We start from the raw sequence: 121,896 nt of genomic DNA on the forward strand, positions 1-121,896 counted from the left end.
ACCTATTATTGAGCATTTCTATTGTTCCATTTTGTCACTATTGATTGGTAATCAATAGACTTGTAAATGCTTTGACAGTTTGATTAATTTCTTACAAGGAACTCCCAGTAAAAAAGAATTCTTGGATTAAAGGGAATGAATACTTTTATAGCTTTTGTTTCTCACTGCTAAATTGTTTCCAGTCATGTTTTGCTATTTATATACTCTGTCAATTTGAAGAGAAGGGACACCCAAATTGTATCTGCAAATATCAATTTGGTTGCAAAGAGACCTTTTTATGTATGTACGCCCCTTGAAGTACAGAGCCATGTCTTATTCATACAGTTTATTTAAATCAATGAGTGAATATTTAAATGAATAAATGCATGGAAAAGTGGCTATAATTGATAACCTCTTTTCTCATTCCCCTCTTCTTTGCATATGCAATACCAACACAAGGCATATCCTGGGGATTTTACAGGCTACTCCTATTGCCACATCTGCCGTCATACGTTAACTACTCTCCATTAGCCTACACAGTAAGGACGTGTGCTATCACGTGGAACAAAAAGCCCAGCACTAGGGCACCTGCAGAATCTAGTTACAGAGTAACTAAGTGATGTCTTCAAGGACTATACCTCTTTCTGGTGTTGTGATTCTCACTGTGTCAACTTTTCCCTTAGGCTTGTTCATCTAGGAATATGGATGCAGCAGTTCTAGACTAAACATCCGTCAAAGAAAATAGCTAGAAACAGGAAAAACACAAAAGTCAAAAACAACAGGCTCTTTCTCATATGTATCACTTTAAGGATGAGAAATCCTTCTCTAGAGGCTCATCAGCAGACATCCGCATGTATTTCATTAGCCATACTTGTGATAAGCCGTTACCCAAACCGATTTTCAGCAAAGGTATAAGATCAACATGATTTGTTCAGATCATCTCAGATCTTTCTTCCAAGGATATACATGAAGTCAACTTCCTCTAAATCATATGGACATGCAAAGGAAGGTGAGTGACTACAGGGGATTAGCACTTGACATGAAGAAAGGGAAGAGCATATGTGGATGGCAACATTTGCCTGCTTTATCCTATTTGTCAACTTTGCAAATTAGTTCTTTGTAGAGTAAAAGTGGAACAGTTTCTTTTTGTTCTTATTGTTTTGCAGTGGTGAAACTGACCTCTGTTAACAAGTGGAGCTTTTATTCTCTTGAGCAGGAATTCCAGCTGCGATGTGGAATGAGTTGTGAAGTATATATGGGATTTACAAATTTGTTTTACATATAAATAAGAGCGAATTCAAAGTAACCTAGATAATACCCTAATTCCTTTTTTTTCTTAAATTGTAGAAGCATGGCTAGTAGGTCATTTGGTTGTGTCCATAGCCCACAATCAATCCTACCTACCTACAATGAATGTCTATTGTGCCAGTCATTGTCGCAAATGCACGTAATTGTAGAATTTATGACTTGTTTGTGAGATGATTTGCTTTCATTCCATCATCTTTTTTAATCAAAAATATAGTTGCTCCTATGAAAAGATTCCCTAAAAGTTTGACAGATTCCGTCTTGTGTTACAAGGTAGAAGAAGGCTGAGAAGCACAACTGAAGAGAACAGCAGTTACTGCAATTGTGAAGGCTAGAATTAAACGCAGCTTCTCCTCGAAACTTCTCAGTCTTCCCATTGCTCTATTTTTGTAATTTTGATTCACATTTTACCGAGTCTAGGGAATTTTCAAAACTTCTAGAAAAACACTGTGTCAACTTGAATTCGAGTTGCTATAAAACTTTAACGGTTCTGACCCTTTTATTTCACCTCTCAAAAAATAAAGCAAAACAAAAAAATAGTGCAATGGAATGACACTTTACTTAGCATACATTTTTATCTCATTTAATTTTATGGCAATTTTTTAAACCCTTTAAAGTTTATAGAGCAATTAAACTATGTTCTCAGTCAGGGAAAAAAACACACACATAAAAGAGCAATAAGCTAAGTAGTAATTTCCAGATACCAGGCTCATTTTTACTACTACTTATTCAAATTGAATGAGTATTTGTTATGTAAAATAAGAAGTAGTTCCTGCTGCAAATGAAAATTTATTTTTGTTTCTCAAAGACATGTTAATATATTTGTTATAACAGAGAATTACAGTGCAGCCTTATCAGATCAATCAATTAAATTAATTGCAAATTTAAATGACCCTTTTCTATTGTTCCTCATTTGAATTGTTGTTGATTTTGCAGCAGAAAACTCTGAATTAGGCTGAATAAAATACACCAATATTAACACAATCTTTTAATGATAATGTAGCATTACCTAAGAAACCTAATCAAATATTGAACCTGTTGAAATTGATTTTGTTTTAGGATGTACTTGAGAACCTCTTTAGAGATTACTAAGTGAGTGAAAGTATTTCTAATCCATCAGTTAAACACAAAAATTATAGACATTATAAATATGTGTTAACATTATATGAAACCTGCACAAACATTTCAGTGACTTTTATCAAAAACTCAGCAAAACTGCATAAATTATAAATAAGAAATATATGTGTTTGTTTATAGAAATAGATAAACCAAGATTAAAATTACGACCTACATAAAAATTCAAATCTTCTTGAAAATCAATGAGTTATATCAGTATGAATATTCCATGAAAACATATTTTCAAAATGTGTGTGTTTGAGGCTGAAGGAGAGGAACTAGTGACAGTTTTCTATATCCATAAAGGGTAACTATATAAGGACTTATTTTGCGAGCCTTCTTTCCAAAATACTTCAATTTTCTACATGAAGTTAACAGAACAAAATATAAAGTTTCTTTGATGATCAAAAGCCAATATTGTAACTACTATAATCATGTTGATAAAACTACAGATAATGCATGATAAAGGTTAAATATGCCCTCTCTAAAACAAGTTATATTGGAAAAATACCTAATATGTTTTCTTGAAAGATATTTATCTATTTTCCTGGAAGATAGAAGGAAGAATTGTTGTATGATACTATAGTGAAACATCTAATCTGATTTTAAAAGACATTTTTTTTTTTTTTTTTTATTGCAGTAACATTGGTTTATAACATTGCAAAAATTTCAGGTGTACATCATTGTACTTCTATTTCTGCATGGACTACATCATGTTCACCACCAAAATACTAATTACAACCCATCACCACACACATGTACCGAATTATCCCTTTCACCCTCCACCCTCCCCCCTTCCCCTCTGGTAACCACCAATCCAATCTCTGTCCCTATGTGTTTGTTTATTGTTGTTATTATCTACTACTTAATGAAGGAAATCATACGGTATTTGACCTTCTCCCTCTGACTTATTTCACTTTGCATTATACCCTCAATGTCCATCCATGTTGTCACAAATGGCTGGATTTCGTCGTTTCTTATGGCTGAGTAGTATTCCATTGTGTATATATACCACAGCTTCTTTATTCATTCGTCCCTTGATGGGCACTTAGGTTGCTTCCAAGTCTTGGCTATTGTGAATAAGGCTGCAATGAACACAGGGGTGCATGTACCTTTGCAAATTGGTGTTTTCAAGTTCTTTGGATAAATACCCAACAGTGGAATAGCTGGATCATATGGTAGTTCTATCGTTGATTTTTTGAGGAATCTCCATACTGTTTTCCATAGTGGCTGCACCAGTTTGCACTCCCACCAGCAGTGTATGAGAGTTCCCTTCTCTCCACATCCTCTCCAACACATGTTGTTTCCTGTCTTGTTAATTATAGCCATTCTGACAGGCGTGAGGTGATATCTCATTGTAGGTTTGATTTGCATTTCCCTGTTAGTGATTTTGAACATCTTTTCATGTGTCTGTTGGCCATCTGTATATCTTCTTTGGAGAAATGTCTGTTCAGGTCTTTTGCCCATTTTTTAATTGGGTTGGTAGTTTTTTTGTTGTTGAGATGCATGAGTTCTTTATATATTTTGGAGATTAAGCCCTTATCAGATGTATGGTTTGCAAATATCTTCTCCCAATTGTTAGGTTGTCTTTTCGTTTTGTTGATGGTTTCCTTTGCTGTGCAGAAGCTTTTTAGTTTGATGTAGTCCCATTTGTTTATTTTTTCTATTGTTTCTCTTGCCCGGTCAGATGTGGTGTTTGAAAAGATGTTGCTAAGACCGATGTTGAAGAGCGTACTGCCTATGTTTTCTTCTAGAACTTTCACAGTTTCAGGTCTTACATTCAAGTCTTTAATCCATTTGGAGTTAATTTTTGTGTATGGTGTAAGGTAAGGATCTACTTTCATTTTTTTGCATATGGCTATCCAGTTTTCCCAACACCATTTGTTGAAGAGACTTTCTTTTCCCCATTGTATGTTCTTGGCTCCTTTGTCAAAGATTAGCTGTCCATAGATGTGTGGGTTTATTTCTGGGCTTTCGATTCTATTCCATTGATCTGTGTGTCTGTTTTTGTGCCAGTACCATGCTGTTTTGGTTACTATAGCTTTGTAGTATATTTTGAAATCAGGGAGTGTGATACCTCCAGCTTTGTTCTTTTTTCTCAGGATTCCTTTAGCTATTTGGGGTCTTTTGTTGTTCCATATAAATTTTAGGATTCTTTGTTCTATTTCTGTGAAAAATGTTGTTGGAACTTTGATAGGGATTGCATTGAATCTATAGATGGCTTTAGGAAGTATGGACATCTTAACTATGTTAATTCTTCCAATCCAAGAGCACGGAATATCTTTCCATTTCTTTGTGTCTTCTTCAATTTCTTTCAGAAATGTTTTATAGTTTTCGGTGTACAGATCTTTCACCTCTTTGGTTAAATTTATTCCTAGGTATTTTATTCTTTTTGTTGCAATTGTAAATGGGATGGTATTCTTAATTTCTCTTTCTGCTACTTCGTTGTTAGTGTACAGAAATGCAACTGATTTTTGTATGTTGATTTTGTATCCTGCAACTTTACCATATTCATTTATTACTTCTAAAAGTTTTCTGGTGGATTCTTTAGGGTTTTCTATATATAAAATCATGTCATCTGCAAATAGTGACAGTTTCACTTCTTCCTTTCCAATTTGGATCCCTTTTATTTCTTTCTCTTGCTGATTGCTCTGGCTAGGACTTCCAATACTATGTTAAATAGGAGTGGTGACAGTGGGCATCCTTGTCTGGTTCCTGTTCTTAGAGGGATAGCTTTCAGTTTTTCACCATTGAGGATGATATTAGCCGTGGGTTTCTCATATATGGTCTTTATTATGTTGAGGTACTTTCCTTCTATACCCATTTTATTCAGAGTTTTTATCATAAATGGATGCTGTATCTTGTCAAATGCTTTCTCTGCATCTATTGAGATGATCATGTGATTTTTGTTCTTCATTTTATTAATGTGGTGTATTACGTTGATTGATTTGCGAATGTTAAACCATCCCTGCATCCCTGGAATAAATCCCACTTGATCATGGTGTATAATCTTTTTAACGTATTGTTGTATGCGATTTGCTAGTATTTTGTTGAGGATTTTCGCATCGATGTTCATCAGTGATATTGGCCTGTAATTTTCTTTTTTTGTGTTGTCCTTGTCTGGTTTTGGTATCAGGGTAATGTCAGCTTCGTAGAATGAGTTAGGGAGCTTCCCTCCCTCCTCAATTTTTTGGAAGAGTTTGAGAAGGATAGGTATTAAGTCTTCTTTGAATGTTTGGTAGAATTCACCAGGGAAGCCGTCTGGTCCTGGACTTTTATTTTTGGGGAGGTTTTTGATTACTGTTTCGATCTCCTTACTGGTGATTGGTCTATTCAAATTCTCCACTTCTTCTTGATCCAGTTTTGGAAGGTTGTATGATTCTAAGAATTTATCCATTTCTTCCAGATTGTCGAATTGGTTGGCATATAGTTTTTCATAGTATTCTCTTATAATCTTTTGTATTTCTGAGGTGTCTGTTGTAACCTCTCCTCTTTCATTTCTGATTTTACTTATTTGTGCCTTCTCTCTTTTTTTCTTGGTGAGTCTAGCTAAAGGTTTGTCTATTTTGTTGATCTTTTCAAAGAACCAGCTCTTGGTTTTATTAATTTTTCTATTGTTTTTGGTCTCTATTTCATTTATTTCTGCTCTGATTTTTATTATTTCCCTTCTTCTACTGATTTTGGGCTTTGTTTGTTCTTCTTTTTCCAGTTCCTTTAGGTGCATTTTTAGATTGTTTATTTGAGATTTTTCTTGTTTGTTGAGATAGGCCTGTATCGCTATAAACTTCCCTCTTAGAACCGCTTTTGCTGTATCCCATAAATTCTGGCATGTCGTATTTTCATTTTCATTTGTCTCCAGGTATTTTTTGATTTCTTCTTTGATTTCTTCGTTAACTCAGTCGTTGTTCAGTAGCATTTTGTTTAATCTCCATGTATTTGTGGCTTTTCTGATTTTCTTCCTATAGTTGATTTCTAGTTTCATACCGTTGTGGTCAGAAAAGATGCTTGGTATTATTTCAATCTTCTTAAATTTATGGAGACTTGTTTTGTGGCCTAATATGTGATCAATCTTGGAGAATGTTCCATGTGCATTTGAAAAGAACGTGTATTCTTCGGTTTTTGGATGGAATGCTCTGTATATATCTACTAGGTCCATCTGTTCTAAGGTGTCGTTTAAGGCCAATGTTTCCTTATTGATCTTCTGTTTGGATGATCTATCTGTTGGTGTAAGTGGAGTGTTAAAGTCCCCTACTATTATTGTGTTACTGTCTATTTCTGTTTTTATGTCTGTTAATAATTGCTTTATATATTTAGGTGCACCTACATTGGAGTGCGTAGATATTTACAAGTGTTATATCCTCTTGTTGGATTGTTCCCTTGATCATTATGTAATGCCCTTCTTTGTCTCTTTTTACAGTTTTTGTTTTAAAGTCTATTTTGTCTGATATGAGTACTGCTACCCCAGCTTTCTTTTCATTGCCATTTGCGTGGAGTATCTTTTTCCATCCCTTCACTTTCAGTTTGTGAGTGTCTTTAGGTCTGAAGTGTGTCTCTTGTATGCAGCATATATATGGGTCTTGTTTTTTTATCCAGTCAGCCACCCTATGCCTTTTAATTGGGGCATTTAGTCCATTGACGTTTAAAGTAGCTATTGATAAGTATGTACTTACTGCCATTTTTTAACTTTTTTATTTTTTTCCTCAGTGTTTAAGTAGTCCTTCTCTGTTCCTTACTTCTTCTATACAGAATTGATGGTCACTTTAGTTTGACCTCTGTCTGAAAGCTGTACTTTTTAACTACCCTCCTCCCTCCTTTTATGTTTTTGATATCATATCTAACCTCTTTTTTGTGCATTTGTATCCATTATGTTCTAATCGTGGAAATAGATAATTTTTCCTATTTGTGGTCTTCTCTTTTCCCCTTAAATCAGTCCCTTTAACATTTCTTGTAACACTGGTTTCTTGGTGACAAACTCCTTTAATTTTTGCTTATCTGGGAAAATTTTGATCTCTCCTTCCATTTTGAACGATAACCTTGCTGGGTAGAGTATTCTTGGCTGTAAGTTTTTTCCTTTTAGCACTTTAAATATATCGTGCCATTCTCTTCTAGCCTGTAAGGTTTCTGCAGAGAAGTCAGCTGATAGCCTTATGGGGTTTCCTTTGTATGTAACTTGACATTCTCTTGTGGCTTTTAGGATTCTCTCTTTATCTTTAATTCTGGACATTTTGATTATGATGTGTCTTGGTGTGGGCCTCTTTGGGTTTATCTTGTTTGGGGCTCTCTGTGCCTCCTGTACCTGGATGTCTGTTTCCTTCCTTAGGTTAGGGAAGTTTTCATCTATTATTTCTTGAAATAGATTCTCTGCCCCCTTGTCTCGCTCTTCTCCTTCCGGGACACCTATAACACGGATGTTAGTGCGCTTGATGTTGTCCCAGAGGTCCCTTAGACTGTCCTCACTCTTTTTAATTCTTTTCTCTTTTACCTGTTCACCTTGGGTAATTTCTTCTAGTCTTTCTTCCAGCTCACTGATCCGTTCTTCTGTATCCTCTACTTTGCTTTTGAGTCCCTCTAATGAGTTTTTCATTTCCAGTATTGTATTCTTCATTTCTGATTGGTTCTTTTTTATATCTTCCATTTCTTTGTTGACATTCTCACTGAGTTCATCTATTCTTCTCCCCAGATCAGTGAGCATCCTTAACACTCTTAGTTTGAACTCTCTGTCGGGTAGGTTGCTCATTTCTGTTTCACTTAGTTCCTTTTCTGGGGTTTTGTCCTGTTCCCTTACTTGGAATGTATTCTTTTGCCTCCTCATTTTGCCTCTTTCCCTGTGCTTGTGTCTACGTATTAGGTAGGTCAGCCACGTCTCCTGCTCTTGGATAGGTGACCTTATGTAAGTGATGGCTTAGGAGGCTTCCAGTGTGCTTCCCTCAGTTCTCAATGTTCCAGGGTGGCCCCTATGTGGGCTACGTGTGTCCTTCTATTGTGGCCTGTTAGCTCTCCCTATAGGCGCCCAGGGAGGCTGAGTTATGCTCCTGGCCAGCTGTTGTAATGCTCAGCTGCTTGTAGTTGTTGTGGGCCCTTCAGTCTCTTTATCAGGTGTGGGGAGCCCCAGCACAGTTGGCTGTAAGTTCTAATACCACATTTGTGTTGCAGTATTTCTTTTAAGTGAGTAGGCCCCCAGTGTGGCAGGTTGTTAGGCTCAGGGCCTTAGAATTGCTGTAAACCTCTAGCCTATTAGGTCTCTTGTCAGCTCTCTGAGGATTGCAGCTGGGTGGGGTTGGCCTCAGGCACAGGAGCACCCAATTGTTTCAGGCTTTGGAAGGTGGGGCAAACCTCCTATGTGGGTCTTTGAGAAGCACAAGTCTTCTGCAGCTGACAAGCCCTGCCGCCCAGAGGTCCACACACACAGTCAACATAGTCCTGCCCCGTGTGAGTGCCCCGACCTCCCCAAGCGGACCCAGTCTCTCCACGGCGGGAGCCCCACACACTCCGCCACCACCCCACACTCTCCACCCGCTCCTTGTGCACACCCTGCCCCGCTCAAGTCAGCTCAGTTGCCAGGCTGCAGAAAATCCAGTCACCAATCTATGCAGGCCCACACGTTGCCTGAGGGCTTGTTGTTAGGTGGGGCCAGTCTCTAGGGTGGGCTGCCTGCCTTGGCTGAGCTGGATTAAATCGATGCTCTAGCGGGTGGAGCAGACCCTGGGCTAGCAGGTCTCAGGGAAAACTCCAATGGCGTCTGTGTCAGCACGCTCACACCAGGCCACAACAATGGCCGCCGCCAATGTCCCAGTCCCTGGAGAGGTCTCACCCCTCACCGAGATGCACTCAGGGCCTATTAGGTGAGTCTCTTATCACCAAAGCAGTGTGCACCTTTCTTTCTGGTGATTTTAGGATGCTTTCTGGAACGGGTGAGTTTGTACGCGGGCCCTTTAAGAGCCAGTTTTAGTTTCTTTGTGAACCGGGTTTTCTGGGGGTGCTCCCCAATGCTTTAGTAGCAGGCAAAGTCAGATATTATGCCGCTGGTGTCGATTGTGCTGGGTCCACAAAATGCCCACAGCGGGGGCGCTCCCCGGCTCAGGGCCCCGCTCCTCCAGGGAGGCTGCGTACCTGTGAGCTGCTCCCGGCGGCCGGCCCTGACGCTGGCGGCTTGTGAAGGCGGCGTTTTTCCTCTCCGGAAGGGAGTCTCTGCCTCCTGCACCCCAGTTAGGATTGTCCGTTGTTGCAGGAGTTCCTCTCATCCAGTTTTCAGTTCTGTCTCAGGGGTAATTTTTCCACGAGTAGTTGTAAATTGGCTGTGTCCACGGGAGGAGGTGAGTTCAGAGTCTGCCTACGCCGCCATCTTCTTAAAAGACATTTATAATATTATTGTAATAAAGTAAAACGTTAACAAAAATTTAATACATATCAAAGCTACAAATGAAATACATTTTTCTTTGCAAACCTCACTTACAACTACCAGTCTCTCTCTCAGAGCTATCTATACCTGAATATTTCCATTTATGTTTCTATGGATGGTTAACTCCAGAATTATAAATACAGATCTTTCTCGACTTACCATGGGTTTACATCCCAATAAGACCACAGTAAGTGAAAATACCATTAAGTCGAAAATGCATTTAATACACCTAACCTAGCTAACAGCATAGCTTAGCCTAGCCTACCTTAAATGTGCTCAGAACATTAGCCTACAGTTGGGCAAAATCATCTAACACAAAGCATATTTCATAATAAAGTGTTGAATATCTCATGTAATTTATTGAATACTGTACTGAAAGTGAAAAACAGAATGGTTGTATGGGTACAGAATGGTTGTAAGTGTGTCAGTTGTTCACCCTCATGATCAGGTGACCGACTGGGAACTGCGGCTCACTGCTGCTGCCCGGCATCAGGAGAGAGTATCGTACCGCATATCACTAGCCCAGGAAGAGATCAAAACTCAAAATTCGAAGTACAGTTTCTACTGAATACATATCACTTTCACACCATCATAACGTTGAAAACTAGTAATTGCAGTATGGTAAGTAGTGGACTGTCTGTAATATACTTATACGTACAGTCATGAATGGCATAATGACAATATGGTCAATGATGGACCACATATACGATGGTGGTCCCATAAGATTAACACCATTAAGCCTAGGTGTGTAGTAGGCAATACCACCCAGATTTGTGTAGGTACACTCTATGACGTTTGCACAATGACAAAATCACCTAATGATGCACTTCTCAGAATGTATCCCCATCATTAAGCAATGCATGATGGTATATTCTTTGACTTATCAACTTAAGGAAATATTTATTTGTTCTCTGCTATAAAAGAAAAGAAGTTGCTCAATATCTTCACCTTCTTTTGTCCCCTTCCAACATATGTTGTTTTTAAAATCTTCTATTAATTCCCTTTTAAACTTTAATTTCCAGATGTAAACCACTGTTTCTGTTCCATAAAATTCCCCTAACTTCATTTCTCCTAATTTCTTTAGATGAAAAACTTCACACTTGCCTTCTTCTCCTCTTCCACTTCTAATGGCTGCAAGCAACTCCAGAATTTTTACATGTCAATGTCTATAGTATTTGCAATCTTATAATTTTTCCTACTTTGTCTAGTTGGTGGTTAAGAATATCTAAGAATATGAAGAAAATTTACAATTATGCTTAGGTAAATATTATCCTTTGCAGAATCAGTTAGTCTGGTTATGCCTATACAGGAGGACATATAGTAATGGGATTTATTCCTCCAAATCACACTAAAATCAAAAATTCTCTTCCTTCAAAAAGGAAGACTAGTAGTTCAAGAAATAATGGTGAGAATCTTGGAAAGTATTAGAAAGAAATCTCAAGATTACCATTAAGCAGTATGCCTAGCTTGATTAAGTTGTTCTTTTTAATAGTGGACCTATTTCTTTCAGCAACACAAAAGAGTAAAGAAATTTAGAAAAATCACTCTTAAGTAAAACAGGAATTTGTATAATAAAGCCATTGTTCAAAGATGAACAAAGTAGAATGCACTATTTAAAAACAATTTGGACACTCTAAGGAATTCACAGTGTATGGAATGAAACAGTCTTTTCTTAAATGGTTGTCACATTCTAAAGAAAACATTATTCACTTTTCCAAAGGCTCTTTCATGACTTATCTGCAATTTTGTTCTCTGTAAACCAGATTTCTGCATCATAAACCCATTGTGATACAGCATGTTGCTGTCGGCTTTTCCTCATGTTTCTCCTGTACATTCACTAAATTTGTTATAAAACGCAAAGGAAAGGTTTCTTTTACTATAACAAGTATAGTAAGATGTTTTAGGAATGTTTTATAAATAATCCTTAATATATTTTAGGTAAAATATCATGTCACAAATTACCTTAAACTTTAACATTTACCTCAAAACACATCTTACCTAAAAGTAGCTTAGAAAATTTCATTTGAAGTCTTTCATTCTGTTTGAATGGATTAACATTCCTTATAAATATATAACTTTTAATATGCTAAATAACACCTTATTTCATTGGTTAAATCAAAGAATTAAATATGAGAAGAGGGGAACACATATCACCAATGAGTATCTCTTGCTTTCTCAGAATAAGCTTTGTAATTATACTAGTACAAGTACTATTTTCTGGTGATTATCAAATCACAAATAACAAAGCATTTTGTGGGCCTTATATGCAGTATATTAGCATAAGTGCACTCAACTCTTGGGTATTTGGTAGAATGTGGGTAATATAACCCAGACATGACAGTTTTAAATATATTATAACATTATAGAGGAGATAAAATGTAGTTAAAAATTACATATTAAAAAAAAACTATACAATTGATAGAAGCTACACTTGTTACAGTCAATAACTAGCTTTGTTATAGCATGTCTCATTTTGAAAATCCAGAGAAAAAAATTAAAATAAGCACACACAACTTACTAAATTCCTCTTAACTTATTCAATTAACTGTGCTCATTAAGGAGGAAAGAACATGGTTTTTAGTTCACTTTGGATCTTTTTCTTGAATTTTGGAATTTTCCACGAGAATCCACTGAATATGCTAATCTAACTGTATACTAAGTTAATTGTGTGTATAGCATGAATGTTTAGCGCAAAATGACTCACAACCTATCCCAAAACTATTAGCAGGACCTATCAATTTTTGTATAGGTACATCTATATACCTATACATTTACATCCTACCTGTATATTTATATAACTTTATCTATATATTTATCTAATTTTCTCTCTATCTAAATCTATATACCTATGTATGTATGTATCTATTTATTTATACTCGTCATCCATATCACTATGCTATATATGTCTACAAGCTCCACATCTATCTCTAGCTCTATTTTTATAGTAGCTTATTTTCCCCAAGATATAAATACTTGAGGACATCCAGCAGGTCAAAATAATGATAATAAATCAAATCTGTATTCCTCTGGCTCTAACTGTACCCATCCTGCAAGAACTCCAGCTTCCTCTAATTTCTCTCAATTAGTTCAGGGATCCCTCAGGGAGGATATTCTATTTACACAAAGAATGCACCTTTGACGACAGTGGCATTTGTGATTTTATTCTTTTTCCAGAGCTATAGAGAAATATCTTTTATTGCTGGTGACACTTCAAAGCTGCCAACAAAACCATTTAAAAGCCTAATATCCTTGCCTTTTCTTATTTTTCCATTCTGGATATAGGCTATTTAAACCAGTGTGAGATCACCATGTCTGTTGTAAAATGTATAGTCATCCTGTAGAAATCCTAAATAGGGAACAAATGTTCTGTTTCCCATTTAGGGAATGCTAATTAATGTATAAAGCATTAAGCCCAGTGCTCTTTTTTCCATACCTTAAAGAAATTTTATAAATCAACTTTATTAAGGTGTCATTTGCATTCAGTAAAATCCTCCCATCTTAAATGCACAGTTTGATGAGTTTTCACAGATGTATAAACCCATACATATTTGTCAGCTAGGGCTGTCACAAGAAAATACCACAGATTGGGCAGCTTAAAAAAACAGAAATTTATTTCTCACTGTTCTGGAGGCTAGAAGTCCAAGATCAAGGTGCCAGCAGGTTTCGTTTCTCCTGAGGCCTCTCCCCTTGGTTTGCAGATGGCCATCTTCTCTCTGTGTCCTCATGTGGCCTTTTCTTGTGTGTGTGTACCCCTGGAGTTTCTTCCTCTTTGTGTAAGGACACCAGTCCCATTGGATTAGGACCCCAACCCTTATGACCTCATTTAACCTTAATTACTGCTTTAAAGACTCCTATCTCCAAATGTAGTCACATTGCGGGTTATAGCTTCATCATATGAATTTTGGGAGAACATGATTCAGTCTATAACACCATATAATGACCACTGCAATCTAAAGAACAGTTCCGTCAACCTAAAAAGTTTTTTTACTCGGATTTGTAAATATCTCCACCAAACCACCCACTCAACCCTGGTCCCAGACAATCACTGCCACTTCTAGAATTTCATATGAAGGAATCACTGAGTATACTTTTTTGGCCTGGTTTCTTTAACTTAGTACACATTTATGTTTTTGAAATTTGTCCATATTTTTGCTTGTATCAGTACTTTATTGCATTTTGTGGCTGAATAGTATTCCAATGTGTATACCACAATTTCTTTATCTATTGACCTATTGATAGATATTTGGGTAGTTTCTAGCTTTTGGCTAATATGAATAAAGCTTCTATAAATATTTATGTATAAGTCTTTATTTAGATATACATTTTCATGTCTCTTGCATAAATACCTAGGATTTGTGGGTCATGCGGTTAGTATATGTGTAATGTATGGTTAATGTGTATTGAGTATATGATTAATACATGCTTAAATTTATATATAAAAATGTTTTATATATAAATTATGACAATTATGACATATATATTATGACAAAATGTTTTTCAAAGCAGTTGTACTATTTTGCCCATTTTTTAAAAAAGACTATCGTTTTCCCAAAAAGTTAACTTGGCACATTTGCTAAAAAATCAATTGACTATATATGTATATATGTGTCAATTTATTGATAGCCTCTATTTTTTTATATTGATCTAAAAATCTATTTTTATTCCAATATCATAATGGCTTAATTATTCGTTTTTACAGTACCTCTTTTATGATAGTGTAAGTTCTCTACAGTTTTTTCTTTACTCAAAAATTTTTTGATTATTCTAGATTATTTTGTATTACTATGGAAAAGCTACACTAAGATTGTCAATTTCTATTTAAAAATCTTGATGACAATTTTTATTGGAATTGTGTTAAATATATAGATGAATTTGGAAGAGAATCTATATCTAAAGAATCTTGGCTGTTCCAATCAAGAAAATGGCACTTTTTCTATTTATTTAGATCTTTTCAAATTTAAATTTCACAAATGGGTAGTTGGAAGAGAAGAGTATTTTAATACTCTTATCAGATAATTATGGCTGTGTTTCTTTGATACTACACCCAAACCGGGCAAGTTGGAGTTGCTTAAAAGTTTAGTTGTAATGTGTAATCTGAAATCATATAAATGAACCGTTTTTACCCTGTTACATTAAAATCCATTGATCTATTTTACACTTTGAGTAGATTTTTTAAATCATGCATAATTGTGTAACATCATGAATTGCTTACTTAGAAAATGTTGGTTCACTGCGTATTGCAAATTTTGTAAATGCTGACACATTTCATTACATGATATTGTTGGGAGGCAGTGTGCCATAGACCTCTTACACTTGTACATACTGCGCTGAGTGTGCAAAAATTTCAAGGCTGTGACCTCAAGTTCTATCATGTAAGCCACTTTTCAGGATTGTTTATGCAGGTGTAAATACAGGGGTAAGGTAATGCATAATAGGAATGTATCACATAATATTTAGGGAATGTGTCATAGAGGATTCTGTAAGCTCAGAGTTCCTTTCCCATGGTGGACTCAATGAATGTGCAGGCTCTCTCTTAATTATCCTTTACTGATGTTTTTACTACTGTTTTTCTGTGAGTGATAGTCTGTTGTGTCTGAACCAGTAGTCTGATGTCTTCTGTCAAAATTCATAGAGTCTGTAAGGCTAAATTACTAGCTTATATACCTCTTTTGGTAGGAGATCTCCTGCTTCTAGCTCTCCTTTGTATTGTCAAACTTACTAAAATAGGGTAAAATCCAAATAGTTCTGGCAACGAGGATAGTATGCTGACATTAACATAACTTTCTGGTAGGGGCAGGAGTAGGGTACTGTGGGCTGATCAGTAGAATTTGAAGGAAACCCCTGGGAATTAGTAGCAGACATGTTGACCAAACTCTATGGTCAACTGGGTAATAAACAGTCCCTCATTTTTGTTGTTTTTTTGCCTATTGTTGGGAAGGAACTAGGGACAAGGTTGTAAGACACGTTAACAGGAGGTAAGCTCAAAGACAGCTGCCCAGGCTTGGACTACTGAAATGAAGAAAATATTCTCAATTACTTTCTATGAATTTGCTTAATTACAGGGCATCTTAACCAGAAATCAGTGGACTCAGGAAATTTGTGGATGAGCTTCATGGGCTACGAATCCCTGAAATTACATATGAAATTATTTGACTTTTTTTTGATAAAATACAATCCATAAATTTTGAGATTAGCAAGAGGATCTATGATTCCAAAAAGATTCATTAGATCAGTAGGAATTGACTCTTTATATGAAACTCAAAATAGTTTGCAGCACTTTTATGGATATACTTCAAATTTGCTTAACCTCATTGAAGAGTACTGCCTTAACATGTAAAAACAAAGATACACACAGACACACAAAAAACCCTCTTTCTGTATCTACTTCAATTTCATTCCCATAAATCAATACTGTGGTAACACAGTTTCTGTTCTTAGTCTAGTCATTTTAATGAGTGATACATATCAGAAAGATTAAGTAGTTTGTTTATATCTGATTTGCAGTTAAGTACAAAGACATCACTAAAAGACTGTTATTTTCAACTATTCTTTCTTTAAGCAGACTTTTCCAAATGATCATCAACTTAAAAATGGCTGAAGCTGGGGTAAGGATCCCATAGCACATGGCAGCCTCTCTGGGAGCTCTGAGAAGCCCCTCCAGGAGATTCATATGTCTGCTTCCCAAACTTCTGCTTGATGGCAGTACAAATGCAAGGATGAAGTAATTTTAAAACTTGCAAGCAGGAAAAAAATACTGGTGTGATGAAGAAACCTAGTCTTCAATCCTTATAGTAGCCATTTATACCTATCTCTGTATATTTCACCCTTCTAAATCTCTCATTTTTACTAAATTTATTATCTAATATTCCCTGTTTTTGTCATAATGTCACCTGATTAAGCTATTGATAATAATGCTTCATTGGACTTATTTTTTATGAATAATTAGTAGTCACACAATTGGTTGTATCTCTGGTCAGTAAAAGGGTCTTACAGAGTAAATATAAAAAGGGCTGAGAACAATGGAATATTATTCAGCAACAACATAGATGGACCTTGAAGATATTATGCTAAGTTAAGCCAGACACAGAAAGACAAATATTGCATGATTTCACTTATATTTGGGATCTAAAAAAGATGAACTCACAGAAACAGAGAGATAAATGATGGTTAGCAGGGGCTGTGGGGTGGGAGCAAAGGGGAGATATTGATCAAAGTATACAAACTCTCAGTTATAAGATGAATAAGTTCTGGAGACCAAATATACAGCATGGTGACTATAGGTAATAACAATGTGTTATATATCCGAAAGTTGCTAAGAGAGTAGATTTCAAGTGTTCTTACCACACACACACACACACACACACACACAGACAACTATGTGAGGTGATGGATAAATTAATTAACTTGATTATGGTAATCATTTCACAATGTATACATATATCAAAACATCATGTCGTACATGTTAAATGTAATGATTTTTATTGTCAATCATACCTTAAAAAAGCTGGAAAAAAATAAATACTAGCTTTTTCATCCATAAAAAACTAAAATAAAAATAAAAGGGACTGAGGTAAACTGTACTGGGTGGTAAAGAGTAGGAATAGGAAATAAGTATTCAGCTTCAAGTGTTTTTATACTAACATACATGAACATCAGCTTAAATTGAAGATAATTTAAATGTCCAAGTTGATTTTTTAAGATAAAGATACTGCATATATTTCCACATGTTTCAAATAAAATTTCTCTGTTTGTGGATATATGAATATTGTGAGGAAAATATTCCAAGTAGATTTTCACCAAAATTGCAAAGTGTCAATTTTGGTCTTTTTCCCCATAGATTGTAACCGAGCTCTGCGGATGTTATTTGGATGTGATCCAATTGTGTTTGTGGATCCAGCTGGCAGACCATTTGCTCTCTGAATATAGCGCTAATGCAACTGAACAAAGAATTAGCCCCCATGAAGGAAAGAAGCCTAGCCAGTAGCTTTTAAGTGAGAGATGAGAAAGCCAAGGGAAATCGTTGTAGAGAGAGAACAATTAGGTGCCTGCTGCCCTATGTGCTGTCATGGCAACCTCTCACCCAAGGTGTGCTTACTATTTTGAAAAACTGGAATTTCCCATGAGGTACTGTAACATCCCACAAGGCATGTGAAGGAGGGCCTTTCATTTAAATCCACGTATTTTATAATTTTTATTATTAAATTTTTTGTTGTTTTTGTTTTATTTTGACAAGTGCAATTTTAAAAAATTTAGCATAATTAAAAAAATGCTGGTTCCCATGTTCCACCCTCAGAAGCTCCATCATTATTATTCCTCAAGCCATCGGACTCTGATTTTTCCCAAATCTCAAGGAAATTTCCCCCAACATATCAATAAAATATCTAACATATTATTATTATATATTAAAACTGCCTTTGCATGCATAATATATTTATCCATCAAAATAAGCTGGCACGGGTATTAATCTAACAGAATATGTTACTTTGGCCCTAATAAAGCATCTTAATATTAAATTAAAATTATGCACATTGAAAATGACATCTTCTTGGCAGCTTCTTCAGACTCCCCACTAAAATACCTATAAAGATGTCAAATGTTCAAAATTCATAACGATATAGAGAACTAAGATTTAGAAAAAAAAATAACTAGCACTGGAATTGCTAGGATCCTTCATTAATTTCAAGTTGATGAAACAGAATTAGGAAGAACATCTGGAAACCACCATGCTATGGTCATTCTTGGAAAATTATAAGCCCAGCTTCCTGAAAGTGAATAGCAAGGTCCAGCTGAATCAGCAGAGAATCAGGGCAAGGCAGAATGCCAACCCCCCACTTAATTACCCCACCCTACCCCAATCAGTGATTTTTAATTTCTCTAGTCATTTTGAGAATTAAACTCTTATTTGTCTTTTGACAAAAGTATTGCCTTCTAAGTGTCAGGCACTGTGGCAATAAATTATGTTCAGGAGAAAAAAACTTTTTGCAAAGCATTTGGCAACATGTAGCAACTACAAATAAAGTGACATGAGTAGTACTGAAATACCAAAAGTCCTGCTTGCAGTGCATTATATGGATTAAAGATTTTCACATACACCTATGTTCCGAGTGAAGGTAATAATAATGTTTAAGATGATCTTATTTCAGGACTGTGGAGTAAACCAGATGAAAGATTGTTTTTCACTGGGCTTGGCTAGGAGCTGGGAACTTCAATCAGTATTTGAGGTGAAGATCTGAATAGGCAACTATACCAGCCTCTAAACTGACAGCGGAGAATAGTGTGTTGGTAGGAAATGGCATGATATATCTATCCTCCATTGAGAATAAATATAGAAAAGATAAAATCATGTAAAATATAAATTTAGAAAATACTGAGATTTCAGAGGAAATATTTTAAAATATGTATGTGTTTGCAAATTAATTTTGAAGTCGAGTTATTCTAGTTAATTTTCTTTGATTTTAAAACCCTTCCTCACAGATATCTGCATTTATTTGTATTTTGACATTTACAAATAATTTAGTCTTGATTGAATTCTAGCTCCCTTACTTCTTAGCTGTATGATCTGGAAAGCATTTATTTTATTTAATAGACATTTAATAAAGCTAGCTATATGTCTGGCTTTAAAAATATTAACTAATCTAATTTTCATAACAACCTTTGAAGTAAGTATATTTCTACTTACCTACAAAGAAACTGAGGCCCAAGGTCATGGCTAATGAGGGGTGGAGCCTGGCTCCAGCCTCCAGGCTCTTGGCCGAGATGCTACACTGCCTCTGACATCAGCTATACTGACCTGTCTCACAGACGTCATGCGGGGACTGAAAGAGAAAAAAGTTCACAACTTCTTAGGAATAGATCTTGTACACCTTAAATTTGCAATAAATATTAGCTTTAAAAGTGAACATGCTTATAAATAAAAACTAATATAATTAAAAATTCAGTGTAACATTACACAAGTCACAGAATCAAATTTATAAAAGCATATCTGCAGCAAAAATAATGAATGAGATATACCACAATGTGTGTAGTAGGACTTTAGGTGATATATGTGGATATGCACGTGTGTGTGTGTATGTAATTTGTTTTTCCTTTAGACTTGTAACAAGTCGAACAGTGAAATCTGGATTATTAAAAAGTGGCCAGTGAATAATGAACTTAACAATCAGTCTCTGTATCTACTTCTCTGTGTATAATTAATTGAGACACTAACCTAGGAATTATTGTTTAGAATACGTAAAATAACAAAGCAGTTGAAACTCCTGCTCTGTTCTCTGATTTATTTATTTATAAGAGAGCAAATCTGAGGGTCTTTGCTGGATAATGCAAGAAATAGGAAAATATATTGATGGGTGGATTGGCAGATAGACGGAAAAATGGAGGGATGGATAGACTGACTTGAATTATAAATTATAAAGTTCTGCGCCATGTCCTAAGAAACTGAAAGACTTTCAAAAAGCAAATTGTATTTTTAAATATTTAAAATTATTTCAGAAGAGTAATGCTTAAAGGTGAGGGGATTTAACTTGGAAAGATAAATCTCTTGAAGGGCCTGATAACTATTTTTAAATATTTGAGAATGTTCATTTACTATTCATGTAAAAGAATGATTCTTAGGATGTTCCCAAAAGAAGTCAATCAGATGGGAACTAAGAGCAGTAAGATCCTACCCATTATTAGGAAGATATTTGAGTTCCTGACGGCTAGGTATTTATGCATTCATTGAAGAATGACTTCTTGTCAGGAATATGGTAGAGAGATCAAACAACTGACAGATAATTGTGCTGGGTGAACTTTAAATTCCCTTTAAATGTTGTCATTCTCTGGTTCTGTAAGCAAATGGAGAGGATGACACAGCATGTTCTGGTGACTCCTGGATTCAGTGCGTGTACTGTTTGGCTTCGTTATCCTTCACTACTGTACTTCAGCAGGAATTCCAAAGCAACATGGCTGCAAACTTTTCCAAAACCTTAAAGCTGGAATACAATTTAGAGATTATTCAATCTAACCACTTTATTTGAATTATTCAAATTTTTGGTTGGGGTTGCAAAAAATGAAGTTTAGAAAGGTAAACTTCATTGACGAAGGTTGATCAGTCAGTGGCCAAATCATGATGAGGAAATACATCTCTTTAGTGGCTGTTAATTTTAATCCTGCTGTGCTTGTGCCTAAAAGTGAGCCCTGTTTCTGACTCTGTTCATGCCATCTGCATATGATGCCAAAGGTATTTTGGGACCTTGAAAAGTAGCAGCCTAAGAGGACAAGCCAACATTTTGAGGTTGTCAGAGTGAAATAAGGGAAGAATGTACAACCTTCTTAATATTACAGAAACTCTTATTTCACCAACCCTGAAGCTGTCCCATCTGCATCTGTCTCACTCACTTTGTCAAATAAGAAACAGCATAACGTCAAATCACTTTTATAGAGATTTTCTTTCACCTAAAACCATCCTGACTCAGGAATAGGAAAAAGACAAATACAAGAATATGAGGTAACCGATCTTGGATGATCTGTTAAAATATGCTATACATTTAGGTTTTATACTATGTAATAGGTAACAAACGACCCTACAAAGGTGAGTAAAATTGTTATATTTACTTTTTATTTCTTGCTTCACTCCAGTAAAACATGAGGGAATGATTTATAGGGAGCTAGGAGATTATTGCCATAGATTGGATACAAAATGTCAAAAGCCTTAAGTAGTAGGGATGAAAAGAGGAGAATGATTAGCAACATATGTAAGATATAAAATCAGTAGTACATGGTTTAATACATACATTAGGAGACAAAGAAAGACTCAAGCATTATTCAAATTTCTGGTTGGGATAGTGAAATTTATGATTGGGGGAAGAATAGTAGGAGGTGTTAGAGTGAGATAAATATTTTAGGGATAGATGAGGATGTTTATTCTGGATGTGTTTAGTTTAAGATATCCATGGAAAAATCCAAATTGAGTTATTTTGTTGAAATTTAAATAGATGAATCTGAAACTCAGGGTGGAAAACCAGCTATGAGAGTAACCATTTGAGAAAATAAGCATATAGATAATAAGCAAAACTATGAGTCTGGATGTGATTACCCCAGAAAAATAGTATGAAGGGAAGAGAATAATGTATTGAAAACCCGGGGAATGCAGCTGTTAGGGGCAGGAGGAATAACTCTCCCCACCACTGACGTTTCCTTGCCCATGGAAGGAGTTCTTCTAGCCTAGCACTCCTGTCCTTTTCTGTCTTCTAAACACTTCCTCCATCAAATTGGCGCCTCTAGAAGAAGAAGTGAGCATGCATATTTTGGATGCTTTCACTTTCTCTCTTCCTTTCGAGTGTTAGCCTATTTGTAGAGAACATGTCTTGCCCTGCTCTGTGCCTGGGATGTCAGAGCCCTGACCGCTACAGGGGGTGTGTACCAAGCAAAGCTACCTCCTCCATTACTAAATTTAACAGAGAAAGAAACAGAAAGAAATGAAGGAAGGAAGGAAGGGTAATTTTTTTCTTCTTATATCTGCCTGAAACTTTATATTTTTTTCTCAATGGCGTCATAACCTAGAGGATTTAGAGAAGTATTATTTATTGGGCTCCTACAAACCTCCAACAAACATGAACATATCAGGAGCAGGCAGAAGATGCTGGGCCCATGAAGCAGATGGGAAAATTATTGTTACAGGGGCAAGAGCTACAGGATCCTCTGCTGTAGCAGCAGAGTCTCTGGGAACTGAGAAACAAGTGGACATAAGCTTCCTCTCCTAATCTCCAACACATCCTCTACTAGGAAGGTTGTGCCCTATACAAAGAGGTCACCTTTACAGAACTTCCATGTTATGGCAATGAGTATGTTTTCTTAAAACAAGCAGCTATTGGTTTCCTGGATGGCATATACAGAATCCTGTTTAGCTTCTGCAGACTACTCAAGCAGACTATTATTATTATTATTTTTGTGAGGAAGATCGGCCCTGAGCTAACATCTGCCAATCCTCCTCTTTTTGCTAAGGAAGACTGGCCCTGAGCTAACATCCATGCCCATGTTCCTCCACTTTATATGGGATGCTGCCACAGCATGGCATGATAAGCGGTGCATCAGTGCACGCCCAGGATCTGAACCTGTGAACCCCGGGCCGCCGCAGTGGAGCGCGTGCACTTAACTGCTTGCACCACTGGGCGGGTCCCAAGCAGACTATTAATTTTGTTTGACTTTGCTCGGACAAATTGTTTTAATTAATTGATTTAATAAAAGCGGACGCATTCTATGTAGCAGATAGTGTTATAGGTATTAACCGTTGTAGATGCTCCTTCATTTCAGTTTCATATGATTCATGGAATGGAAAGGAGCCATTTGATGTACTTACATCTCTTCTTTCTATTAGATCAATAAAGACTCTGTTACAAGCTGTGCTCCGGCGTGAAAAAAAAAAGAGAATGAGCTAGCAATTGACATCTTATATTGGATAGTCACTTACAAGCTTAAGACAGCTATTATTTTTCCTTTCTGAAAGTACTATACTACTAATATAGAAAAAGGTCAGGGTCCCATAATATAGCTGAAATTATAATTTGTTTTTATCTTAATATAATAATCTAAATGCCACTGTGCATACCCAAAGGTCAGTTTTAATACCTTTTCCCTTTAGGGTAAAGACATGAAGCTCTAATATTTTTTTTTTCTTAAAAGTAAGGGTAATGCATTTTGATGAAGTAAATTCTACTTCAGGGCTTGTTTATTTCAATAACAATGCAGCCCATGCAAAGGGAGAAACACAAGACATAAGCACAAACACTAATCCCTAGAAGCTCTGAAATGGCTGGAATATCTCTTTTCAAGATGAGTTCATGCAGCATAATACTGAGCAAAACAATATGCCATTGATTATTACATGCCTAATTTAACAGCTCTCTCTTCAAGATTCCAGAATTTCATTACTTTCTAGATCTATTATTACAGACAAAAAGATTTTGATTCTCTCAGAAAATATATGTTTATCTCTCAAAAGATAGATAGATGATATACTATAAGCATAAGCATATTGTTAATAGGCAAATCTTTGTCTGGATGTGATTATCCAAGAAAAAGAGCATGGAAGGAAGAGAAGAATGGATTGAAAACCTAGTAAATGATGGAGATAGATCTATGTCTATATCTATATCTATATCTCTATATATAGAGAGAAAATATTTATCCTTTTATATATGTATATACTTATATACATATATAAATTACAAATACTAAACTGTATAAATTGTTCTCTCTCTCCTAAGGTTATAGCTATTAGTAAGATATTAAAATTAGAAGGGTTGCTATATTATGAACTTTCAATTTCATGTCTTCCCATATTAGGTTTGAGGACAGATTTTCCTTCTCTTCCAGTATCAATTCTAATAAATTTTGCCTCACTCCATGGCATTTGTGACAGACAATGTGATTGAATTCTTATTCATATTCTGAATTAGACTAGTCTGTGCTGACCCACTGACCCATAACACATTAGCTCAAATTGGACAAACATATGACGTGATATTTGCCAACATATTCCTATACTTAAAAGGTTGAAATTGTTTAATATTTCTTGAGTCTGAATTCTTCTAATTTTGTACATTTTTGAGTGCATGTGTGTATACACACTGTCTCATGTCTATAATTATTATTTCTACAGAATGTTGGCTTCTATGAAAAGTAAACTGATGGCTTTTCCCATTGGATTTTCAATCTTGAAGAGGGAGAAATGATATGTGAATTCATTAAATCACTAGATATTTTATTGGATTACTGCCCCAGAGGACAGACATTAATATGTCTAAAGCTTAAAGTATAATCTTGATGGCCAAATATTATGGATATTACGGCATTTAATACAGTGGCCTGTGGATGTAGAGCAAGAAAAATAACCTTTGATAATCATTAGTGAAAGATCTGATCATAACATTTTTATAATTTTCCCTAGCAAAATGACCATTCATACTCAAAAAATATTTATCATATGAATTTTGCCTTTCAGATACAAAGTAGTTTTTTAATATGGAGATACTCTCACCATTTCAGTTTTCAAGGGCTAGATACATAGCTTTCTTTAGGAATTGAACGCTGATATTTGTATTTTTAGACAAAGAGCAAGATCAGATCTTTATAAGCAGGGAACTATATCTTTTCTTTTTCAGTATATGATTTGGCTCTCATTTTTGAAGAAGAAAACAATGTTTACAAAAATCTTTTTGGTAATCGAATGTAAACAACTATTAATATTTCAGAATAATTCTATAACAAGTTTAATTTAACTTGTTAAAATTTACTGTGCTTCTCTATTTTGTAATAATACTTTCATAAACAGTTATATTTCTTCTATATTTAGATTATCCTATTATTTAAAAATGAAAATTTCCATAAAAAAGATTGTTTAGAAGAAACTATTAATATTACCTATATAATAAATATATCCACTATGGGTGAAGGTATGTTCAGTTAATGTTTATTGATTTTGTATGCCTAATACCCTTTTCCTATTTTTATGATATTATGGCTTCTTGTCTTGCCCTGAATCATAAGGATGGATATGAGACTAAAACTGTGGTGCTTGTAATAGTTTACCTCCCTGTCTAAGGTGATTGAGCCAATGAGCAGGACTTTGATCTAAATTAGACTTATGAGCATTCTTCCTTGGAATTCTTCAAACTCAATCTAGAATAAAAATCTGATTTTGCTCTAATTGTGAAATTTTAGGTATGTGAGACAAGTAGTTGTTTGTAAACATGACCCCAACGGCCCTGAAAGAATGAAGCCATTATCCAGGGGAGAAAATGGAGAGGAGACATAAGAAGAAGAAAATCCTAAAGGCATCAGAATCTGGTTCCAGTTATTTCTGATAATGTCTTTAACCTTATCCTTCACACAGCTTGTATATATGAGTCAATAAGCTCTGTTATTTCCATAAACAAGTGGATTTTGTTACTTTCAATTGCATGGACCTTGAACAAAACATGGCTAAGGGCAGAGGAGAGGGGGAGAGAGGGATCAGGGGGCATGGAGGGAAAGAGAAGATCTGTTCCTGAAAGCACAGCTTATTACTTTCAGATTCAAAAGGCTTGAGTGGCCACTCATGTACTTCTGATGTTTTTGGTTTACCCAAAGCGATATATCATCCTTGGTGACTCCTTGACCTTTCTTCCCACTGGAGGAGTGTGAGCAGCATCTGAAGCACCATTCCCAGAGCTTGTTTCAATCCTACCTCTTGTCCTGCAACCTCTAAACACCACTTAACAGGTAGGACAGTGGTGTTCCCCTCGTCTTACCCCTTGCCCATCACTTAAGTAAGAATTTTTCTAGAGGATCCTGAAGAGTCTTCTCATATCCCCTAACCAAGCCCACAAATTGCCCTTGCCCATCTCTTCTAAAAAGCCATGTGTCAAACAGCATCTCATCCTTCTTGCAAAAATCTGTCAAGAACTGTAAGGGTTTGAGATTTTATTTTCTTTAAAACCAAATAAGTTAGCCTGCTGGCAGAATATACAAGATTCTTGGGTCAAAGAAAAGGGACTTTATTGCACATAACATAACATAGTTAACAGCACAAATTTCATGTTCATATTGGTTCCCCTTGCCCTCAAGTCTCAGGAGAGTGATGCTAAGACAGGTCCAGGGGATAGTGCACACAGTGAAACTCCATCACAGTTGAGGAACCCCAAGCTAAGGAAGCCCTGATGTTTTGTAAGGGGTCTGTAAGCAAACCTGTCCAACCGGACGGAGACATATATATATATTACGTTGTATAATAAATCTATAACCATCTTCCAAGTTTGTTCACTATACGAATATCCTTGAAAACATAGTCTTGAACAAAGGTTGTCAACGCCTCTACTGAAAGATATGCAGAAATATGAGGGACTTATAGAGATTAGTTTCCTAACAGTCTTTTTTTTCTTCCTGTCAATATCACTGAAATAGCCCGAGTCATTATGATCTATATTTGTGAAGGTCTGAACTTTGTTGCAGTTGTCAGTTATACTTTTAAAATATAAATCAGATTATACCATTGTATTTGGGAAGAAGAAATCTTGTTTCTTTAGTTTTACAGGACCACAGATGGAGAGGAGTTGTGCTCCAGAATAGATTATACCCAGACCCTCACTCCTCACTGATTTAGATGATTTAGGTAGTGAAATTTGAGACTTTTGAATTGAAGAATTTAAATGGCATTTTGGACTTTGAGTTGATGCCATAATGAGATGAGACCTTTGGGGACCCTGGGATGAGGTGAATGTATGTTGCAGTTGGAAGGTACATGAACCTTTGGAGCTATAGGGAGGACTGTGGAGCCCGAATGGCCTCCCAAAGTTGTCCACATCCTAAACCCTAGACTTGTGAATATGTTACATTATGTGGCAGAAGGGATTCTGCATGTATAATTAGGGGTACAGATGTTATATAAAGAAATTAGTCAGGATTATCTGGGTGGACCAAATCTAGTCACATGAGTTCTTGAAAGTAGAGAACTTTATCTAGCTAGAGAAGAAGATATGTGCCATAAGGTGAGGTCAGAGAGATGTGAAGTGTAAGATGGATCTGAAGTGGTGGTGTTGGTTTGAAGATGGAGGGGGCAATGCGGTAAGGAATGTAGGAGGCCTTAAAAAGCTAAGTGAGTCTTCTGACTGACAGCAAGGAAATCAGCAAGAACTCAGTCCTACAGCTGCAAGGATATGAATTCTGCCAACAACATAAATGAGATTGGAAGTGGATTCTCCCCAGAGGCTTTGAATGACACCAGCTGACACCTTGATCTTTGCCTTGTGAGACCCAGAATAGAGGAACTGGCAGATCTCACCTGGACTTCTGACTTATAAAACTGTGAGATAATAAATGTGTGTTGTTTAAAGCCATACAATTTGTGTCTATTTTATATGGCACCGATAGTAAACAGATACACTTCCAGCTTTGAATTGGAATGGGAAGAAAGCTTTAAATTGGCCATTTGTGTGTAAAGTCACAAAAAAGTTATAGAATCTGCTGGCCATTTCATGAAGACATGGAAAATAGAGAGTTTGATCTATGACAATTGAGAGCAGTGTTCAGAGGAATTAAAAAGAAACTTCTGAAATTAAACCTCAATACATGGAGAATCCTTAAACAATTGATATTTGAGAAAAACAAATTGGAGACATAAATGCCCACTGTGAACATGGATAAGTATAATGGGGTATGTTCACAAAATATTTACAGCAGTTAAAAACAAATGAAATATTTCTCTATAAATCAACATTAATGATTCTTGAAAATATGAGTTTACATAAAATAAGCAAATTTCAGAGGGATAAATGAGGTATGTTGTAATTTAGCCTTGCATAACAATGTAAGGACATTACATTTTAGAAGAGAGATGGGGATCTATTAAAAACTTTCGAGTACAAGATGGCATGATCTGACATATTTTACAAGTATCACATCAGTGGTGAAGATACTTGGTAGAAAGACAAGGGAGAGTAATTAGTGAACTACACAATGATTCAGGCTAGTGATGATAGAAGTTTGTTCCAGGGTGGTAGCAGTGGAGGTGAAGAGATGTGCTTACATTCTGAATGGACTGTGAAGGTAAAGTTGGCACAATCTGTTCCTGCTTGGAATGTGAGAAGTGGGAGTTTGAGAGGAATCAGCGAATACTCCACGTATTTTGGTCTGAGCAACAAAAAGGATAGAACTGTCGTTAATTGTGATGGGGAAGACTATAGGAACAGTAGGTAGGAGAATATTATCTCATAACTCACTGTGGTCCTATATCTTTGATTCATCCCTGATTGAACTCTGAATGATACAGTAGTCATCAGCATATGGATGATATTTAAAGCAAAGAGGTTGAATGAGATCATACAGGATGTAAGTTTAGATGGACAAGACTCCAAGTACTGAGTCCTGGGAGGGCATTCTAAAGCTTGTTAATAACAGAGATGAGAAGAAATCAGCAAAGAAAACCAAGAGGCAGCAGCCAGCGTGCTAGGAGCAAAGCCAGGATACAAGGGTGCAGTAAAGGCGAGCCAAGAAAATGTTTCTAGAATAATGGAATAATAAGAAATGTCAAATATTTCAGATAGGTCAAGTTAGATCAAATTTAGTAAAATGATTTTCAATGATGAGCTTGTTCTGGTGCATTGGTGGGGACAAAAGCTTGTTTTAAATATGTTAATGAGAATAAAATAATTTGGGACAGTGAGTATAAAAAATTATTTTAAGTAATTTTGCTGTTAAGTGAGGATAAAGGGGGGATTAGCTGGAGCGGAATATTGAGTCAAGGGATTTTTTAAAAAAAATAAATGAGCTATTATATCATATTCGTATTATGATAAGAACAATCAAGACAAGAGGAAGAAACTGAGAAGACAAAAGAGAATGCAGAACTACTGAAGCAACATAACTGATATGAAAATGGATGTGACCTAGTTCACAAGGGAAGAGGGAGGCCGCATTGGTCCATGAAGATACAGACAATTCATGCACAATAACAAAGAGAAAGACAAATAGGCACACTTGGAAGTAAGTGGACCTATACATTGCTGAGAGCATTCGAGAATTCTCTTCTGACTTTCACTTTTCTCAATAAAATAAGAAAATAGGTCATCATCTAAGATTAAGGAAGGGAGATGGGGTGTTAGGTATTCCAGCAGAGACAAGGCATGAAAAAGTCATCTAGGAAATTGGGAAAGTAAAAGAATTAAGGAAATGAAGCGGGATTGCTAGGCAGCAGTAAGAGCTCAATTAAGGTAAGTAATCATGAAGTTGAAATGAGACCACTCAGTTTCATTCTGTGGTTTTTCTTCAGCTACATTGAGCAATTCAGGTGAGTTGTAGAGTAGCTGGAAAGTTGGATCTACCCAAGGTAGGGTGTTTGTCAGCTAGTATCAAAAACGATGAGAGAATTTAGGGGATTGATTGTGTATGCAGAGTGATAAAAATGGACTGTGGAAACTAAACTGGGGGGAAACAGGGAAATGAGGGCAATGTGTGGGATGAGAACGAAGAAAGCTAGGTAGGATTAATTTTACCAAAGGGTCTAAGAGAGTAAAGAAATTTTGGACTTTCGCTTGTAAGATACAAAGTGGAAGACACTGAGAGCAGGATACTTGAAATTGAGTCAGATGTGTTTTTTGGTAACGACATGATTCTAAGATGAATGTGAAAGCGGGTTAAAGAGTTAGTGAGTTAGGAAGAAGGAAAAGAAGTTAAAGGAAAGCAAGTCAAGAAGCACAAAGCTTAGGCGAGTGGAAGGATCACCAAATTTCATTGTAGCTCTGACAAAATGGTCTGGGGTCACGTGCATCTTGGTTTTAATTGGTGCAGATTCCTACCTCACAGACTCATTTTTTCAGCCCACAGGGACAATTCTTTCAAATTATATTATCCTACATATTAGGGTGATCTCAAAAAGTAACTTTAAAAAGTATTTTCCTGTAACAATTACAAAGAGAGATCTGGCTTGGCTTTTTAATAAAAAAAATCCTGAACAGGACATCCACCATTATGCAGTTATAATAAACATATTTCAAACACTCATTAGACTTTCAATCACAATTTACTCCCTAAATCTTATCTACTTTTAGTCACTATAATCTGTAAGGGGGATGAAATATTTTTCTGCATCTTAAGAAGTGATTTTTCTCTGTCTTCAAAGATATTGAAGCCTGAAGAAAACTGTGCTAAAAATAAAACTAAAGACCAATATCACTCATGAATATCTATGTAATAATCTTAGATAAAATATTAGCACACAGAATCCAAGAGCACATTTAAAAATAATGCATTATACTGAGTGGAATTTATTTCAGAAATGCAAGAATGTTTCAATATTAGGAAATATTTTAATATAATTTATTATATTAATTGTTCTCATTTAATGGAATTTATTATTAATGCCACAAATGCTGAAAAGGCAATTGGCATAATTCAATACACATTCACAGCAAAAACACTTAAGAAATGGATAATGGATAATTCCATCATATTATTAATTTGTGTGTATGTATCAACATAGCTAAAATTATATTTAATGAGGCATTCTCACTGAATTTAGTAAAATAAAATGTCCTCTGCTATAACTAGTATTTAAGACTGTATTGGAGGTATAATCTATTGAGTCTGAGATTTGATTTTACAATACTTAACAAGCTAATAAGTTAGTTTACTGCTTCACATATGATGGCAAAAGATACATAACTTCTGCACCGGAGACAAAGGATTTCATTAGTATAGCACAGCAAGCTGCATAATATCATATTTGCATACATTCCTCTTTCCCAGGGTAGGGTGGAAAGTGTGCAGGGTGGCCCTAGATGGATGCTATGTATGTGGTGGGTGTGCGTAGGGTATCTGCTGCTTTATAGTAAGTGGTAAGCAAGCCTACTCTTTATCCTGGAGAAAGACATTATTACCTCATCTCTCAAGGTTGCTTGCTGCAACATAACCCTGAGGAAAGGCCCAAGTAATGAGCAGTCAAAGTCTACATTTGTGGTATATCCAGTAAGATGTGTAGGAGTCTGAGAGAGAGCCATAGAGGAGCCTCTCCCAACATCAGCTGATGGAATTAGATAAGAGAAAGCAGTTATTTGTGTAAGATTTTGAAAGATGGAAATGAAACTTTCTATTTACAAGTGATATAATTTGTGTCACAAAACTCAAGGTAAACAAAAAGAAAAAAATAACCTTGCTGAAATAGACAATATATTTAATAGAAATTCATAAAATTAATACTCAAACATTAAAGGTCTCCATACACGGAGACAATAACTAGTTAGAAGATCCAAGTGTATATTAAACTATTGTTTATGATAAAAGCAACGTCTCAAATCAATGGAAAAAAATGAACTTGTAATAAATTGTACTGGGGAGAACTGGACTTCCACTTTTGGATACAAATAAAATTGTATTCATACCTCATGTCATACAACAGAATAAATGAAAAATGTACCAGAAATATAAATGTAAAAAATAAAATAAATTCTAAAAAAAGCATAAGTTAACTTCTTTATAGCCAGAGAGTTGAAAAATACTTTCAAAAATAACTTACAATACAAGGGCAACAAACCAACATTTTGATAACTATCACTAAATACAAGTTTTAAAAAAAGTCTAAAAATAAGCCATCAAAGAAAAAGGACAAACCAAGAAAAGATGATAGAGAGCTATGTCACAGAAAATGAAACATTTCTAACATGAAGAGATGAGAAAAAAACCAAAAACCTGATAGAAAAATGAGGGGAAATGAATAAAAAATTCACAGAAAAACAAAAATGATTGAAATATAAGAAAATGAGCCCAAATCCACCTACAATAAGAGAAATACACATTAAACTTACACAGAGATACCATGTTTCACTTACCAGATTTAAGAAAAATCTAGATGTAGTTTGATCACATGCTCTGTTTGCAAGGTTGTGAGGCAGCCATATGCATGGCTGGAGAGATGCAAAATGAAACTTTCATGTAACTCCCTAAATTTAAATAGGTTGTAGCTATGCTACCTGTATGCTCTGATGTCATTTGTCCTTTATTAACATTAGCCTGAACTTCCTACCAGTTTGTAATAAAATTTCACAAGGATACCAAATACTAAAATTTAGGCTAAAATTCAATATAATATTAAACAATTCCAGTAAAACATTAGTAGACAATTTTCTTTGACACACATCAGAATGTATCTGTCATTTTTACATGAACACCACATTTCTGTTCTTTGTTTTAACTTTTAAATTTTTGTTTTTAGTGCCTCATAAGACAATTATAGGTTAGTAAGATTAATGAATTTATACCCTGGAATTCCACCAAATGGCGGCATAGCTGTAACGTATGTGCTATGGTAAGCTACAGCAACTTATTATAACATCATTTATTTTGACAGCAGATATCTTGTTACATTTCAAGTATTCTCATGGTTCATAATTTTATATGTTCAAATGTTGAATCATGTATGACTGATGTAGAAATTACCAAAAAATTTAGAAAATAGTATAGGGAGAGGCAATTGTTTTTTACCTTTTTCCATCTAACTTTTCCTTTTCTTTACTGATTTCCCTCCTTCTCTTAAAAAAAGATAAATACATATTTGAGAAATAAGTTTAAATTTACTTAAAAAGTGCAAGTACGTTAAAACAACTTTATTCCTAAACCATTTCAGAATATGTTGCTGAATTGTTGCCCCATTATCCCCAGATACTTTACTATATATGACTTATAAATAAAGACATTCTCCTAAAAACCACAATACAATCATGAAAATCAGGAAACTAACATCGATAAATTCCTACCATCTAATTCTCAGACCCTTTGAAATTCCATCAAATATCTCAATAATGTCCAACATAGCAAAAAAATCCAGTTCACAATCGTGTGTTGTAGTTAGTTGTCATGTCATTGTAGGCACTTTCCTTCTGGAACAGTTTCTCATTGTTTGACTTCTATGACCTTTCCACTTTAGTAGTTGCAAGCCAGTTATTTTGTAGAATATTTATCATTTGGTTTCATTATGTTTCCCCATAAATAGATTCAGTTTACTCATCATTATCGGGAATATCATAGAAGAACTGCTGTTTTCTTTTCATTCCTTTTTACTAGGTAGTACATAATTTTGATTTGTCCTATTATTGGCAATGGAAACTTTGATCGCTTGATTAAGGTGGTGTCTACCAGAATTTTCATTTGTGAATTTACTCTTTGAAACAATGCCAATACAGTTGTGCTTCACTTAACGACGGGAATACAGTTCTGAGAACTGCCTTGTTAGGCGATTTCATTGTTGTGAGACCATCATAGAGTGTACTTACACAAATCTAGTGGGCATAATCTACTGCATACCTAGGCTAAATGGTACAAATCCTGTGGGACCACCATTGTACATGTGGTCTGTTGTTGATCGAAACATAATTATGTGATGCATGACTGTATTTGTTCCTCACAAAACTTTCAGTTTATTTACTAACTGTTAACTGTGGATTCATGGATTTCTATTGTATTCAAAAGTTAAAATATGTTATTCTTATTCTTTATTTTGATACACAAATTGTCCCAGATTTCTCTAGCTCTTTCAAACTGACTCCTGTTTCCTTTTGACATGCCTCCATGGTGCTTTGAGCACATTTTTGCTTTATGGTTCAACAAGTTGTTCCAGGTTTATCTTGTCTTTTTCATTCTCCAGCCCTGAGTCAGCCATATTTTCCAAGGATCTTTGGTATTTAGAAACCAAGATATATGTGCTAAATGTGCTCAATTGTATTGGGTTGTCACTAATTCTAGGCCCTCTGAGTGGATAAAGCTAAGGAATATATTTATGTGTACATAGACATACAAATTTGAATCTTTATTTCTGTATCTATTATGATATACTCAAACCATGAGATTCTAATCCAGTACCACTAGATTTATTCTAGATTTTTCCTTTCAATATTTGTAAACCCCTTCTCTGACAAGGAGAAACCTGATTCTATTATCCTTAACATATGTTTCTATTTGATCAATTGCCACTGAAGTAAATAATTTCCCACTGCCACACCATCCTGTCTCTTGCACAGATGCTCTCCCTTACACATCAGGCTCAGAAACTCCATGTCAGTCTACCCTCTTGCATGGACATACTCGTCAACCTCCTCATGTACTGACAATCCCATTGAGTCTGATTCAATGTTGATATACCCCTCAACCTACTGTCTTTTTACAACCTATACTGTATCACCCATCTGCATGGAAACATTCCTCCACTGTTCAGGCTCTGACTCTATGCCAGGTGGCCCTTCCATGCAGACATCCTTTCTACCTTGCCTGGACTCTGATAACCTGCTCTGGGCCACCACAGCTCACTTTCATCCAACCAGGTGTGGATGCTAACCTTGCTCCCATCCATTTAACAAATTTGGGACCCCAGTCTTCAAGAAGGTAAGGGAAATAAACAGGGAGACGTCAGGGGCAGAAGAAGGGAAAGAAGAAGAGGAGGATGAATTTGCAATATCAAAAACAAATGTGGAATAAAACCTGCACTATTGTGTCTTTTACTTAATAGACTAATTTTAAAAATTAAAATTACTAAATCCTGCCCCACACTATTTCAGAATTCTGGTTAAGCGATGGCTTCAGAAGTGGATTACAGTTCGTATATCATGCCAATTACCCTAATATAAGGATACTTCTTGGAATATTTTTACGAAAGTAATCATGCCAAGCATTCATAGAGAAAGGGTTATATAGTTTCCTACATATTACGGTCCTTCACCTTCTCTTTCTCAGGCTTCTTTAAACTGTTTAAATGGTTGATTTCCTGCCCACCCACCAAAATTGTACTTAGGTTTAATCTACTTTTAAAAGTGATCTAATGTATAAAACTGGTGCTGTTTTTATTGAAGTGTCGATCTATTGATGCAACAACTTTGAGGCCAAGAGTAAACCAGACTAAGAAATTCCAAAACCTCCAAGTAAGTGTATCCATTATATTGAGTGTGAAGTCAGACTCTACTGATTTTATTGGTATAGCTAGTTGAGAGAAATTTAAGAAAATCAATCTTGAGAAAAACTAGTAAATAACTTCACTTTCTTAGAAGTGTTTAAATAGATATTGAAGAACCCTTAAAGACACATTAGTTTTCTGCTTAGAAAATGAGTTGACTATTTGCAAATATGGGTGTTGTATTCTTTCAGCAATACAAGATTCCTGGATAACATGTTTGCATTATGCATAGTAAAAGTCAAAATACTTGTTTACAATTTATTCACGTAAATAAATCTAAGTTGTATTGCATATAGCTGAGCACTGTAATCAGAAAAATTCCCACTCCAGCACTTTGAAGAAGTGTATGGAGGATCTTCTGGAAAAAACAATGAAGGGAAAGTCTGAAAAATAATATCTAAGGAATATAAATTGGATCAGAAATTAACCACTTAGCTTATTTATGATTGTTCCTTCACACTTGATCCATATTTTGCATTTTAATGTCTCATTTTGACTGTTTTATTCCTTATTATAAGAAATTTGAATAAATAAAAACATTTAAAAAATATTTAATAAACATAAATATTAATGTTCCTTCAAAACTTGTTGAAGAGCTGGATTAAGTTAAATAAGTTTAAACTACTGCACCTCTATGAACTGCTCTTACCTACCTAATAGAGCTGTTACCAAGATTAAAAATATATATATATTTATATTTATATTTTATATATGTATAAAACGTAAAACAGTCCTGGGCCACAACAAGCCCTTTATAAGCATTATCTATTATTATCTTCAATGTCAAAGCAGTTAATTTCTACATTTTATTTTATTTCATTACCTCTGTCAAATACAAATATTCTAGCTGCCTGTCCCAATAGCTTACAGTATAGCTGTCCTTCTCTCTGGGTTCCTATTACTATTCTACTCAGAATGGATTCTCAAAACTTGAAAGAATAAACAATGTTGAAAGACAAAAAGGTAATTAATAAAGATGTTGATTTTCAAAGATTTGGGGAGTAAATGAAGCCACTTTTCTTCTTTCTTTTTTTTTTTAACTAGACTATTTTTTTTGGAGTAGCTTTAAATTTATTGAAATACGGAGCAGAAGTTACAGAGATTTCCCATATACTCTTTGATTCCAAACATGCAAAGCCTTCCCATTATTAACATTTCCCACTGAGTGGTATATTTGTTGCAACTGATGAACTTACATTGACATATCATTATCATCCAAAGTCCATAGTTTCCACTAGAGCTTACTCTTGGTTTGGTACATTCTATGGATTTGGTAAAATGTATAAGGACATGTTTCCACCATCATTAAATCATACACATTATTTTCAATGCCCTAAAAATCTCTGTGCTCCACTTCTTCATCCCTCTCTCCCTCCAAGGCATAGCATCACTGACCTTTTTACTGTCTCCATTGTTTTGCTTTTTCCACAATGTAACATGGTTGGAATCACACAGTAGGTAGTCTTTTCAGATTGGCTTCTTTTACTTAGAAACATAAATTTAAGTTTCCTCCATATTTCTTCATGCTTGGATAGCTCATTTCCTGTTAGGGCTTAATAATATTCCATTGTCTGGATCTACCACAGTTTATTTATCCATTCATCTTCTGAAGGACTTCTTGGTTGCTTCCAAATTTTGACAATTATGAAAAAAGCTGCTATAAATATCCATGTGCAGATTTTGTGTAGACATAAGTTTTCAATTCCTTTGGGTAAATACCAAAGAGTATGATTGTTTTTCACAGTGGCTGTACCAATTTACATTCCCGTGAACAGTGTGCAAGTGTTCTCTTTTCTCCACATCCTCACCAACACTTGTTCTCTTTTCTTTTTGATGATAGCCATTCTAAGAGGTGTGAGGCGATTATTTTATTGTGGTTTTGATTTGCATTTCCTGATGATTGGTGATGTTGAGCATTTTTCCACATACCTGTTGGCCATTGTATGTATTCTTTGAGCAAAATGTCTATTCAGTTCTTCTAGTAATTTTTAATCAGATGGGTCAAAGAAGATATCAAAAGAGAAATTAAAAACTATGTTGAAACAAATGAAAATGGAAACAATATACCAAAACCTAAGGGATGCAGTAAAAGCAGTTCTAAGAGGACCACTTATAGCAGTAAAAGCCTACATTAACAAATAAGATCTTGGGGCTGGCCCAGTGGCACAAGCGGTTAAGTGGGCATGCTCCACTGCGGTGGCCCAGGGTTGGCAGGTTTGGATCCCAGGCGTGCACTGACGCACTGCTTGGCAAGCCATGCTGTAGCGGCGTCACATACAAAGTGGAGGAAGATGGGCACAGATGTTAGCCCAGGGCCAGTCTTCCTCCGCAAAAAAAAGAGGAGGATTGGCAGATGTTAGCACAGGGCTGATCTTCCTCACAAAAAAAAAAAAAAAAGAAATAAGAAAGATCTCAAATAAGCAACCTAAATTTACACTTCAAGGAACTAGAAAAAGAACAAGCTAAGCCCAAAGTTCACAGAAAGAAAGAAATAATAGAGATTAGAGAAGAAATAAATGAAATATAGACCAGAAAAACAATAGAAAAGATCAACAAAACTAAGAGGTTTTTGTTTTGTTTTTTTTTTTTTTGTGAGGAAGATCAGCCCTGAGCTAACATCCATGCTAATCCTCCTCTTTTTGCTGAGCAAGACTGGCTCTGAGCTAACATCTATTGCCAATCCTCCTCCTTTTTTTCCCCAAAGCCCCAGTAGATAGTTGTATGTTATAGTTGCACAGCCTTCTAGTTACTGTATGTGGGACGCGGCCTCAGCATGGCCAGTGAAGTGGTGTATCAGTGCGTGCCTGGGATCTGAACCTGGGCCGCCAGTAGCAGAGCACACGCACTTAACCGCTAAGCCACGTGGCCAGCCCTAAGAGCTGTTTTTTAGAAAGATAATAAAATTGACAAACATTTAGCTAGACTAATAAAAAAAGAAAGAAGACTCAAACAAATAAATTCAGAAATGAAAGAGGAGACATTACAACTGATACTCTAGAAATAAGAAGGATCATAAGACTGCTATCAACAGTTATATATTGACAAATTGAATAACCTAGAAGAAATGGATAAAATTCTAGAAACATACGTCTTACCAAGACATGACGAAATTAAAAATCTTTACAGACCAATAATGAGTAAGAAGATTGAATTGGTAATCAAAAATCTCCCAAGAAAGAAAAACCCAGGACTGGATGGTTTCACTGGTAAATTCTACCAAATATTTAAAAACAAATTAATGCCAATCCTTCTCAAACACTTCCAAAAGATTGAAGAGGAGGGAACACTCCCAAACTCATTTATGAGGCGGGCATTACCTTGATACCAAAGCCAGATAGGGAAACTACAAGAAAAGAAAACTCTAGGCCAATATCCTTGATGAATATAGATGCAAAAAGTCTCAATAAAATACTAGCAAACTGAATTCAATAGCACAATAAAAGGATCATATATCACAATGAAGTGGAATTTATCCCTAGTATGCAAGGATGTTTCTGCATCTACAAATCAATAAATGTGATATACCACATTAATAGAGTGAAAGATAAAAGTCATGTAATCATCTCAATAGATACAAAAGCACCATTTAACAAAATGCAACATAGATTCATGTAAAAACTCTCAACAAATTGGGTATAGAAGGAACATACCTCAACATAATAAAGGCCATATATGACCAGCCCACAGTTAACCTCATACTTAAGGGTGAATAGTTAAAAGTTTGTCCTACAAGATCAGGAAAAAGACAAGGGTGCTTACTCAATCACTGCCATTCAACATAGTACTGGAAGTGCTAGCCAGAGTAATATGGCAAGAAAATGATAAAAAGCATCCATATCAGAAAGAAGCAAAGTTGTTTGATTTTGCAGATGATATGATCTTATATATAGAAAATCTTAAAGACGCCACCATAAAACTGTTAGAACTCATCAATGAATTTAGTAAAATTTCAGGATACAAAATCAACATAAAGAAATATTTGTGGATTTGTTTTATCAAGTTGATGAAGTTCCTCTCTATGCCTAGTTTGCTAACAGTTTTTCTTATGAACGCTCATTGGATTTTGTCAAATGAGTTTTCTGCATCTATTGAGATATTATGTTTTTTTTCTTCTTTAGCCTATTAATGTAATGGATTACATTAATTGATTTTTAAATGATGAACCAGTCTTGAATATCTGAGATGAATCCCACTTGGTTGTGGTCTATTGTTATTTTTATACATTGTTAGATTGGATTTGCTAATATTTTCTTAAGGATTTTTTATCTATGCTCATGAAGGATATTGATATGCAGTTTGTGTTTTTTGTAATGTCTTGTCTGGTTTTGGTGTTATGATAAGGCTGGGCTCACTGAACGAGTTCAGAAGTATTCCCTCTCTTTCTATCCTCTGAAAGAGATTGTAGAGAATTGGGATAATTTCTTTCTTAAAATGTTTGGTAGAATTCACCAATGAACCTGTCTGGGTCTAGTGCTTTCTATTTTGGGAGGTTATTAAATATTGATTCAATTTATTTAATAGATATAGGCCTACTTACATTTTCTATTTCTTCTTGTGTGGGTTTTGGCAGATTGAATCTCTCAAGGAATTGATCTGTGACATCTGGGTCATCAAATTTGTGGGCATAGAGTTGCTCATAATATTTCTTTATTATCCTTTTAATGTCCATAGGATCTGTAGTGAGCTCCCCTCTTTCATTTCTGATACCGTAGTCCACCCTTATCCGTGGTGTTGCTTTCCTCAGCTTCAGTTACCTGTGGTCAAATGTAGTCTGAAAACACTAAATGAAAAATTCCAGAAACAAACAATTCATAAGTTTTAAATTGTGCACCCTTCTGAGTAGCATGTTGAAATCTTGTGCCATCCCACTCAATCGCACTTGCTATATGAATCATTATTTTGTCTAGCATATCCACACTGTATACACTACCCACTCGTTAGTCATTTAGTAGCTATCTCAGTTATCAGATCGACTCTTGAGATATCTCAGTATTTGTGTTCAAAGAGCCCTTATTTTACTTCATAATGGCCCTCAAACCAACTTTATTATTAGTTATTGTTGTTAATCTCTTAGTGTGACTAGTTCATAAATTAAACCTTATCATAGGTAAATATGTATAGGAAAAAACATAGTATATATAGGGCTTAGTACTACCCATAGTTTCAGGCACCCATTGCGGGTCTAGGAATATATCCACCATGAAAAAGAAGGAACTATTGTATTAGTAATTTGTGTCCTCTCTCTTTTTTTCATGGTTAGCCTGGATAGAGGCTTATTGATTTTTGGATCTTTTCAAAGAAACAGCTTTTGGTGTCATTGATTTTTCTATTGATTTCCTGTTTTCAATTTCATTGATTTCTGCTCTTATTAAGTTTCCTCTGCTTACTCGTATTTTATTTGGTCTTCATTTTCTAGTGTCCTAAGGTGAAAATTTAGATGATTGATTTTAGATCTTTCTTCTTTTCTAATATATGCATCCAATGCTGTAAATTTCCCACTAAGTCCTGCTTTTGCTTCATCTCACAAATTTTGATAAGTTGTGTTTTCATTTTCATTTAGTTCAAAATATTTTTTTCTCTTAAGATTTCTTCTTTGACGCATGTGTTATTTGGAAGTGTGTTGTTTAATCTCTAAGTCTTTTGGAATTTTGCAGCTTTCTGTTATTGATTTCTAGTTTAATTCTACTGTGGTCTGATAGCAGACAATGTAGGATTTCTATTCTTTTAAATTTGTTAAGATGCGTTTTATGCTCAGAATGCAGTCTGTCTTGGTGAATGTTCCATGTGAACTTGAGAAGAATAAATATTCTGTTGTTGTTGTATGAATTAGTTTATAGATGTCCATTACATCCAGCTGATTGATGGTGTTGTTGAGTTCAACTATGTCCTTACTGATTTCCTGCCTGCAAGATCTGTCCACCTCTGATAGAGGGAAGTTTAAGTTTCCAATTATAATAGTGAAATCATATATTTCTCCTTGTAGTTCTGTCAGTTTTTCCTCACATAGTTTGATGCTCTGTTGTTAGCCACATACATGTTAAGAATTGTTATGTCTTCTTGGAGAATTGACTCTTTTATCATTTAGTAATGTCTTTCCTTACCCCTGATTACCTTCCTTGCTCTGAAGTCTGCCCTGTCTGAAATTAACATAACTATTTTTTCTTGCGTTAATTAGTGTTAGCATGGTATATATCTTTCTCTATACATGTCTTTATATTCAAAGGGGGTTTCTTGTAGACAACATGTAGTTTGGTCATATTTTTTGATCCACTCTGGCAATCTTTATCTTTTAATTGGTGCATTTAGACCATTGATGTTCAAAGTAATTACTGAAGTAGTAGATTAATAGCTCATATTTATTACTGTTTTCCGTTTGTTGCTTGTTCCTTGTTTGTATTTTTGTCCTCCACTTTTTCTGTCTTTAGTGATTAATTGAATATTTTATATGATTCTATTTTCTCTCCTTTCTTAGTGTATCAGTTGTACTTTTTTAACCTTTCTTAGTGTTTTCCTGGAGTTTGCAATATTCTTTTACAACTTAGCCAAGTCCACTTTCAAATAACACTTTGCACTTCATAGGTAGTGCAAATACCTTATAGTAACAAAAGTAGCATAATTCCTCCCTTCTATCCCTTGTATCATTGCCGTCGTCATTTTACCTATACTTAAGAATGCATAAACATAAATATATACATAAGTCTACATAATCAAATTGTTGCTATTATTATTTTGAACAAAGTGTTTTCTGTTAGATCAATTAAGAATAAGAAAAATATGGGGCCAGCCAGGTGGCATAGTGGTTAAGTTTGCACAATCTGCTTCAGTGGCCCGGGGTTCATGGGTTCGGATCCTGGATGTGGACCAACACATCGCTTGTCAAGCCATGCTGTGGTGGTGTCCCATATAAAGTAGAAGAAGATGGGAATGGATGTTAGCCCAGGGCCAATCTTCCTCAGCAAAAAGAGGAGGATTGGCAACTGATGTTAGCTCAGGGTTAATCCTCCTCACCAAAAAAAAAAGAATAAATTTTTATTTTACCTTCATTTTTCCCTTCTCCCACGCTTTTCCTTTCTTTATGTAGATCTAAATTTCTGATCTATGTTATTTTTCTTCTCTTTAAAGAATTTCTTTTAACATTTCTTTGAAGTGAGGTTTACTGGTAACAAATTCCCTTAATTTTTATCTGAGAAAATCTTTATTTCTCCTACACTTTTGAAGTATAATTTTGCAGAGTACAGAATTCTAGGTTGGTATTTTTTTCTATCAACACTTTAAATATTTCACCCTACTCTACTTGTTTGCATGGTTCCTGAGATTTCAGATGCAATTCTTACCTTTGTTCCCCTATAGTTAAGATGTTTTTTTCCCTCTGGCTTCTTTCCGGATTTTATCTTTATATTTGACTTTCTGTAGTTTGAAAATAATATGCTTAGGTATAGTTCTTTTCACATTTGTCCTGCTTGGTGTTCTCTGAGCTTCCTGGATTTGGGGTTTGATGTCTGACATTAGTTTGCAGAAATTCTCAGTCATTATTATTTCAATATTTATCTGAAAATGCAAAACTAAAGATGACATAGAATAAAACCTAGATGACCTTAGATATCATGATGTCTTATTAGATACAATACCAAAGACATAATCCACAAGAGGAAAATTGATAAATTAGACTTCATTAAAATTTAAAACATCTGCTCTGTTAAAGACAATGTCAAGAGAATGAGAAGACAAGTCATAGACTAGAAGAAAACATTTGCAAAAGACACATCTGATAAGGGACTGTTATCTAAAATATACAAATAATCCTTAAAACTCAACAATAAGAAAACAAACAACCTGATTAAAAAATAGGCCAAAGACCTGAACAGCCACCTCATTGAAGAAGATATACAGACATCATATAGCCTACTAAAAGATGATCTACATCCTGTCACCAGGGAAATGTAAATTAAAACAACAATGAGATACCACTACAAAACTATTAGAATGGCCAAAATTCACAATACTGATAACACGAAATGCTGGTGAGGATTTAGAGCACAGAAACTCTCTTTCATTACTGGTAGGAAAGCAAAATTGTATAGCCACTTTTGAAGAGAGTTTGGTGGTTTCTTACGAAACTAAACATACTCTTATTATACAATCCAGTAACTGCATGCCTTGGTATTTACTCAAAGCATTTGAAAACTTATGTTCATACAAATCTGCACATGGATGTTTATAACAGCTTTATTCATAATTGCCAAAATTTGGGAGCAACTAGCTGTACTTCAATAGATGAATGGATAGCTCACCAAAAAAAAAAAATGATAAAAAAATAAATGGACAAATAAATCGTGGTTCACCCAGACAATGGAATATTATTCAGTGCTAAAAGAAAATGAGCTATCAATCTAGGAAAAGACAGAGAGGAAACTTAAATGCAAATCACTAATTGCATTTCAAGCCAATCTGAAAAGGCTACAAACTATATGATTCCTAATATGTGACAATCTGGAAAAGCCAAAACTATAGAAACAAAAAGATCAGTGGTTGCCTGCTAGAGGAGGTCATATGACTAGGTAGAGCACAGAGAATTTTTAGGGCAGTGAAAATACTCTGTATGATTTAATAATAATAGATATATGTCATTATACATTTGTCCAAACACATAGAATCTACAAAACCAAGAGTGAACTGCACTGTAGACTATGGACTTTGGGTGATTATGATGCATCAATGTAGGTTCATCCTTGGTAAAAATGCACCATTCTGGTGAGTAATGTTGATAATGGGGGAGGCTATGCTTGGTTGGGGGTAGGATTCTTTCCTCAGCCACATGAAATGTATTAATAAGCCCACTAAAGGCATTCTTCATTTCTATTACAGAGGTTTTGATCTCTAACATTTCTTTTTAATTCTTTCCTAGAATGTCTATCTCCCTGCTTACCTTGCCCATTTGTTTTTGCACACTATCTACTTTATCCACTTGATCCCTTAGCATATTAATCATAGTTGGTTTAAATTCCAGGTCTGATAATTCCAATTTCCCCGCCATATGTGAGTCTGGTTCTGATTCATTCTCTGTCTCTTCCAACTTTGTTGTCTTTGGTATGTCTTTTAATTTTTTTCTTGGTAACCGAGCATGATGTAATGGGTAAAGGGAACCAGTGGAATAAGCTTTTATTAGTTTGTTGGTAAGGTGTCAGGGGAGGGAAGCACTGTATATTACCACGATGAGACCTAAATTTCTCAGTGAGTTTGTGCCTCTGGACTTAAACTTCAACAGCACTTCTCATTGCCTGTCCCCACTCCCTCCATTATGTGAGACAGGATGGACAGTGCGCATTGGAGTGGGCTATTTCCCTTCTTCCAAGTAAAAGGGCAGAAGATGCTAGAGTTCAGTTTTTTCCATCCCCCAGGTCAGTTAGGCTCTTATAAAACCACAGCAGATTAGGCTCTGGTTAACTAGTTTCACCTGAGGGCAGACCTTGTTAAGAAAAGAATACTCTGGAATATTTCAAAATGGTCCCTTTATTCCTCCCCGTGATGGAAGCATGAGGGGATTTTTTTCTCGGATATTTAGTGTTAGAATCTGGTAAACTCCAGAAGGTAAAGCTCACAAAAATGAAGGGCCCCCAGCCCTCCAAATACTGGATCCCTCTGGAGTTTTATCTCTCAGACTTGCCCACCCTGAACTGCCAGCAATTTGTTAACAACAGTCCAGATTTTCCTATCTCAGCATTGGTTCCCTCCAAGGTTTTAGTTATTGGGTCTCTGCTCCCTTAAATCACAGTGTTCTGTATTCACTTGTTGGTCTCTTCCATTTTGTGGGGTAGCCGTTTGCCATGTGACCTCACTTCTCTTGAGGATCTAAGAAGAGTTGTTGATTTTTCAGTTTGTTTAGCTTTTTACTTGTTGTTAGGATGAGTGGTGATTTCCGGCTTCTTATAGCTGGACCCAAACCATGCCGTTTCTTGAGAAAAGACTAACACTTAAGTCATGGATCCTTCCACCCTTCCTCCTTTTGCTTAACTTCTTTCTCTTCCTTTTCTTTCTTCTTCTCTTTCTTCTCCATATCTTTTTGATCCTTCTTCAAGAAATTCTTGTTAATTTTCACTTTATCTCAAAAAAATATTTTCCTTGGGATAAAAAGGAGGCAGAGACTTCTTTATAATTGCCACAGGCTTTAGGAAGCACCTAGAAGAGAGGCACTTTAGTCTAAAGCTCATTTCCCCAAGAGGGAAGATGAGAATCATTTCAACAACAAGAGCAAATAGCTTCTTGAATAACTGAGCTTTCAGGGAACATGTGCAAGTTACACAGAAGCCAAAAACCAAAGCAGAAAAACACTTAAATATAACCTAAATTAGTTCTTACACATGTATTTTGTTTGGATCCCTCTATCTAGAAAAGGTAGAAGTTGTCCTGGATAAATCTGAAGCCCTCTTCCCACATTGGAATCCTATAATTATGTGATCATAAACACGCTGGAGTTTTCATTATGTCTTAGCAATGAAGACAGTAAATTTAGTTCTGAAGCAGAAAATTAATGTCATTATTACAAGTAGGATGACCAGAATTAAAAATATCTGTATCATCTTCTTTTGTCGTTATAAAAAATTATAGATTGGGTGATGAAAGAATAAAAGATTGAGGCTGGCCCCGTGGCTTAGCAGTTAAATGCGCGCGCTCCGCTACTGGCGGCCCGGGTTCGGATCCCGGGCTTGCGCCAACGCACTGCTTCTCCAGCCATACTGAGGCTGCGTCCCACATGCAGCAACTAGAAGGGTGTGCAACTGTGACATACAGCTATCTACTGGGGCTTTGGGGGAAAAAAAAAGGAGGAGGATTGGCAATGGATGTTGGCTTGGAGCCGGTCTTCCTCAGCAAAAAGAGGAGGATTAGCATGGATGTTAGCTCAGCGCTGATCTTCCTCACAAAAAAAAAAAAAAAAGAATAAAAGATTAACAAGTCTTAATACTGATCCACCCTGATAATTTCAAATTAGAAGTTTTCAAACAATTTTGAAAGGATATTAGAAAGTAGGCATTTTAAAAGAAAATACTCTTGTCTTAATTAATGATGAAGTTAAACATTATTCCATTTTCCATCATACTGTGAAGATTAAAATCAAAGGGCAATGGCATTAAATGTAGATTTGTTTTGATTATTTTGAATTCAAAAATTACTAATTGAAAACTCTAAGGGAAAATTGTAACTTTAGTCCCCACTCAAATCTAATTTTATGTTTGTCTTGTATATGCAAATAGAGAGCTCTTAATGTTTTAGCTAAGCAATTGTATGCGGGAAATAAACACTCAAAGTCAAGATGGAGAAAATAATGAAAAATTCATTGGTATTTATTTATTCATTTAGTTGTTAAATAATTTATTTTTTTTTTTTAGAGAAGTTTTAGGATCACGGCAAAATTAAGAGGAACATACAGAAAGAGAAATATATTTATATCCCCCTCTGCCCCCTGTCAACTTAGAAAGAAGAGACAACAGCAAAACAAAAAGAGAGTGTTTATTTTGGGTCTTAGAATTGCAGTTCAGGGAACATAAGTTCTAGTAGAACCAGAAAAGTGTCCCCCTGAGGAATAAAAGTCAGGAGTTTTTATCAGCAAGGAGAGCCCAGAACAATTAGCTCAGTTGCTTGTGCAGATTTATGATTGGAGGGTAAATTTATGTTGCAGTTCATTGTCTTACTTAAGGACTTCTTGTTGTTACCAGAAAAAGTATATTTTTGCACAGTCCTTCATAAAGTCCTTTCTCAGCAAATCTCTCCCTTTTGGCAAGTCAGCGAGGTCACTACAGTTTCATATTTTCAACAGGATGGAGTCCAGAGTACAAGACGGAGTCACTGCTGACAACTTGTTTCACATTTCCCCCTTTTGCTTATGATTTTTCCAGAAGAAAATATCAACAGAGAAATATTAGTCCTTACAGGTTGGAGTGGTTTGATTATCTATACAGGTCCAATCCAGTTCCTTAGTATGGCGGGGTGTCTTGTAAAAGAGTCAACAGCAATTTCCTTTAAAACTTCTGATCCATAAAATCCATCTTGATGAAGAGTATCCAACATGGTCATCTGGGCAAACATAAGCTTTGTAGTTGAGTGAGTTACAGAGGTTGCAATGTTTAGTAAGCACTTCATTAACATAACAATGCATGTCATTAAGATTAACAACAATAATCCACTTTGTAATACTATCCTTAACCATGACCTTATTTCTGCTGGTAACTAGCTAAAGAGAGACCCTATTCCTTCTGGTAACCAGCTAAAGAGACCCAAATAATCCAAGTCCTGGCGTGTGTCCTATTTCAGCCAATAAATTGACATTAGCTCTTATTGTTTTTAGTTCTTGTGTCACCTTGCCAGACTGGTTAACGCAAAAACAACATTCTGATAAGGCACACGTGTGCGGTGATGGATTGTAATTAATATTTGGGTGGTGAACATGATGTAATCTACGCAGAAATAGAAGTATAATGATGTATGCCTGAAATTTTTGCAATGTTATAAACCAATGTTACCGCAATAAAAAAATTAATTAATTAAAAATTAAAAAAAAAAACTTTCTCCTGGTAGAGCACAGGTGCCTCCTTTTTGGGCTGTTAGGCTATCTAGTGCCCTTCTATTTTGCAGGACAAATTCTGCCGTCTATCAACTTGAGTTTGTTGATATTCAAAAGTTTGAACGAAAGCATTAAAAGTGGTGGCTAGGACAATAGAAAGGTTGTGAATTGCTTTTTAAGATCCATTACTCTGAACAAATGGCAAAATGCTCTGGCATAAGCATGACTAAACTCCTTTCTATCTACAATTAGGTTATTAGTTGGCATCCATCCAAAATTATAACTATCCTAGCTTCACCAAGGTCTCTTTAATCGATATGAGAAGGATCCTGGATTTGATATCTGAGCAGTAGAGGGAATAGTCCTTTTTTTTTTTTTTTTAAAGATTTTATTTATTTATATTTTCCCCCAAAGCCCCAGCAGATAGTTGTATGTCACAGCTGCACACCCTTCCAGTCGCTGTATGTGGGACGCGGCCTCAGCATGGCCGGAGAAGCGGCGCGTCGGTGCGCGCCCAGGATCCGAACCCGGGCCGCCAGCAGCGGAGCGTGCGCACCCAACCGCTAAGCCACGGGGCCGGCCCAGAGGGAATAGTCTTTTAATGATGGTGTCAGAAGCAAGAGCAACAGCCCCCAAATGCCTTTCCATTTAATAGGGAGAGTAGAGAAATATTTGTGCCACATAAGAAGAAATATCCAGAACCTTCTAAGGATAAGGCATAAGTAGGTTCCCTTGCCCAGATCCATTTATTAGCTACAAAGGAAGAAACCTCATGGTCAGAAGTATAATCATCCTCACAGACTACATGATAATCTGTTTACTAGAATTGTGCGAGTGATTGTAAGAGCATCTTATATTTCTATATACTTGAAGCAGCAAATGAGTTAGATTCTTTCAGCCAAGTTCTGGCTAAGATATGGGGAGTCTCTAGGGAAAAGGTAGGCGGATCGTTCCCACCATTCTCTGCACTTTTGATCAGTTCCTCGCATTGTTCCATTAAGGGGGAGCACAATTGCTTTCCAGCCTCCAGTTCCATTATAGACCTCTTTGCCCCACCACAAAAATATGTCGTGAGAAGTTACACTGTAGTCACGTCGACTCCAATGGGAGTGAACTCATGATCATCTAAATCATATGAGAGTGTATAGTTACAAACATTCAATGGAAGGTAAACTAAAGTTTTGCCAGTCCCATTAATATTTTTGAAACAACAGGAAAGGTCTTTGGTCAGTTTCCGAATCTGAGTGAAGGGTATTCTTGAGCAGAAGTCAGCCAGTGAAAGGTGGTAACAGCAGGGGCTTGTTTTTCCAGAGGGAAGCTTGTAGGTGGATTAAAAAACCCCAAAAAGTGAAGCCAACATTTTGACCAGATAAATTTCTCCATCCTTGTGAGGATAGTGACTAAGCCACTAATTGTGGTGTATCATGAGTATTTGCTCTAGCACAGATCCAACAATCAGCGAGATTTGCAGAATTGGAGAGTTTCCGCATGGTAGGAACAAAAGGGTATGAAAAAAAAGGTCAAACTGAGAGCCAAAATTACCCCTAATAACAAAAGCCATTGTAAGAAGAACTTAAAGGTAGTTTGATGTTGACTAAGCAAGAGATTTGATCCATAAGGCAATAACCAATACAATACAGCAAGTTCTTCTGATTTCATAGGGCTTTTCCACCACATAAGAATTCCTACTGGGTGCATTAGAGCAAAAAGCATTGATACCTATCAAGAAAAACAATAGCCCAAATACCAATCTAACAATCCTTCATGTCCAGCTTCCCAAAGGACCTGCAGGATGATTCTTAGGTTAAGATGTCAAATAAAAACCCATTCTTGGAATTCTTTACTTCATGTAAAGAGATCCACAAGAAGGAGCAGAAAGATACAAGTTATAAAATGGGAGGCACGTGCTTTCAGTACATAAAAGAAGTTCTCCCAACAGGATGATTAAGAGAGAAGTATGAAGGGAATAATAAATTGTTCGTTGGGAAAAGACATAAAAATATACCAGTCTGGTCCAGAATCTTGAGAAGGCTGTCTTAGCTGTCATATGCTTCAATTCCTGGAAATCTTTGCTTTCAGGTCACCAGTAGGCGTGTGGTTAGGTCCAGTTGGGGTTTGGTGCTTTCTTTAGATGTGATATGTGAATCCAAGACCTATTTGGAGTTTGGCAACACAACAGTTGGTTAACAGTATCTGATAAGGTCCCTTTCAACCTTTGCTGCAGAGATACTTTACCAAATTGCTGTAAGTTATAGATAGCTTAAAGGACAGGAGAAAAAGGGGTCCTTTATCTTATTTTATTTTATTTTATTTTATTTATTTATTTATTTATTTATTTATTTATTTATTTATTTATTTATTTATTTATTTATTTATTTATTTATTTTTTCCCCCAAAGCCCCAGTAGATAGTTGTATGTCATAGCTGCACATCCTTCTAGTTGCTGTATGTGGGACGCGGCCTCAGCATGGCTGGAGAAGTGGTGCGTCAGTGCGCGCCCGGGATCCGAACCCGGGCCGCCAGCAGTGGAGCACATGCACTTCACCGCTAAGCCACGGGGCCGGCCCAAAAAGGGGTCCTTTAAATCTGGAAAATAAAATATCAAAGCATTCCGTTTTCCATTAGGGTTTTAGAAATTCCCACCCAGTTCAGTGTTATGATCTTAAAGTTATCAAAAACCTGTATTCCAGAATACTTGTCAAAGTTTTTTTCATGAATTTCCTTGAAGATGAAGCACTTTTTTGCCAAAGCATCAGAGTACTGTCTACAAACAACAAAAGACTTAAAAATGCCCATTGTTAAAGATCTGATGAGAGTTTATTATAATGCAATTGACAAAAGAATTTGGTTATTTTTGTGACATATAACATTTTAAGATAATAATTGGAGTTATGATTGATAAAATTATATTAGGACATATCAAATTTCCAGGAATTTCACATAATTTCTAGAACATTTATAACCTACACCTATACATACACAATGTAAAGAAGGCTCGTATTCGTATTTGACAATGCTTCCCATGTAACTTAACACATCAAATAAGCCTAATTAATTTAATATTTCTCAAGTCAAAAGGACTTTATTTAGAGTATTATTTTTGGGAAGTTTGTCAAAAATATCAAAAAGGTTTTGGACACTTGACCAATAGGATCACAGATTTTTATGAAACAGTATTTAATTATCCATTTAACCAAAGAGACACAAAGGTTTTAAAGGCAAATATAGAAAGTTACATAGTTGTAAGCAAATTCCAGCTTTTTTAATACTGAGAAAACTCAGCTTTTCTAAGTAACCGAAGACCTGACAAAGATAGACACAGAATCTTTGTTTCCTAGGCAGATTATATTCAACACAAAGAAACTTTTTTTTACCATTTTTTATTAAGAGCAGATCAATAACCTGAGAAGACTTTGTCCTTTTAATAGAGAGAAAAACCAAATTCTAATTTTGCACTAGTGTATTTTTGATATTAAAATTTATTTTTAAATAAATGTATTTTAATCTTTTTCACAAACCTTCTACAACTTTCTATGTCTGTTTAAATTTTGTCCTGTCTTTGTCTTTCTTATTTTGGAATATTTTATTTTAAGACAAAATTACTTTCTTTTTTGTTCCTTTAATAGAAATGCAGCTTCATTCCTCATACCTTCTCGTAAAAAAAAGCACACATCCTAATTCCTTGCCTAATTTGCACATACAGTCATTTTCTCAATTGCAAAATCTTAAATTTTATCTAGAAAAGAAATAATGCAAGGCAGTTGTTATAGAATAATTACTGATCTACTCTTAGAGGATAACGTAATAGCCTTTGCATTATATAAAATGAATATAAACTCCTTCTACATAATATAGTTTAAAGAAACCACACACTTTTTGAAAATTACAGTATGAGATTGACTCGTGTCTGACATTTCTCTGCTAGATTGGGAATGATAGAACAGGCACGGGCAACAAGATCCCCACATTATTGCCGAAGAGGGTTGCTCTAAGTTGAGTAGGCAGAATAAAGATTTGAAAGATGGGACAACAACTTCTAAACTGATGGCAGAGCTATAAATATCTGGGAAGCCACCACTAGAATTCCCAGCCTTGAAAGTAGTTAAAAGAAATGGGGGAAATTCTTTTAAACAAAGATTATTGCCTGGCTACAAATCTGAAAAATCAAGGCAACAAAGTGCGAGCCTATCAAAGAGTGATTACAGTCTGGCCCTGAGTAGTCATCACTGCATGTGTGCAGGACAGAAAGGCTGGTTGTCCTTGTATTGGCCTTTCCAGTTGGCTGCATAGACCCTTCTGTTGCTCAATGGTATAAGAGCAATAGCTTTCAAACATGTTGGATCATTCTACAGCCAGAAATATAATGTATATTATGGTCCAGCTTATACCTACATATATAAAACCATATAAGTAGCTGAAATAAAAGTTCAATAAACTGACATGAATTTCCTATTTTTAGTGTATGCCATACATGCATTCTATTTTGCACTTTATAAGTTATTTTCTTCTACTTATTTATAATAAATTTATCTATGAATTATAAATAAAATTGAATATCTATGTTATCCATTTATCTATATGGATAATTTTAGATACCATTTACATTTTCTATTTAAATAAATGTTAATCACAATTTATCAATGGTGTGTGACAATAGTTTGAAAAATAAGAAGTTACAGTAAATCCTTCCATAGTAGGAGAAAGCACTCTGGAGCATTCCATACTTATCTTTCAAAAGTAGCACCTGCTGCCTTGCTCACATTCTTTTAGCATCAATGCACACAGTTTGCACAGAGTCAAGTTACGTCTATTACTCTAAGTGTTCTGACATTTTCTCTTTGGTTCATTTTGTGCTCTCAGCTCTTCTTCCAATTTTTATTACTATTTGTAATCTATGCTTTCCAGCGAAAACTAGGAAGCAGGCAACTGTGAACTGTCTGTCATATATTAACATCCTATAGTAGATTAGCAAACCCATAAACACATTTCATAATTTCTAGAAGCATATTCCTCTTTACAGCAAACTTTTCAGTATTTTCCGTGGCATAAAGCATGTCTGTTGATAGACCCAAATATCATTTGTCTCTCTTTAAAAAAATTAAAAAGCCAAAAAATCAGACATACTTATGTTAAGCAATCAATGTCTCAGTATCCATCCTATCCAAAAATGATTTAGTCAATGAATATCCATTATTTAGTTTAACTTAGTATAAACTTTTATCTTATTTACATTTATTTAAACACTTATTTTTAACAACTATGTTTGGATTAGACATTAAACAGTTAACCATCATCTTAAATTATTTTTCTTTAGTCTCAGGCGAGTGTGGGCTCTGTTTATATTTTAAAGACATGATAAGATTTATAACTTCGTCCATTGATTTCCTCCAAGCCTGAAAATTGCTTAAAGGCAACCTCGAGGTAATTGTGATAATCTAATACCCATTCATCAGGGTTTTGTACAGTTTGTTGGATCTTTCTCCAATCAATAGTTGGTGGGAAAGCGTCCCTAATTTTCCCATGTAAGCGACCACTTTTTTTACATCAGATTTATCAGTGGCTTTATGCCCACCAAAATCATCAAAAGGTTTAGTCCAACCTGCCAATTCCATCCAAGAATTTTCCTGACTGTCCCCTACTAACATGTGAGTTAATTGATAAAAGTCAGAATAATCTGTTTTGTAAATTTGAATGACGGGATTAAATTCCTCTGCAAAATTTAAAGAATCCTCAGTAACTTTTGGGAAATCCTTGGTAACAGCTCTAAGTTCTGCTTTTGACCAAAGAGTATATGAAGTCCAGGAAGTTCTGGAATTGTCTAACATAGTCTGGAAAGGTGCTGTTAGAGCAAGAGAGTCAAAAGAGGGCATGGTCTCCAAAAGATTGAAAGACAGCCCAGCTCAGAGAGATCAGAATAGGGAGAAGCTGAGGCCAAAACTGCAAGCAAAGCAGCCTTGAGATGTTTTTCTTGAGAAGACAAGAGCTCAGAAAAATTTTTATTAGCTATAATTAACTTGGAGACTATCTCATAGGGAAGCAAGTTTAGACTCCTGAATTTTTTTGGAGACCTCAGCATACCAATTAAAATAAGCTTCCTTTTGCACTTGCTTAGTTTTGGATCCCTTATTTTTCAACCATGCACGCACATAAACTAATTTAGGTATTTCAAAGGAGCCCCATGGGGGCAAAGCAAGTTTTAAATGATCCTTACTATACCAGTGCCATTTCTCTAAAAATTTGCACGTGGAAGGCCCATATTTTTAAACACAAATCCAGTGAGAGTCCCAAATAGGGGCTGAGTCCTCATATCAGTTTTAGACTGTGTACTTCCTATTACAAGTACTCACCAAAAGAGAGAGTAAATTATCTAAAACTGGCTGCAAAAGACATGAAGAATAAAGGCCAGAACCTCAACCAAGGTGGGAGGTTTAAAATCAAGAAGACTCACCACCTGGGCCCAGGGCCATCATGAAGACAACAGAGCACCAGTGACTCATGTGGGTACCTTGCTCAAAACCAGTTGCGGCACCGAAAATAAGTAGAAAGTCCCTTTGGATCCCACCTCCCTGACACCGTATATGTCAACTTAGAAAGAAGAGACAACAGCAAAACAAAAGGATAGCATTTATTTTGGGTCTTAGAATTGCAGTTCAGGGAACGTAAGTTCCAGTAGCAGCCCAAAAAGTGTCCCCCTGAGGAGTAAATGTCAAGAATTTTTATTAGCAAAAAGGAGAGCCCAGAACAATTATATCAGTTGTTTAAGATTTACGATTAGAGGGTAAATTTTAAGTTACAGTTCATTGGTTTACTCAAGGACATCTTGTTGTTACCATAAAAAAGTATATTTTTGCAAAGTCCTTCATAGAATCCTTTTTCAGCAAATCTCTCCCTTTTGGCAAGTCAGCAAGGTCAACACAATTTCATATTTTTAACAATATGGAGTCCAGAGTACAAGATGGAGTCACTCTGACAACTTGTTTCACACTCCACACGTGCATAGCCTCCTCCATTATCAACAGTCTCCACCAGAGTGGCACCTTTTTTACAATTAATGAAACTACACTGACATCATAATCACCCAAAGTTCATAGTTTACATTATGGTTCACTCTTGGCATTGTACATTCTATGGGTTTGGATAAATGTATAATGACATTTATACATCATAGTATAATACAGAGTACTTTCACTATCTTGCCCTAAAGATCCTCTGTTCTCCACCTATTCATATCTCTCCCCAGCTCCCAAACCCTGGCAACCACTCACCTTTTTACTGTCTCTATAGCTTTGCCCTTTCCAGAATGTCATATAGTTGGAATCATACAGTATGTAGTCTTTTCAGATTGGCTTCTTTTACTTAGTAATATGCATTAGTTTTTCTCTGTGTCTTTTCATGGCTTGAGAGCTCATTTCCTTTTACTGCTGAATAACATTCTATTGTTTGGATCTACCACAGTTAATTTACCCATTCGTCTGCTGAAGTACATTTTGATTGCTTCAAAGTTTTAGCAATTATGAATAAATTTACTATAAACATCCATTTTCAGGTTTTTGTGTGAATGTAATTTTCCAACTCCTTTGGTTAAATATCAAGGAGTCCAACCGCTGGATTGTATGGTAAGAGTATGTTTAGTTTTGTAAGAAACTGCCAAACTCTCTTACAAAGTGGCTGTATCATTTAGCATTCCCACCAGCAATGAATGAGAGTTCCTGTTGCTCCACATTGTCACCAGCGCTTGGTAGTATCAGTATTGTGAATTTTGGCCATTCTAATAGGTGTCTAGTGGCATCTCATTGTTATTTTAATTTGAATTTCCTTGATGACACAGGTTGTGGAGCATCTTTCCATGTGCTTATTTGCTATCCATATATCTTCTTTGGTGAGAAGACCATCTGTTATGGTCTTTGGTTCACTTTTTAATCAGGTGATTTGCTTTCTTATTGTTGAGTTCTCAGAATTTTTATATATCTTGAATAGCAGTTCTTTATCAGATGTGTCTTTTGTAAACATCTTCTCCTAGTCTGCAGCTTGTCTTCTCATTCTCTTGACATTGTCTTTCATAGAATATGTTTTTAATTTTAATGAAGTCCAGCTTATCAATTATTTCTTTTACAGATCATGCCTTTGATGTTGTATGTAAAATGTCATTACCATATCCAAGGTCATTTAGGATTTCTCCTATGTCTTTTTCTAGGTATTTTATAATTTTATAGTTTTGGGGTTTACATTTAGGTCTTTGATCCATTTTGAGTAATTTTTTATGGAGGACATAAGGTCTATGTATAGATTCTTTTTCTTCTATGTGGATGTCCAGTTGTTCCAGCACCGTTTGTTGGAAAGACTATCTTTGCTCTGTTGTATCGCCCTTGTTCCTTTTTCAAAGATTAATTGATTATGTTTATGCAGGTTTGTTTTTGGGCCCTCTATTCTGTTTCATTCTCGACCCTTTCACTGTTTCTTTGTCTATTTTTTCACCAATACCACACTGTTCTGATTATCGTAGCTTGACAGTAAGTCTTAAAATCAGGTAGCGTCTGTCCTCTGACTCTGTTCTTCTTCAATACTGTGTTGGCTATTCTTGGTCTCTTGCCTGGTATTTAGTTTTTAAAAAGTATTACTTTACATAAATTCTTGATTTATTGCTTTTAATTTTTGAATAAATTAAAATTAATATCAAAATTCTTTGTGACTATATAACAGTTTTTATCAATCAACAACACGGTGGATATAAATTCATACAAATATATGTAAAATTATTAGTCTGTCATAGTCTTAGAAACATATGCAAAAATGAACCTCCCTTACTTTTCCTGTTTACTCCTTTAATCATTAATTTTGACTTATTCATTTTATATTATACAAGATGTAGACTATCCCATATAGAAGATAGACAACCCCTTCATGATAGTTTCCTCCAATTTTCTATTTATTTTGTATGTATATTTTATAGTGAGATTGAAAGTCCAATGAGTATCTTTGAGAATATTTCTGCTACAGTTACTAGAAAAGCAAAGCTATATATGTGAAATAACGAGGAGGATAATGACTAAGACCTTTTTCTAATCACACAATTTTACTGCTATTAAGAGCTACAAAAGCCACAATATCATACTTTTTCCTGCCCATGCCCCCTCCCAAAATGAAAAGAATATTATGGACTAGAATTTATAATACATTTTCTAAACTTAGACTTTATCATACAAAACATTATGAAGAAATAAGAGGTCTTTACTTGAGTAGTTGGGATGACCTGAGATGACTGATAATTTTTAATATTCTATCACTCTGGAGTCTTGAGACTATGTGACTGAAAGTTCTAAATCATGTGGCTGTGAGCATCTAGATTCTTCACTTTGTATTTCCTTGTACCACTCCATTAAGGAATTTTTGCTTATTTCATATCTGGATAATTCAAAATAACAATGTGCATCCATCACATTTCCCCTCTGTCATAGATAATAATGCTTGTAATTGTATTCTGAAAACAATCTTGGTCTGAAAAATCTCAGGTCCCTGTTGTTTGGTATGGAGTGATCCTCAATGAAATGAATGTATTGTTTGCCATATGGATTTGTACTGCAGAGACTCATAAGTTTATCCGAAAATTTGTGCTTCTGTTGATGAATCTGATTTTCCACAAATTTGAAACACTTTTGTGAACATCTCTTCATTCGATCCCTTCTTCACATTTCTTAAAATAAAAAGACCATTTCTAATTACAAACATATTAATGCAATGGATAAACCGGAATGATGTGTGGGTAGTTTACATGTGAAAACCTCTTAAAGCACTATTTGGGTGATCTTTTGAAAAATTCCAATATCTGGGCTCTTATGAAGATGTTGTATATTGATTATTGATGATTTTAAATGGTTTTTTCCCTCAGAGGATTTTTCATTGAATTTTATTTATGCTAGCATAAATTTCTTTATAAATATAATACAGAACTTAGAAAATCAATTTTCCTTTCATGATAATTCTTGAAATAGATTATCAATGTATTAAAATTGGCAAATAACCCTTTAAAAAACCTTTACAAGCCTTCAAATGACTCCCCTCTTCTCAAAGCCATTGAGTATTACTTCAAATACTATAGTTCCCAGAGAGATCTTAGTCTGAAACTCTGATAATGATATAATTTTTGTTACTCAATTCTATGTGCAAAATGAAAATATCTCATTTATTCTGTGTGTGTGTGTGTTTGTGTTTGTAATAGACAGAAGGCTACACTCTCATTAGCTGCCAACTTATCTCGTATAATTTATACTCCATGTCCTTCGATGTTCAAATATAGAGCCTGAGCAAATTTTGTTAGATCTGAAATGACATGTAGATTTTATGAGGTGGTCTCTTTTGTGCTCTACTTACCTCATCAAAGTTGTTTGCTTTCTTAACGTGGAAAACATCTTTATTGGATGTGCTTCTTTGGTTTCTCAGTCACATAATGATGTGATCTTATATCCTGGGGCATTTCCCAGAACTAACTAAATTGTTAAATGTGTTTAATTTGAAAGGAACTATTTGATGTTTCCCTAAGAGACTAACCACATATAAGTGATTATCTATCATTCTACTATCATGTGTACTGAAATTAAAATAATTCACAACCACCCACTGCATTTCCTGAAATCTATCTATATACTTTCTCAGTGGTACATGAAGTGACTTTACCTAGTACACAGGTGAATCCCTTTAATTTTAATAATTGTATATTTATTTTCATAGTTATATATTAATTTTATGTGTACATGGAAAATATAACTTGCAGAAGAGACTAATCATTAAATTGATCCTAATGGTTAGGACAAATTTAAAAAAAAGTGGTTCGATTTAAGATTGCTTTAAAGAAAAAATTAAGTAAACTAGTGGTACCCACTCAAATGTGTATGGAAAAACTTTTGAAAGTAATATGCAAATGCCTGAAACTTGAAAACCATTGAACTAAAAAAAGAGAAGATTCTGGAAGATAAAGCTAACATTCTGATGCATGCAATATTGGCCTAACTAGGTTATTGATAAGATTTCAAATGTTTAGTCCTAGATGAAGCCAACCTAAAGATAAACCTTAACTGATCCTATTTTATTATTTAGAAAATCAAACCCATCTGGACAGGATTTTATACATAAACACATAAATTATACATCTATATATAAATTATCTCAAGTTATGTTAAGCACTAGTGTCAGGATGAAGAGTTTTAAACATTACAATTGTTCTACTTTCATCATTTTAATGAGATCCCATTTTCTGCACCAAATTATTTTAGAAGACCTGGTTTTAGCCACAACTTCATACAATATATAAATAACACATTTTATTTTTTCCATCTTTCCAATACAGTTACCAAAAATCATAAGGAAAATAAGCTTACTGAGATTGATTAAGAGCATTTCTTAATGTAAACATTACTAAAACTTAGTTTTCCTTGTATTTTATTCTTTTTTTTTTTTTTGTGAGGAAGATCAGCCCTGAACTAACATCCATTGCCAATCCTCCTCTTTTTGCTGAGGAAGATTGGCCCAGGGCTAACATCTGTGCCCATCTTCCTCTACTTTATATAGGATGCCACCACAGCTGGGTGTGATGAATGCTGCATCAGTGCGTGCCTGGATCTGAACCAGCGAACCCTGGCCCACCGCAGCAGGGCGCGCACACTTAACCGCTATGCCACCGGGCTGGCCCCTCTTGTATTTTTATTTTGATAGTATAATTAATTAGAAGGAAATTGTATTGAACTAAAATAGGAGGTTTAATTATTTGCAGTAAGGTTTCATAAAGATACTTGTAAATGTCTTCATTGGCAGAGACAAATGTAATCAACTAGTCACTCAAAGATATACAAAACACAAGACAGATATAGAGTTGAAAGCTGTAAATAAACTGCACCCTTGAAGCACTACATAAGTGAATCCTCCCAAGTACCCTGAAGTCTAATCAAGTGGAGAACATGTCTCAGCCAAGAAAGAAATGCATAGCATCATATCTGGTTTTCTCAATCAGAGGAGCACTTCCTCATGCAATTCATAAGTAAGAAAGTAAATACCACATTGGAAGAGAGAGACAAGAGGTTGTGGACTCTACTTTGGGAGACAAATTGCAGTAGAATTTGGGAGTGTTTTGAGAAGATGGCAATAAATAAACTCACATCGCTAAGGACTTGAGTAGGACATACCAAGGATGTCCTCTGGCCCTGTTTTTGTGTTTGTGATTGCCTTGGACAGTGATTAACTTGGACACTGTTGGCTTTTCCATCCACATTGTGAAGAGCATAAGTAAACAAAGTGTTCATAAATTTACTACCTCATGTGTTCTGTTTATGATAATCAATTCACAGAAGAAACATTGGATAAAAGAAAAAAGCAAAACTTAGTTTCTGGATAGCTTAACTGTAGATTCAGCCATTTATGATTCATCCCAAAATATAGTACTATAAATACCCCCCTGTCCCTTGAAGCGGCCAAATAAAGTCCAGCTTTTCCACCAGCAGCAGAAATTTTAGCGGGGTGTGTTGGGTGGGAGTGGGGTGAGTGGTTCAACATACAGTAGACATTTTTCCAAAAAAACATGATCCTGGTGGTAATTATACACTTTTATTCTCTACTGCTTTTGTTGTGTTGTTTTTTCTGTTATAAAAGACTGTTCAGTGGTCAAACACTACAAGTCATTAGCCATACTCTAAAAGGCCTTGAATGATTTCATATCAGGAGACTGTAATTGTTATTGCAGCAGTATAATTTTGTACAAACTTGAGACATTTTTAGGGCAACAGAGAACACTACTAATAATTATGCTGGTCCAATAGGCATGAAATGAAACGATCTGCAGCAAATTGAAGCTTTCAGTCACTCTATGTATGGCCAAGGCAGTCCTATGATGCATACATTGAGTCTGAAGCCATTTCCTATTGTATTTGGTCATATCATATCTTTGCAAAACTTTTAATACGAATAATGAAATCTCCTATTTTAGCACATTATAGTCCCCTTTTAATCAATAGCGCTCTATCAAAAAAATTACAGTAGAACTAAATTTTAAAAATGTGTATGTTAGGAAATGCTCTTTGTATTTTCTGTTCCCTCAGTCTGGAATGTCTTTCCTTCCACTATATACATAGCTTTATCTCTTACATCTCAAATATCCATTATCAATGAGGCCACCTCTGATTACTATATATAAAATATCAACATTTCCCAAAACTTCTTATCATTCTTCCCTTCTTTACTTTTTCTCCTAAGAATTTAGCACAGTCTAACGCAATGTATACAGTCAGTTGTCTTTTTTTTTTGTGAGGAAGATCAGCCCTGAGCTAACGCCCATGCCAATCTTCCTCTTTGTTTTTTTTGTTTTTTTGCTGAGGAAGACTGGCCCTGAGCTAACATCCGTACCCATCTTCCTCCACTTTATGTGGGATGCAGCATGGCCTGACAAGCGGTGCATCGGTGTGTGCCTGGGATCTGAACCCCAGGCCACCAGCAGCAGAGCGCGCACACTTCACCGCTACACCCCGGGGCCGGCCCCTACAGTCAGTTATCTTATAATGTGACATATGTATTTCTAAGAATCTTTGCACGTTATGCACAATTCTGTAACAAAAGCCACAGGCTTATGTGAAAAAAAATGAGGTTAGGACACAAAATTCAAAAGCTTTGTCAATAACACATTAAAAAAAAAAACCCAGATTGGAACCTGATAAAAATTGTAGCGTAGTTTTACATATTGTAGAAAGTTAAGAAATACACAAATTTTACAATAAATATGGCATATCACCTGGACAAAGACCTGCAGATTGCTTGTGGAAGTGAGTGTCAGAAGGGCCAGCATATAAAGAGTTGCACTTGTCAGTTACTGTGAAGTGGTGGAAGGAGGGCCATCGGAAATCTGACTGAAAACTCCAAAACCAGATGTGGATGAGTGTGGTTACAACACCCGTGGTGAAACAAGGGTAGCTGGTAGATGTTGAGGTCTGTATGTGTTTGTGTGTGTGTGTGTATACACACGCATGCAGGCACATTTTTGTTCGTTTCTATGTGGCTTGGTTCAGCCGGGTGCAGTTTTTGCTTTCACCTGGTGTTTCTCATGGAGGAAATTGTGGAGAAGCAAACGTGAAATACATGTTGCGCTCAAATTGTTGCCTTGTATGTATGGGTGTGTGCCTGCGCTTGTGTGTGTGTGTGTGTGTGTGTATATATGTGTGACTTTAGAACAAATATGCATACTCAAAAGTATTATAGTAGAACTGACTCTACTTCACTTTTTACTATCTCTTTCTCTCACAAACTAGAATGCGTGCTCTAAGAGAGCAAATGCTTTTAAACCAGTCTTTTTGATGCTGTGTCCCTACAACATAAAATAGTTGGCACATAAAAGGCAGACAGTATTTGTTGAATGAATGTGCGTAAAATCACTTTAATCATCTGAGCCTTTCTTACTTTTGAACCTCAATTCTTATTATCCTCCTTTGACGATGATAACATCTGATGCTGACTATATCTGAGCACTAAAACAGTTAATTTTAGTTTTGGCAATGGCACTGGTATGTGTTCGCCTGAGATATGGGAGTCATCCTTGACTCCATATTCTCTCATCTCCAGGTCTTCATATATGATATTCTCCTTGCTTATAATATTTATTATCCCTCTCACCAAATCTCTAAATCCTAGCTATCTTATGATTGCCATCTTGAAAGTAAAGGTCTTCTGAGACAACCTGAGCTAAAATTAAGTGCTCTTCATATTTTCCCATTCTTCTCTGTGTTTTCCTCTTAGCAAGACACATAATAATTGCAAATTTAATAGTGTCTGCTTTGCTAGACTGTTGTAAGGACAAGAATCCCCTTTCTTTCTCACTGTTGCATCCTCAGCATCTAACATAATGCCTGCTACAAGCTAGATTCTCAACAAATATTTGCCAAATGATGGAAGAAGAATTTTCTCGCTATAAGCCAGAATATAGACATTAGAGTCAGAAATAATGGATCAAACAATCAGTCTGCAATGAAAAAAAAAAAGTTTTTGAGCAGTGTTGCCCGTTCTAGGACTTTCATGTCATCAAGAAAATAACATTAGCTTCCCAAACATCGTAAGGAGTGCAGTAGGCAATTTTTTTCCTGTTACTGGTAAATTTTTCTTTTCTTTGAAAGTGTACAATCTTCCATTTTCATTGGCTCTACCACTTACTAGATGCATATATTTGGACTTTATAATGATCCATTGATTCATCCTCAAAATAGGGAAGAAATTTGTACACTGTAAAAATCAAATGGATAGGCAGTGTAAAGCACAGAGCACAGACCTTGGTAAATGGTAAATGCACAATAAATGTTATAAGTTATGAGAAATAACAGTGATATTTATTCTAAAAGATTAGATAAGGAATATAACTTACAGAACTCCCCAGACCCTTCTGTGTGGGTGTTTATAAGGGTGTTTATAAGAAATGTGATAGGGCCGGCCCCGTGGCTTAGCGGTTAAATGCGCGCGCTCTGATGCTGGCGGCCTGGGTTCGGATCCCGGGAGCGCCCCGAGGCACCACTTCTCCGTCCAACGCGAGGCCAAGTCCCACGTACAGCAACTAGAAGGATGTGAACCTATGACGTACAACTATCTACTGGGGCTTTGGGGGGAAAAACTGAGTAAATAAAATCTTTAAAAAAAAAAAAAAAAAAAAAGAAATGTGATAACTGGAATTCAAAGAAAAATCTCTTTTGCTAGTCTTAGATTTGGAAGCCTAATGTTCACAGGCCATGTACTTAAACTTCATACAATAGGAAACTAGATAAATGAGCTGGAATATTCTAATTCTAATTCTAAACTATGCGGAGAAGGGGTTTCTAAGCCCAGCATTGATCAGGTATTTACCTCTGATCCAATCAACTATGTTTGAAGATGGAGTAATGCTTTACAGTTATGACGTTTAGAAGCTAGCTATATAATCTACAGGATCATGGTGAGCCAGAAGGAACAAAGCTAAAGCCTACATTGTAATGCTTAAGGATTTCAAGTCAGTAGTTTCCAAATATTGATACACAAGTATGTGTAATTTATAAAGCACAAAGACTTTTCACTGATATAGACAAACTAAAGGATTACAAGGTTTTATGCAATATGCTATATAGCATAACTGTAAACGGCCAGCATTCCTGAGTTATGCCTGATTCAGATTAATAATTTTTCTCTGTTATTTTAATTTTATCTCCTTCATACTATTTATTTTTTTATTTCTGAATTTGCATTTCAACTACAATCCTTGGGCAAAGTTGGTCAAAGAACATTTAATATATGAAAATTTTAAAATTCCATACTACAGGCAGGACAGAGATAAGGCAAACATCTATTGTAGGCTTTTTGAAGGCCCAATGAGTTCTTTAACAATCAACTAAATTCATTGGAATAACATTAGACAGAGATTTTGAAAAACTGTTGAGATTTTATCGAAATATGAGTCTTTCCACAGCCACCATCAGACTCACACTGTTATTGCCTTCAAGGGGGGTTTCTCCCGAGGTTGACATTGGCTGTCCTATTGAAAGAGGCCACTATCGTTATTGATGGAGGCCTATTATATGCTTCAGATCTATTAGGATAAAAAAAAAGAGAGAATTGAGAATTTGGGGACTAGGAATGCTAGGGAACACTACAGTTTTTCTTGTTGCTGTGATATACTTTTTAAAGTTAACCAAAAAAAGAATTAGTAAGCATGGCTGTTCATGCATATATGGACACAGCACAAAACTATGCTAGTTTTTGATGAGAAAAGAAAAACAAAACAAAGCAGGACATCAATCATTTTAAGAAGAACTTTACAAGATCAAAACTTTCCTGGTCTTATAATGTTTCCACAAGGGGATAGTTTATAGGTTACTACCATCTGTAAAAAAAAAAAAATATCCAGCAAGAAGAATAAAGGCCACTTTTATGAATACTGGGGAATATCCGTAATTTTCAATACTTGATTATCCTAGTGATCAGTTAATCTCATGGTAAAATAAAAATATTTAAAGCTATAACACACACTGCTAAAAGGCATTACTTGTCTTTGTTCTTTACTGGAAAAGATTCAATATTTAAATACGTAATTAACTAAGTTTGGCAAATAATTGTATTAAACTAAGTGATATTAAATGGTGGAAAAGAGTGCGAAGTGGCCAGATGATAAAACTGGGCAAAGTGCCATTTCCCGAGCAAAGGAAAGTCCAGGTATGCAGACATCCACAGTGATGTGCTTTTATATTCAATTGAAAAAGAAATTCAGGAAATTATATTTATTTTTCAGCTCCACTCCTTACATACTTCATGTCAGTGTTGGATCACAGTGCCCGAGTAAGCAGGATTTAGTATTTAGTCCTGTTTTAAGCACCTAGAAATAGGAACTATATAGAATAGCTAGTTTCTCTAAGACTTGTATTTCTTACCTGCTCTTGTCAACTGGTTATTGGAGGAAAGTTAAGCCTATAGAGAGAAAGCCCCATTTGAGACAAATGAAATGTAAAACCCTCAATACTTTCCCTCATTAGAGAAACAAATTATTTCTAGTGGATAACATACAGGCAGACAGTCTATACTTTTTAAGAGTTTTGTTGTTCTTTCTTTGAGTGTTTTTAAGTGATTTATTGAAAAGAAACATTTGCCTCAATTTGTCAGGTATATTACAAATTATAGCTTTGTTTTTGGAAAAAAAATTTTATCATCTTATTTTCTTTCAGAAATGGAATATTTTCTACGATTCACTTTTATAATGTTTCTCAATATCCTATTCTGAAATGTCCACGTAAAACTATTCAAAATTCAAATAGGTTAGAGGGTAAAGGAGTTCATATATTCAATGATATTCCATTCATTATTCATCACCCTATCTTGGTATTCTAGTGGGAAGACTCCTGAGTATAAATAATAGTACTTATAGCCATTAACTTTGCTTGATTCCTGAACAACATTTAACATCAGGATCCTTCAAAATTAATAGTGGATTTTTGAATTCTTTATAAAATGATCCTTAGAAAGAAGCAAAGAAAAAAATGTTTGACAGGTACTTGTCTGATACGGTTCATTCCATAAGGTGATATCATAAACACACACGAACACAGAGAGAGAGAGAGAGAGAGACAGAGAGAGAAATGAGCACCTCTGGTATAATATTGAAAGATGAACAAAAGGGCAGAATTTGGTAAGAAATCTACTACACAAACCAAATATGATCATTTCTTTGTCAAGAATTACAGAATTGTTGATAAAAGAAATGATAGTCATAGGATCTGTCTTGAATTTAAGATTTGATAAATTGTTTCAAAACATATGACTTAACAAATGAATATAATTTGACCTGGATTTATACACTGTAATAAATTAAGAAAATTGGATGAAGGAATATAAACAATATATATTTGTAAATGAAGCACATAAAATACAATGAGGATGTTGCAGGGAATCACAAGTCACCTCTCTCAGCACTCTCTCTTTTTAACATGTGTATTAAAACAGAACATTTCAAGGATTTTAGGTTTGCATGAGTTTTAAACAAGTAAATGTCTCAAATAGAAGCAGCTTAAAGTTTTCTTCACTTCCTGAAGTGCTGACAGAAATCATGACTTCTCAGAAGAGAAACTAAATTTTCTGCCTCAGCACAGCTCAATTTCGGAATTGAGAATAACTTTGTTCATAATTGCTTGTTACCATTGGCCTTGCCTTTCTAGATTGTTGGCTTATGGAAAGTGGGAGAGCAAGTCCACAGTAAGTCCACAGTAGCACAAATGAAGAAAATTTGTCAAGCTATAAGCTTTGTTCTCATTTTCTATTTTGTAACTTCAAATTCTAGCACATAAAGGGACACTGTAGATAAGTTTTATAGAGGGAAAGCCTTGGTTTACTTTAAGATTATTCAGTGGGTAAAAATAAGTGCTTCGCTTTGCAGAAGCAGAAATAGAGAAATGGGTTTAGAGTTTATTCTGATTATACGTACTGTCGACCGTTGATAAAATTGATGTGGGTTTTGGGTGGAATTTACATTAACATTTACATTAGTGCTATGAAAATATAAAGGTTAAATAAAGGAGACGTGGTTTTGCTCAAGTTCATTACATTAGTTATTAATGAAAGAAGTACATTTAGTTCTTCCTCGTGTTAATAATTTTTCATCATTTTAATAATGTTAGACATTCAAAGAGGAGATAATATACTTTTAAAATGAGAAATTAGGAATCATTAAATGATGGGGATTGATGGCTTACATAACGAAAGGCGCTCTCAATATGTGGAATGGTCCTCTAATCTCATGTCTCTTTCTGTGGAGGGTTCTGCTACAAGAGCAACTTCCCAAACTTTCTGACTCACTTCATGTGACCCATGTCTTCTTCACTTCTCCCCACAAAGAAAAAAAATGGAGTCCTCTGGTTGGGAGGTAATATTCATTTGTTCCCATTTTTACTGAGAAAAATCTATAAAATCTTTAGTCATTTGGGTTTCATTCCTCTCTTTCCATCTCTTCTCTGGACTTTATAAGGAAGATATACTTAATATGTCTGTCTGTTAAGAAGAATTGAGCCTTCCCTTGGGTGAATTGCACCAACTTCAACACTTGGTGGCTAGTATGTTAGCACTTTTGGTGACACATTTAAAGCTACATTCTCCAGTTGACCTCAGTAAAAATATCTGATATTTTGAGCTTGATTTTTCTTTCTTCTGTGTCTTAATTATCAATTGGTCCTAATTTTTCGAAACAAATGTTATTTATTAGTCCCTAATATCACAATGTATAAAAAGAGATTCCTTAAAATTTATATTGTTGTTTTTGTTTGTAAAAGAAAAAAGGTAACTACTATAGGAGTGCCCATTTTATTAGTCAAAAAATTTGTCACAGGCTCTTTGCAAAATATACTCAAATGTGTCATCTGAATACAATTGTATATTAAGAATAATACAAGTTTAATTAATGCCATGGCATGGAACAGTGGCGCAAAAAGTGGGGTATGTATACACCAAGGGTTGAACAAGACAGTCTGCATGGTTAAAGAAGGAAATAGAACCTCCACTTAGTTTTATCTTAAAGGTAAAATGAATTATGATTTATTAATGTATAAATTGACCCTGGTATTCTCAGTTATTCCATTTGTCAGACATTCTTGACTAGGTCATGTGAGGAAAGGGTGAGAGACCCAAAAGCTTGGCGGATTACAGAGATGTCTGCACATCATTATTCATTTTTAGCCTAAGATTATGTATTACTTTTAAAGTGTGCTTGTTAGGTGGTTTCTCAGGTTATAGTATGTATTTTAAAATTAAACAAATCCATGCAAAATAGACAAATGCAAGGAAAGTTTGGATTGAAGATAAGATTAATAACACAGCAAAAAGTAAAAACAAAAATAAATAATAGACCTAACACTTTTCCTACTTCTGGAATTTTAATCTGGAAGATTTTGTTAAATTCAGGCAAATAAAATCTCTAATTGACACAGAATTTAGTATCTTGAAGTGGGGTGCTGCAAGTAATAAAATAAAAAATATGATATTAACTTAATGAAGAAACTAGATATGGGCTTTGAGGAGGTGAATACTAGAAGCTAGAAAACTGTTGACCTTTGTGATTGTGTAACATTTGGTCTAAGTGTTGAATTCTGTACCTTGGGACAGAGCTGACTAAGAACAGGGTAGTTAGTATAATTGGGAAGAAAATAGTCAGGTGTTAGGAAGGTATTGGCATGTTTGGCTTTTAGAATAGGTCTGAATAAGAGGGAGAAACATAGGCTGGAGATAGACAGTGTGCAAGCAGAGGCAGAAGAAAATATTCTGTTGAGCAAGGCACCTCTGTTGTCTTCAATTTCAGTTGACTGATGGTCAAATTGAAGGATTGAAAAAAAAGCTCCTATTCTCCGAATGAAATGTGATCAAACTGATGCCAGTGAAACTATAGCCTTAGTAGGATAAAGGCTCCTGTACAGGCCTTTTCAAGAACCTCCCCTTAAGATTTACTTACTAGACAGAGGGCAGTATCCTGCCTGCTCTTGAAATAATTGTGTTTTCATCACTAAACCCTCTTGTTTAAACTGCTTTAAAGCTTAGGCAATTAAGCTAAAGTCTTTGGGATTTTGCAGAGCAGAGAAACCATTAGAAAAAATAGGAGCCTTTAAATGTATGCCTAAAGAGATCTGGATGTAGTTGTTCATACAAGGAATTGACTGGAAGCAAATAAACTGGAAACCCACTAGGTTTTTAAGGCAATCATATTGCCAGAGAAATACCTGACATACCCGGCAACAACCTGTAAGCTTTTCATAGAACACCATCTCCAGGTATGCAAACTTATACCAACAAAAATTGGCCTGTTCTCCCTGTAGCTGCCAGAGAGAACATCTTCACTGTCTCAAGGAAGCCCTATATACGATAGAAATAGTAACTATGGAAGATAACAGATAAGGCCGAGTCTCCAAAATTCAGCACCAGGAATGCATTCCTTTGAGGTGGTAAGGGGTCCTTACTATTCCATCCAGTGGGATTAAATAATTGTTTTAGACCAGTGACCGTTGTATATTTCCTATTCCTTCTTTGTCTGATTTAGAATTTTTATTGCCCTTAATTGCTATTATTCTTTACTTTTTCCTTCTTTTAAGGTTGTCATGTTCAGGGAAAGAAACTTGTATTTTAGATTATTTGTCTCTAGGTCATGAGAGCCACATCTAGTCCTGATGGAGAGAAAAATGCATCATCCAGAAAATCTGGTGTTAGAAAACCATGCAATAACTACTTGAGTCTTTGGATTGTCTGTCTAGGGAAGGTAATAATTGTTCTCTACATTGAAAGAAGTCTGCAAATTTGGGGTATCCATAGACGTTTAGAGCCCCTGAAATGTTATGGATTTGTAGAAGTAAGACACTTAAAAAAATACTTACAGATGTCCAATCCTCTTCACTTGGCTTAAACAAAGGATACAATTTATAATGTGGCTTGAACAAAGAGTAAATGTAATTTTAAAGTAAACTAGCTTTAACAAAGCAAAGAGATTATGTACTTCCATTGTCCCTCATGAATTTCCCTAAGTGAATTTACTTCCCAATGATAGGTGAACTCCTGCCACATCAAAAAAGTCCCAAACATCTCTGAGATTAACCTTTTATATATTCACAATTTGATGTTCTGTACCATCAATATATCTTTCTTAATTATAACACTGAATTATCTTATAACACTATACACTGCAATAGCCACATCATCTATCACCTTCCACTAGTGTCCGTGTTTCGGGTACCACACTTCCTAGCCAAAGTGGGTGAGCAATAAATTACAATCTGCATTTCAACGAAGGCCAAGGTCTCTCCACGCCTCAGCAGCACACAGCTTTGAGGTAAACTAAGTTCAGAATTTTAAAACAATTTACCATAAGTGCTTTTCTGTGGGGTTGACTACAGAAGGCTTGGTGTGGCATACAGAGTACATCAAATAAGTGTACTGTAGCAGATATTTTTAGTTGCCTACCTTATATTTATATTCCATTTCTTTCCTTATAACACCTATATTTTTTTCAGGACATCATTTCTTCTCTGTTTTTACAACTAGGAGAGTTGTGCTATAGTTTTTCATATTTAAGGTTAAGGCTCCTGGTACTTTCTGGAAGTTTGATGTTACAGACTGAATTGTGTGGGCCTTAATTTAATATGACTAGTGTCTTTATAAAAAGAGTAGGTTAGGACACAGACACACACAGAGATATGACCATGTGAAGACACAGGGAAAAGATCGCCATCTACAAGCCAAGGAGAGAGGTCTCCAGAAGAAACCAGCCCTGCTGACACCATGATCTTGGATTTTAGCCTCCCAAACTGTAAGGAAATAACTTCTGTTGTTTAAGCCTGTCTGTGGCACTTTGTTCCAGCAGCTTTAGAAAATTACTACATTTAGCTTTGTTTGCAGTATAAATAGTTATTCCTTGGCACTTCATCGTTCTTCATCCTACATGGAACACGGACACAAAATTAACTCAAATGGATTGCATACCTCAGCGTAAAACATAAAACTATAAAACTCCTAGAAGATAACATAGGAGAAAAGCCAAATGAACTTGGGTATAGCAATGATTTTTTAGATACAAAACCAAAGGCATAATCCATTGATAAGCTAGACTTCATTAAAATTAATAACTTCTCTTCTATAAAAGACAATGTCAAGTGAATGAGAAGATAAGCCACAGAGTGGAAGAAAATACTTGGAAAAGACACATCTGACAAGGCACTGTTATCCAAAATACACAAAGAACTCTTAAAACTCAAAAATAAGAAAACAAATAACCTTATCAAAAAATGGTACAAAGAACTTAACAGACACCTCACCCAGGAAGATATACAGATGTCAAATAAGCATATGAAAAGATGCTCCACATTCTATGTCATTGGGGAAATGCAAATTAAAGCAATAATGAGATACCACTAACACACGTATTAGAATGGCCAAAATCCAGAACACTGACAACACCAAGTGGCAGAGAGGATGTGGAGCAACAGGAACTCTCATTCACTGCTGATGGGAATACAAACGGTATAGCCCTTTTAGAAGACAGTTTGGAAGTTTCTTACAAAACTAAACATACTCTTACCATGCAATCGAGCAATTGTGCTCTTTAGTGTTTGTCTAAAAGATTTGAAAGCTTATGGCCACACAAAAACCTTCACACAGCTGTTTATAGTAGCTTTATTCATAATTGCCAAAACTTGGAAGCAACCAAAATGTTCTCCAGTAAGTGAGTGGATAGATAACTGTGGTACATCCAGACAATAGAATATTATCCAGTGCTGAAAAGAAATGAGCTATCCAGCCATGAAAAAACATGCAGAAACCTTAAATTTATATTACTATGGGAAAGAAGCCAATTGGAAAATATTACATATTATATGACTTCAACTATCTGACATTCTGGAAAAGGCAAAACTACAGACATTAAAAAAGTTAGGGGTTGCCAGGGGTTGGGGGACCAGAGGATGCAGAAGGATGTATAGGTAGAGCACAGAAAATTTTTAGGGCAGTGAAAGTATTCTGTATTATATAATAATGATACATTTGACCAAATATTAGAATGTACACCACCAAGTGTGAATAATAATGTAAACTATGGAATTTGGGTGACACTGACATGTCAATGTAAGTTCATCAATTGTAACAAGTGTACCACTCTGGTGGGGGATGTTGATAATAAGGGAGGCTCTGCATGTGTGGGGAAAAGGGCAAAATGAGAAATCTCTGTACCTTCCTCTTAATTTTACTGTGAACCTAAAACTGCTCAAAAAAATAAAATCTTTTAAAAAATCTAATCACATAGGACCATAAAAGAGAGAAACATTGAAATTATTGAGAACATGCATTGAAATATAGACATAATCCAAAATATTATTTATAAACTTGGACATATTTTATTTTATATGGTTTATTTTGTACTAATTGTGGTACATTATGCTTATATATTGTGTTACATATTATATATAGCATTAAAATATTTTTAAATGGGTACGCATATATTATATTTAAAGTATTTAAGTATTTTGTTCTTTTTCTGTTAAGCATGCAGCACACACTACTGATTATTAATTTGAAAGATTACTAGTCTAGACAGTGTAATATTATGTTTATGATAACCTTTTAGCGACATAAACATTTGAGTAATTTCTTCTATTTACTCAGTAACCTTTCTGATATTTTCCTTTCCTAACAAAAGATTCGAAACTCTCCATTAAGTTTTCTGTTAGCACAATCAATCTAACCTCAGCGTAGATTAGGTATTTTCAAACTAAATAATCTGGTCTATTTCAAGCTAAAAAAAAAATCATTTTAAGCGATTATTATGATACTATAGATTAGCAAAATAATTTAATTCACATTATAATTTGCCCAATGTATTATGTATATTTATACCTTGGACAAAATGTATACTTAAAAGATGAAATATACCTATATGTTGTACTTTTAATTTTTAAATTGGTGTGTAAATTATGCTAATTTTTTAGACAATTTTATAATTCATGTACTTCTACAGCAGATAAATGTTTTTATTTAATATAGAAAGAAATAATTACCTGCTGTAATTTTTAAAAGTGCATTTAAGAATGGGTCAGGAAAATGAAATTGCTTCTTATGTTGAAGAGAAGAATTATTTACAAAAGAAAACGTGTGAATTAAGTCACACTTCCAGTTAATTATTACAGTTAAAATTTGTCCTTCAAACCATGTTTCTCTTTAAGAGACTTTTTCTTTAATATTTTATTTTGAATGTCGTGCTTGTGATTTCAGTGCCTATATGAAGCATGTGCTATTTCATATTTAATTTAACATTATTTGAGAGTTAAAGGAAGTTGTTATGGTAACTGAAACTCAAAAATAATTTCACTTAGAAGACTTTTTAACACTTTCACTTCAACATGGCTTTCAGCTGGAATATACAATACAAAAATGTTCAATTTGGAAAAAAAATAAACATGATTTGAGGAAATTGAGGCATAATGTTTTAATGTTTGATGTGTTCATTTTGAAACTTAGTTCCCACATCATATGTATGGGAAAAGTCAGAAGCAATGTAAAATTTTGTGATCTTAGAATTAGTCATTGCACATTCTTTTACAAAAGTTTGTTGATGAAGCAAACTCTGAAATGTGTAAGGATTATATTTAGCACTTTTCCATTTTTTTCTTCTTCATACTATACACTGAGCATCTGTTGACCTTCTCTACCCTCAGAAACTCAGTGGTCTCCTATGGCCTCTATCTGTCAAGGCGTTGGCAGTGAATAGATACCATATTTTCAGGGGTAAACAAAGACATTTTCATGAATGATGATTAAGAGTAGTATGGACAGGGTTACGGGAAACAATAAAGGATGATGAAGCTCCCAGGGATGAGCGTGAGTGGGAAGTTGTTACTACTCCTAGATACGAGGGAGTAAGGGGAAAAAATGATATTCCAGGGCCTAATGAGACCTAGACTCATGGATGAGGGCACACCTAATCATTGCTGTGACCATAATAAAGAACACCACCTCTGCCCGATCATGGTCACTCACAGAGGGATAGAGGGGAAAAAATACTCTGAACTCGCTGTCCTCCTACCATCTTATCTGCTGCTGGTGCTGCCAATTGCCAAACCCAAACAGAAGCTAGAAGGCAAGAGTCCAGTGACTGAGGCCATGGAAACTATGTTCCTGCTGCAGAAGACAGAATGAAGAAGGTCAGAATATAAAAATAGAGAAAAAAATAGAACATTAAGGAAGCGTATTCTTTTTTCTCCCAAACACCAATTGTCCTTTGAATAAAAAAAATAAAAGTAAAAACAAAAAACTACTGTTCTCAACACAGTTGAATCACAAAATCTCATTAAAAATGTTATTGAGAGATGATATCAATTTAGTCATACTCCTCTCTGAACCTCGGTTGAAAAATTATCTCAGGGTTTGTTTTTTTTTAAGACTTTACATTTTTAGAGCAGTTTTAGGTCCACAGGAAAATTGAGGGGAAGGTACAGAGATTTCCTGTATACCTGCTATTCCCATACATGCATAGCCTCCCCCGTTATCAACATCCTCCAACAGAGAGGTACATTTGTTACAATTGACAAACTTACATTAATGCAGCATAATCACCCCAAATCCATAGTTTACACTATGATTCCTTCTTGGTGTTGTACATTCTATGGGTTTGGCCAAATGTATAATGACATGTATCCATCATTACCCTGTAGAGTATTTTCACTGCCCTAAAAATCCTCTGTACTCTACCTATTCATCTCACTTCCCATAAACCCTGTCAACCACTGATCTTTTTACTGTCTCCACAATTTTTCCTTTTCCAGAATGTCATGCAATATGTAGCCTTTTCAGATCATCTTCTTTCACTTAGTAATACACATTCAAGTTTCCTCCATATCTTTTCATGGCTCAATAGCTCATTTCTTTTTAGCACTGAATAATGTTCCATTGTCTGGATGTACAACACTTTATCTATTCACCTACTGAAGGACATCTTGGTTGCTCTCAAGTTTCAGCAATTATGAATAAAGCTGCTATAAACATCCATGTGCAGGTTTTTGTACAGACATAATTTTCATACCCTTTGGGTAAATACCAAGGAACATAGTCACTGGATTTTGTGGTAAGTCTATGTTTAGTTTCGTAAGATGCTGCCAAACTGTTTTCCAAAGTTTGGCTGTACAGTTTAGCATTCCCTCCAACAACGAATGAGAGTTCCTCGTGCTCCATATACTGGCCAGTATTTCATGTCGTCAGTGTTGTAGATTTTGGTCATTCCGATAGGTGTGTAGTGGTATCTCGTTTTAATTTGCATTTCCCTGATGGCACATTACGTGTAACATCTTTTCGTATACTTACTTGCCATCTGTCCTTCTTGAGTGAGGTATCTGTTAAGGTCTTTAAGAGTTCTTTATATATTTTGAATAACAGTCTTTTATCAGATGTATCTTTTGCAAATATTTTCTCTCAGTTTGTGGCTTGTCTTCTCATTCTTTTGACATTGTCTTTCACAGAACAGATGATTTTTATTTTAATAAATACACCAAATAAAGGACAGGTTATGTCAGAATGGATAAAAATACACGACCCAGCTGTATGTTGTCTACAAGAAACCCACTTTAAATATAAAGGCACACATTAAAAATAAAGGGATAGAGTCCAGTTTGTCTATTTTTTCTTGTATTACCTGTGCTTTTGTTGTCATATCCAAAAATTGATTGCCACATCCAATGTCATGAAGCTTCCTCCTATGTTTTCTTCTAAGAGTTTTATAGTTCTAGCTCTTAGGTTTAGGTCTTCAATACATTTTGAGTTAAATTTTGTACATGATATTAGATAAAGGTCCAACTTCATTCTTTTGCATGTGGGTATCTAACTTTCCCAGCATCATTTATTTAAGATTTTCTTTGCCTCATTGAATGGTCTTGGTGTCCTTGTTGAAAATCATTTGACCACATATGTAAGGGTTTATTTCTAGACTTTCTATTCTATTCCAAAGTTAAAAAAAAAAAAAACTTTGTGCATCAAAGGATATTTACAACAGAGTAAAAAGGCAAACCATAGAATAGGAGAAAATATTTGCAAATAACATAAGGGATTAATATCTAGAATATATATATTAAAAACCCCTAAAACTCAATGACAACAACAACAAAACAATTTAAAAATGGGGAAAGCACTTAAGTAGACATTTTACACAAAAGACATACCAATGGCCAATAAGCATATGAAAAAATGCTCACATCACTAATCACTAGGAAAATGCAAACCAAAAGTACAATGATATACCACTTCACACCCATTACCTGTCTATTATAAAATAAGAAAAAAAAAAAAGCAGAAAACAACTGTTGATGTTTTGTGGAGAAACTGGAAACCTTAGTGCGTTGCTGCTGGGAATGTAGAATGGTACAGTCACTATGGAAAATAGTATGGAAATTCCTCAAAGAATTAAACATGTAATTACCATATAAATCCAGCAATTCCACATCTGGGTGTATTTACAAAAGAATTGAAAGCAGGAACTTGAACAGAATTTGTAATCAAAGTTCATAGCAGCATTATTTACAACAGCCAAAAGGTAGAAACAACCCAAATGTCCACTGACAGATAAATGGATAAACACAATGTGATATATACATATAATGGAATACTATTCAGCCTTAAAAAGGAATGAATTTCTGTTACATATTAAAACATTTACGCTAAGTGAAATAAGCCAGACACAAAAAGATAAATATGGTACCATTCCTCTTATATGGGGTACCTGGAATAGTTAAATCCAGAATGACAGAAAATAGAACGATGCTTATCAGGGGCTGGGAGTTGAGGAGAATGGGGATTTATTGCTTAACGGGTGCAGAGTTTTAGTTGAGATGATAAAAAAGTTCTGGGGATGGATAGTGATGATGGTTGTACAACAATATGAGTATTCTTAATGTCACTATACTGCATAATTAAAAATGGTGAAAATGATTTTATTTTATCACAATAAAAATATAAGAACATACATATACACCCTAGTAAAGGGATAGAGAGAGATATATAGTTTTCATTTTACAATTAGGACTGTAATCCATTTTGAGTTAATTTTCATGAAAGGTGTAGGTTTATGTCGAGATTCACTTACTGCATATGAACGCATAAATCAGACATTGCATGCTAGATGACCAATAAAGAATTATTACCTTAGGTAAGGTACATCTGGACAGATGAAGCAATTTCTGAAGAAGCTAATAGCTGAGGACTGTCTGCCAATAATACTCCCAGCGACTGAACTAACAAGTCAACATTGAAGTGAGATATGAGTTACCATCAAAAATGGGCTGCAGACACAATACTCTGCCCCCAGTGCATAGCAGCAACCCAGCTTCCCCTTGGTGGTCATGATCAATCACCCCAGCCCATACACTGCTGCCATTCTTTGCCCATTTGTTCAAGCAGTATGAGAAACACAAAATGCCAGGGATCAGGTTTAGTGTCCAATTTAATGGAACCACGACTCTGCTGCTAGATGGAAACATTCTTCTTTTGGTGACTAGGCTCTCTAAAGCCACTTAATATTTGGTTGAAGAGACAGGAAGCAAAAGTTATGTTTATTCACTGTAATCATGAGTAGATATACTCCCACCTCCACCTACTTGTTTCCTAGACAAAAGCGTCAACTATTAGCCACTAACTTAAGATCTACATTACATATTGAAAGATGATATACCAAACTCTCAGGATGTTGTCTCCCAACTGACCTGTAACTGAGTCTTTGTCAGACCATTCCACTGTTCTACTAAGCTTCTTGCTTCTGAGTGACAGGGTATGTGGTAATACCAATAAACTCCATGAATGTTAGTCCATCACCACACACCTCTTTTGCCATAAAAAGCATTCCCTATTTATAGAAGATCTCATATAGGACTGGATGGCCATAAATAAGACAGGACAAATATTTTTCCAAATATGGTGGCACTGGTAGAAGTGTTTTGGGCAGGGATTATAGCAGTTAGTATACATTCTTAGGATCATAAATTGCTTCCTCCTCCATTATGGAGGAGGTTCAATATAATAAAACTATCACCAGAAGGCTAGCTCATTCTCCTACAGAATGGTCTCCCATCAGAATCTCAGTAGCAGCCTTTGTTGTTAGCATTTGGAACTTAAAAGCAGTGGTGGACAGAACAATATTTCACTGAAACCAGGCATAGCATCTAACCCTGCCATTTATGCCACTTTGTGTCTGAGCCCATAGATCAAGGATCAGCTGCTTTGAGAATGATGATGAATAATACCTACAAGATGACTTTCTTGACCACTTGATTATTGAAAGCTGCTCCTTCAGTGTATGCTTTGTGGTAGACATTTACACAAAACATGAATATGTTCATTATTTTTGCCCATTTAGTAAGATCATTTATATATTTATTCTTGTCCTTTTCTGTCACCAATTTTTCAATTTTTTTCCTTCCAGGGTCCCTTGTAATTCAAATAACCTGTTAGCCATAGCCTATTAATCACTATAAATTTACACTTTAGGCAATATCTCTTCCCATAAAAATGGTATGCGCATATATGTGTGTGTCTATACCATTACACATACATATATATATATATGTGTATATATATACCATTACACATACATATACATACATATATATGTATATATACCCATATATATATGCACACATAGGGTGATCCCAGCCTTCTCAGCTCTGGTCATAGCCTTGATATATCATCTTTACATGGCAGAAGACTGAACAGATTCTCAGAAGCCCATGAAAGAAAAGACTGATTTAGACCAGGGAGAAAAGAAGCCAATGTTAACTGCTTCGACTGACAAAAGATTTCATCTCAAAAATAATTTTAATATGCCTGTTTATCTTTCCTCCCACATTACAAAGAAAACAAATATGTATATATATATATAGACACCATCATTAGATATATTCCCCGAAGTTATATCCATGGGATAATTTCTCTTAACGACTGTTACCCTGAATGGGGTGTAATGCAGCAGCTTCATCTTCAAGCTGATGCTGGCACACTGCACAGATCATTATATCTACCAAGTCTGAATATTTTCTAATTTTAACTGACTGCAGAAAACTCCATATGTATCTACAATGTGAGATAAGAGAGAGACATCTAAGAAGTAAGAGCAGATACCATGGGCTCATGCAGTTTACTTGTGCCTTCTGGACCTACCCAGGCCATCTTGGTATACCATGTCCATTTAATAACATGTTGCCACACATGTTCGACTTTAGGATTCAGTAGATCGGATAACAACCTGTTCATTATATATGTTCAGTTTGCATAGACACTTGATATCTCATGGTGGGCATTTGGTCCATAAAATGTTCCAACAACAACCATGATCTGTTTTCCGAAGGGAGAACAGCTTTCAGCAAAGGAAGGCGTGACATTATGCTAAAACCCTAAGTATGTCAACCCTAGGTATTCTTGGAGCTGGCCAGAGACTCTATAAAACATCCCTATCCATCACAGACACTTCCAGTAACTTTTAGTCCATGGTTATTGAAGTAACTGGGCAACTTACATTTGCATTTGTATGTTTCAGAGCCTTCTGTTAACTCCAGTCCCCACTAAATTTGGCAGCCTTGCAGGCTACCGTATAGGTTTGAGCAGTATACCAAATATGACATATGTTGCCATCAAAATCCAAAGACATCTACCAAGCTCTGTATCTACTTTTTTGGTGGATGACACACAATGCACCAATTTGTCTCATTTAAGAGGAAATATGCCGATAATCTCCGTACTCCTGAACCTGGGAAACTTAACACGTGTGGCAAGTTCTTGAAATTTCATGAAGTTTTTCTCCCACCTCTGGCACAGATTCCTTCTCAAGGGTCTAGGGTGCTGGCTATTTTTTACTCATCCATTCGCAGAATGTCTTTAAATGGACTAGTGTTTCATAAAATGTCTTCAATATAAATAAGTAGGGTGATATTTTCTGAGGAAGAAGAAAGTCAAAGTCTTATGAACTATATTTTTAACAGAACAAAAGAGTTAATATAATCTTGATGTAGGTTATTATTGGTGTAATGCTATACTTCTCACATGAAGAGACAACACATTTGATTATCTTTTTTTTATAGAAATGGAAGAGAAAGCAATTGCTAGGGCAATAGTTGAATGTCCTGTGCCTAGTGATTTGCTCCAGTTAAGACACCAAAGAACAATTACTTCAATTAGCATCACCACCTAATAAAGCACATGATAATCCACAGTTATTCCTCAACACCTGCAGTCAAGAAAAGCACCTGGTAGAGATTCTAAGATGGTAGCATGATCTTGTGCATTATACCAAGGTGTGCATATTTTGTAATTTAAAATTTGGTATCTTGATACACTGAGCTGTTTTACACAATTGCAGAACAAGGAATGAAAACATGTGCTTTATAATCTTCAGAGGGAGCCTATCTGTGTATTTTTGAAAGGCGTGTCATGATTCTGACAATTCAGCAAGCAATTCTCCGCATCCTGGGAACATATTTGGTGGCGAATGTCCACCTGTCCTCCAGATCATTCATGAGCAAAGCCATGTTAGGATATTGTTAATGACAACAAGCTGAATGAGCACATATTCATGCTGACATGCATGCTGATTTGTACTGGTGTTTGTAAACTGCAATTCAAACTGAGAAGCCAGATTAATTTTGCTGGTAAATATTTGCAATCTGTTACTTAGATAATTGCTACATCCACATTTGGGTATATTTTTAGGCTTCTAACAACATACACATGCTCACTTGCCACTTGCCATACTGCAATGAAACAAGTTTATTTAAAGCCAATATTCAATGTAACAAAACATTCATTATGTTAACCATCAAGTTAACTTATTTCAAATGATAATGTCCTGTGTTAATAATAAATTTTTTTGTGTCTTTGAACATGATGGATATTGGTTCGGTGGTTTTATTTCTCATAGTGTATTTTTCTGGTTTTCTGGGAAATTCTAGCCTTAAAAATGAGTTGGGCAATACCCCCCCACCCAACTATATTTTCTGGAAGAACTTGTGTAAAACTGGAATTCTGTAGTGTTTAAATACTTCCTAGAATTTACCAGCAAAGACATCTGCAAAGATTTATAACTAGAAGTGCAATTTTTAAAATAACTAGATAGTGTATTTTCTTTAATTATTGTTTCTTTAGTCAGTTTTGCAGTTTATATTATTTAAGGATTTTTTTCCATTTCATCTAAGTAATTGAATTTATGGGCATACAATTGTTTGTAGTATTCCTTTGTTTTCTTGAGGAGTCTTTAAAATATATAGTCATGTTCACTTTTATTCCTGATATTGGTAAATTGGGTCTTCTCCCTCTCTGTATTATAAATATATAAATCTAAGTATATATATAAATATAATTTGTACAAATATATACAAATTTAGTCACTTAATTTTCCAATTTAAAGAGCTAATTAATTTTCTCTAAGCAATATTTTATAGTTTAAGTGAAAGAGAATTTTGTTTAATATCTATGTTTTATAAGGTTAAATGGTTAGAATACAGTTTATATTTTGCTTCTTTATATTAACTATCAGTAAATATAAGGAAAGAATCTTTTAACTAAGAAAGTACGCATAGTGGCATAATTTTATCTGAAAAGAATTTTGTGTTTATTTGACTCCTGTTTTTAGTTCTACTTCTGGGATCATTGGAATAATAACAATCTTTGAAATTTTCTTCTTTAAATTTTTAACTGACACTATACTTCGAGTTTACAATAACTCTTAGTAAGTATTGCATAAATTATCATTCTATATCTAAAATAGGTAAAAAATTAGAGTTCATAAGCTCTGATTTTCACAATTGTAGCAGACTATTGGACTCATATTGGCTGTGTTACCATAGATTAATTATGGCATCAGGAGGTTACGTGTTAGATAAAATAATGAATACGCCCAACTACTGAGTTAAAACTAAGTATTATGAAAAAATCCTGTCAATATACACTGCCACTACATAGCAGAACTACTTTAAATATATCAAATAGAGGATACAGGTCAAGGTACAACCAAGGCAAGTCTGAGATCCTGATTTAACTGGAAAGAAAGGAAGACATGTCACCCCAGTACAGGTTTAGTCACTTATACAAATGATCCTGATTTTATCTTACTAGCCCAGCGTCTTCAATAAGCACAATTTAAAAACTGGAAAGAAATAATAAAGGTAACTTCCTCCCTCCACCAAAAATCCGTGTTTTACTTTAACTTTTTACCATCCTATTCATTCTCCATTTGAAACTATTTTCCTCTCATCAAAGTTTAGTATAAGTATCTGGTGTCTAAATAATGTTAAACAACTTCAAGACTCTTTGTAAGATATTCCATTTCAAATAGTGAGGTAAGTCGCCTGAGTTGCTCAGTGATTTTCTAATCTCTTTCTAAAGGAAAAAGATTGGACTTTTAGCTGACTACGCCTCCAAAGACATTCATAATGCATGGGGTGTTCCCTGAAGAATTTTTTGAATTGTCTTACTTTTATTTCATCTTGAAAAAGCATTCTTTCAGGAGGCTGTTTGGGGGCCCGATGATCCTGATTCTCTCTGTCATAAATCAATTTTCAGTGGCGCTATTGAGAAACTTTGGAGCATACGATGTTCCCCAATGTGTAGAATACCTTCTCAGAAAAGAAAACTAATTGAGAAATATCCTACATGCTGTCATAGTTGCACTGCTTAATAAGATGAGCCTTTCTCTCTGGAGAATCAGCAGCTCTCTGACATTCCCTGGCTTTAGATTACCTGAGTTAAATCTATTGCCAGAAATGAAGCATAGCAATTTCACGAGGAAAATTACTTCTCAGATAGAGAAATCTATTGCATTACATGTTGTTTTTGCTCTGTGCTACTTGATTTATAGATAATTCTAACACGATATATACCACATTTGTGCTTAAGCAGTGTTAGTTGATCTTTATAAGAAATCAACTTACACGAAGCTTAGAGGTTCCTGGCAATATGAGTTTTCCATGAAACAAATTTTTACTGTCCACATTACAAACTGAGTGATACATTTTTCTATTAAATTAAATTTTGCAATAGAAGATATAAACTGTGCACTTGACAATCAGCTATGTACAAATACAAAACCTGCTTTATTTTAGTCACGGCAGCATTTTTCTTTGACAAAAAAAGTTCGTTCTTTCTTCTCAGAGGTAAAAAATAAATTTAAAATAATCCAGAAATGTAGGTCTGGTCTAGGATTTATTTGTTTTTTTCTAGGCTGACTCAAATTATTATAATCAAAGTTACTGTTTGCTTCAAAATCATTTTCTCAGAGCTTCCCTTCTCTTTTCCGCTCTCTTTCTTCCCCTCTTCCTCCAGGTCTTCAGTTTAATTGCGCTGGTCTCTGCCGGGCTTTCCTCACGCGGCAGAGTAAGTAAGGGTGGGGATTCTGCTTCTAAGAGTGAGAACCCGATGGCGGAGATGGTCACAGATCCCCTCCTCTGTGTGAGACGAGCACTGTGCACTTGCTGATATTGGTGGTGGGTAGACCTTGGCTATTCTCTCTTCCCAGGACATTTAGAATCCTGCTGCTCAGCAGCCTCCTGTACCAGCTGTGATAAAAACACACGATAGCTCTAACTCCTTTACCCCAGAAGACGACGAACCCACAATATTTAGATCATAGGAATTATAATTCCTATGATCAAGGGGCAATCTTTTGGAAATCTGGCCAGTTTGCTTGTAAGCTCAGCTATTGTTTGTAAGCTATATTTTAAGTACGGCAGGCCTGGGAACCCTTGTCTCAACAATCTAACTTTAAGAGACACTGAGTGAATCTCAGAAGTCCTGTAATTTTCTATACCACCCTACTATATCTCTATTACTATTGTTAACATGTATTTTTTCCTGGAAGAGGTGTGGAATATTTCAGAATATTATGGAGGTCTAACACCATGGAACCATATTAAATTACAAGCACTCTAATATTTGATAGTAATCTCTGTTTAAATTCAGGAAATATCTTAGCAACTCTACTTGAGAGTACATAGGAATTACTTTTTCAGCAGAATGGAATACTAAACACAATTTGATTTAAATAAAACGTATTTTAATGCATTATTGTGCTCAAAAGAAAAAATAAGAAAAAGTCCAAATTACACACTCCAGTCCCACAAAAAATGTAGGTGGAAATATGAACCGGAAGATACTGGCTGAGAGAAGTAAGCGAACTAGGAGACCAGAGTGTTTTAATGGCAGAAGCCTTTATCAACATTGCAGTTCTTCAGCAACTTTGGGCCAGAAGCCAGGTAGAGGAACTTAACCTGAGTCTCCCACTGTAATTCAACGATGCGTGATGGGTGCTAAGGGCCTCAGAGTGGTAAATCCTCTGACTTCCCAAGGGAACGTCTCAATTCTCTCTTGTTGGAAATTGTTTTCAGAGTACCCACAGATTAAGAGCAAGTAAATATGAACTCATTATTAAAAATTCCAAATACACAAGGAAACAAGTCATTATGACTGAGAGTCACAGAAAAAAATACATATATTTAGAATCCTAAGGCCTTTAGATTCTGGAATATATAAAATATTTAAAATAGTATACTTAAATGTTTACAGAGCAAAAAGATGGGAATCACTAAAATGATCAAGCAACAAGAGACTATTGATATGTTTAGGCTAATATGAAGAAGAGCATAACTTTCTTCTGGAAATGAAAAATATACCCAGTCCTCCATATCCACAGGTTTTGCATCCACGGATTCAACCAACCACAGATGGGAAGGCCCAGGATGTTCGCCTCTGTACTGAACTTGTACAGAATTTTTTTCTTGTCATTATTCCTTAAACAATACAGTATAATAACTATTTCCAATACAGTATAATAACTATACAAAGCATTTACTTTGTATTAGGTACTATAAGTAATCTAGAAATGATTTAAAGTATATGGGAGGAATATTTAAAGCACAGGTTATATGCAAATACTGTGCCATTTTATATAAGGGACTTGGGCATCCTCAGATTTTGGTGTCCGCAAAGATCCTGGAACCAATTCCCCGTGGATACTGAGGGACTACTTTATACATATTAAAATAAAAATTAAATTAATGGTTAAAATAGCATATTAAGAATAGCTGAAGAGAGAATTATTGACCTGGGAGATATCTAGAGCTGAAAAATCACTCAGTATATACTGAGATAATTGAAATGTTAGATGAGTGACCTACTAGTATTAAAGAAGACTGGTTCAACTTATCATTTAAGGATGTTAGAACTGTACACCATGAAGGTACACTGCTGCACAACAGTAAAAAAATTATATAAGAATGGAGAATGTCTTCTTAGAGATAAATCATTTTTAAATAAATGTTAAAACAGATATAATATTAATTTGCAATAATACACACATGCATGCTATTCAATAAAACATGGCCCAGGTTTTCAGGAGTGTTCTTCCCCCATGCTACCTCTACCTGGGACAATTAAGGACATTTCCTTGCTGAGAGGATAAGAAAAGCAGCTTTTTAATGGGCACCTCCAGTTATGTCATGATTCTGATTTTTTTCAATCTTTTTATACTTACGCCAAGTAAACAACTTTCATAGAGATAACTGGTTGTGTTAATATCACTGCAACAACATTATAGAGAGACCATAAAATAAAACTATGGGATTAGGAGCTATAGAAGACATACAGTGATTTGATGCTATACATATTCAACTGAATTTCAAAAAAGAATAGCATAATGGAAATGAAAGCACGTTTGAAGAGATAATGGTTGAAATTATTCCAGAACTATAAAACACACGGAACCTCAGATATAGGAAGGTTCGCATCCCCTGTTGTACATTCAAGTTACTCAATCAAATACTAATTTAGGTGTGGTGTGAAGGGATTATGCAGATGTAATTAAGGTTCTAATTCAACTGATGTTAAAATAGGAAGATAATCCTGCGTGAATCCAATCTAATCAGGCAAGCCCATAAGAGGGACAAGATTCTTCCTGGCAAAAGAGATTTCAAGAGTGAGAGGAATTTGATGAGAAAGATTGTCCATTGCTGGCTTTGATGACAGAAAGGCCCTATGGCAAGGAATGTGGGGGGACCTCTAGTAGCTGAAGCAGCCTCCTGCTGACAACCAGCAAGGGAATGGGCATCACAGCCCAACAACTTCAAAAAAGTTAATTCTGTCAACATCCTGAAGAACGAGTTAGGAAACAAATTCTTCCCCGGAGCCTTCAGATGGGGACTCGGCCTGGGTGACATCTTGGCTTCAGCTCAGTGAGATCTTGAGCAGTGAACTCAGCCATGCAGTGCCTAGACTCCTGACCTACCGAAACTGTGAGATAATAAATGTGTGTTGTTTTAAGACGTTAAGTTTGTGGTGATTTGCTATGCTTCAACAGAAAATGAATACATTGTATTAGTTCACATTAGAGGGTAACTATAAAATATCAAAGATAGAGAAACTACCTTAAAAGTTGGCAGGGAGAAAAAATAAATCACCCATAGGTAACATTAATGTCAGACTTCTTATCAGCAATAAATGGAAGCCTGAAGAGAGTGAATTGGTGACAGGAAAGAATTTGCAACCTAAAGTCGTATACACAACACAATTTTATTACAAGAACAGAAGCAGAAAAGGAACAAACATACTCAGTTAAATTCAAATCAAAGAGCATTTTTAACTAACAAACTTTCACTTAGGCAATTTTTAAGAGTACATTCTTGGAAGAAGCTAAATGGTCTCAGCAGGATGATCTGAAATATGAAAAGAAAGTGTTGAACAAATAAATTGATAAACTTAACGATAAATCTAAACAAATATGTATGAATAAAATAACTTTACTAAAAGCAATGTCTAATTTATAGAGTTAAAAAAGAAAAGAACTAAACTGAACTGGCCATGTTTCCCTGGGGAAGAGCTAGCAAAAGTAAAGCTCATATTAGAGGCAGAGATGAGAGAGAGAAAGAGAAAATAGTTAATACTTATTGAGTGTCTAATATGTACCAGACACTGTTCATACCTTTACAAGTTTTATTCAATATTCAAAACAGCCTTACGAATAGATACTATTATTCCCATTCTAAAGTAGAAGAAAGTAACGCACAGAAAGGCGAAACCATTTGCCAAGTTTATTCAGCAAGTGAGTGGCAGAGCTGCAGTTCAGGATTGGGCGGGCAGATCATAATGACTGTGCTTTTGACCCCTAAACATTGTGTCCTCTCAGGTAGACTTTTTAAAATGTAACTCAAAACATTATGTGTGAACATTTATTCTCAGTTATAGAAAAAGAAAAAAACATTCTTAACGGAAATATTGAAAGAAGAAATAGATATACATTTCTTAAAAATCATCAACTGTAACTAAACCAGTCATTGAATTTTTCAATCATTTGGATTTTTAAAATATTTACCTATACTAGACCAAGCCAAATATCTAATGAGAGTCACTGCAACATTACTGTAAAGAGCAGGGTCAGGGTCGATATGGGAATGCATTTCAGCTCTATCGCCCCATATTTGAGTGACTTTGGGTCTTTCTGAGATTTTGATTTTTTTTAATGTACGAAGTGGGTGGATTAAACTGTACAACTCCACCTATTAGCCACAGAATACAAGAACAAAATGAGAAAATAACATTAAAAAATAAAGACTAAAAACATGTATGAACCCTGTGGATAAGATAAGCATGTAAACTTCTTGAAGAGGATCACGTTGTTTTACAGATTCACAAAAAAACATAAGACACTTTTCTTTTTTGGTTTGTGCCATTATATAAAACCCCAAGGAAAATGTAAGCATCAAATTCATTATAATGCTTCAAGTAAGAACGGATTTGCCAGACATCTAATACAATTAAAAAAATTTAGTAGCTCGTATTCATCACTTAGACCCAAATCTCTTCTTCACAATAAGAAGTGTTAGCTATTTTATGCCAATGTTAGCAATTTAAAACATTTATTTTAGAGGTCCGCCCGCTGGCATAGTGGTTAAGTTCGTGCACTCCACTTCAGTGGCCTGGGGTTCGCAGGCTCGGATCCTGGGAGGGGACATACACACTGCCCATGAAGTCATGCTGTGACAGGCATCCCAGGTATAAAGTGGAGGAAGATGGGCAAGGATGTTAGCCCAGGGCCAATCTTCCTCAGCAAAAAGAGGAGAATTGGCTGGGGCCGGCCTGGTGGCATAGCAGTTAAGTTCACACACTCTGCCCTCGTTGGCCCAGGGTTTGCCGGTTCGGATCCCAAACGTGACCTACGCACTGCTCACCAAGCCATGCTGAGGCAGCATCCCACATAGAAGAGGCATAAAAGACGTACAAATATGATACACAACTATGCAGTGGGGCTTTGGGGAGAAAAAAAAAAAAAAGAGGAGAATTGGCAACAGATGTTAGCTCAGGGTTAAACTTCCTCACCAAAAAAAAAAAAATTTTAAGCAATAGTAAATATATCATTTATTAAATGCCTGCATTCCAGAAGCATACTTTTAAGTTCTCATTTTGGGGATGGAACACTTAACTATTCCTCATTACCTCTTAAAGGTTGAATCTTGCACACATGGATTTCTTTGATGAAAGTAAGTTTTCTCTAAAGGGAAAGAGTTTTTTTTTTTTTTTAAGTATGTACATTTCTCATTTTAGATTCAGAGTGAAGTCAGAGTTTACTCTTGAAATATGCAAACTTTATTTATTTATACTTATTTATCTGTTTTGGTTTTCACTTTCAGTACAACACCACAGAGAGCAGTGGGAATGCAAAAAATAAGAGAAGCTCTATCTGTAGAGACTTTGGAATCAATAATAAAACAGAATAAAAGTTAATCTGTTCTTATTATTACTATGAGTCAGTTCTTAACAATAATGTTGGTGATAAACTACTTGCCCCTGCCAAGGCAGGCCGCTCCCCTGACCCCACACTCCACCCTGCATTGCACTGTGCACTGACAACTGCCATGATACCACAATGAGTCTGTACTTGGCAATCCTCTTGTTCTTCCAGTTTTATGTCAACAAAACTGCAGCAGATTAAAATGTCATATAAAGCACAAGTAAATTAGAAGTAAAATTATGGTGTAATTATTTACATGATGAATAAATAAAGCATACTTTTTTTAGAAAAAAATTTCTAGGCCTAGAAAGAAAATTATAGTTAACGCCCTATTGAATAAAACAGTCTACCAGTGATGATGGCTTCTTATATTAAGTATGCTGTAAAATACCTAAATATTCAGATAACTCAAAATCTGTATTATTCATTTGCTGTTCTATTTTTATATGTTTGCAGTGAATACTTGATTTCAAAAATGTAAATATATGCATTGCCATTTTACCATTCTGCAAATGGCTGTTTACATTTTCCTGCTACTTGGAATATTTTCAAGAACCTTTATTATCTTATACTTGCAGAATATTTTTAAGGCCAGAATAAACCACTGAAAGCCTAGAGCATCTAGGCCCTGTCTGAAAAGGGACTCCAAGATGAAGAATTTGCATGGACATTTTAAATTAATTACCATATACAATGTAATTAAAGGCACCACTTATCATTTGAAGAGCAGTTGGCAAAAATATGTATGTACCCTTTACACAGCTACTCTCAACTAGAAAAGAGAATTCCAGAGGCTGATGTTAGAAGCTATCGGCTTCTAACATCTAAATACCTGGCAGACTCTATGGCGGTTAACTTCCTAACAGAAACAGAATTTATGACTCATCATAATCTATTGTTCATTTAGAATGACATCTGTCTTATTAAACTCTATGCACGAAGATCATTTTTCAGTGTTATACTAAAAAATATACAACTGTATCTAGACAAAGATTGATATGGGCATATAATGCTTTCAATCTGAATCAGAGAAAATTCCTTGTTTTAAAGTCCCTTTGGTGACATTAAGCTATTTTAGTAGAAGAGTAGAATTATAAAAGACAGGTATTTTTCATTTATCACCTTACTGCTCTAATTTCTAATTCTATATATCGCTTTCTCCCTTAAATTCTCCCTATCTTTTCAATCTACATTTAAAAAAAAAGTATTTACCCAGTTTGCATTTCCTTTTGCTTTTTTGTGCTTTATTTTCATATTGAGCTTCTTATCTCTTTTCCTGGGATGTTGGTAGATCAGAAAATAGACATATGATGAATGGATCCTAAACAAGTTTAATTTTATTTTTTCCACAGAAATTTACTATAAATGGTCAAACAACATGAAAAGATGTTCAACATCTCTAGTAGTCAGGAGGAAATTTTATTTTTAATATTTAAAAAACATTGAACTAGTTTAAATTTAGACAATCACATTTTTAATTCCTAAGAACTGTAATTGATCCATTTTTCAAGCAGCCTATTATGTTTTTAGCTTTGTTGGTTTTTTTAATAGGCTTTATTCTTCTAGAGAAATTTTAGATTCGCAGAAAAATTGAGTGGAAGGTATAGATATTTTCCGTATACTTCCGTATACTACACAAACATAGCCTCCCTCATTATCAGCATCTACCCCCAGAGTGGTATATTTTTTACAATTGATGAACCTACAATGACACATCAAATTCACCCAAAGTCCATAGTTTCACCATGGCTCACTCTTGAGGTTGTATATTCTATGGCTTTGGACAAATGCATAACGACAGGTATCCATCCTTACAGTGTCACACAGAGTACTTTCACTGTCCCGAAAATCCTCTGTACTCTGCCTATTCATCCCTTCTTCCCTTCCCCATCCAATCCCTGGCAACCAATGATCTTTTTAATGTCTCTATAGTTTCGTCTTTTCCATAATGTTATATAGCTGGGATAATATAGCCTGTAGCCTTTTCAGATTGGCTTTTACTTAGTAACATGCATTTAAGTTTCCTCCACATCTTTTCATAGTTTATTAGCTTGTTTATTTTGAGTGCTGAATAATAATCCATTGTCTAGATGACCAGTTTATTTATCCATTCACCAACTGAAGGACATCTTGGCTGTTCCCAAGTTTTGGCAATTATGAATAAAGCTGCTATGAACATTCCTATGCAGATTTTTATGTGGACATAAGTTTTCAACTCATTTGGGTAAATACCAAGGAGCAGAATTCCTGGATTGTGTGGTAAGAGTATGTTTAGTTTCATAAGAAACCACCAAACTGTCTTCCAAAGTGGCTATACCATTATGCATTCCCACCAGTAATGAATGAGAATTCCTGTTGCTCCATATCTTCACCAGCATTTGGTTTTGTCAGTGTTGTGGATTTTGGCCATTCTAATAGGTTCCTAGTGGTATCTCATTCTTGTTTTAATTTGCATTTCCCTGATGACATAGGATGTGGAACATCTTTTCGTATGCTTATTTGCCATCTATATATCTACTTGGTGAGATGTCTGTTAAGGCCTTCAGCCCATTTTTTAATCAGATAGTTTGTTTTCTTACTGTTGAATTTTAAGAGTTCTTTATTTTGAATAACAGTCCTTTATCAGATGTGTCGTTCACAGATATTTTCTCCCAGTCTGCGGCTTATCTTCTCATTCTCTTGACAATGTCTCTTGCAGAATAAAAATTTTTAATTTTCATTAAGTCCAGCTTGTCAATTATTTCTTTCATGGACCATGCCTTCGGCATTGTATCAAAAAAGGCACCACCATACCCAAGATCATCTAGATTTTCTCCTATGTTATCTTCTATGAGTTTTGTAGTTATCATGTTACACATCAGTCTGTGGCCCATTTTGAGTTAATTTTTGCCAAGGGTGTAAGGTCTGTGTCTAGATTTATTATTATTTTTTGCCTGTGAATGTCCAGTTATTCCAGCACCATTTTTTGAAAAGACTATCTTTGCTCTATTGTATCATCTTTGCTCCTTTGTCAAAGATCAGTTGACTATATTCAAGTGCATCTATTTCTGTGTTCTCTATTCTGTTCCATTGATCCGTTTGTCTGTTCTTTCACCAATACTTCACTGTCTTGACTACTGTAGCTTTATAGTAAGTCTTGAAGTCAGATACTGTCAGCCTTTTAACTTTGCTCTTCCCCTTCAATACTGTGTTGGCTATTCTGGGTCTTTCACCTCTCCACATCAACTTTAGAATCAGTTTGTCAATATCCCCAAAATAACTTGCTGAGATTTTGATTGGGGTTGCATTGAATCTATAGATCAAGTTGGGAAGAACTGATACCTTGACAATATTGACTCTTCCTACTGATTGTGGAATATCTCTCCATTTGTTTAGTTTTTCTTTGATTTCATTCATCAGAATTTTATAGTTTTCTTCATATAGATGTTGTACATATTTTGTTAGATTTATTCCTAAGCATCTCATTTTTAGGGGGTGGTGATGTAAATGGTATTGTGTTTTTACTTTCAAATTCCACTTGTTCACTGCTGGTAAATAGAACTTTTCTATATTAACCTTGTATCTTGCGATCTTGCTATAATCACTTACTAGTTACAGTAGTTTTTTGTTGTTGATTCTTTCAGATTTTCTACATAGACAATCTTATCACCTGTGAACAATGACAGTTTTATTTCTTTCTTCTCAATCTGTATACCTTTTATTTCTCTTTCTTTGCTTATTAAATTAGCTAGGACTTTCAGTATGATGCTGAATAGGACAGGTGAGGGAGGCATGCTTGCCTTGTTCCTGATCTTAGTGGAAAAACTTTTAGTTTATCACCATAAAATATGATATTAGCTGTAGCTTTTTCTAGATATTCTTTATCAAGTTGAGAAAGTTCCTCTCTCTCCTAGTTTATTGATTTCATTACTTCTTAATCAAATAAAAAACATGGATATCTTCAAAAGCACTTCTGCAGTATAAAATTGTTAAAATAAGTGTTACAAATAAAGAAAAACCTCAGAAATAAATAAGCAATACTCCTTTCTTGTAATACACATCAGGATCTTTTTTTTGATTCTAACAATTTTACTGTATAGTAGTGAGTATCAGACGTATGCAGTTTGTTGCATACAATGTATTTAGTTCGACTGTTTTAGTTTCCCAGCAGAATCCACTCTCTTCTCAGCCTCATGCTTGTAATTATAACTATTATTCTTTACTGTGTCCACTTTTTCCCTCTCATAATAATGGTTTGTTCCTATTTGTGTTTCTGCAATTTTGAGAATGGTTATCATTTAATATCATTTTCTCATTCAAGTAGTAAAACAAGCCAAAACTTGTTTTGATTCCTATAAAGGACAGAAATTAAATAAAAGTACACTAGATAGTTAATAAATATTGAACTTTTAAATTAAAAATCTCTATTTTCGTTTTAAAGTTTCATTTTTATATTAAGATTTGAAAATAATACTATCAAGTAATTATTATTTCTTCACACTTTCTACATGTTAAATTGATTATTGCAGTAATATTATCTTAAAAAACTTTGCAAAACAAGATGAAGATAAAACTTCTATTTAATTAATGAGTCTAATTATAGACAATGAACAATAAATTTTCACAGATTACTGGGATGTATATATTTCAAATGATACCCTACATATATAGTGTAGCAGTAAAACCAGCCTGTGAAGTGCTATATGATCTCAAGGGATCATACTCCCTGGCTTGCTAAATCATTGCCAGTTAATTTCACATCTGGCTAAAATTATAGACAGCTTCCTATTTCAGAATTTCAATAAGCAGACATCTGTAAAACCTAAAATTTTATTTTAAAGTCTTGATAAGTATAAATGTATATTTCCCTAGTTGAGGTTGGGGGAAATCTTGAGATAATAGGCACTAATTGGAGGCTTACAATGTACTAAATCCTATGCTAGATGTACTTTTGCATTATCTAATTTAACTTAAAAACACCTTTAGGCAAGGAACAAATACTCTCTCATATTTACAAGTGATGGTGATCAGGTAAGCATTAAGAAATCTCACCCCTACCTTGCTATTTGCTGTAGTATGTAGGAAAGTCAGACGCATTTTATCACAAGGTTCTATTGTCCCATTTGATGATTGTCTACATATTTTGTTGCTTCTGGGGATATATTTATAACTGCCCTAATTTCTAAAGATTCACAATGAAACAACTATTACAGCACATGGAAAATTGACTGGTCAGGCTTTTAAATGTTGTAAAGTCTTTTGCTTGTAAAAGTGTCCTATACATAGTTTAGGTTATCGGGATGAATATAATTGATTGATCACACCCAGTTCTTTTCTTTCTCTTTTAAAATTCCAATAAAATAATAGTAAGTCACTAAAAGTTATAAACTTATGATGAACAAATGAACAGAAGAAGGATCACATAAGCTATTTCAATGTAATTGGACTGTGGTGATTGGATAGAAGAGTAGTGAAGAACGCACCAAGTAGTGGAAGAAGAGTCTAGAAAGTTCCTAAAGCATGATGGAGCTCAGAAAGCAGCTAATTTTCTCTGCAGAAACCCAGACAGTCTCAACACTTAAGGATGCCAAGTATACCAGAGGAGGACAGGAATAAAACAGGGAGCTAAATAGAAGGAATTAAATGAAATTTTTCATAGGGGGAGTTTTCTTCCCCGTCTCTAACATTCACGCACTGCATGGCATCTCAGCATTCACCCCCATGCAGGATGACTTAGAGTTCATCCCTGGAGAAAGTGAAGATTCCCAGGAAAATTGATATGAGTGTTGTCATTCAGCCTCTTTAACCCTTGCTTCTAGTCCTACCCACTAAAACAAAGATCAACAAGAAACAGGCATATGTACATACTTAGATATGCCAACCAGCTTTTTACTTCCTTATTCTTACATACGAATGGAGAGCAAAATGTCTCAACATTTAAGTTATCATTATAAAAAATTGCCCCGGGGGCTGACCCAGTGGTATAGTGGTTAAGTTCGTGCTCTCTGCTTCAGTGGCCCGGGGTTCACAGGTTCAGATCCTGGGTGCAGACCTACACATTGCTCATCAAGCCATGCTGTGGCGGTGTCCCATATACAAAGCAGAGGAAGATTGGCACGGATGTTAGCTCAGGGACAATCTTCCTCAAGCGAAAGGAGGAGGATTGGTAACAGACGTTAGCTCAGGGCCAATCTTCTTCACCAAAAAGGAAAAAAAAATTGCTCCAGAACACAAATAGTAAAAGTAACAAAAAAGAACGGAAATCCGGAGCCAGCCTAGATGGTCTGGTGGTTAAAGTTCAGCGCACTCCACTTCAGCAGGCTAGCTTCCATTCCCGGGCACAAAACCACACCACTCATCTGTCAGTTGCCATGCTCTGGTGGCAGCTCACATAGAAGAACTAGAAGAACCTACAACTAGAATATACAAGTATATACTGGGGCTTTGGGGAGGCCAAAAAAATACAGAGAGGAGGATTGGCAGTAGGTATTTCCCAGTAAAAAAAAAAGAATGGAAAGCCAAAACAAAAACAAATAAAGACATTCTAATGTGCGTGCTCAGAAAAACTTAAGAAATATTGCATCCGTAAAAATAATAGAGGACCAATCATGGAATAAACCAAAGATCCAGAAAATTATAAATAAATTTCCAAATTAAAATAAAAAATTGTTCAGGGAGTTTGGAAAACATAAGAAAAACTCTCTAAAAGTTAGATAAAAGAGAAACAAGAAAATATGAAAGATAAGAGATATACAGTATCAATATATGATGCTACATATCTGAATAAAATGGGTTCTAGAGAGATAAGATGTCAGGAAATTACCCACCCTTTATACCACCAAAAAGCAACAAATTTCTTAAGAGTTGCAGTACACAGGGGTCCACTGAGCACCTGGTAAATGAATGAAAAATAAGCCCATCAACGTATATGCTTGCAAAATTTCAAAATGCTGACCATAAATGAAAGAAATTGAAAACTTTCTGAAAAGAAATATAAGGCAATTTACAAAGTTTAAGAATAGAACAAAGAAATGCAAGGATGTATAGAATGTATACCTCCCACAGCTAACTTTTTGGAAATTATCCAAACATGTTTCATGTTTCCTTACAAAACATGGCAGAACCTCCCCCTCCAAAAATAAAAAAGGAAAATATGGGATCTGGAAAAGAGTTTGACCTAATAAATAACTTGCCTCAGACAACATAGCTACTTGCTAGGCAGAGCTGAGATTTGAACCCTGGCGGCCGGCTCCAGAGGCAGGTCCTGAGCATTCAATCCACCATCCTTCTTGCAGAAATGGCGAGCATTACTGCATGCTCACCCTGTGCCAGGCACTGTGCTAAGAGCTCTACAGAGATCATCAACTCATTTATCTTCACAACAACGCCAGAGTCAGGTATGGTCATCACCCAATTTACAGTTGAGGAAACTGAGGCCCATGGAGCTTAAGTGGCCTTCCCAAGGTCGCACAGCTAACAAATGGCAGAGCTGGAATTTAAACTCATGCTGATGGGCTCTAGAGCCTGGACCCCTTGTTCTCTACCTCACATGTGTTTCTAAGTTTGGCAGAATTTGGACCAAGACAAACTTTCACTGTAGTTTGGATCATTTGGAAGGGGGAGTGTTTTTTTTCTGTCAAACCTCAAAGCAGATGCTAAGGGTGTTGCATTTTGTGGGACACACGGGAGGAAGACAATATTATTTTCTGGTTAGCTCAAGACGACTGATATTGTTATTCAGGTGAAACAGAAGACGGACCTCATGATTTCTTCAAAAGTAAGGAGGTGAAAGAGAGAAGGAAAGACGATGATGTAAAAGGATAGAGAGAGAGTGTGTGAAAGATCGGAAGACAAGCTAAGAAAGGTACTTCAATTGTGCCCACCCTGGAGATACTTAGAAAAGAGCTGGGTGAGCACTGAAGGGACACACTTCTATGACAGTAACGCTTGTCCTTTCCTTTCAGCCACATTGATGGAGATACACAGTAAGTGTCTTACTTTGTTTTTTCAAGTACTATGTGTTTTTTAAAGTTTCAATGTTTTACAGGTCATTTTATGTATAACAGGGTGAGTTAGTGTATGTAACCATCATGAGTACTAAAACCAATCAACAAGTAGGATTTCAAGGATAGTGGACTAGGTAATTCTGCGTGCTCTCTCATTATTTCTGAGGAAACCTATAAAGCTAGATGAAACATATATTTTTAAGTCTACCAGGAAGTATCAAAGAGCTAACAAGACAGTGATGAATTGTGGAGCAATATTCAGCACATATGCTTTGTGGTCATAAACAATGTGGTAAAATATTAATATATAGCTGAATAAATTAGATGGGGCTAGAAAGTACAAGTTTATATTCTATTTAAGGTCAACTATATCCACTTTGAACCTTTTGAGGTTTTTATTTTTCCTGTTTCATTTAGCAGGTTTCTAAGCTATTGATTTCCAGTCACTCTCTATAATTTTAAAAGCTGTTTCTTAAACTAAGAGAAGCTCAGTTGATTAGAAAATTATGTAAGCATATTAAAGAGGTTTTAGTTTTCTTTCTTTAAATATATACACTTTAATAATTTTCCCTCCTTATATTTGCATATTAGACAATCTTGACTCTTAGGAGAATTTATTCCTAGACCAAAGAGGGAATGAAAAAGAAAATAAAATATATTGTACACTCCCATGTCCTTCATCCCATTTTTGGAGAATCACCTCCACTACTATTTTGGGAAATATACCCACCCATCTGCTCCCCAATCTTATATGTTTGGGCCACAGTTAATTGGTTCATGTGTGGACACTCTCCAAGTTGCGCTAATCAAATCTTTTCCAGTTTGAGTCCTAGTAAGATTCCAACTCAGCATGTTTGCTATTTTTAAGCAACAAAATGTAAACATGGGCACTCTTGACTGCCAAATTCTGATTTGTGGCTTGAAAACAAATAAATCTGGTTGGCTGCATGAAAGAATGAGGCAAATGCTCAGAAAGAAGTAGAATAGGGAAAAAGAGAGAGAATTCTTATAGTGACCGACTCCTTGACTTCAATTTTTCCAGAGGCCTAACTGTCCCCACGGGCTTTGAATATTTGTGATATTTTGTTATGTTTTTAATATCTTTGCTTTTTTCTTAAGTTAAATTTATTTGGCTTGGTTTTGTGCAGTCATAAAAGAAAGTGATATATTTCAAAATTTTAGACAAGACAGCACTATCCCACTATAACCTGGACCTTAACCGTAAGCAGTAATTAATGTTATATGTATTTTATATAATGAAAGTTCTTCAGGAATGGACAAAGATTTTCCCCTAAGCCTCAGAAGTATGATATGGCATATTTAGTTTAATTAGCTTAAAAGAGGATATTAGCAGACCTCTACAATTATTAATATTATTGGTATTTTTTCCTTTAGCATCCTTGTATAGCAAGTGCCTCTATGTTAACTTGTATTCTGTTTCTCTAGTCATGGTTTGCTTTATTATATTTGAAAAAATGAGCAAAATATACACATTTCATAATGTAATTAAAAATAGCTGGTCCTGAGATTTCATTCTCTGCATATTGTCTTCAAATGTTCCAAATTACAAAATTGATTCACCAAACCGGAGATGAAATGTCAAAGGTACGTGATCAATTATCTATGACATTTCATTTGTAGTTAAGGCTATAAATTGTTCATGACGAAGTCTTGAGAAAGATGCTTAAATGTCAAATACTAGAGTTATGTGTTCTATATTAATTCTGTTTTTATAATTCATACTTTTTCACATTTGTTTTCTTTCTACCATTTAACGTTACCTAAGTACTTTACACTTTTAATTCAGGTTTGGATATAGAACAAAGAAAAAGTGCATGTAGCGATAATTGACAAAAAAATTAAGATGAATATAGTATTTGATGATATTAACCATAATTTAATTCATCCAGTCTCACTGCTGACGAAAATATGAAATAATCAACCAATTAAAATATATAATGAAAAGAATTGTAGACGTCTGTTGATAGTCACATTTGAATTGGAATCTGACTTTTTACTTGTGCCCGTCGTTTTAAGCATTCATCATGGAAGTCTGACATTTCACTTGATATCAGATAAAACTGGGTAAAATTAATTGCTATTTAAACATTAATTATCTTTGATAATTATCATCTGATGTGTGTCTCAAACAAATTGGCATGCCTTGCTACTTTTTGGAGAATGAACAGTCATTTTTTTAATAAGAGTACTGCCACTAAGAATTTCCTAAGTTAAAGAATGGAGAGGGCCGGCCCTGTGGCTTGGTGGTTGAGTGCGTGCGCTGCAATGCTGGCGGCCCGGGTTCGGATCCCGGGTGCGCATCAAGGCACCACTTCTCCGTCCATCCTGAGGCCGAGTCCCACATGCAGCAACTGGAAGGATGTGCAGCTATGGCATGCAGCTGTCTGCTGGGGCTTTGGGGGGAAAAAATTAAATAAATAAAATCTTTAAAAAAAAAGAATGGAGAGGCTTATAATGTTCTAGAATAGAAAAGCTCAATTTTATGGTTTCATACCTTGCTAAATTTATTGTAAACATGCAATTCAAAATCAATCAGAATCCCATTGTGGAGTATAGAACAAAATGATTTGTTAAGTCTATATGGCAGAATAAAGAATATTGGAAATATATATATTTAAGGCATATTTCAATTCAATGATTAAGATTCTTTTTAGAGCTTATGCTTTTTTTTTAAGATTTTATTTATTCATTTTTTCCCCCCAAAGCCCCAGTAGATAGTTGTATGTCGTAGGTTCACATCCTTCTAGTTGCTGTACGCGGGACTCGGCCTCGGGTTGGACGGAGATGTGGTGCCTCGGGGCACGCCCGGGATCCGAACCTGGGCTGCCAGCATCAGAGCGCGCGCACTTAACCGCTAAGCCACGGAGCCGGCCCTAAGATTCTTTTTTAAATTAATAATGTTTGCATAAGAGTCTTTCCACTTAGAAAAAATAAAGCTTATTTTTTTATCACCTAGACAGAATGATTTCCAAATTAATGTTCTAAATATGAAATTAAAAATATGAGAAGAATCCTCAGAATTGAGTCATTTTTTAAGCAAGACAGGAAAATCAGAAGTTATATAAAGGAAAATGACAGAATAGACTGCAAAAATATTAGAAATTTTAGCACTTTCAAGTCCATTCTAAGCAAGTCAAAAGACAAATGATAGAACACATGAAAGTATTTGCTTCACATGATAAAGGTGAGAGAGCATAAAGTCAACACCATATGAAGAAATCCTTCAAATTAAGAAGAAAACGTCCAACCAAAAAAGGTAAAGGAAAACCTGGAAAACTGTTAATGCCACGGCACAGAACCTTTAAGCTTCAGTTTCAAAATGAACGTCTAAAATGTCCAATATTCTTAAATGCAGATATAAAACGTACGTCATACAGGTTTCTTAGTATATTTTATAATATTCTTTAAGGTCTCAGATTTCACTATCTTCAATTTCTTCTTTTTTTTCCTCTATATCTCCTTTTTTTCTATCATTCTTCTCTCTCTTCTATTTCAGCATTGGCAATTCCTTTGTTTAAGTAGCAGAGCAGAATATTATTAACTGACCTATGTTGATTCCTTTACAATTTGTCATTCTTCTAAGGAACAAATTGTGTTTTTTATTGCATTAAATTATACAATCAACAAGAACTAAGATGATTTTAGATACCAGCATGAGTCTCCATTATAATAGTTTACACAACAGTAAATTATTGTTATTTCAAAGTAAGTATCAATTTATTTGAACTAAAGCAGTATCTCTTAGGGCTTTGAATTTACAGAAACCTCTATTAATGTTCTAGTTGATACTCCAGTATCTGTGGCCGTATCAGGACCACCCTCGTACTAGTAGGAACTTGGGCAAATGAAAGGGAGCCTTTAACTTTCCCTTATCCCTATTTCCTTAATTTCTTCTTCCAGGTCTGCTCAGCTCTCTGCGTTAGGGATGAGGCCACATGAGCTTGTTTCAGCTTGACTAACGCACACACACACACAATTTCCTTAGAATAAGGTCATGCTTTCTTGCTAATTTGTCCTAAATTCTATCTATGGACATGCTATTTGATATATTTGCACATCTTTTAAATAAGTAGTATTTTCACATATTTTTTATTTTGACTATCTTTGGGAGCTTTTAGCATTGGATATAGGAATTTTTAAAATGCATAGCAAGTTTCTCTAAATTAAGGATTTACACAGCTTTATAGAATTCCTTGGAAATTTGAAAAATACACGTAAAAGTATTGGAAAATATGTTTATGGCACCTTACTGTAGGGAATGTGCAGAAGTAGCATTGGTAATTCTTGCAAATTTCTTGAATTTCTTTAGAAATAGTATAATCAGTTCTGCTTTGGGGAGATAAATTTTTAAAATAATTTTCAAAAAGTCTCATCAGTCAAGTTAGCAACTTCAAATGTATACCTTCAATTTGGCCTATTCTTTGACCTTTTTAATTGCTGGTATACCTTATACTTATACCTATGGCTATATCCTTCTTTTTACTTAGACTTAAAAAAAATAGTTTGCTCAGACATCTCTGAGGCATCTGTAAAATGTTAGATAGGATTCTTAATGCTATTGGTGTCAGAGACAAAAAAAAAAAAAGATAAGAAAAAGAAATATTTGAGAAATTGGATAAAATCCATGTTGAACTATTTTGTTTTAGGAGGACTTGAATGATATTTCTTGATCCAATCAAATGGGTATATATTTTTGGATTAACCATCCCCTTTACTCTCCAAACACACAAATGTACTTTATTTTTGCTATAAGATAGTTTTTAATCATTGATGTAGATTCATGTGTGATTTTTTTCTATTTCCTTATTTCATAATATACTCCTGTAAAGCTCAATGATGTAGTTTCAGACATATTTGTTTCCATTGCTTTCTTATCCAGAATATAAAAGTATTCATTACCTCTCTTTAATGAGAAGGAAAAAGGAGGGAGGAGTTCTAGATAGATGTGACTGAAATGATGATCCAAAGCAAAGCTACAGAGACAGATATGAAACCAGAAAGACCAGATAAAAATGAAGAGTTTGAATAAGGCCGATGTGTTTTAAAGGGGTGGAATTAGTAGGAAAGATTAAGTCTAAAGAGAAGCCAAAGAAAGTTTGAAATTATAGAAGTAAAGCAGTTGCATGAGATAAAGTATTTCTGGATGTGGCAAAGCTCTGCATCCTAGAAGGTAAATGGGAGATGATGTTCCAGAACAAGACCCTGGAAACAGACCAAAGTGCTAGAACATTTATGTCTAATCTTCACAGCTCCAGCAAGTCCATATAAGAGATGATTTGAGGCATGGGAAATATAGGCAAATTTATTCATCATTCTATTACTTGATATTAATTCCCCAGGGAAGAAGTATTTCTGACCATAGTGTGGGCATGTTGTGAAAAAATTACTCAGTAAGACCTAATCAACTATTAACATCTGAGTGTGGTTACATTATTTCAGAGCTAAATTCCTAAAAATCTTTAGGGAAAGACAGAGTATCAATCTGTGTCATCATATGAGTTGATGTGGAACAATTCAATATTAGATATATCTAAGATTCTTCGAGCCCGATCTGCCATAGATCAATTTTCTCACTCATTTTCCTTCATATAAGAGGTAAAATTGGGCAGCTGTAACTTTCTGGTCCAGAAGGGGACAAATGAACCTTTTTATTTTAAACTGCTTCCCTAACACATCTTTTTTAATATAGCTAGATCAAACTAACAAGGAATAAAATTTTAAAAGCTTTCATGTACATCAACTGCCCCCGTGGTCACTGGGGTCTTCTCCATCATTAGTCTGAATGCATTAATCTGTTTCAGTTCTTGCCTGGTGCTGTTGAAATCCCACTCTGACTTCAGCATACTCTCACACTTTATTAGGCCAGCGTGCACGCAGACAGGCAACTACACTATTCAATTCATAGTTAAAAATACCTCTTACTCATTTAAATTTTTGGAGGTTTTGAGATAATACTTTCTAAAATACAATACTTTGATTACTTGTAAACACATTAAACAAACACCAAGAGAAGAAATTATTTTCTTCTCCTGTGACTACATTTCTAGCTCAGAAAGGAATTCAAACTCTACAAAAGAGGACGTTTTTATCTACAAGTAGGTCAGAATTAATTTATATGCGCACACGTAAAGTTCATAAAACATAGAAAAATATTTCTCTTCAGTATTTTTATAAATAAAAAAGATAGTTTTAAAATTAATATGTAGTAGATTAAAATTAATTTGAACTTTTAAATTCATTAGTTCTTTATTGTAAGCACTAAATATGTGTACAAATTTGAACTAACAAAATTAATTCCAGCTGACTTTATAGCTTTTATATTTGAAAGATCATGGGTTACTTAAATTAAGTCTTATGTCTGAGCGAGGTTTTAACATACTGTCAATCATATTTATTCTTAATTTAATAATTCATCAGAGTAATCTGGCATTGGGAAGTAAGAAAATAGATTGTATAGTTGAGTCAATGAATTTGAATTATTTTTATCTTGAGCAATTGTTAACACCAATGTGAAGCACAAAATAGCTTGAGAAGGTATTATTCATGTTCTTCATATACCTCTGCTAGTTTACTTCAGGACTCCAAATCTGTGCCATGTAAGAGTTATCTTCCAGCCCATCCTAATTACATTAGTGGGCTTTGACAGGCAGAGCAAGTACTGCTATATTGGAAAGCAACTGCTTTGGTGTGAAAAAAAAGCCACAAAAAGAAAACTAGACTGCACCGAAGCATCAACAAGAACCAATAACTATAAAACATAAAAAATTGTAGAATGCACTATTAAATATGATTGTCATGTTCCCCTTAAAGTTTTTCTAGATAGAAGGTTTCCGGGATGGGAGGAGGAAATGAATCTTCTAGTGAGCTTAGTGCCTTGTATTAATATTTTTAAACTATTTATTTTAAAATGAAATATCGATTTAGAAAACTACCCAAAATAAATGTATAGTTTAATTAATTACCTAAAGAAAAAACACCCTTTTAATGATCCCTTTCTGCCCAAGTCACCTAGATTAAGAAATAAAACTTTGACAGCAATTCCAGAAACTCTTCCATGGGGTCCTCCTAATCATAAATCCCTCCTTTCTACGAAAGTAACTCCATCTCCATTTTTACAGTAGTCACTTCTTTGAGTTTCCTTATACTTTTACTAAACAAAGGTACATCGCCAGAGGCAATAGTACAGAGCTGCCCTTTTATAAAACAGCATATATCTTTTAATTACTAATTTACGGTTTCCTCTTTTTCCCTTTCTTTTCAATATAAATAATTATTTGTTTGACTAATTTAGCAGCCTACTTTGTGTCAAGTAGTACTGCTATATTTTTAAGAAAAGCTTCTCAAAAAATTAAAAATATTTAACTTATTTAAACATGGCAAAATATTTACATAAACACACATAGATATATAATTTGCTGTTTTCTTTTTAACCTATGCTGTTTTTACTAACCGGTATTTTCCACTTTCACTTAAAAAACTGACAATATTTTAAAATATAGAATATTAAATTACTAATCTTAGTAATTATTAAATCTTATTAAAGATAAGATTACTAATCTTATCTCACCTAAAATTCATTATGGATAATATTTTTTCATATCAGCATATCAATTTTATACTTAATAATGAAAATATTACGAATAAAACTTAAAATTTTTTATCATTTTCTCTACCACCCCCATTCTCATTCTTCTTCATTTTCTCAGAAGCAATAGCTAATATGACTTTGGCACGCTCACCTCTCATTTATTTTTTTTTCAGCAAATATTAGTTTAGTTTTTCAAGTTTTGGATTAAGAAACAAAGTTCTAAAGTTAGATTAGTTACATATAAATTCCACATCAGCCATGTAGTGGCTATATAATGTTTGGAAAATTTTCCTACTATTTGTTATCCCTATATATAAAATGAAGATAGAATATTGTTTTAGATAAGATTCAGTAATGTTACCAGTTACCAAAAACCCCCAAATAATGATGGCTTAAGAGACACATTTATTTGTCATAGAGGAGTTGGAGTCAAATAGCACAGATTCCTTCGCTCTTACTGCTTTCCCTTCCTGTGTGTGTCACATTGTGGTCCAAGATGGCTGCTCAATCTCTGGCAGTCTGCAGTCCAGGTAGCCGGAAGTTACAAGGACAAAGGGCGTGTCATCTCCTTTTAGAAAGAATTTCCACACACTTCTGTTTACAGCTTATTGGTTAGGACTGAGTCACATTGCCACATTTAACTGCAAAGTGATTTGGGTAATGTAGTTTGTGTTCATGGAGACCACATATGCTTATAAACATTGGGAATTCTATTACAAAGGGCCACTAGAATTCTCTAAGGCAGACCGTCCCTTTGGCTACATGTGCACCTTTTCTCCCATATACAGAACCCCTCTCTGAAGAGAACCAATCAAAAACGTTACATAATAATTCTATCCAGCTGAAAATTGAGTATGTCTAAGGGAATTACAGTCCCATCCATCAGGTCTAGAGAGGTTGTCTGCCACAAAATATTAATATACAATGTACAAGTAAAGGTAAGAAATCAGTGAAACAAAATATTTTCCATTCAGAGAGGAAAGAATGGAAAACGTACAGGTGTCATAGGTGAACAGCTGTTATGACATATACCGAGACTGAACAGTGAGAGATACCTTTCCTGGTGATGATGTTCCTGCATTTGTCCACGTGCAGGGCCCTGATGCTGCTCTCTGGGTAAAAATCTCTTGTCTGCCTTGACTGCTGGATTTGCACTTTTGGAGTTTCTTCCTTGTCCAAAATTCTCCAGTAGCAAGTGGGCATGGAAAATTAGCCTTTATTGGGAGTTTCACACCTTTCACAGGCTATGTCCTTCTGATACCCTTATGAGGTCCCAGAAATTGTTTTAAGACATGGACAGAACAGAGTGAACATTTTCTTTTAAACAAAAATCTTAGTAGGCTTCCAATCTATTTCCATCTGTTGAGTTTCATGTCTGTGTGAACACATACAAAGACCTAACTCGTAAATCTTTTTCTAAGCTTGAGAATTCTTGTTTTTCACTTACTAGACTCTGTCTCAGTCTATCTTCCTCTCAATTTAGTGGCCACTACTTTATGGTCATTATAACAGATTTTAGGGGAATCCCTCAATCCAATTTCAGACATTTATGCTATTATGTGGAGATTTCTGGAATTGAATTTGGGGGTGAGCAGTGGAAATGGGATAATATTTTGACCACCTTATGTATAGATTATCTTAGATGAATGGTGGTTATTCATTTTTCTAATTGGATTTAAACAACAAACAGATATGGGATTGGTTCATATATGACCACACTCTGCCTGCTGAGGTTTTTATGTAATTATAAATGGTATAATTCCAGTGGAGATGCTAAATTTATATTTCTTATCATCTTTTGTGCACATTTTTTTTGATGACAACTCAAAAAGCAAACTGAGAAAAACTTGTTCCTCATCAATTACAAATAGCAGAGTGAAATAAGTGTTTTCTCCCTAACATCCAAGAAAACACAGGTCCCATCTAGTATCCAGAGGACAACTTAGAAGCTATAAAGGAAGGTATCTAGTTATCATGTAAAATATGTCATCATAGGAAATACTAAAAATAAAATATAATACAAACTTCCTATTGCTACCAAAATATTAAGCATAGAATAAGTAAATTTGAAGACATATTTTCTCCCAGCACAAGTTTTAGAAATAAAAGTTGTAGAAATATAGACCTTAACTGATTAACTGACACATATTTCCTCCAGAATTATAATCCTAGGAAAATTGCCTCAAATTTTATAGGCTTTATGTAGACCTTATGTTTCTCTCAAGCTGGGACCTGATAATTCTGTCACATAATTAATGCCTTATGTATAGTAAAGTAATGGAGAATATATTTTATTAACCGTAACTATTTAAAATCTCTTTCTACAGGTACACAATACAGTACAACATGATAACTTAAGGTAATGCTTTAGATCCATTTTCTTTAAAAGGATGTAAAAGTTTTCAAAGCTCTGTACTTGCTTCTCTCATAATTCTAGATGTATGGTATTCATTTACACCCATTCTAACTTTACGTGGTTTTATCTGAAAGGAACTTCAGGTTTTGATCTCCTGGTTAGTATTTAAAAAAAAATAAAACCCACTTTAATTCAGTTTGGAGACATAAAAGCCAAGAGAAAAAATGATATCTGATTTTAAATAAATGGAAAGAATTACACACACACACACACACACACAAATGATTAAGTCCTTCTATGTAGCTTTAAAGGATTACAGTGGCCTGGGATGACCAGCGTGACTAGATGACAAAACAGAGTGTGAATGCAAAATGTAGGTATATTTGTGTTCAATACAATAAAAGACTCAAACAGCAAACAAATATGAATGTTGCTTTTTCCATCTGACAAATAAAATAAAGTGAAAAAATAAAACCAATTATATCAACCCTATAATGCAGTACTATAGTATATTATAATATAATTTGGATATATATTTTGCAGTGCTTATAACCACACAGTCTTTTTACATGTATATACTTATAGTATATTTCAGTGGTGTATACTTTTATAATTACTTTCATAACCTAATATTTAGCATGTTTTTACTTTCAATAGCTATCATTTTAATATTTACTATTACAACTTGGATGTGTAGCTTGTCCTATTCAACAATTCTCCTACCATTAATTTATAACATTATTATAATTTAGTGTATATGTGAAGCTGCTCTAATAAAGAAATCTGTGAACAAATTGTGGGGGACATCAATTAGTTTTCTACCATACTCTGGATCTCTATCAGCAAGTTATCTGTGCACTCTTCTCCCAAATAGAACACATTCACACCCTCTCCAATGGCAGTAACCCATTGTTTCATCCATTAAATTCATTCAGCTTAGACTTCAGTGTCTCTCTCTGGTTGATGAACAAGCTCTCCTTCAAGTCCAGACTGGGTCCCAATGACTGGGGTTACCATTTAATGAAAAGACAAAATATCTGCTCATCACACACAAACACTGGGTAAAATGGTGGGTAGAAAAAGGAAAACTGCAACAATAATTTCTACTTATTAAAAGGAAAAGCAGGAAACACAAAGTAGTGAGAACCAATGAAACTCCTGACCAAACAATGAAGTAAGTTCCTTGCTTACATATTTTCAAAACTCTTTATTCTTATCTTTGGATATAATTTTCTTGTTCATCTTGTCTATGTTCCAAGCCATCTCCACTTGTTGATTTTTCATTGTGGTATTTCCTTCACGGCCATATCTGGGTGACTTTGACATGTGCCTTTTTGGGTTTGCAAGTTTTGCAAACATTTTTTGGTAATATGGGTTTGAGGTCCAAGTGGTCTAGCCATGTGGCTTCTTTGATAATATTTTTCTTTTAAACACTTATTTTCCATGGGAGCCTAAATTCACCAGTGATCTTTTCTACTCATTTGCTCAAACTTTCTGACTCTGTTTTATTTCGTAACTTCTATATTCACCTATGTTTATCTCCTCTAGTTTACTAGTGGTCATCTTGAAGCCATCTGAAACAAAAGGCCTGACTAAGAAAATAACACCCGAATCTGATCTTTTTAGGTTCACAAGATCATCCACACGCCCAGGCTGCATGGCTATGCCCTGATTTTCAAAGCTGGCACAGCTCCTCACTCTCAGGAAAGGGAAAAGAGAATAAGCAATAATAAGTAATTTATTTTTAGGCAAGTGATGTAAAATATGTGTACATCATTCTGCTCGTATTCTGTTAGAGAGAATCTGGTCATACAACAAATTTTATTTGAAAAGAAGATTGGAAAATTTAGTCTCTATTTGTGTGGTCATGTGCTCAGGAAAAACTGTATTATGATAAGGGAAGAACAGATTTAAGGGAATAATAGGTAGCTTGTCACAATTGACATCTAAGTTATTTCTTTTTTTACTTATCAATAATGCTATAATAAATAAATTTACTATAGATTTGAAGAATTCACATTTTTAGAACAAAGCAGATAAACATTTTGACATTTTTAATATATATTTTAAAATTGCATTTTTAATGGTTTTACAAGAATCTTTTGTCTTGGCAATATATCTATATTTCAGTTTTATTGTAATCTGGAACAATAGAATATCTGTAAATGGCTCTTCATTAATGACTTAATTTGCATGCACTAGCTTACTATTGAGATTATACATTTCTCATGCTTGCTTATTGGTTGACTCTAATAAGCTATTGGTGTATTGCTTATAGATTTGTGTCAGATATTCTTACATGATAGGGATTTTTATTAGTTATCAATAGATACAATTGCCTATTTTATGTTATTGGTCATATTTTATTTCCAATTGTCAAATTTGTCAGTCTTCCTTTATGTTTTTTCCATAACACCTAAATTAAAAAAATGTCTTCTTGGGTCCGGCCCGGTGGTGCAAGCGGTTAAGTGTGCGCACTCTGCTGCTGTGGCCCGGGGTTCGCCGGTTCAGATCCAGGCGGGCACCGACGCACCGCTTGGCAAGCCGTGCTGTGGCGGTGTCCCATATAAAGTGGAGGAAGATGGGCACGGATGTTAGCCCAGGGCCCGTCTTCCTCAGCAAAAAAAGAGGAGGATTGGCAGATGTTAGCACAGGGCTGATCTTCCTCACACACACACACACACACACACACACACACACACACACACACAAAGTCTTCTTCTATTCAAGCTGTAATAATAATATAAAAGTCTGCTACATAAAATATTCTCCTTTGACAGATTTACTGGATGAAGATCTAAATAGATTTTGCCTACAAATTATCAGTAAATTACTGCAATATCATAATTAATTTAATCCATATTTGATCACAGAGGCACAGCGCCTATTGTTTTATATTTAATTATGCAGGTAATAATTGAGATACCTTCAGGCCTCACATTGGCTCTTAGTCAATGTTATGCTGCCCACCCTCAGCTTCTACATAGCTATCTTCTGAATGTGTATAGGTATTTAAAAAAAAACCTACTTTAGATACAAAACTGGAGGGCAGAATTCTGTATACTGCACCGAGTAAAACTCCTAGCACTGTTGAGCTTTCAACATATTCTTCAGAGAGATTCCAAGATCCGTGATTAAAATGGGGATAGACGTTGGCCCAAACTTACTTACATTCTTGTCAGGATTTCAAAAACAAAACTTATGAAAGTAATGTATATTTACTACAGAATGTAAGAAAATATAAAACAGTAGTCAGGAAAACAAGTCATGGCAACATCATCTTATAGAATATTGCTTTAAATACAGATTGCTTATTAGCTGTATGATATTGATTATGTTACATAATGTCTAGTGGTTGGTTTCCTTATTTTTAAAAGTGGATAATATCAGTAACTTCATCTTATGCTTCATGTAAGGACTAAATAAATTAAAAATTATAAATTTTGTGAACTTTATTTGGCACATATGCCAATTTTTTTTAAAAAATGCAGGCTTCACAGTAATTCATTTCTAAAACCTAGTCCTAAGACTTACTTAGGACTATGTGCTTTTGGAAAATTAAACTGTCTATAATTAACATTTATGAAAATATTATCCCAGAATACCACCCTCATTTAACTATGAACATTTTTTAGGGAAATATCATATTCCAGAGATTGTTTTAGGCACTAGGTATACAACTATGAACAAAACACACAATCCATCTTCTTGGTAAATCTGACGGCATATTAGAAGGCATTAAGTGCTATGGAAAAAAATTAAGTAATAAGGGAGTAGAGAGTGCAAGGAATTGTGGTGTTGTATATATTTTAAATACAGGGGTCAGAGAAAGTCTCCATAAGAAGGTTTAATTTGGCTTGAGAGAGAGAGCACCATGTAGATGCTTACAGGCAAAGATAAGAACAAGTGGGAAAGTCTTGAGTTGCCTGGCTCGTGTAAGGAAAGACAACAAGGGAAGAAAGTTGTGAGGGGGAGTAATAGGAAGGAAGTCAGGTGGGAATGGAAACCCAGATTGTAAAGGTATGTAGCCTATGAAAAGACCTTGTCTTTAATTCTGAGTTGGGGTGGCATGGCATTGGAGAGTTCGGAACAGAAGATTCATATAATCTGACACATTTTTAAAGGATTACTTTGGCTACTTGAAATAAGATGGAAAGCCAACAAATGGTCAGCAGAGAGAAAATTTAAGAGACATTAACTCAACTGAGGGATAACTGTGATTTAATCTGGGTTGGTAGGTGCTGTTTCTCTTAGTCCAGCCTGCTGCAGACATGGAGGCTGCCATATTCTTAAAACTCACCTCACCTCCACCAACCCAGACATAGTTATTTGACCCACGGGCTTGCCATCCAATTCAGGGCAGAGCATTCTGAGAACTTAACTGATTTTTTAAAAAATTTTGTACCAGAAATATATGTGAATACTTCTCTAGTGATGATGGCTGCAGAATGGTGGCATATAAAATGTATTAGCTGCCATGAGCCTCACCATAGGGAAGAAGAAGAAAGTAGGCTGTAATGAAGCCTGCATTTTCTTTTCTAGTGTAAATGTTTCTTTCTAGCTCAATGCTAAGCCTATTTTGTTTGACAAAGAACCTTCAGGTTGTTCTATGTTTGTATCCAGGATTTTCTGAAATCTGAAAACCAAGGGGAAAATTTCTTTCATTGTTCTAGTCCTCTCTTCTTCCCTAGTCACTCATATGCCAGGACAATGCAGATTTTTGCACTTGCAGAAACAATGGCTGTTAAGCCAGGCTTGTTGCTTATTCATAGCCTGCATCATAAATTTGGCTCAGGATGTAGTAACCAGGTGACTTAATTCCATGCTGTGATTTGTATAAGTCCTTAATGCATTTTGTTATAGTCATAAGATAAAGTTAATGTACCAATGTGGATGTTTCCTATTCTTATGTTTTATGATATTTCAGTGGGTAATGGGGTCTCTACTTTCTCTACCACTGTACCAGATGTGCCCAAGGAAGAGCTTTGTCATATTTAAGAATATTCTTCTATAAGAGTAGGTGAAATTCCTGTGACAGCAGGGATTAGAAAAATTCTAGATCACCACTTGGCAGGAACATCAAGGTTGAGATTAATAAATGAGATAAATGGTTGAAATATCATTTTTTTTCAGATTCTGTTAAGCTAAAATCAATACTTTGCTCATAAGCTGCTTAAGAATGCTTTGTACTTAATATGTGCAATGTATGCATTCATTATTTAGGTAAATAATGAAGGACATCTGAGAATTCTTGGCCAACGAGACTCTAATGTGATCTGCTGTATATGTATTTTAGCAGGCAAGTATAAGTTTACAACGGCCCTCACTGCAAATGGAATATGACACTAATGAGTGTTGGCCTTTTTAAAAAGAATCTTCCTTTCTACTGAATGGATTTTGGCCAATCTGTAATCAGAGACTAAACACAACAAAACAATAGAAATCTCATAAAGATAGGTTTACCTTAAAAATTAATGCTACGTGCATTAAGTAGTAATAATACACAAATATTGGTTTTAATACTAAAATGTAAAGAGTGTCTATTTTTAAGTAGTCCTCATTTTACTTTTACTGCTGTGCATTACTTTCTCAGTCCCAGTTTGATTGGCTCTGAGGATATTATTTTACTGTATTGTTTTTACCTTGCTAAGATATTTTAAAAATGTCATCAAAGCTTCTGTAATCTTCTGGCCCATTTTTAAACCGAAACCTATGTGTACGTGTGTGTGTGTTTTAATTCCCTTCTGTCTGCTACTTTCCATTTTGAATGGATATAACTAAAAATAAAGGAGTTATAGAAAATAATTTTCTCATATTTTAAGATCAAATCATATCATAACCCTGAGTTTGTGAAGCAGGATTATTTGCTCTGTCAATGATAAAAAAATAGCATAGCAGTGATTATGTCTTTCTTCATTGTAAAGATATACATGGGAAATCTCCAGAATGGAAAAAGAAAAAGAAAGGTTCTTTCAAACACATTGCTCACAACTAAAAAGGCTTAAGACATCAATCTTATAAATTAAATTATAAACTCTTTAGAGTCAGAGACCTTATTATTTCTACTTATTTGTTAAGTACCATGACTTTTCAAAAGAAATAAATTATCATATAATAATGCTAAAACAGCTCTTAAAAAACGAAATGTGTCTTCATAAGATACATGAATTTTATCTTTCTTCTTTGTTGATAAGTTGACATAACCTTTCGAGGCAACTCGAGAAAATGCTTTGTTTGAGAATTATTTTGAAAATAATTAGTGAAATGTCAATAAATTAATTCAGGAAGAAAGGTTCATTGCCTTTTGTGATAATTTGTGAAGGGATAAAAGACTAGATAAAAGATAAAACTATTGGAAGATGGTATATATATAGAGAGAAATGTTGAAGGTCAAATGTGATAGGTCATACATAGGTCAGCTTAACCAATATCCTAAATCTTTCCTTCTTTATTTTTTCTCTCTGAATAGACAAATACGATATATTAAGTACAGATTCTCTGAGGCACTTTCTATCTGCTTTGGCAAATTTCAGCCCGTTAACTCTACCACAATATACTGAAAGTCTTATCACCACCTCTCATTAATTGAAGATGATTCTATCTGTCTCAGTGTTCCTCTTCAATCTACCTCCAGCCACAAACCTGGATGATCTATCAAAGGGCCATATTCTCTTTTTTCTAATAATTATGTATTATGACACCTATTGCCATAGCCATTTTCACAGCCATATCTTACCCTTTACTTCTAAAAATTTCAAATCTAATATTTCATTTCATATCCTTCAAAATTCTCCTCGATTTGCTCCTACTAAGTGTGATGTTGGTGATAATAATGATGATGATGATCATCATAATCATTTAAATCTCCTCGGGACCTGAGCCCTGATCTTTTTACTGAGACCTTATTTATCAACTGCATCCTGACTTCACGTCTACAGAGAATGTGTCCCATACTCCTCGTCCCAGATCCCTGGTATCCCGTCATGGGCCCATGCTCCATATTTTGTGGAGTTGACAAAAGAGATTATGCTGAGGCTACTATCTCAGCTTTGGGTGAAGAGCTGGAAGTGCCTGGGCAGTTGTAGGATAGCCCACTGCCAATGACTGACTGACTGGTGAAAGGATAAGGAATCCCAGCTCCTTTGCCTCAAGGCATGACAGAACCCATGAGGGAATTTTGGCCCCAGACTTTCCTTTCCTATAAAGCTAAATGAAGAGCAGGATTTCACCTAAAATCATATTCTTGCTGGGCTATCATTCTCCTTCTACTTCCTTCACCAGTTTCTCCTGAGATCAACTAACTAATAAATCATTTGCACAGAATCCTTGTCTCAAAGTCTGCTTCTAGGGAAGTCTTACATCAAAAATGATGAATTACCTACACCTCTAAGCTACTAATTTGTCCTTTATCACTTTCTCTATCACTACTTTCCTTTCCTTATCACTACTCGATACACATACACATACATACACACACTCACACATTGGCACATAAGCACAAATATTAGTTTTTGTTTGTTTGTTTTCTTGCTGCATGAGAATTATTTTCCTAAACCCAACAACTGGGTTTTCTTTAAAGAGTGCTCTGTTCTGACTCTCCTATGATAATGTCCTTGTCCATGAGATGAGAAATCCATGGAGTTAAAGTGATTTGCCCATCCAAAGTTGGCCCCACTTATACTACATGTTCCAGATGCATGGGATTTTGAAATTTCCTAATCAGATGGACAAGCACGCAGTTCCAGTTCCAGAGTATACAAAACCTTCTCTGCGTCTCTTCTCGGAAGGGCAAACTAGGCTACATGTTTTCTACCTGCTTCTCCAGTCAGAAGGGGCACAAAGTTGCATCTGTTGATAGAGAAGGTAGTATATAGATAGACGGTGATCACACGCACATGAGACTCCTCTTAGTAAGATGCAGCAGCGGGGCGGAGAAAGAAGGGGTGGTGAAGAATGGAGGATTCCACTTTAACTCTTAGGCAGGACCTGAAGATGTAATGAGTAAGGCAGAAGGGGAAAAAAAAAACTGTGAAAGATAAATAGAAAGGATTTTATAAAGGTCAGACCACTCATCCTCTCTCCTTCAGTATAATATTCAGTTGAGCACCAAACATAAAGTATCATTTTCAATATTTATCATAATCAGTATCAAGTTGAGATTATTTTCCCTCAATCATCCTACTTATACCATCTTTCCTGGGAAGTGAGTGAATGTGTGTGTGTGTCTGTGTGTGTGTGTCTACACATCCCTCTTTTAGAGCTCCCATCCTTCAGAGACTATCCCCTATTGTTAAAAATCCTGACACTGATTATATTCCACCTCAATCTGCCAATGTGGAATAGATAAAGAGACTGAAAAAGTCAAAACAAAATAAAAAACCCACAAGCAAATAAAAACTATCAATATGATATCTACTCCACTGCCTGTCTTAAATAGGAGAAGATGAGAGTTAGTCCCAAAATATACTCTCATTATGTTAATAGTAGTTATCATTCACAGTGTCTCCTACAGGAGTTTAAAATGGGATGACAACCCATTGATTTCCAAGCAGCACTTGATCTAGCTCTTTGCAACTTCCATCTAGCTCTTTGCAACTTCCATCCAGTGTGATGGAATGGCACTAGGTATGTTCCATTTAGGGTAAGGACAATTGACTTTGAATTTATGTTTCCCTCTGTCCTCAAAATTATCCCATATTTTAGCAGGAGAGAATGCTCCTGTAGTCTGAGTCTAACTCTGGAAATAAACCATAGCTGCCACAGCAGTATAGAGGGTACCTTAGAATCTTTAGTTATAATACTCCTAAACATGCAACATTTTTTACAATAGCCAGACATGGAAAAAACAACCAAAGTGTCCATCAATGGATGAATGGATAAAGAAATTGTGAGATACATATATAATGGAATATTATTCAGCCATAAAAAAGAAGGAAATCCTGCCATTTGCAACAACACAGGTGGACCTTGAGGGCATTATGCTAAGTGAAATAAGTCAGAGAAAGACAAATACTGTATGACCTCACTTATATGTGGAATCTAAAAAACTGATCTCACGGAAACAGAAAACAGACTGGTGGTTGCCAGAGGTAGGAGGTGGGGAGTGGGCGAAATGGGTGAAGGTGATCAAAAGGTACAAACTTCCAGTTATAAGGTAAATAAGTCCTGGGGATGTAATGTACAGCATGGTCACTACAGCTAATACTGTACTGTATATTTGGAAGCTGCTAAGAGCACAGATTTTAAAAATTCTCATTACAAGAAAAAGAATGTGTAACTACGTGTGGTGATGGATGTTAACTAAACTTATTATTAACTAAACATCGATGATCATTTATATATGTTTTACATATATTATATATATATACTCATACATATATATATAATCATTGTGTTGTATACCTAAAACTAATACAATGTTATATGCCAATTATATCTTAATTAAAAAAATATATTGGTAAACATTCTTTCTAGTGGAAAGTCGGCTCTTATATACTCCTGAATTAGGGCCTTTATTAAGTTCCTGAATGTATGAATATTTTTATTTTATCTGGTAGAATGCTAACTCCCAGCCCACCCCTACTACATCTAAAAGAGTAGATAACTTTATCATTATTTTAATTATGAATAAATTTGAATGAGTAGGAAGTCAATTGACTTTTTAAAGTTTAAAATCAAATTAAATCAGCCTGACTATAATATCTATAGTAGTTTTTCTGTTATGGTACAACAACAGGATGGGTATGACTATAAGAGAGAGAGAAAATAAAGGCAAAATGAAAAGAAGACAGAAGACCACAGAGACAAAAAGGTTAACATTTTATTTTTTTATTTTCTTTTTTGCTAACATGTATAAACCTTTAAGGTAAAATAACTACTAACTGGTATAGTATGATACTGTTTCCTAAAAAAGTTGATCAGAAATTCTAAGTGTATCACATTGTACGGGATACAAGTACACCTTTATAAACGTATACATAGCTTGTGAAAAAGGGATTTATTCAGTTAAATATTTTGGGAAAAGCAATCTAGAATTTCCCTAACAGAACAATTTTTTATAGATGATATTTTATCTCATGCTTCTGGCAGCTTTCTGGTAAAAATTGCTTAATATATAAAGTGCCACCACCACTTTTGTAGAAATATGCACTTGCACAAGGAAAGAAAAAGTGCACTGCTTTAAGTACATGAAACCAAGTCTTTCCAGAAAAGAGATTTGAGATGCTTCTTAATAATAATGTGAAATATGTCCTCTCCTTAAAGAATAAGGATTTCCAGTTTTTACAGTTTATATGGGATTAATTCTCAAAAATTTTAATAGCTAATAAAGTTATAAAGAAGCTGTAGCAATATTTTGGAATATTTCAAATCAGTACATAAAGAACTTGAAATAGTGTTAAGGCTTGATATTATTCAAATAATAAAAAGTAAGTGATCCATAATTATAAAGAGTTTTTATCACAGTAATTAAAATTTACAAAACATTACTGCTGTGCAATTATGATAATGGTAATAAAAGACAATTTTCTTTAACCAGGTCACTGTTTGAAATTTAGCTACAATAATTTAGTCATTATTTTAGGGAATTAGTTTCCAAAATTTTATCAACTGTATAAATGTTTTTACTTAGCTCTGTCTTTGCAATTCTTTGAAGAAATATACATTCACCTAGAAAAAACAAAGGCATGCTTTTCACTTTTAAAATTGGTAATGTTTCTTTTCAGAGTGTGTACATATGTATATGTACATTTTAACTCTAAATATGGATTATCTGATTTTTTCCATTTAAAAAATTAACCAAGGTCTAACTTGGAAAATTCTACTTCCCTTATAATATCTGGTTTTATCTAAATGATGCAAACATGACTTTAAACTTTTGAACCAAGCCAATTTATCCATATCAAATAACCTACAGCCATTTGTAAGATTCTCTATGAGGTAAATGTCCTGACTTCTCTCTCTTCATCCTTTCTCTTTCTCTCCCTCAGAATTTATTCCTCCAGCTGCCCTGCTTCTGAACTCATTTCTATTGCCACTTCCTGGTCTAATATTCAATCCTTGAATATTCAGCTTCTCTAGTTTTGTTTTTTGCTGTATTCAGGCACTTAGTTGCATGATCCTTAACTTTTTCCAATCATCTCCATCCTAGATATCAACCATACCATTCTACCCAACTGGTACCTCTACGGGGATTGCCCAAACCACCTACGAGAGGGATACTCGCAAGCTCAGTTCTCCTTTCTCCAGCCTTGATCGTATCAGTGGAGCTCACTGTTAATTTTGTGGTTTTCAAAAGCTTACTACCATACATACTATAAGATCATGTTTTAAAGGAGATGATAATATCGATTAAAAGTAACTCAGTAGCTGAAGGACAGATTGATGATAAGAGTTCTCAGTGACACATAATCATAATGTTATGCCTGGAAATATTGTATGTTTTAGATTAATTACAATATCAATTACATGTAATTATATTCATGTATTGTTAAAATAAGCTGTAGGTAATAAATGCTATACTAGATCAAACCTCTGGTGAAGTGAACTAAGGTTTACAGTAACAAGAGTCATTTCCCAGACAAGCTGGGAATTGCCAAATTGTCAAATATGCATAATTTTCTTTAAAACTACGTATCAATATTTCCAGCATTAATTATTCCAAATTATATTCAAATATCATATTTTATGCCTGTATCAATTTTTTATACACATAATCCACCGGTTTGATACACCTAGTAAAACATGGTTTCAATATTTTTTCCTATGTCCTAAGGGGGAAAAAATCTCTTTCAGTCTTCATTTTTAATTTTATGCTGTAGATGGCAATAACAAAAAGAAACAAGCAGATCTCCAACAACAATATTTTATAACTGTTCAAATGTTCTTAATGTTCCTAAAAATCTTTTAAGACTTCACATAGATCCACAGATAGATTTATAGCATCATAGTGTCATCTAGTGCACATATGAAACATGGAGAGTAATTGTATTTTTTCTCAACTTTGCCCTTATTTATTTCTTTCTTTTCGAGGTGGTGAGTCTACCTTTTACTAGACACTCTTCCACCTTTGGTCATTTCAGTTTTTCTATGTAATAATCTCATATAACTCAATATATTCATGGATATCTTTTCTTACTGTTACATAGTATTACAATGTTATCCACGGCGTATGGTGGACAGCGGGTTGATTTGAAACACCTTGTAACCTTATGTTTTTTACGTGCGATTTCAGACTTCTAGTAACTATAGAATGCGTTTATAATAAAATCAATTGTGATGCTGATCTTTGGCTAAAATCAACTGTTTTTTCTCGACAACCTTAGAAATGCTCTCTAACCCCACTGTTACAGCTAGAGTAGTGTGTCTTTAACCACAGAGGCAGTGCAGTAAGTAACTGACAGATTGAATTTTGAGGCCAAACTACCAACATTCATACTTCTTTGCTGATTTAGTTTGTGCTGATCCTAATCCTTTTTATACCTCAGTTCCTTATTAGTACAGGAAAGATACTAATACTTAGGAATCTTTTGGTGAATTTTAAGGAGATCTATATCTTCTAAAACAATGCCTAAATGCAATTATTATCTTCCTTTTTACTTCTTCTTAACAAGTCTTTAAAAGGAAAAATATTGCAATAATCACATAGATACTTCAGAAGTTCATTTTATACAACCTTTTCACTTCCCGTAAGGTTATATTTTAGTTCAATAAACCTGTTTGTTTTTATAAGCACACAGATTAGTTGAATTGGCAATTCACCAACCATCTGGCTATATTGTCATTACACATTTTGAAAAAGACATTATGTTAGTTTTCATTTGATTTTCAGTCTCACAAATGACTCTCAAAAAAAGAAGGAGACTTGCCCTTCTGGGGAAGTACAGCAGAATCTCCCGAGTTTTTTTTTTTTAATTGTTGTTGTGGTGTTTATTTTCATATTACACCATGCTCCCAACCTACCTCCATCTGCTAATACTCTGATATGGATAAGCTCCACTATTATCATGAATCACACTCTTAAAGAGTCACTATTACTAATCTAAAAAGTTGTTTTATTTTTACTTTTATTTTTAAAATTTCTCATGTGGAAATTTCTCTTGGAAGCCCTAATCTTGAATAGGCCACATCTTACCTTCATTTGACCTAATATCAGCTATCTATTAATTTTAAATTACTATGTTGATTTTCTTGCAATTTTGAAATGATATTTAAAGATTAAGCTGAAGGCATGAATGATAAACCAATTCCAGACAAAATGAAGTGCATTCCACTTTATTCCTCTTGCTTATCTCAACAAAAATTTGGGGATGAAATGCATAAATTACCCACCAGAGGACTCTGAAAAAATAAAGAAAATAAGTCAGACTGGCTAGGGACCTTGAGGCTTAAGCGACAACTGAGTGGTGAATTTCCTTGGTTTTTTTCTCGCCTCATAAGCATCCTGGCCTATGCATCCTAGAGAAGCACACATCTTATAAATGCCAATGGATATAGACAAAAAAATATAGTCTCCCAAAAAGTCTGCTCTCTCTAGCCTACGGACTGGGAAATTGGTAGCACAGTAGGGCAAGAAACTTTTAACCATGCTTGCTCCAGTAAACACCAAGAAGAAACTATGCACCTCCTCCACCCCAATATATGCCACAGCAGCAGAGTCCATTGGTGGAGCCGTGACTTCGACACCAACCCTGCTTTAAGGAGGTGGCAATGGTTCCGAGTTGCCTGTGAGCATAGTCCTGTCCTCCTTCCCTGCCTGAAGCAATAAAGCAGTGCTCTCCCAAGCTGGGTCGGTGGGAGGAGCTAAATGGTGTTAAGGTATTTACATACCAGTGAAAATGATAAAATGGTGATACTAGTAGATGGACACAAATTGTGTACGTATATTGTAATCTCTCTAGAACAACCACTAAAAAAACTATAAAAAGTGATAGTCAACAACACTATATATAGATAAAAGTAGAATAATAGAACATGTTCAAGTAACCCACAGGAAGACAGAAAAGAAGATTCAGAAACAAAAGGAAGAAACAGAAAGAAAATAATAACGTAGCAGACAAGTTGTAAGATATTGATAATTACATGGATTGTAAATACAGTCATGTGCCGCATAACGACATTCTGGTCAATGACGGACCACATATACAACAGTGGTCCCAGAAGATTAGTACCATATACCTAGAGACGTAGTAGGCTATACCACCTAGGTTTGTGTAAATACACACTACGATGTTCACATAATGACAAAATTGCCTAACGACCCATTTCTCAGAACATATCCGGGTGGTTAAGTGACGTATGACTTTGGTTTAAGTACAACAATAAAAAGACAGAGATTAGTAGAATAGAGTGAAAACTATGACTTAATTACATGATGGCTACAAGAACCTGATCTCAGGTTGGTTAAAAGTAAAAGGCTAAAAAATATATATATATATACTATGTAAACACTAATAAAAAAAGTGAGAGTAATTATATTAATATCAGATAATGTACACTTCAGAGCAAATGAAATTACGAGAGACAAAGAAGGATGTTTTATATATATATATATATATATATATATATATTTGTGTGTGTGTGTGTATGAGGAAGATCAGCCCTGAGCTAACATCCATGCCAATCCTCCTCTTCTTCTTGCTGAGAAAGACTGGCCCTGAGCTAACATCCCTGCCTATCTTCCTCCACTTTGTGTGGGACGCCGCCACAGCATGGCCTGACAAGTGGTGCGACGGAGCGCCCCCGGGATCCAAACCCCGGCTGCCAACAGTGGAGCGCGCGCACTTAACCTCTATGCAACAGGGCCTGCCCCAGAAGGACGTTCTATATTGATAAAAGATTCAATTCACCAAGAAGATATAACAATCTTAAAAATTATGCACGAAACTATAGTTCTTTAAAGTACGTGAAGCAAAAAGTGACAGACTAGAGAGGAGAAATGGACAAATTGCAGCTATAGTTACAGACTTCCACACTCTTTATTTAGTAATTAATAAAACTACTAGAAAAAATTTAACAAGGATATAGAAAAACCGAAAAATATCATCAACCAGTGGATTCTAAATGACATTTATAAAACACTCCACTGAAAATCAGGATAATATACACTCTTCAAAACTGAATGGGACATTCATCAAAATAGATCATATAATGAGTCATAAAATAAATCTCAACTAATTTAAAGTAATTGAAACCATACCAATATGTTCTCTGACTATAAAGGATTCAAACTGAAAATAAATAACAGAAAGACAATGGAAAAATCTTCACACTCTTGGATATTAAACAACACACATAAATATTCATGGGTCAAAAAGGAAATCTCAAGGGTAATAAAATATGCATATATTGAACT

The 121,896-nt window shown here is 35.0% G+C and overlaps 1 long non-coding RNA gene across 1 annotated transcript; it reads left to right on the top strand.

Moving 5' to 3' along the window:
• The first annotated feature begins 9,073 nt into the window (after window positions 1-9,073).
• Window positions 9,074-119,039, top strand: LOC147915781 (uncharacterized). The gene is made up of 4 exons (XR_015553778.1): window positions 9,074-9,242; window positions 96,538-96,558; window positions 106,516-106,547; window positions 117,694-119,039. It is a non-coding gene; the product is annotated as an uncharacterized LOC147915781 (long non-coding RNA).
• The last annotated feature ends 2,857 nt before the right edge of the window (window positions 119,040-121,896 follow it).

Source organism: Ceratotherium simum, chromosome 12, assembly GCF_057802395.1.
Source record: "Ceratotherium simum simum isolate JZ-2026a chromosome 12, ASM5780239v1, whole genome shotgun sequence".
Taxonomy (NCBI): domain Eukaryota; kingdom Metazoa; phylum Chordata; class Mammalia; order Perissodactyla; family Rhinocerotidae; genus Ceratotherium; species Ceratotherium simum.